Raw genomic sequence first — 121,687 nt, forward strand, 5'->3', positions numbered from 1 at the left:
TTTAGACGAGGCAATATGCAAAATCTGTGCGCGAAAGGTTGTTGTGAAACGGGGAAACTAAGAGAGCTAGCGCACATGCCGAGCTCGAGCTACCTGCACGAGCCCTAACGCAGATCCCATCGCCTGGTGGCGCGACAACCAGGTTAGATTTCCTCTGCTTTCTAAAGTGTCCCGCAAGTACATGTGTATTTGTGCAACGCCCACACCACCAGAGAGAGTTTTTAGTGCTGCCGGAAACATTGTTACCCCACTTAGATCCTCTCTGAAACCACATAAGGTGAACATGTTGGTTTCCTAGCACGTAACAAGGACATGATAACGCCGGACTAAACCTAGACTTTATTACTAAAGGAAGGGTTTCGTTTTCCTTCTTTTTTTTAAACGAATTCTGATCTCATGTGCTCAAGTTTTTTTTTTGCCTTCTTTGCACAGCGCAGATCAATCGTAGGCTATAAGCTGGACTTTGTTTCCATGAAAGAGTAAAGGAGCGTTCTTATTGCGCGTCATTAGCCTTACGTGCTCTGCATTTAACAATAAGGACTGTTTAATTTGTCCTACAACTGTGTCGGCTTTGTTATAAAAATATAATATTCTTAATAACAACTGCAATAAAAACGTGTTTATAATAGCACTTAAATCAGGATATGTTTGTGAAAACAACAAAAATGGCGATAATACCGCATATCGCGGTGTGGAGCACCGTTAATTTACCGCAGTGGAAATTCTTACACCGCGACAGCCCTAGTTCAGACCTCACCTGCATCACGTCACATGTCCAGACACGAGTCCTCAGAACCATGTGGGCTGATTGGCTGTAATAAACAACTGGCTATTGGCTTCCATTAATTTACACTTTAATATGTTCTTATCCAGAATTACTTACATGTATTTATTAATACACTAAAATGACATGTATTCATAATACACTAACCTTACACGTATTCATTAATACACTAAACTTACATGTATTTATTAATACACTAAACTTACATGTATTCATAATACACTAAACTTACATGCATATATTAATACACTCAAAAGACTTTCAGCAGGTCAGTAAATATGATGCAAACATGTTTTTACACATAAAAAGTAAGTAATAGGAATAATTGGACTGCTTTGAGGTCTAGGCTAAAGGAATGAAGGTCAATCTGAGCAAAAGATTTGCTCTTATATTGCATTCAAGACAGGGATCAGTCATGAAGACCCGTCTAAACATGACTGTTCAAAGAATAATATTGCTGTAGTATTCACCAACATTTCCATGAAGTGCATGTTCGCATTTACATATAGGCCTAAATAATATTTTCACTAAATCTAATATTCTTATTCTTACAATATTCCAAATAGTCGTCCAAAAACACTGTTTCATATTCTTTTATGGAATTATATAGGAACCTCTGCTCGCCTCCGTTTTTGTTCGTTTTCAGAGAGTTCTTTATGGTGTGATTTTTGTTTCAATAGTTCCACAAAAGCAAAAGTAAATCCAAGAGCAGAAAGTATATGTTATGAATGCAAAACAGAAAAATATATATCAAAAGTATATATTTTTTATATAATTGGTTATTTGAAACTTATTTTCGTTTGCATTTTGACAAGTTTTTGGTTCCATTGTTTTTGTTTTTTTGGATTTTCCCAGTAAGGTCTTTTGCTTCTGGAATCTCTCTTTGCTTCTGGTTCGTTTTTTGCTTCTGACTTTTGGAACACATTTCACGTGTGGGAGGGTCTTAGATGAAGGCGTTCCTCTGCAATCTCCATTGGTCACTGATTCCGGACTGACACAGAGCTCTGAGACCGCCTCTGGGACCAAGCCACGCCCACCCCACCAGCCTCCCAGCGTTTTCAAACATGGCGGAACGCGGTGGTTCTGTTTCACAGTAGCATGTAAACTAAGTTTTACCATAAAAGTTTATACAAAGGTTATAATTAATTGGTAAATGGTCTGTAGATATTGCAAATGTACACTGTATAATAACTACATTAAGCATGCTCACCAGCACGAGCTTTTAAAAATTTTAGTGAACTGGATGGAGAGAACATTGATGTGTGGAAGAAATATGAGTATTTGCAATATCTGGTATGGCGACGGACGGGGGGTGGGGGGCAGCTGGTGTACGAGAGGTGATGCCAAATATAGTAAAATCCATAATAGTAAAAAATACCAAAATTAAAGCAATACTGAAAAGTGGCCACCCTATATACAACCAGCTTTGTTCACTCACTGTTTTTCAGTGTTCTGCAGGTACCACACACAAACACACATCACATGCATCTTGTGCTGTCCATATTTTATTAAGAAGTGAACAATATTCATTGAACCATTGAACATAGAGATACTAAACACAATACATGTCAGACATGACATTCAGACACTGTCCGACTCAGAGATAAAAACAAAAAGATTTTAACTTGGAGGGGTGGGAGTAAGAAGAGTAGTCCATTGAAACGCAGAGTGCGGATTAGTTTCCTTCTCACTTTAGACCCGCGGGGACGCTAGCGAATGATCCAGGAGGAGCGAGTAACTAGTCGCTACTATTGTGAATGTAGCAAAACGGTGACAGAAGCTACAGCAGCGATTAAATTAAAAATAATTTAAAGGCTAGCTTTAAACACGCTCTTCCCTGTTGACTTCTCTCACGGTAATGTCGCGCTGAAAAATATTGACCTGTCTTGTCAATATATGGAGCCAGATCCGTAAACGCGAGCCGCTTTCGCCATTCCAGATGGCTCAGTCAAAACCATTACATCTTAATGAACCAATAAATAACATCAGGGGCAAAAATTAGAATAAAAATACCAGGGTTCATCATTTAGAACTACAAAAAAATCTTGTTTCTTATTTTACTATCTACCTATTTTTCATAAGAGTTTGTTTTACCGCAAAATATGAAAACTTCAAAACGGCGAATTTCGCCGCAAGGTGACAGATTTTCATGCCTGCATCCAGTTCACTAAAATTTTAAAAAGCTCGCGCTGGTGAAGTATGCTAAATATTAACTGCCATGCTTAATGTAGTTATTATACAGTGTACATTTGCAATATCTACAGACCATTTACCAATTAATTATAACCTTTGTATAAACTTTTATGGTAAAACTTAGTTTACATGCTACTGTGAAACAGAACCACCGCGTTCCGCCATGTTTGAAAACGCTAGGGAGCTGGTGGGGTGGGCGTGGCTTGGTCCCAGAGGCGGTCTCAGAGCTCTGTGTCAGTCCGGAATCAGTGACCAATGGAGATTGCAGAGGAACGCCTTCATCTAAGACCCTCCCACACGTGAAATGTGTTCCAAAAGTCAGAAGCAAAAAACGAACCAGAAGCAAAGAGAGATTCCAGAAGCAAAAGACCTTACTGGGAAAATCCAAAAAAACAAAAACAATGGAACCAAAAACTTGTCAAAATGCAAACGAAAATAAGTTTCAAATAACCAATTATATAAAAAATATATACTTTTGATATATTTTTTTCTGTTTTGCATTCATAACATATACTTTCTGCTCTTGGATTTACTTTTGCTTTTGTGGAACTATTGAAACAAAAATCACTCCATAAGTTCTGGGTGTAATAAATCACACACTACGTTGGTCTATTGGACACACCCCTGTCAATTACACCGTAACCTGGAACAGGTGTGTAGAACTTTATAAAAACGACATTTTCAGTAGCGTTTGTTTTTATTAACTAAAACAGATCCAACTAAACTTAATCTCGCTCAAGCAGGTGTCTGGACTGTAGGGTGTTTACTGACATTTTGTGTCCGTATTCCGCTTGAACTCTACCAGCAGAGAACACCTAATTATCGCTTATGGTAGGACTCAAAAACTTTACCAACGGAGTTGCGTTAAACAGCCACACCGTGTTGTTTAGACTCGGCTCCTATTTAATATGTTCGTAGCTTGAACAATTTCATAAGTGTAAACATTTACGTATTTATATTGTAGCTGATTTGGTTATATTTTTACGGGGTTACGGTTCACTGAATGCGAGGAGCAGTCCAATCTGATTCGACAAGAAAGCCTCGTGGAGAAGTTACTCACACAAGATAATCGGTATCGAAAGCAAAACGATACAATTCTATGAAATTCGGTGCATTTGGTTTCGAAGGAACTGCTGTAAGTTGTTTGATGCCGCCATATAAAACATGCTAATTTGGTTGAATTACATCGATTTGTAAGCACTGCAATGGACCTCCAGTTTGGAAAATGACATGAGCACTTCGACGTGAAATCCAACGTGGCTGGTCGCGGCTCCTTTGGTTCGATCAGTGAACAGTACGTGCAACGTGTCGGTGAGATCCGCGTGAGGTTCTGCTTTCTCCAAATCTACGCACAAAACCGAATGGAGAAAAGCGACGCGTCTACCCAAGTGGTTTCGTGTCTGCACGTCGCCATCCTTCACAAAAGTCACGAGCAGAGGAGTAGTTTCAAAAGCATGTTTTTTTATATGCCTTGTTTTGTTCGGTATGGAAAACATGCCTTGAAATAAAGTTTGTGCTCTTGTGTTTTGTGTGTGGAAGCGATACAACATATCCTATGAGCAATTTCCAAGACGCCAGAAGCATCACCAATAAACTTCACACACTCACAATCGCGTGCGTTTAATGTCACCTGAACACCACAGTATACATAGATGAACACTTCACGCGCTTGTGGCAGTAATGCACTATTTTGTCAACGACTACGATTAGTGGTGCACAACGTTGATAACCACACGCGTATCATCTCCACGTTTGTAGGCAATATTACCAACCTGTCCCCCATTCTGCAATAACGCGCATCCTGCAGATCGCCTCGCGCAGGCGAGCAGCTCCGCGTGCTATGTGACGTAGTAAAGGCGCCGCGCGGGGCCTTCCTGTCTCGCCAAAACAACATGGCGGCACACTAGGAAGCTTTTGTTGTTCGACGGCAGGAAAGTGGAAATAGACGGGCCGTTAGAAGATTAACATCTCAAAGTAGAACGGCAACCACGTTTAAGCCCCAGTAGGACCGTTTCGGCTGAGTGGGGTTATGAAAAGGTTGTGGCGTGACCATGCTGAGGTCCACCGGGTTCTTCCGTGGGATTGATTGCCCGTTTTACGCCGAGAGTAGTAACGGGGGGCTCGGCTGCAGCAGACCGTACTGTCACTTCAGACACAGCAAACAAAGGCGGGCATCTGTGGGACCGCACGACACTAGAAACGCTAAAGACGGTTTCGCCAACCCAAACGGTGAAGGACACTTTTCCTGCACCCTTGTGTGATTAAGTGTATTACAGGACAGCCGGCTGGTTGGTTATCTCGCTACATTAACTGCGGAGAATTGTCGCACTTAGGGGATATCAAGGTTTCATTTTTATTCAGTGTTTTTTTTAATCAGTCGGTCTAAAACATTGACATCTCTGTTAGGCCTATAGCATTTTTTGATCAGCGTCTGTTTTGTTCAGTAATCTCAAACGTTTTTACACCCAGTCCATGAAACCAGAAGCCCATTTCAACATCACTTCCATAAAGGAACTGGACTGGGTTTTGTGTAGTTGGGTTACCCGTAACAGATTCTTTCACTAGCTTTTTCCTACCATCATATATGCTAATAGTCTTTTATTTCCCCTCACAGAATAGCCAGGTAGCTTTATCAAAAGTATATTTTTCTTTATGCATTGTGTATCTAGAACTAACAGTTTATTGAGGGTATTAGTAGTTTGCAACTCTTATTATTGACTAGGGTTCAAGGTTTCACTAAATTAATTCAGTACACCTTCTCCTAAGTGACTGACTTTGTGAGTACTTATTGCTGTTGAAGAGAGCTGAATATTTGTTTTAATCTAAATGGGATGTATCTTGGACATCACATTAAACATCTAATTGTTTTTTTTTATTGTAATTTCTTTTAATGTTGAACGTTTGGACAACATTATTGGTAGAAGATCAGACAGCTTTATACAAATGTTTCTTCACTGGAAACTTGTGTGTCATTCTCTTCAACATCAGCTCTGTGTGTCTGTACTTTTAAATTAGTTTTTTCTGTTCAGCTAAATTGCTTGCATGTTTCCTTGCCGAAAGCCAAGCAAGTCTATTGATGTATTGTTATGTAGTTATGTACATAATGATGTTATGTAGTCTATTATGATGCGAAGCAGTTCTTGATAGCTGATAATCACCTTGTCAAAGAAAAAAACTATTCTCTCATTTTATTTGTATGTCACTTCATGCAGACCAAGGCTATGACCCATTTAGCCCTGAGGTGGTTAGACCAGCAGAGAATTGCAATGCGGAGTCTTCATCAGATCCGTCAACGGGTCCAGCCGTGGATTTGGGGACCATGGAGTTGGAGCTGGTCAATCGGGCCATCGCAGCTGTGCGTTGTGAAATGGAGAAGGACAAGCAGAAGCTGTCTCGGATCGGGGAGCAGGTGTACGAGCTCGGCCCGGGCTCTACTAAAGCAGGTCAAAAGAGACAGGCCAGTGCTGCCGCGTTGGCCCACACAGCTTACGATCCGGGGAGTTATCAGATGGGCCAGGCGGATGACTACAACCCCACCCCGCGCTCTAGTAAGTACACCCTGGACTCGGACACCAGCAGCAGCCCTGCTAATTCCATGGAGTACGTACCCACGGCTGTCTCCAAGCCTGGGCTGAAGAAGACCGCTCCTGCTTTGACGTCTCGAAACCCCCCTACCAGCCCCAAGTGTAAATACACGCTCGACAATTCCCGGCCTTCCACAGACATGGAGTACGATCCGCTCTCCAACTTCTCCGCAAAGCCAGGCAGTAAGGGGGGGAAAGAGCTCGCGGGCGTGGGGGCGGACGCAGAGGGCAGGAAGCGGGCTCGTTCCAGTGTGAGCGAACAGCAGGGGGTGGACAAGGAATACGAGCCCACGCCAAAGAAGGCGCGGCCCCCGCCGCCAGAACGCCCGAAGTACACGGCCAGCTTCACGGAGTCTGACGGGGAAAACTCCGGAACGGAGTACAGACCGACGCCCGTGAACCGGCTGAAGCGGAGGAAGAGTAGCACAAGCTCCATGGAGGAGTCCGGCAGGAGGGTGATGGGTGGTGCGGGTGGGGTGGGTGGGGGTGCAGGCAGGCAGCCGGCAGCAGCGCGGAGGCCCAGAGCAGAGAGCACGGAGTCCGATGACGGTGAGCAAACGGCGAATGGCAAGCCGCTCGAAAAAAAGCTAGGTGGGCACAGTGGCCGCGCAAAGACCGGCCAATCAGAAAAGCCGAAGAAGGAGAACAAGGATTCTGGGAAGAAGAGTGACAGCCTCAAAGTGAAGACAGGAAGTGACAGAGTGGAGAAGCTCTTGAAGAAACCAAGTCAGGACAGTGCAAGGAAGGAGAAGAGTCACCGAAAGACTACCGACGAAAAGGTGAAAGCCACGGAGAGGCACTCTGAGAGAGCGGGCAAAGACGGGAAGGAGTGGAAGAACAAGAGGACGGAGAAGGAAAGAGGAGGCAAGGAGCGAGGGAGCGGGGACGCTAAGAAGCTGAAAACAGAGAAGACTGATCAAAGGAGGAAAGAGTCCGGCAAGTGCAAAGAGCCAAGGAACGGAATGTTGGAGAGTGCCGTGCGAGCCAAATTGGGCAGCAGCGTCAGCAGTAAAGTCAAGAGGAGCAGCTCTTCCCTGGGGGAGGGAGGGGTGAAGGAGAAGACGAAGAAGGCCACGCCCCACTCACTGAGTCACGCCGTCCTCTTCGGAGATGAGAGCCCAGAAGAGGAGGAAGAGGAGGAGGAGGATGATCGCATTGTGAGGAAGTCCGCCTCGGCGTTCAAACGAAGTGGTCTGCTCAACCACCTCAGGAAAGGTTCTGATGCCGCGGCCTCTTCGGCGGAGGATGAAGACGCGTCTGGATGTGAAAGGAAGGATGACGATGATGATGGCGCTGATGCGGACTTCGCCGCCCTGGTGGTGGATGCGGACTACGACTCCGACCCCATGGAGGAGTGTCTACGAATCTTTAATGAGTCCAAGGATGTTAAAACAGAAGACAAAGGGAGACAAGCTAAACAGGTACTGCAGTAGCTGGGGAGGTCATGGAGGGGTCGTTCAGGCTGATGAGTCTGTAGTACGGTGTGGTTGTGGCTCTGCTATCTGCTGCACACCCATGGGCGGTGTGTGTGTGTGTGTGTGTGTGTGTGTGTGTGTGTGTGTGTGTGTGTGTGTGTGTGTGTGTGTGTGTGTGTGTGTGTGTGAGAACAGATAAACAGGTGGACGCATGTAGCTTGGCCAGTTTTGTATATGCTTCACTGAAGGGCAGTGTGGAAACTGAAATTTGAAACATTGAAGGGAAGTTTTGCTTTTACTCTCTTGCAGTGGTTTCAGTTTTGTTCTTACAGTGTGTGTGTGTGTGTGTGTGTGTGTGTGTGTGTGTGTGTGTGTGTGTGTGTGTGTGTGTGTGTGTGTGTGTGTGTGTTCAGCCACCCAAGGAGGAGGGGGAAGATGAGGACACCCAGAGCACTTTAACCACACTGTTCCCTGGCCAGAAGAAGCGGGTCTCGCATTTCAAAGCCAAAGGAGCAGTGAGTGGATGCACGGCCTCCTCTCCCAGCACTGCACACTTACTGGGACCAGATCATCACCTAGGATGGGTAAATGGGGGCTCTGGCTGCTTCTGCCAAGGAGTTGGTTCTTTGGTCCGGCGGCCAGAGCCCCCATTCTCCTCCTGTCGGACCTGGGTTCGAACCCCGGGTAGGGTGGCTGCATTCAGCCTTCGACACACTTACACTTCAGAGTATTTAGAAGCGGGTAGCAAACACAACAATACACTTACACAGATCTGAACGCATGAATGCAAATCAGCATGTCTTCGTGGTTACTGATTGGTGCTGGACCTTGTCTTTGTGGTCGCTGATTGCCTGATGGGTGCTGGACCTTGTCTTTGTGGTCACTGATTGGCTGCCTGATGGTGCTGGCCCTTGTTCAGGCGGAGACCTCGCGCAACACGCTGCCCCGGCCACAGCGGAGGATGACCGCGCAAGAGATGTGCTACCAGCGCATGCAGATCGCCCGGCAACAGGCCGCAGAACTCGCCGCTGCTGCTAAGAGTGTGGCCATGGCCCCGGGGCCCGGCCCCGCCCCAAACCCCGCCCCAAGCCGCGCCTTCCCAGGGGAAAAGCGAAGGGTGATGCACCGCCCAAATCCCGCCTTAATCTCTGCAAAACCTGGTACAAAAAAATCCTAAAGAATACGAAATCTTAATGAAATCGAAATCTTTATCGCACGTCTTCTCCAGACTAGTAATAATATTTCAAATGTTTTTCTAAATATAAAATGAACCAAATAATCAAAAAATATAAAACATTTCTCCAGTATATATCTCCATTATCTCCAGTATATTTCTCCAGTGGTCTTGAAAGAAAATGAAACATATTTATTAACTGCAAAATGATTTATTCAAATATAATTGGTTTGTTGATAATCTACGTGTGTGTGTACACGTGTGTTGCAGGTTTGTCCAAGGTGCATCAGCCTGTGCGTGGAGTGTTATCACCCAACAGTGCTGTACCCGATCCTACGTCGGTCAAAGCCCACACGTCTGCCTCCATGCTGTCCAAGACCACGTTCACTACAGCGCAGAAGAGAGTAGCTCACATGCCGACCCTGAAGGTACCGCTGCACTGTCACAGAGAGCGCAAGACCAGCCCTGCAGGAGCAGTTACTGCTAACCTCACCATCAGCGCCATTACTCAGCCATTACTTAACACTGGGTTACACTTACTCACTTAGATTCAGTCCAGACTAATATCGTAGTTCAGGATTCCTGTGAGTCATTACTCTCAGGTGTGGTTGTCATTCTATCATTTCCTTCTCCACACACAGAGCTCCACTATGAAACGGCCAGTCGTTCCCGCCGAGTTTGGAGCGAAAGTTCCCACCAACATCCGTCAGCGGTACCTCAACGTCTTCATCGACGAGTGTCTGAAGTTCTGCCCCTCGGAGGAGATCGCTTTTCAGACGGTGCGTGGGGTTTCGTTGGGAAGATGCAAGGTTGTTGACACTGTCACGAGTGACATGGTTGAGTTGGGAATCTGAATTGTTTCTAAATCTGGCTGTGAATTGCTGACTTTCTGCGCTGAAAATACTGTTAATTTGTTGTAGTTTTTTATGTCATTTTGCCTCGTAATACTGATTCATATATCATGTTTATTTTATTTACTTCAGAAAAGGTAAACATTTCAAAACATCCATTTATTAATAAATAAAAATCTATTGATTTAATCAGTGTATGCAAGTACAAATTTTTGTTTGATTTTATGATTAAGATGTGCATTTTCTCCTGCTCATTTTGTGTATGTGTGTGTGTATGTGTATGTATGTGTGTGTTCGTGTTCGTGTTCATTCCCAGGCCCTGGATGAGGAGAAGCTGGTGTATGAACGCAGCAATAGTAAAAACATCTACTTGAATGTTGCTGTGAACACCCTGAAGAAACTCCGCAACAAGAGTGGGGCACCCGCCTCCCCCTCCACCAGTACGCCACCTCCACCCTAACATACTCCTACAGTCAATAACCAGTACAACACCTTACTCTACGACGTCCTGCAGTCAATAACCAGTACAACACCTTACTCTACGACGTCCTACAGTCAATAACCAGTACACCACCTTACTCTACGACGTCCTACAGTCAATAACCAGTACAACACCTTACTCTACGACGTCCTACAGTCAATAACCAGTACAACACCTTACTCTACGACGTCCTACAGTCAATAACCAGTACAACACCTTACTCTACGACGTCCTACAGTCAATAACCAGTACAACACCTTACTCTACGACGTCCTACAGTCAATAAGAAGGTGTAAAGTTTGTCTGTGCTTCTGTTCCTCAGAGAAGACACCCACGCCAATAAACAGGAGGGCGCAGTCTCATGAGGGAGTTCTGGGCGGACGTCTGGCGGCCACCACCAGTTACACCATCAACCGCATGGGCAAGCACCAGAATGTGGACCTCCAAGGTAAGCCATGTGCTCTTACAGGTTCTTCAACACGAGCTCCTCAGAGAAGAACTTGAGAGGAAGAAGTCCTGGAACAGTCCCCCAGGGCGGTTTCATTTTGGATAGATTGTGTGTGTTGAGGTCTTGTGTGTGTGTGTGGTTTTTGGCTTTGTTTCAGGTGCGTCTCTCTACTGGAAGCTGAAGGCCTACGTGCTGACTGAGGAACAGCTGCAGGAACACAGTTACCCTCGACCTCACCCCGATCGCCTGGGCCACGCGATGCTCTACAACGTCCCTGAGAAGAAAAACGTCGACCGTAGGAGCTTTCGCTAGAACATTTTAACACCCCACACACCTTTTTCATTTATTAAAGTCAGATAGATGTCAAGTAACTCTGCTCAGACATTAACCTTTGTCTCTGAAGTCAGATTAATATAATCTTCCACCAATTCAGACGTCACCTTGGTCTACATGGAATTAAATATTTCCTCCACCAGGTGGCAAAATTCTCGATGTTGCACTGAACACTGAACCCATATTTCCTCATACCAGTGTCACTCATATTGGCCCCTTTTAAACAGCTCACTGACAGACCTTTAATGTAGCCTGCTGGGTGCTAACTGACGTGTGCTTGTGTCCTCAGCCTTCTCTAAGGTCTGCTGCCGCTGTGGAGCTGAGTACAAAATCAATGCAAATGGCAACTGTGTCCGTAAAGAGGAGTGTAGCCACCACTGGGGCCGACTACGCCGATACAGGGGTGTGTGATGTGTCTGTGTGTGTGTGTGTGTGTGTGTGTGTCTGTTCTGCAGGGAACAGGCATTAGTGATTGTTAAGCTGTGTTGTGTTTGTGTGTATATTCACTGCAGTACCAGGAGGTTGGGAGACTCAGTACAGTTGCTGTTCTGGTGCTGTGGGCTCCCCGGGGTGTCAGGTGGTGAAAGTAAGACCCACCCCTCACTGAGCCAGTATCTTCAACACTGCCATCTCTCCCTCTCTCTAGCTCTCTCTCGCTCCCTCTTTCCCTCTCTCTCCCTCTCTCTCTCTCTCTCTCTCTCTCTCTCTCTCTGAGGTTATTGATTGGATATCTTGTTGCCATTCTTAAACATCTCCTGACAGAATCACATCACTGTGAATATGATTTGTGTAGAAGATGAATTCAGTTTGGCTAGAGTGAATGTGTTTCTGCTACATTGTGTACGAGGTTCGATTATTGACCTAATATAGTTTGGATTGAATGTGAATGTGTTTCTGCTACATTGTGAATGAATGTAGTTTAGAAGTGTGTTTGCATTTTGTCTGCATTATTATTGCCATTTATTTCCACAGCAACATGTACAAGATGGCCGCAAGGACTCTTTAGACGGCTACGTAAAGACCTTCAACAAACCGTTACCACCCGATGGTAACGGGGGCGTCTATGCTCTAGACTGCGAAATGGTGAGAAAGGAGTTCACACACACACACAGTGGACTAGGAAGTGTCATGTAGCATAAATGGTTGTCCCCCTCTCTAGTGCTACACAAAGCAGGGCCTCGAGCTGACCAGGGTGACGGTCATCGACTCCAGCCTTAAAGTGGTTTACGACACGTTCGTGAAGCCGGAGAGCACAGTGGTGGACTACAACACACGGTGCGGTTTCAGGAGCGTGTGTGTGTGTGTGTGTGTGTGCGTGTGTGTGCGCTCCTCATGAACACACCTGTGTGTGTATCCAGGTTTTCAGGTGTCACGGAGGAGGATCTGGAGAACGCTACAATGAGACTCCGTGACGTTCAGGCTGTGCTCCTCAACATGTTGAGTTCAGAGTCCATCCTGATCGGCCACAGCCTAGAAAGTGACCTCTTTGCCCTTAAGGTAACACACACACACACACACGTGATTTGGCCGTGCCATGTCCTGAGTGGCTGCTAACCTGTAGCCCCGCCCCTCCCCAGCTGCTCCACAGCACAGTGGTGGACACGGCCATCGTCTTCCCCCACCGTCTGGGTTTACCCTACAAACGCGCCCTGCGCAACCTCATGGCCGACTACCTCAAGCGCATCATCCAGGACAACGGTGAGGACGTCTCCCCTACCCCCTCTGTCCCCTACCCCCTCTCTCTCCTACCCCCTCTCTCCCCCACCCTGTGAACACTGTAAAATGCAGCTGTAATGTTGATGTACCTTATAGAGAGTGCAGGAGTGATGGGTAGATTGTGTGAGTGTGTGTGCGTGAGTCTGTGCGTAAGTGCGTGTGGGTGTATCTGTAGTGTGTGTGTGTGAGTGCATGCATGAGTGTGTGTGTGTGTGCGTGTGTATCTGTAGTGTGTGCCTGTGTGTGTGTGTGTGTGTGTGTGTGTGTGTGTGTGTGCCCCGAGTCTGATGTTTTCTCTCTCCTCTCTAGTGGAGGGTCACGACTCCAGTGAAGATGCTGCTGCTTGCATGGAGCTCATGATGTGGAAGATCAAAGAGGATGCGAAGGTCAAGAGATGACCTCTGACCTCTGAGTGAGAGGCGAGAGAGAGAGAGAGAGAGAGAGGATGATAAAGGATGAGTGAGGGTGAGCTCGAGGGAAGAGTCTCACGCCGCTGTGCTCAGCCTAAATTCACCATTGAGTCCCACCTTAATGGAACTGTTTCAGTGAGGGGAGAGAAAGAACGAAAGAAAGAAGCAAAGAAGGACAGAAAGAGGGGAAGACTCCGCATCTGTCTATCAGGCTGGGGGGCGGTGGTGGGCGTAGTTTGTTACAAACAACCTGTCCACCTAATGCATGTCAAAGTCTGCTATGCCCAACAGCGCCCTCTTCAGGCAGGTTCTCTCAATGCATTCTATCTTGAAACAAGATTGTCAAAGGGTATGACTTGCAGTCAAAAATTGCGCTTTTTGTTGACTCAGTGTATTATTTATTTTACATCCCGTGGTACCCCATACATGTTGAAGAACAACCCACCACCATCCGCACCTGCAGAGCAGTTGTGATGATGTCATCACATGGACCAGACCTGTCTGACTATTGGTTGAAGCAGCCTTGAGTGGCGCACGACGCTGGACTTCAGCCCTCCAGGGGGGCGGAGCCATTCAGCCATGGAGACCGCAGGACATGAACCACGATTGCTGCCTAAAGACTTCGTCCCACTGCTGGGAAACATGGAGTCTAGTGTTGGAGCATTAGATGAGACCGCATGAGATGTCCGCTACAGTATTAGATCCACAAATCTGCTTACTACTATGATGTGTAGTGATGACGTTGCACCGGCTTAAGGGTCCGTGTGCTGGAATACATTTACTGACACGTGTAGCTAGTTTATGTAAAAGGTGTTTGTCGTTTTACTCTCCTGTGGTTTGGTAAGATCTCGGCGCCTTTCCTGACTGACAACGATGATGATGAAGGCAGTCAGTGCTGGCTGATCTACAGGTAGTACTTGTGTTCCATGTTGTTGTTTACAGACCTGCGACCAGGACAGACGATCGAGAGATCCTTTAGAACCGGCCAGGTTTTAGGATGACTAGGTTTTACTATGAGGACCAGGTTTTGTTTGCCTAGGTGAGACGGATGGTAGGAAGATGATAACATCTTCTGGCTGGATGAGAGGTGCCTGATTTGAGTTTTTTCCATTTTTGTTAGATAACCACAGCCTGAGAATGGCATAGGACAGAAGATGCTAGCTCAGCACACACACTCTCACACACACTCTCTGCAAGCCGACTCACTGGCACCAAATCACTGTTCATCCATTATCAAGACCAATATTAACTTTCTGATCACTGTTTCTGTAAAACAGTATGTTATTATTATTAAATCATGGTTTAACTCTAGTACCATGGGCTGTAAATATGCTGTATCAAAGCCGTTTTGTATCTAATTTTGTTTTCTATTAAATAATTTAAATCAGATATCACTTTACTGTCTTTTTTCATGTGCCACTAATATTATTCCTGATATTATTTGAGCGGGAGTCAACTGTTTTGGTGACTTTCCTTCTAATAAAAACCATGTCCTCTGAGCGCATGTTGTCAGTCTGTGATGGCTGCTGTTTCTCCCCAGCGTGTCTCGTGTTTGTCCCCAGCGTGTCTCATGTCCCTGCTACATGCCTGTGTGTTTATGCCGTCCTCCGTCCCCGTTGGGCAGATGCCTGCCCGCCATCCCCCTTTTAACACCAGCAGCTGTTTGGCTGGAAAACAAAACAGAACAAAAAGGTCCGGGGCCGGCGAGAGCTCCATTGTGTGGCCCTGTCCCCAGGCCCCTGTGTTTACCCGCGTGGCCCCCACCCGTCCCCTCCCATCCGGGCGGCCTGCTGCAGACACCAGGTATCAAAAGAGTCCTGGGCCGCAGGATCAATACTCCCACAATGCTGCTGTGTGTGGGAGGAGGGAGGCGCTCTGGCCGTCTACAGCGGGACTTAAAGATTTGGGCCTGTGGGATGGAGGAGATTAAGAGTTTTTCATTATCAACTTCGATCAGAGTACCCCCTCTGTTCACCTCTGGCTGCTGGGTGGGGGTGTGGATGGAGGTGGGGGGCGCAGACTCAATGCTGGGGAAAGACCTCCATCTCCTGCATTACAGCTGATCCGCTCATCCGCCGTCTCTGACGACCGGTCTTATGAAACGCAATACACAGTGAAGCGGACGTACAGGTTTATTGTGAAGATGTTCTGTTCGGTTTTTTCAGTGCAGCAAATGTTTGCTTCGTTGGCAAGAAGTTCCAAAGTGCTTGTGTTTGGTGCACTGTGTGGTGGTTTGGCGGCCCGCTGGGTCTGGGCGGCCCCTCGATAACGCTCAGGTTGTCCTGCTGCCTGCAAACCTCAGGACAATTAGGAGGCTGATCCTCAGTTCATTTCCAATATTGATCTGTCACTCAGACCGTGGGGGCTGTGCCTCTCAGCCCTTATTTAAACTTGCTCTTGCTTTGACTGGGAGCTGCTGAAGAGAACCAGTCCAGTGATGTAATATGAAGGAGTGTGTTCAGTGTCTGCACAGAATGTCAGAGGTCAAAGTGCAGTTGGTGAACACACTTTACATCATTCTGGTCTCAAAATCACAAAACCGTTTGGATTGTAACACCTCGTCTTCCAAAGCTGGCAGGTGTTGGTTTTGTGTATGTTTTTAGGCACAGTTTAAGTTGGACAAAAGTGTGTGTGTGTGTGTGTGTGTGTGTTGAGCATTTCACTGTCATGTCATTGCAGCTTAGACTAGGATGGCTGGATTGCTTGCCCAGATCCCTCACTGTGCTGGGTCAAAGGTCATGCAGCACCATCGATCCACCCCCCCAGTGAAGTCGTCTTTACCCCCCTGTCCCTCTGGCCCCGTCGCCAGCTCCCACAGACCCGTCGTCTCTCAATTGTGCTGTGGCTGGATCGATCCGCCGTGTGTAGGGGCCTCTTGGTTAAGCGGCTCTTCCACAGATAACTGACAGATACAAAGCTCTCCCCTTGACAGCCACTTGTCAATACAAATTTCAACTATTGATAAGTAATTACAGAAAGAAAGGGCAGGCGGGATCTGCTCACTAACTCCAGCATCTGTTGAACAGGCGCTGTAAACAAAAACCATTATGGTGCCTCTCAAAGGACTAAAGATCTTTGACACCCCCCTGTAGTTTTTACCCAGTCCAAGGAACATTAAACACCTTTCGGATAGAGGACAAGGTCTTGGTGATAATAGGGTTATTCTCGTCTACACAGTGCATGGCAGCAGGGAAACGTTCCGCAGTTGTGAAACGTCAGTCCTGTTGACTCATCCAGTAACGTCTACCTGCTCATCAATCTGTTCAGCTCTGCTTTCTATGTTTATACATATACAGCGCCTGACTGAGGAGTCCTTTATAGTTTATTTAATTGTGAGACACGATTTGGAGCATGTGTTTAGATGTGGGCGCTCTCATTTAACAGTATGCAAGAAGTTTGCTGGTGTCTGCATGTGTTCCACGTTGCGTGTGTGACTATGAGACTCGCGGCCCATGTTGTGAGATTCTTGCTCTGTGGTGAGTCTAATCAGGACTGTCCCATACCATTAAAATGGTTAAGTCTTCTTGTGTAAGTAGATCCTCTAGCAGAGGGGATATCCCAATTAAGCCTGCAGGAGAGAATTCAACCCATAATGCCGACAGATTAACCTCCACTCTACCCTATGATGAGTTAAATGGGGGTTTACGTCCAGTTAGGGAAACGTAAATAAACAAGTTGAATGTTTAAAAGTGATGAGAACATTTTTGCCAAAACATCCACCTCCCTCTGTGGTCTCCTGAAAGGGGCTGTGTGGGCCGAGGACAAACGGAACCACGTTTGAGAGACTCGGTGCAGAGACTCAAAGCTGCGTCTGTCAACACCAGGATGTTATGGTGTTAGAGGAGAGAAAAAAGAGGAGGAGGAGAAAAAGGAGGGAAAATGGAGATGAGAGGAGTGAAGGGGGAGAGGAGGAGGAGGTAGGAATGGGATTGGCTGGAGGTCTGGAAGGGGCAATACACAGGGCCCATGCTCCGAGGGAGGGGTGACACACAACCAACGTCTTTGTGCTGTCTTAATCCTCCCAGCCAACACAGCTCTGGCCAGGTCTCATCATGAAAGTGCCATGAAATAACTACTTTTTTTCTTAGCAGCAAATCTCAGCTAATCCGGCAGGCTGAGGAGACAAAGACTCCTGAGCTGGGGGCTTCAGACCTTCTCCTCTGAAGCTCTTCTAAATGACTTATTTTAAACGGACACTAATATAGCCTGACAGGCAAGAACTTCACAATGGGAGTGGGGGGGAGGAGGGGGGAGGGGGCATACTTAAAAATGGGGGGGGGACCAAATTCACACATTCTGGACACAGGTACCTAACGGAGCAGTTAAGAGTGCAAATATTTGTTTTTAAGGGAGATTTCTGGGGTAAGAGAGAATGCCTGGGGGATATTTGTCATCTTCAACCACATTACAACTATTCATGTTGTTGTGTAATCGGTGTAAATAAGTGGTGGTGCTTTAACTGGTTCTCCTCTGTGCCTTTACATTCATTTAACAACGTTTAACACAAAATAATCCATATGAGATCTGCACTGGGAAAATCATAAGGAATATCAAAAACAACTGGCTTCCAAAAGAAGTCTGAATTACATTTCCCATCAGCTGCATTTGAAAAAAAAAAAGATATTTAAGTCTTTAATAAATCTTACCAAATAAATACCAAATAAAGTAGTACATTTTGTAAAATTAACATTGAAATACTCTTTTTTTTAGAAATACTAGGAATATATAGATTACATAGTAATAAAATGTTCTTAATTTGTTTTTTCTTTTTAAAAAACATCAACTTCCAACAGGTAGGCCTATGTTGTTTGGAACCTGAGTCACTCCAAGTCTTGATAAATTTTGTGCTTTCTTCACTGAACGGTAAAATTCGTCCCACAGGAACTTAACCAGTGAGAGATCCGGTGAAGGTGAGAGGCAGACTGGACTGTCACTACGGTTCGATGCACTTGCCTAATTTAGGATTTGGATCGTTATACCGGGCATTTATTTTCTCTCCGGACAACCAGCGTCTACCTCCATATTTTGGCGAGGACTGTAGACATACATTAAAACACTAGGATGTTAAACACTAAACAGATTTCCCATTGGGGCCAAATATTTACAGCATAATGTTTCTAGACAGATTAAAAATACGGGAATTCCATTATTGGCTCCTTCCTCCACCACGGGGCCCCTGCGAGCTCCCGTACTACCGCTGTTCTGGGGTCAGTGATGCCCCCGTCCGGGGTGGGTGGTGTAGGCGTGGACCGGGCGGGATCACGACGCCGATACTCGTGGGAATACTCTGGTTCCCCGCATGCTTCGTATTCCTTGGCCCAAAGAGGAGCGGTTTCACCGGGCTTTAGCGGAATTTACATCTTTAAACCCGCTCGGCCTGTAGCCGCTACAGCTTTACTGACGATGATCTGATTTGAGGCTATTAAGAGTTTAGCGGATCCCAGACCGCAAAGGTGGGCAATGACAGACTGGATTAGCGGCCACGGCCTCCACCCCCGCCCCTCCCGGCCTCCACCCCCCAGATCCCGGCCCAACACCCCTCACGGCCCAACACGCACCACAAACATTACCTCTCATTAAGTTTTCTATGTCTCGTTTCTATCTTACGGGTGTAAACGGGTTGTGTCAGTTATAGATCCCCAAGATATCTGGCAATTTCCTTGCCAGATATTTGGTATGGTAAAATATGGGATCCATTAGCAAAACACACCAAGCAAACAAGCAGCCGTTGGTGTTGAGACTGACAAAGCCCGGCGAGAAGAGAAGGGAACAACAGACAACAATCAAAGAGTGTTGTTTTAATCTGCCCAGCCCCAGAGATTAGTGAACCACATTGTTTTAATTGTTTTAACCGGGGAAGCGAAATGCTCGCTTATTGAGGGCAGATCCTCTGCGTAAATCTCACAAGTTCAATAGTTTCTAAAAACTTGAGCCCCCAGACCCCCTTCGTCTCCCTCATCCTACTTAATCCGGACTAATACCTTTCTTTCTATTGGCTAATGGCTGAGAAACGCTGGGGTTAATGCTTCTTAAATAGTCTCTTAAATAGTGAGACCAGAGTTTGGATTGAGAAACGTGGGGAACGCACAGGGACCTTGCATGACCAAATAACACAACTCTCCAGACTCGGAGCGATTATATCGGAGATTTTCTCAAGTCCAAAGGTAAATTATGAGCACTATTGATTTAAAAAACAAATATCCATAAATTAATACAAAGTCGGTGATCACGCATGTATTGAGCATTTTCTTTTAGTAAGATTTGAGTAGGATGTTGCTCTTGTGACGCGTTAACGAGCACTTATTAACTGTTCCTGAACTCAGCAGATTCATCCAATAAGTAACTTTACAACCTTAAAGGCTGCTTTGTTTTTTACCTGCGTGTCGTCTCGTTTATGTTCATATGAATATGTATTTGAGGTGATTTATTTCATTTGTTTTCACAGCAAAATACTATGAATTCCCTGTATTTCTGCGGACCGGGTGGTGGTAATGGTGTCTACTCCACTCCCAGCGTCGACTCGATATTGTATGACCTCCACCACCAGATGGCGGAACAATACCACCTTCACACAGCAGCCACTTCACAACCTTTCCAATCCTTCACGGTAGCAGAGCGCCTTGCAGGTAAAACGCGCTGTAAATATGCATGTTGCATTCTAAATTGACTGATTTTATAGCAACCACTAAATTATCGCTTTAGATAACAGGTCTGAATATTTCAGCGTTTTTCGCGTTGTTTAACATCATATAAGAAACTGTTTATGAAAGTACGAGAAATGTGTGCAGAGCTTATCCTGGAGGCGCGCTACGGGAACCCGCAGAAACAGCGTCGCAGCCGCACTGCGTTCACCGTATCGCAGCTGCACGCGCTGGAGAAAGCCTTCCAGCACACGCAGTATCCCGACGTGAGCACGAGAGAGAGGCTCGCAGTCTGCATCAACCTCCCAGAAGCGCGCATACAGGTTCACTTTCAGCTTATTCTGTAACCGGTGTCCTATTTGTTCTTCCATACGTTCCAAGATGCCTGTACTACAGACAGCTTTGCTCATTGCAGTCTGTGCTTTTGGTTTAAGCAAAATCAGCAGGTCTGAAAGGTTGCCTATGGAAAGACACCCCCCCCCAAAATGCATGCGATAATGTTAATTTGTCATGATGCTACAATTTCGACTTAATGTGCTTCTCTAGGTGTGGTTCAAGAATAGGCGCGCAAAGTTTCGTAAAGGGCAACGATTCACTCCTCTTCCACAAGGACGTGCTCCGGGGGAGACACGGGACTGCAAACCAGCCAAAGAAGCTCTGACAGACGAGGAGAAAGGCTTCAGTTCACAAATGCAGCTTCCACCCGTAGAGGATGTCGACACCAGTCCCGCCAACGTTTACCCAGACAGCCCGGCTCCTTTCCAGAAACCTTCGAGACTGCAGTCCCCCGCTGCTCGCGCGCCGTTTATATTCGGAGGACGGCAGCATCATTCACTGCCGCGTGCTCTGGGCCTTCTGTCGTCGGCTCTGCCTTTCCCGCACGCGCTCTTCCCCGTCATACATCCACACAGTAATTCTGTACCAGCGGGCAAATACAGCAACCTGCAGCCACAGGGTGCCGGTCATATTAAATCCTGGCTTCCCTCACGTCTGGACTTGTAGATGCACCATAAAAACAAAATCAAAACTACAACTAAAAACAATCCTGCTGAGCCAGTTTTGAGTGCGAGTTGAATGTGAGTATGAGGGCAACGTTTGATGCATTTCTTACTCAACTGGAAAACTTCCGTAAATGCCAGGAAGGTTGTTTGGGCTCACAAGGTTGTGTGAATGAGAAGATTTAGATCGCATTATCTAAACAAGGATTTTCTGTCCTGGTACTGTGGCATAAAAATAATTAAATAATTTCCAGACAATGACACTACAATACCATGACAACATAATGGTAAAAGTATAGGCTTCATATGCATAGAGTGTGTTATTGCAAAGGTTTACCTTGACACGACTTTACCTAGAAAATCGATTTGATATGACAGCTGGTATTTTCCTTGCGCATACTTGATTTTTGAAATGATATAGAACACCCATAGACATGGCATGTAATACACTCACTCCGCTCCACAGGGAAAATAAAAGTCTCCACAAGGGGGCGCTGTTAACACTGAAATAACGTTTGTGCTTCGCATCAATGACACTTCGCGTCCTTGTTGGTTTCGTTAATGGTTGTGTTAATTACTTGCTCTGATCTAGGCACACTTTAAGTGGTTAAAATGTACTAATACATGTATCCTTGTGCAGTCTTAACAAGCCGGACACATACGGAAATGTACCTCTAGGCACAGACTGGTACTAATCAAACACAATTTCTAGGCTAAAGTGTTTTGTATATTTGGTGATATGTAAGAACACATTTTGTAAGGTACGAGAGAATTATAAAAATGAGGTAGAACCAAGTACTGACAGGTGCTGTGTAGATATTAATGTGAATTACGCTAGATGGACTAAAATGCGAACGGTACTTTTTAAACCCAACATACAGACAGGTCGACGTGCCATAACTCGTGAAGTACATTGTAACTACCTGTTAGAAAGGGCTCGGGGAAATAAGTTAGGTTTAATTGTTAACTCTAATAGTTAACTCGTAAAATACGCGTTTCTCGATGGTGAATGGTGAGCGCCGTACTGGGGGGATTGTTCTCCAACCAGAGCCGCCGGCTCGCGAGCGCAGAGACCGCGATGGGAGTGTCGCGTGACGCTGCGCTTAGCGACCGCGGTTGAGCTTAAAGAGACAACGGCAAAATCCGGCTAGCCTTTAAGACATAAAAAAATAACGTCTAAAGCCGCAAATAAAGGAATATGTGTCGTGAGAGATAGAAATACGAACAGACAGGTAACTACTTTAACTTCATGTAGTTTGTCGGGACGTTTACGGATAGGACAGCAATACTTAAATCGGATTTTTAGCTAGCTAGCTTGCTAAGTGGCTAACATCGGCTAGCTGTCTTAACGGCTACAAACTCTGGAGGGCTGGATGTCTGTTGTGAGGAGACGCGTTAACTTTACCCTAGATACGTAGGACATTAACGTGTTTTAATGTGTTAGAAATAGGTGGTTAGCCGGGTCCGTTTGTTGAGGTAAGTTACTGTGAATGACTTGCGCATTGTATTATTATAATAATTATTATTATTAAAGTGGAGAAGACGTTGGAAATGGATATAGAGACCTAGCTGCTAATAATACCGTATAACGTTTTCAAATATTAAATTCAAATTATACCTTCCTGTCGCTACATGGATAGCCAACGAGCTTGTTAGGCTAACTGTGTTTGTAAAGTTTAGGTTTACCTCGCCTGTCATGTAACTTAAAAACACAACCTCGCTCATAAACAGTGCATAACTAGCTAACATGGCATGTTGACTAATCAAACCTGCTAAGCTAATTGTAGTGCCAGCGGAATTACCTATTCTAACTATTTGGCTGTCTTCTGGCAAATTGTAGTACTAATATAATTACATGTGTGGCTGCTTATCTGGCTATATATATATATATATATATATATTTGATGGTTTCACATCTTCAGTTAAGTTGTTAAGGTAGTCGCATAACATGCTAGTTAGCAACCTAGCCATCTACCGGTAGTAATGTCCGACACGGTAGCTACCTGGCAAGCTGGTTAACTTGGCTAGCCATCCCAGCTAATGCGATGCCTAATGGAAATGTACCATATATGATGGATGAATAAACGTCTCTCGTACTTTTTAATTACTACCCACTTGGACTGAGTCTGTAACGTTGCAAACCGCAGTTGGTTCAGTAGCAAGCGTTAACTAATTCCTAGGGCGGTTAACAGCTAGGATTGGTGGATAGCTAGGCTGGCTAGCCCGCTAACGCCTTCTGTTTTGTTGGGAATATATAACTAGGTGAATGTTGCCAAGTGTATACGAATTTTAGAGCGTTTGCAGGTCTTATCCTATGAGAGAAAAGTTGTTTGAAGTAATCCACTTTACGAGCTTAACTATTCCAATGTTCTACTACTAGATATAAGCTGCCTTTTATAAATGTGGATGCTTGTTTGATACCTGCCCTAATGTTCGCTATGTTATGCACACGTAACTTGTATTAGATATCTAGCTGGTTAACGAGATAATAAGATTGGACCCAGATTACACTTGGTCAATAAACTGCATTGTCCAAATATGAATGTAGTCTGTGTGGCTAGTCAAGATATTAGGCCCCATTACCTGGGAGTGTTGTACAACCCCATTGGAAGTTGGGCATTTATACAACCATATCCTCATATTTGGTTTGAAGGCCAGTGTAAATGTTTTTTTAGTAACGATAACACAACGAAATACGTAGAAGAAACGTTACTTTAAGTTCTTCAAACGTACATTTTCCTTGTTAGCCAGCTAGCTAGGTAGCGATTGCTAGGTTAGCCAGGCGAGATAGCTGAACGACGTCTGCATCTATTTATGTCTTGAAATGTGTGGATTTAGTTTGGGCCAGTATTGATGGTCTTCATGTTAAACAGGTGGCTAGCGGACTGTACATGTTCATGATGAAGTTTCCTCCCTCGGTTCTGCTGACTGGGCGAGCATGGACGTGGGCAGCTAGATGGCCGCTCTGTTGTTTTGCGTCTAGGTGATTAGTTTAGCTGTAGAAGACGGACGTGTTGAACTCAAACGTAACCAAAGGTCTTATTTGGCCGTATAAACGTGTGTTGGTTATGACACATATATACGTTTCTCATGCAAGTTTGTTGGGTAAATTAGGTCAGATGTTCGGAGGTCTTGGCATCAAAGGAATCTGGCTGTAATATTGTGCTCGCTGGCTATAAGTCTGAAGTTTTCACTTGGTAGTTGGCTAAGTAGTTAGCGAATCAATGTTTTTGTGGAGGCCACACGTTTAACTAGCTAAGTTAGTAGGCGTTTTAAAGAATGGAAATGCAAATTAATAATTGATGGTTTTTGTGACCCTGTTTCTCAAGTAGAAAATAAACTACAAACAAGGAGTTATGTACCAGTGGGAAATAGCTTGTGTACCTATATGTTTTAAATTTGTATGAGGCGAGCCTGTCATTGTTCTGTAATAGTTTGTATTTTAGGCTTGTTGTACTTTGAATTGGTCGGTATTGAATGTTATATAATCATTCGTTTATGACTCACCTGGGAAGGTAGCCATGCACTGTAAGAGTTAAGATGTCTGCATTTAGGCCTTCAACATTTTTATGATTGATCTCTTGCTGAGAAGAAAGACCAGGCTACATTTCCACCCCCAAGCTAAAGTTCACATTGTCTGCCCGTCATTCAGAATCCGACACCTCCCTCCCAACACGGGTGCTGAGCTAACCAGAGCAAAGGTTTATTCCAAAGGCTTAATGTCAGTCCACTCGATCAGTAATGAAATGAGTTTTTGCTTAACATGGACTCATTTCAGGTCATTTTTATTGATCCCACTATTGGAACACGGCATAGTAAGCAAATATTCCAAGGTTACATTTAAATAAATGATGTCCTGTGTAATAATGTTGCTGACTGATATGTATAAAATCAGGAATATGATTTTTTTTACACCCCAAATCAGTCTTTTGGAAAACTAATAATGATATTAGAAACTAATGATATTAGATGAGTTTTTGTATGTTTGAACTAAGATGGCTATGGTTGTTTCGTGCGTCTGTTTTCTTGTTACTGCAGAATATATGGATTGGTCCTGGAGTCTATTGATTGGTTTAAGTGCCTTTTCCAGGGAAGCTATGGCAGTGTTTCTAATAGTTCCTGCGTTACCTGTTTGTCTCTTTCGCCTTCCATTGACATCACTTCTGACTTCACTAGAGATAACAGGACTACACTTAGCCCTCAGTTCATTATATACAAATCAGAAGCACAGGGAGTTGATTCTTGGATTATCATTATGCCATTTTATTCAATGTTATTCATGCTGTATCCATAGTTTGTAGTCGGTAATACTACTGGTTATGACCCAGATGCAGCGGTGATTCTGAGGTGTTTGTGTTGTTTTTGGTGAGACTGTGATGCTGACTAATCTCAAAATTTCCCGTCGAGTGACTTGTTGTTTGAACCAGCCACATTCTTTCCCTTAATCAGGCACGATCAGATTTGTTTTTGACTTGTGCTGTGTATGTTTAAATTAACTGGTGACTATCACTAACCTAAAGAGGATAGTTAAGGGTCACTTTTGTGCTTCTGTTACAGATGCATCAATGTTCATGTCAAAGCTGTTCACCCCCAGACAAGAACTGTATGAGAACAGCCTGCAAGGATTGTTGAAGAGTTATTGAAAACTGATACACATGTTGCTTGGCTTGTAATTTGCGACTGTAATCTTCCATGCTTTACAAATCCCATGACTTTTTTGTTGTTGTCTCTGCATAATAAATGTCTCGGCTTTCACCCTGCTGATGCTCAGGTGTAGTGTTTGTTGCTCACAGACCATCTCTCCATTTTTCCCCACTTTTGTAATGCTCAGATGATTTTCTTGCCTTAACATGATTGTATTCTGCACACTCTGGCCAGTATGCGTCAGTATTACTAGTATGACCTCTTTATCAGATAATCAGAAATATTTGTAGTTGGGTCTAGGATTAGCGTCTGTGTGATCTCATGATCCTCTAGATGAATTTATGTACTAATGCGTGTGGAGTTGTCAATGGAGCACTTATTGGACTATTTTTGAAATGGACGCTTTTAAACTAATTGAGAACAGTTTATTGATTTCATGTCATGTGCATGATGCAGCTTCTTGTCTGGATAAGACATGCAACTCATCTGCTAATCAGCGTTTTATTATTTTTTTGTTGCTGTCCGTTGTCTTACAGGTATTTAGTGGAGAAAGCACGCTGCTTCACTGTGTGAACCTGTTGTTCCTGTCTCTGCTCCTGCTGTTGGCCTGCAGAGTTTGTGCATGAAGAATGGTTTTGGCTTTTCCAAAGGCTGACTTGGAAGAAACCATGAGGACCCTAAGGGGACGTTCTGTAGTGGTTCCGTCGATTCTGTAGCAGGAATTGTGTATGTGTGTTGTTGATTGGGTGTGTGTGAGTGTGAATGTGTGTGTGCATGCGTGCGTGTGTGAATGTGTGTATGTAAGGTAGCACAACCTGCCTCCTTTAGTCAGTAACGTGCTACTCCTAGCGCATCACATCACAGGAGGAGACCCCCCCTCCCCATCCTGAAGGATTAATTCCAAGTGCATAAACTGGTCTGGCGACCTCTCCGGCTCACTGCCCCTGACCCCACTGTTTCCCTGGGGCTTGTTTTGACGCCTTTCTGCTGTGCATGGCCGGCGAGTAACCGTGGAGAGGCCAGGGTATCATAAGCTTATGGATTTTGATAAGAGAGGTGGGAAGGGAGAAGCAGAAGACAGGAAGAGGATGTCAAAGCCGAGCACCAGCAGGAGCGGCCACGGCAACCGCAACCCTGGCAACAACTCTGGGGTGCTCATGGTCGGCCCCAACTTCCGCGTGGGGAAGAAGATCGGCTGCGGCAACTTCGGGGAGCTGCGTCTGGGGAAGAACCTCTACACCAACGAATATGTGGCCATCAAACTGGTGAGTCTGGGAGGGGAAATGCAACATCTGCCATGTATATGTAGGCATGGTTTGGACCATAAAGTTCTGTCCATATTTGTGTAAAACAAAAAAAAAACAAAACCACCCACCTCACTCCCTTCACTACTTTGAGAATCTTTTTTTACTTATTTAATTTTGCTACTGACGATGATATTGAGGATTATAAATATGATGGCAGTTACATTTTCTATACCACTATGAAGTTACTGATAATGTTGCTTTATGTCCATGGGGAACTACTTGTATTTTAGTTAAAGATGACTTGCAGAAATTCTATACAGATGGGTTTCCAGCTGACATAATAATGGCATTGATTCAAAGCATAAAAATATGCCCTTATTTTAATGGCCCGGGGATTAATCTAGTTCTGCATCTGCAAAACACACTCACACTTCAAGTTTTTTTCCTCTTTATCCCTTTCTGAAGTTTCCTCTTTCACTGAAAGATATTTTTGTTTTGCAACAGAGGCAACAAGCCTTTATTTTTTGCTTGAAAATCAGGTCTGCTATAACCAGGCAGGTTTTTCAGGTAAAACGTATAAATACTTTAAATGTGACTTGGAGGGTTTAATGGATTGTAGAAACAACGTTTTAACAACAGTCATTTTTACATTTGCAGGATGTTTTTGTTTTGAGTGACTTAGATGTCAGTTACTGTGTAGTGTCTGTCAAATACGCACACACAAATACATATTGTGATGTGACAATAGATTGATCAGTAATACACACACACATATCATGATGTGACAATAGATTGATCAGTAACACACTTTTCTACCATGTGCTTGCGGGCTAAGTGTGTGAGCTGGGAACCAGTGAACGTGGTGGCAAAGAAAAGAACTGGTGTCTCAGCAGATGAGCGCTGTTTCTATGAGGCTGATTGTCATGCCTGCAAATGAGTAAAAATCTGGGGCTGAGTGTAAATAAAACAAAAGTTTAGTTAGTCATGAATTATTCATCTATTTAAATAATTTCCACATGTACATTCTATTATAAAAAGTTAAGTTTTGAAAAAGATTCGGTGCGCTATAGAAGTATGGACCGTGCACCCTGGCTGGGGACCCCATGCTCTTTGTGTTGAATATAGTCAGCGGTATTTATCATTAAGATTTGAAGGGGCTTAGAGGTTTTAGTGTGTTTTCCACTTAAATGGGGCTCCTGCAGCTCTAAACCTTGCAAATGTAAAGGGCTGTGTGTGGGTGTCATCACGTGTGCAATCACTTTGCTGTCCCTCTGTAAACTTTTGTACTTCTACAATTTTTGATGTGTCTTGCAATATATCAACTCTCAGAACACATGCATATATTGAGGTTGAATCAGGTTATAAATGTTACAGCATGTGGGTAAAGTGCCCACATTTGGCTGTGACCTAATGATAAGGCTTTTATTTACTTTGAAAGCACGTATTGACAACCATGACCTTGCACTGGTCAATCAGGTTGTGGAAACCGGGTGTCCCAGTGCTTCAGTTTGTCCTCTGAAACATGAGCAGGAATGACAAGGGGCTTTAAGGAAGTAGGTGTCAGAAATCCATTTTTATCCCCAGGAAGCATGATCCCAGTGAGCTTGGTTGACTTCACGTGGCCACAGACTGAAATGGCTGATCTGGAATCTCTCATGAACATGTATCACAAATCAACATCATGCTTATTCTCTCTCATTCTCTCTTTTTTTCTCTTTTGTTAACCTGTGTGTGTGTTGGGGGGGGGGGGGGGGGTCTCCTTCTCTATGGGTGTGGGCTGACCTGATATTTCTTCCAGGTTTTTCTCCCAAACAACCACTCAGAGTTAATATAGTTTACAAGGGCCACACTTAATATTTTACTGCCTGATATGTTTATTGCAGTCATATAAAGCTGTTGGGGGATGTTCATGTGTTCAAGGAAATTATTACCTCTCTCTCTGTGTGTGTGTGTGTGTGTGTGTGTGTGTGTGTGTGTGTGTGTGTGTGTGTGTGTGTGTGTGTGTGTGTGATTTCTTTACATTCCCCATGACAAGGTCTTCGTTATCTTTGTGTGAAGGCTCCTTGGTATGCTGTTGTACGCTTAAATAGTTTTTGTGAGTGCTGACGTGCTTCCGTAGTTGGTAAAACAGCCTAGCGCTGCGAGGTGTTTTCAGCCCAGAGTCTTACTGTCTGACAGAAGCGTCCTCTACTGTGCCCTGAGAGCATGAGCACACACACACAGTCTGATTGATCCTTTACATTACCTCACATAAATATACCTTATACGGATGCTGCTTCTCATTTGTGGTATTAGGCAGTAGCAGGTAAGTTGACGGTAGTGCATGTCTTGGGTTCAGTGTGGGATTATAGGTCCAGGTCAACAGACACCATCTTGGAGCTTCTGTCCACATGTTTACCAAGCTCTGTTTAGACAAGTGTGTCCTCCTGCAGATAGAAGTGCACTTACATTAGCAAGGTGCACGTAGGTTGCAGATGGTTTAGACCCCTGACAGCTCAGCCTTTACTGGTTCGGTCTTGTTTTCCCTTTTGTTTTATTACCTGCAGCAAAAGGTAGGGGGTATTAACGTGAGGGGTAAGTAAGAAAAGCTCAGGGTCAGGACTGACGCTGGAGCAAGGTGGAGGTAGAGAGAGGGGGGGGGGGGGGGAGGTGAGGAGGGAGCGAGAGCGAGCGAGGGAGGGAGAGGAGAAGCATAGGGGTCTTGCTGAAAGGTCGTCTTTGTTGGCCAGTGACACAGTGCCTCAGTCTTCAGTTCAGCTGTGGCACGTTCTCACAGTGAGAAACACTCTGCAAGCTTGGGCTCTAGTGTAAGACTGAAAACACTAAGTGTGAACCCTCACGCATACAGCTACACACAAGCAGGGCATCCCTCTTGCCTAATGCTTACAAACAACTGTTTTTAATATGAGGGTGTTTGTTTAGGTCTGACTTGAGGCAGCAGGTGTTGGTGGGTGTGTGTGTGTTTCTTTGATTACTACACTTGCATTCTTGTTAGCCTGGTCATGCTTGATGGGTTTCTCACACTGAAACATGCTTACTTGTGGAGGGTGAAGAAAGACTGTTGGACAGACTCTCTCTCTCTCTCTCTCTCTCTCTCTCTCTCTCTCTCTCTCTCTCTCTCTCTCTCTCTCTCACACAGTAGGAGTGAGTGACTATTAACTATCCTAAATATCTTCTCCCTGTGCTACACCCATCCCTTCCTTCTCTCTCACATGGATTTATGGATGGGTGAATGAATAAATGAGTCTGGGTCTGCATGACAAGATTGAGCTTCTCATATTGCCAGTCAGAAAATTGCTGGTGTTGAGTCCCCCCTACACAAAATGCTGAATTACGGATCATTAGACGATGTTGGTAGAGTAATGGTTCTGGATGAAGGACGTTGTCCCATTTAAGGTGATCAAACTGCTTTTCTACAGCTGTCACGTATTCTTCTTACTTTCGATTTTAGGCTTAGGATGTGCATGTGTTCAGTTCTTTGGTATTCCTACAGCAAAACATTTCACACTGACGCCACATTGACGGGCTACTGGCAGGGTTGCTTGAACATTCCACCGTGAGCGTATATATGTAAGTAAAAGTGAGATCAGAGAGCTCTGAGCATCTGCACCTCTGTGAATCATCACGTCAGTGGAGTTCTGTCTCCCTGGGGCCACGCTAGGTACCAGATCAGCTCTGGTGCTGCTGGCGTTTGAAGGGCTGCGATCAGGACGCCGCAGCTGACACCTCCATCTGGAAGCCTGAAACCTGATCGGGAACGCTGGCCGTGCCGGCAGTATGCAGGCGTGGCAGTCCTGACGTTCCCTCTACGGCTGAGGGTGGAATCCTAAATGTGCCATTGGGCTGGGCTTAAGCTGACAGTTGTTAATATCAAATGAAGAATTGTCACGCAGAACTTTGAACATCATAAAATGATCTTTTATGTTAAACCATGATTCATCTTGGCATTTGATGTTGAATTGAGTCAAATAGTTGTGAATTGTGAATCAACAAACTTGATTCCCACTGGTTATGCAGACGGCCCATGTGCTGCATGGGCACTACGGGTGTGGGGCTGGACGGGTGTGCGGTGGTTGATGGTTGATGATCGTTGCTTTTGATGTAGTACTGTCATCGCGTGGAGAATGTCTGTCTAAAATTGGAGTAAACCCGGTGGTTCTGTTCTGATGTAGGAACTAGTACTGATGAGTAAGCATAATTCACACTGGAGCTGAAGTGGAGGAATTTTGCCATGTTGTCATTTTAGAAACAATTCTTTTTGAATAAATGTTCAGTACATTCTTATTTATTTATCTTTATTTGTTTATTTATTTGGATGTAGGGTTTGGCAGGTGAAAAATGAATGCAAAAATAAATAAATAAATGCAGTAAGTGTGTTATTTTTAGCAAAATATCTTTAACAGTACATGTACCGATAAATAAGATTAATCACTTTGGCCAAACTGTGTTTAACCACTTACAACCTTTTGCTTTTTGTGACTACTCCGACCTCTGTAATCAGCAATTCATAATTTCAGCCCAGTCCAGCTGTGTTAACCCATCAGGAAACCACACTGACAGGGGGCGGTCCTTCCTGCGTGAGCACAGGGGGCGGTCCTTCCTGCGTGAGCACAGGGGGCGGTCCTTCCTGCGTGAGCACAGGGGGCGGTCCTTCCTGCGTGAGCACAGGGGGCGGTCCTTCCTGCGTGAGCACAGGGCAGGATGGTAATGAGGATTAGACCTAGTGCTTGAAATGAAAGATGATGAACTTCTTAAGTGGCCAAGTGTGGCAGAGGTTAGAACAGTTATATTAAGAAAAAAGGCATTTATAGCTGTTTCAGGTGGAAAAGGAAACCTCATTGATTACTGTTTGTTTAGTCAACGAATGGTAAAGTAAGTCATTTGCAAAATGCTGGCAAGCTGGTCATTGTTTTGGCTTTTTCTACTGTTTCACAAAAGCCATAAAAAAAAAACCTCTTAAATAAACTTGCAGTTTGCATTTGAATCTGACGTATTAATTTGTGTCTAAGTGTGTGGAAATTGTATCTAATATATGCATTCATTTAAGCATGAAGAATCAAAGATTTGTTTTGAAATCCATGATTAAACTAATCTAAAAAGGCAAACCTAAAAGTGCCTTACTCTATACCAGCAAGGTTATATCGATCAGGTAACATTGGACTGAGAACATGTAAAAAACTTGTTGAGCTTATTGGCTTTCCCAAGAATTAGTTGGGGCGGTGTTTTGTTGTTTTTGGTTTTGTGTTTTAATGCTAGTTTGCTAGGAAACTTTATTCCCTGTGCTGTCTACATCATCCACGTGAAACGTTTTTATGTGAGACTTTTGCTTAGCAACTTCTCTTGGAGGTGTGAGGAGTTTTTTGTAAACACTGTCAGTAATGGCATAGTTGCAGAGTAGATGGCCATACACGGTACTCTTTAGCACGAATGCCTGCTCATATTTTAGCATGCCCACGCTATATTGTGGAATTCAGGGTTCATACACCGTATAGAAAAGCATGGAATTTAATTTGTCATTTACAGTCTCAGTAAGTATGGAAAACCTGGAAAAAAAGAATAGGGGGGGAAAAATATTTGTCTGCATGTCGCCCTTGGCTTGCTCACTGGGGGCTTGGACTCGGACACTTGTAAAGCTGCTTTGTGACAACTGTTGTAAAAAGTGCTATATAAATAAAATTTGATTTGATTGGTCTGTATCTGTATACAGCTACTTAAATTCTGGCAAAATTTGAATAACATTGCATAGCATTGCAACTGGAATAAAATGCTGTCATGTCTACATTAACTAGCTACAGTCTTGTGGCAATTATTTGCCAACATAATTACATACATAGACAGAATGAAACATGCATGTTAATAGTTGGATTTGTAAACCATTTATTTGCATAATAAACATCTATTTATTTATATGCAGATGTCCGATGTGGTCTGAAAATTCTACTGAGATCTGGAGATCTGAGTCTGGAAAAGCATGTAATGGATGTATAGGAGTCTCCATTCGCTTTTGCATGACTCAAACGTATAATCTGTACTATAATGTCATAGCTAGAACTACATGTATAAAATACATCAATCATTTCCTGTATATAAACTATAAAACTTTATTCTGTTTCTGCAGATTTTACATGTACATATTTTACAGTTTGTTTTAAACCTCTATTCTATTCTAACTTGTATGAATGCCTCTGTATTCCCTGTTTATATGCTGTTTCTTTCTTTTAATAATATAGTGTGTTTGGTGTTATTGTCCATGGAGTTAAAAAATAATGAATGCAATAAATGAAATATTGATGTCAAAACAAAAATGACATTGATATGGCATCAGACCAGCTGAAGGAATACTGTTGGAGGTACACATCTGGAGCTAGGCTGTTAAAAGTGGCTCAGGCCATACAGTACATACAGTACCCCTGAGTGTGAGAGGAGGAATGCCATTCTTCAGAAATAGTAGTATCAGTCATATCTCTGTAGGACTCTGTACGCTCAGGAATATCTAGCTTGACTGATAGCGGCATCTGTGCATCTCGTCCAAGTCAATTTCATTAGCAAACACTTGCAAAGTATGAGATCATCCATTGGTCTTATTGGTTGCATGTGCCATTCCTAGGTCTCTGTTGCTAACAGGCTAAGGCATTTTGGACCCTTCTGCTCAGGTCACTGGGAACACATGGTGCACAAGGGAAAAAGTTAAGTCTAGTGATATGAACCGTGAAGTGCAAGATGTCCCTTTTAAAGGAACATGCGGATGGTCACATTTGAAAATGCCTGCACTGTTCTGCTAGCTTATGTTAGCCTGTGCAGCCTGTGCCTTCACTGCACTCCTCAGCAACTGTGACCGATCACCAGGTTGTGGTCCAGGTTCAGCTCTTAAGACATCGTATACTCTCTCAATTTCTCTTTTGTCGTTGCTGTCAACCAATCCATATCGGTAAAAACATCTGAATTTCAAAATTCAGCAAAATGTGTCCTTAACAATGGCCTGGTTTTGTTACCTAATGTGGGTTGACCATGATGATGATGCCTTAAATTTCACCCCCAAGAGCGAATGGAAACCAGGGATTAGCGATGGTGTGTTGTATGAAACACAGGCTAAAATTAGTCCTAGTAAATGTTCGGTTTATTTGATTTCTCTTGTGCTCTGGCAGAACTTGAGGTTCACGCCATCAGTGCAGTTTAACCTTTTTTTAAATCTGCATGTGATTATTTGGCCTGCTGATGATTCCAAGCGATTTGAGGCTTTGTGACCTGTAACTACAGAGTATTAGCAAAAAATCTCCTTCCCTGTGGAGGATTACCCTCCTTTAACCACGTCCATAACAGCATTGTTACACTCTGGTATTTTCATACCGACACACTGAGTACACATCGTGACTTTGAATTCTTGGTTCATTGGCATAATGTTACTGATATGTTTAGGGAAATTGAGGCCTTAATGTGATGTGACTGTGTGTTTTTGCATAAATACCTACATGGGCTAGTATTTCCAAAAGTTTTTTTATGGCATGAATGATCTTGCACTATCAAAAAAACATAATGTCTTTATTGTGATTACAATAACAAACATTTGTAAACATTACATTTTTTTAACTATATTTTAATTAAAATGTACTTGTCAAATGTTGGATGTGATTTATAAATTCAATGTGCATTGCAATTGCATAATATGCAATTAAATAAATATTTGATTGTAAAGGAAGCTGTCTTCTGTAATATGATCTGTGCAGTATGGTCATCACAGACTCCAGTATTGCGATACAAAGACTCATTGTGTAACCCTAGTGTGTCACTAAATATTACCGCAAGCATCATTTTAAACATGTAGTAAATGCAGTCTTTGGAAGCATCATTAGGACCGTAATGACATTAATCTTGTTGACTGAACTGCATTGTGTGTGATTTAATTATCCTTTTGGGATGTATCTGACGAACATTCAGTGTTGAGATGTGGCCTGAAGCACAATTGTGGCACCTGTTGTATGTCTTGCTTCACAAGAACGCTTAGACCAACCGAAGACTTCCAGAGATGCTTGCTAAAGTTTGGCTTGAAAAATTTTTCTACAGAAGAATGTGTGTGTTTAGTGTTGCAATATCTCACAAACTGTCCAATGTTGTGTTTTTTTTTTTTTTGTGTGTGTGTGTCAGATCAAGACATTTTCTTTTTTCAGGTTTGTGTGTTTTATGTTTAATGGTTTAACTGGTAGCTAGTGTTGCAATTTCTTTATTTATCTGAACTCCCCTTTTATGAGACATATAGTGCAGAGTGCTTATTCCCAGTCATCTGTAGTCTATAGCAATATCAGCCTCTGTTTATCACTGGCTTGTGAATTGTACCTCTTAGAACTTTGGGGTCAAAGTGATTTTCTCCACAGTAAACTTTAAAATGGCTCCTCTCTCCGTAATAATGGTCTTCTAGGGAGATTTTGTGTGTGTGGGGGTCTTTGTATGTTGTTGGGGCAGCATATTGGTCTCACACAGCAGACATGTCTGCTCTTTGAAAACTCAGGCGTCAGATGTGCAGTATAGCATGTTTCTTTATGGCTGTGAAACACTTAAACCACAGTAGCATGAAATTACCATCAATCTTCTTGGCTGTTGAACTTTTTGCTTGTTATATTCTCTATACATTCCCTCTTGTTTTTTTAACATTTATCTATTGAATTCATATAGGCTTACTATTGATTAGAAGTGGATGAAATCAGATTGTTCTGTAAAAAGGGACTTAGCCTAATTTGATGCTGCCTGCAAAAGAGAAAGTAGTTTTTCCTAATGAAACCTTTTGCATTCCACACACTTCTTCAAATGAGTCATCAAAGTTGTAAAATGCTTAAGGGTGTGTTTATATTTGTAGTCCAAAGCAGAAAATGATGCATTTGTTGTATTTTAGTCATAGTTGGCTTGGCATACACACTGAACCATAAGATGTACACAAAAGGGAAAACTAACCATATGGATACTGTCACAACAGTTTATGTATTCTGCAATAATACCTGTTGAACGTTCAGAAGGATGCTGAACGCAGGACTAAACGTGTTTGTGGGGCTTGTGCGTCAGGAGTTGTTTTTGCCATTTGAGAACTTGCGAACAGCTGGTAAGATATCTGAAGAACCCAAAACAGTGTCTGGAAGTCCTCCATGTTTAGCGACATTATGTCTGCTATTTGGTGCCTTTGGTGCATTCTGTGTTCATGCTTCGAATGAACTGTACGAGAGGTTGTTTTTTACGCTGCCCTAGATCGCCCAGCTCTGCTTATTTAATACATGTCCGGGGTTAAAATGTTACTGTTCTCACCTGCTGCTTTAAACCGCACTAACGGTTTCAAACCAGTGCTCTGAAGCCTGAACACATCCTAAAACAGTTCAAACGTTACAATAAATGAAAGCTTGATATTAATTAACATTTTGAATATCACCCAGCTACAAAGCCTAATTTAAGCTAAGTGAGTCCATAAAATTGTATGAAATAGTTTGGAGGTATACTGCTAGAAACGTGGCTAGCGCTGGACTGTTCTGGGATCAGTTTGTTGCAGATTTTGGGTGTGCAATACGGTGTTGTGCTTTGTGTGCTTGGTCTTCCAGGCACCGGCGAGCTCAAGTGTCTACTGCACTTTGAGTGTGTCCATTAGAACAAACTAGCATGTGCAAGCAGACACTTGTATGAGGTCGTCCTTTTGGCTGCAGTCCTAATTGTCTTTATTTTAGTTTTTTATTTGGTAGCACGTATTAGATTTGGGGTGTTGCAGCTATGTGAGTGGATGTTTTTTTTTTTTTTTTTTTTGTTTTTTTTTTTATTTTTTTTTAATGAATGCTTTTCATTGAATGTTTAAATGATGCTGGATTCATTTTCACTCTGACGAAGCCCTGAAATGCTAGGGTTAGAAGAAGTACTTTTGAGTTTTCTAGCTGCTTTCTTCTGTATGTTCAAAGTTTAGTAATGCGTGTTGGTGTTTGGTTGTGTTCTTACATTACAGGCTTGTAAGGTGCTAAGGTTAATGTTTGCAGTTGGGTTATGCTTGACTTAAATGTTCAGTAGCGGATTAGGTTAGGGTCAGATTCTTGAATGACTGAACCCTTGTGTTTCTTCTTATGCTTTTCTTGAAATGTGCCATATTTTGTCAATTGTGATTTTTACACCCCAATCGAAATTTGTCCTCCGCTTTTAACCTATCTGTGCAGTCAGAACTCACACACACACACTAGTGGTTAATAGGGGGCTGTGGATCACACGTGCCCAGAGCGGTGGGCAGCCCTAGCCCGGCGCCCGGGGAGCAGTTGGGGTTAGGTGCCTTGCTCAAGGGCACCTCAGTTATGGCCTGTCTGGGAATCGAACCCACGACCCTCCGGTCACAAGACCAGTTCCCTTCTTGTTATGAGCTTTGTGTGTGTGTGTGTGTGTGTGTGTGTGTGTGTGTGTGTGTGTGTGTGTGTGCGTACGTGTGTACACATCCCCTCAGCTTTAATGTTGGAATGGGGAACTACATTATAGGCGATCATAGTCTGGATTAGGCTTGTCACGATACTAAGAATAACAACTTCGATACGATACTTTAAAAAATATTGAAATTTGATACCATTTTCGATACCAAAGTAAGATAGTGATTTCCGTTTTAAAGCCTTTTTATTTTTTTTATAAAGAAACAAATAAATGTTGCTTTGTGTTTGAAAATGCTTGAAATTGTAACTTCATTTCACAACAAATAGCTGTCTGACTGAACAGTTCTCTTGTATTACGTTAACAAATACGAGCCTCTTGTAATTCCAGGACGAAACATGAGAAAACGTGAAGACGTTAAGATTGGGCGTTTTGAAAATGAACAATTCATTTACAATACAATTTCAACATTTTTAAGTACTTTAGCCTAAATTGCAGCACTTTTCAAACCTGAAACACCAAAGCAGCATTAAAATTTGTCAGGTAATTGTTCATTCCCCTGTTGTTGAGGGGTGTTTCTTTTATACTACCACATAGTTTCGGACAACACTGCAAAGCGGAAAGTATAAACGCCTCCACCGCTCGTGGAGGTTCGCGCGAGGTGGGCGGAGTCGAGCGCTATGGTCACTCAACCAGGCTTTAGCGCCCTTCGTTGAAATGTTCCAAAAGCACCGCTTGCAAACTGGCTTGTCCATGTCCTTCGGTTTTCTATCTGTATCTGCTTCGAATCCAACAGCACTGTGTTTGCTTTAGCTGCCATTGTAGCATTACAAACTGTCCTGTGCATTACGACAGCTTGGGTGGGTCAAACGAAAGGGCATTTTATGTAAAAAGAATCGATACTTAAGAGAAACGAGTATTGTACCATTTCAGAATGTTCAGTATCGATACGTATTGATATATCGATTAATTTAAAAAAAAAAATTTTGACAACACAAGTCTGGATACTTTCACAACTACATTTTGTTCTTATTTTTGACCCATAAAACCACCATAACCTCATGCACTTTCACAGTAAGTATTTTAGAACACATAGTAATGGCTCATTTTTAAGCCATCTGTTTTTCTTAATTATTTATATTTGGAAACCTAATGATATGTATTTATATTTCCAGTGCAGTCTCAGGGTCTTTGCTGTGGCATCTGTAGCGTCTCCTATCCAGCATGATTAGCACTTCCTCCCCAGTGCTGGACACCCCAACCATGTGGGCTTTTCCTGCTCCAGCACGCCTGACTCCAGCTCATCACCCTGACACAAAACTCTTCCCTTTGATTTGCCTCAGTCGTGTCCCTGGGGGGAGAGCAAATCTTCAGTGATGGTCATTAGGCCTGGGAACCGTTGGCTGGAGCTCAGGTTTCCTTGAGAGCTTGCAGACAGTCTGAGCTCTTCTGCAGGCTGCTGTCTGTGTTTCTAGCAGGATGACTCGTTACTGCCGGACGGCCAGTTTCTCCTGAGACCCCACAGGGCTGATAGCCGCTCTGCTCAGTGCGTTCTTCACACACACCAGTGACCATTCAGAGCTTTCCCAGCATTCCCTCACCTTTCTTCAATATTTGTGTTTGACAGTAACTCCACAGATTTCATCAAATCATTAGGATGAAAATGTCATTCTTTATCTTTTCTTGCAAAGTGATTTAAATATTAGACATTCTGTTTTGTTAGGCTATCTGTATTGGAATGTAAAAGTCAGTACTGGTTAGTAAAATGTGTAAAATGTGACAGGCCAACGTCTCACTGATTCTGAATGTTCATCCACTTCTAGTGGCTGTCTGATGCTAGTGTTGTCAAAAAAATCGATATATCGATACGTATCGATACTGAACATTCTGAAACGGTACAATACTCGTTTCCCTTAAGTATTGATTCTTTTTACATAAAATGCGCTTTCGTTTGACCGACCCAAGCTGTCGTAATGCACAGGACAGTTTGTAATGCTAATATGGCAGCTAAAGCAAACGCAGTGCTGTTGGATTCGAAGCAGATACAGGTGGAAAACCGAAGGACATGAACAAGCCCGTTTGCAAGTGGTGCTTTTGGAACATTTCAACGAAGGGCGCTAAAGCCTGGTTGAGTGACCATAGCGCTCGACTCCGCGCGCACCTCGCGCGAACCTCCGCGAGTGGTGGAGGCTTTATACTTTCCGCTTTGCAGTGTTGTCCGAAACTATATGTGGTAGTTTAAAAGAAACACCCCTCAAAACAGGGGAATGAACACTTACCTGACGAATTTTAATGCTGCTTTGTGTTTCAGTGTGTTTCAGGTTTGAAAAGTGCTGCAATTTAGGCTAAAGTACTTGAAAATGTTGAAATTGTAACTACTTCGTTTCACAACAAATATCTGTCTGACTGAACAGTTTTCTTGTATTACATTAACAAATACGAGCCTCTTGTAATTCCAGGATGAAACATGAGAGAACGTGAAGACGTAAGATTGGGCGTTTTGAAAATAAACAACCATTAAATAATGTGATTAAAAGCGCAATATTTCGAATCATTTCGAGTATATGTATAAATATTTAACTTAATTAAGTTTAACGTGCTGGGAAATATTGGTACAAGCGCTTGAATTGAACCCTGCAAACATGACTTTGTTCATTGCGGCGCGCGCGAAGTTACAAAATTCGAGAGGTGCACGACCTCGCGTGCGCCGCGCTTCAGCGCGATGAACAAAGTCATGTTTGCAGGGTTCATACACCTTGTGGAATTCAAACACTTGTATGTCACTTTAAAGGTCAATTTCAATATTTCCCAGCACGAGCAAAGATACTTGTCAGACGTTCAAAAGACGTCCACTGAAAAGCCAGAATGAAAGTTTTAGCGACGTCTTTTTTAAACGTCTATTACTGCCGTTCAGTTGCAGTTTTTGCATGTCCTGACATCCAATAAAGGTCCTAGTCAGACGTTCAGATAGAAAACTCGTCATAGACGTTCATGTTAAGTTAAAAGGTTAAGGTCCTAGTCACACTGTCAGATTTTGAACCAGTTTTGAACGTCCACCAGACATGCAAAAATGGGTCTGGACTGACCAACGTGATACAGACTTGATTTTAACGTCTTTCTGACGTCGCATGTTTGTTGAGATAAGTTAAATATTTATACATATACTTGAAATTATTCGCTTTTTTATCACATTATTTAATGGTTGTTTATTTTCAAAACGCACAATCGTAACGTCTTCACGTTCTCTCATGTTTCATCCTGGAATTACAAGATGCTCGTATTTGTTAACTTAATACAAAATAACTGTTCAGTCAGACAGATATTTGTTGTGAAATGAAGTTACAATTTCAAGCATTTTCAAACACAAAGCAACATTCATTTGTTTGTTTATAAAAAAAATAAAAAGGCTTTAAAAAGGAAATTAGCACCGTATCTGACTTTGGTATCGAAAATGGTATCGAATTTCAATATTTTTTTAAGTATTGTATCGAAGTTGTAATTCTTAGTATCGTGACAAGCCTATCTAATACTAATGTGAAAATGATCTAGCTGCTTGTTTAAAGACATTTTTTTGTTTCTGTATTAACATCTTTTTTTTATGTGTGAACAATGTAATACATGTTGTTTGTGTTATGGTTGTTATAACAACTTTGTGTGTTATAACTAGGGGTGGGCCTAGATTAATTTTTTTAATCTAGATTAATCTCACTGAAATCTTGAAATTAATCTAGATTAATCTATATTAAAGTGTCTCATATGCGTGCTACCCAAGTAATTACTAAAAGTCAGTTTTTGAGATAGGGTTTCTTAATACAGAGGGTGCATTAGACCAGGGGCTCATCTCCTGTTTCCAAAATGCATCAATGACTGCTTGAGGAAGCTGTTCTACTTTGATACTTGAAGAAAAAAAAACATGCTCAATAAAATGTAGGCTACTCGTGTTCAACGGTTTATTCAGTTAAACATGAATTTGTAAGCCTACATACTGTACATTAAATAACATGTTTATTCAGCTAAACATGATATTTGAAATGTAAGCCAACATTTAGTACATTTAACCTCACAGATGTAATTTTCAAAAGTCAGTTTTGGTCCTCTGCAGTTTTAACGGTTAAAAAGAAATATTTAAATAGCGACGAATCTAGCGCTAGGACCATGCAGAAAATGAACGCTCCGAGCTCTGCTCCGGTAACGCTTTACGTTCCTAAAAATGAATTTTCCATGAAGCAAACCTGGCGACTTCGTGGCTGCATCCATGTAAAAGCACGTCCGATTTGTAATTCACAGGTTTAAAAACTCGTTCTCGCCCCTACTGTGCAATTTGGTTAGGAATACAGCCGAGCTAAACTATGAAGTTAAAAGTCATCATAGTTTGCTTACCCATTTTGACCCAGTTCCCAACCCAACTTTAAGAATAGATTAACGGCGATAATTTTTATATCGCCCGATAAGAGTATCAAATTAACGACTGCCGTTAACGGCCCACCACTAGTTATAACACATTGGTGCTTGGTTTCTCTTAACAGTGGCGTGTTGCCCCAAGATACTGTGAATTTCTTAACACTGCAGGATGGCTCAGTGAATAAGATTGGTGGGCCAGGTGATGCAGTTTGTACAGACCATAATCTCTGCGTCACACTGCTAGCCTCTAGAAGCCTTTAAAATACTCCCCCACACACTGAAGCCATTCAAGAGTGTGTTTTTATATTTATGTCATGCTCAGAGCCGAGGCTCATGGTTTATTTGAATTAGTTAAGGCAGCTGCTGTTTCTTTTCTCCTACATCCCTCTTAATGTTTGTCTGTGTTTTCTTTAAGGAGCCAATTAAGTCCAGAGCACCACAACTTCACTTGGAGTACAGATTCTACAAACAGCTGGGAAACTCTGGTAAGTGTAACAGTTCCACTTCATTGGTTCTTTCTTTATTTGCTTCTATAGAAAATCATTGTGCCTCCAAAATCTTGTTCCAACTCCTGTGTGTGGTGTGTGGTGGACCTGTGCGCTGTGAGAACCATGTGGGCGGTACGCTGCAGGGGTTTTCCTGTGGTAACGGTACCTCTCTGACGGCAGACGCTGGAGGACTGGTTCATGGAGCAGAGTGCAACACACACACACTGTCGATTGAAAACTCTGGATATTGAAATGTACTTGGAGGGGCTGATTACACTTGACGTTTTACTGGTTCATTCTTTGCTGCATTATTCTTGTGTTTATAGTCTGAACGTCATGAGTCCTACAGCTCTGGCCTCTGGCTTGCTGCACAGTAATTTTCATAGCGTGTATGTGATTATCTCAGCCTGAGTAACGTGTGCTCTCTGAGTGAGAGTATGGGTGACGTGTGCTATCTGAGTGAGAGTATGGGTGACGTGTGCTATCTGAGTGAGAGTATGGGTGACGTGTGCTATCTGAGTGAGAGTATGGGTGACGTGTGCTATCTGAGTGAGAGTTTGAGTAACATTATGAGTAGGGTTGCAGCGGTAACCGGTTTCACGGTATACCACGGTATGAAAATGCACAGTTATGATACCGTGTGCGTTTTCTTATTACCGGCAAAAGGCAAGCCAGCGGAGAAACTCACCCGCGCATGCGCAAATCCGCTCCGGTTCAGCTACTCCGCACGCAGCGGTGAGAATAGCAGAAAGTGCATCAGACTTAACAAATTTTTTAACAAAAAAGGCTAAACTAAAATCAGCAGCGAAAATTATGTAATCGCGGTGGCTCTGCCCCTGCGCGAGAGCCTCGCGCGCTGTCAATTCGCGAGGTCGTGCACCTCTCGAATTTTGTAACTTTGTGCGCGCCGCGCCTCAGCGCAATGAACAAAGTCTTGTTTGCAGGATTCATATACCTTTACAAGGTGGAATTAAAGCACTTGTACGTCACTTTCAAGGTCCATTTCAATATTTCCCAGCACGTTAAACTTAAGTGAAATATTTATACATATACTCGTAATGATTCGAAATAATTCGCTTTTTCATCACATTATTTAATAGTTGTTTAAACGCCCAGTCTTCACGTTCTCATGTTTCTTCCTGGAATTACAAGAGGCTCGTATTTGTTGATCCAGATACTGCAGAAAGAGAGGATTTATTTCTGATCCTCACAATAGAGATTTATATTTTAAGGCTTTCACACTGAGTCTGGTTTTAACATATGACAGGCACGTCAGAATTTTAAAATGAACGCATGTAAATTAATGGCGTCTTTCACATCCAGTGAAAGCAAAGATTTTAAAAAGCTAGGATTATACTTTCGCGAGTGACCATAGCGCGAACCTCCGAGAACGGCGGAAGCGTTTATACTTTCCGCATCAGATTATTTGCTGTGTTGTCCGAAACGATGAACGATTTGGTAGTATACAGAAACACCCCTCAAAAACAGGGGAATGAACATTTACCTGACGAATTTTTATGTTGCTTTGTGTTTCAGGTTTGAAAAGTGCTGGAATTTAGGCTAAAAAACTTGAAAATGTTTGAAATTTTAACTACTTGGTTTCACAACAAATAGCTATCTGACTGAACAGTTCTCCTGTATTACGTTATATTGCAACTTGAATGTAAACTTTAACTTGGCAGTAAAACGACCGGTTACAACATTTGTTGATCAGACACTGACCCAGGCTCAGTTTATCAGATATTAAATAATTTTAACTTAAATAATTGTACTGAAATCCATGATTTAGGTTTCTCTAATTTTGCAGTATTTATATAAACAGGTGTACAGCTTATTTTTTTAAGGAAACATTTTGTATACAATAGTTAATTGAACAAAAAAAATCTTTTGTTGTAATTTCTATAAGGGTCAGTGTATCTCTTAATAATATATGTAACAAACTGTGATACCGTGATAACTGTGATACCGCGGTATTTTCTGAGACAGTTATCATACCGTGAAAATCTCATACCGTTGCAACCCTAATTATGAGTAATGTGTGCTCTCTGAGTGAGAGTATGGGGGGGTTGTTCTCAGTGCTGTGTGTCAGGACAGGGAGCTGGACAGCTGTACGGACAGGACATGGTGGAGTGCTGGGATCTGATCGTTCATCTGTCTGAGCCTGTAAAGGAAAAGCCTAATCAGCAGGGTCAAAGCCCCACTACTCCCAGACATTTGATCAGTGGGCTGGAGGGTGATGTTCAGGCATTCACACACACACACACACACACACACACACACACACACACACACACACACACACACACACACACACACAGGCCCCACAATCAAGAAGCACCCGAGCGCTTTGACACACATCCCCTTCTTAGCAGCGGGTGGGCTGCAGTACAGAGATCTCATTCGCAGGCTGAATGTCTCCTGAGTTAGAGAGAGCACCAGCCCTCTGGTGCCAGAGTGGAAGCTCTCGGAGAGAGAGAGAGAGGGAGGGAGGGAGAGAGAGAGAGAGAGAGACTGGCTGGCTGGCCTGCAGTATTTATAGACACAGCGGGGTTGTCATTATCGAATATCCACTTCAGTGTCACTTCAATGGAAAGCTTTATCCATTGGGGGGGGCACTGTTAGTTTATTGTTTAAATACAGTTTTAAGCTGTGGGTGAATGGAGAAGATGCTAGTAATTCTCTGGCTTGATAAACATCAGTTATATTTCTCAGCTTCCTCGTCATGTTCACCTTAGAGCCTGTGTGCTAATTTCAGGGTGTCCTGATGTGGTGAATCACGTCAGTGTTTCTCCTTGCTGCCATTACATTGAACATGAAACCGTGATGTTTGTTTGTAATGTTTAGTTCTTTCTCTTGGACATGATTGAGAGACGGAGGTTTTCTGCACATACTGAACCTTAAATTATTCTAAATGCGCTGCCCAACCCAACTGGTACCAGTAACTCTGAACCCCGGTTGGCAAATTCTCTGCAAATGGCAAAATGTCAATCATTTTACAATGAATACAAATAAAAGGCTTTTCCCCAAGTGTTATTAGATGACGTTTCTTTTATAATTGGACTCTTACTGCTGTTCTTCCACTTGATCATGTTTTAATATGCAGTTATTTAGTTTTTACTGCTCTTTTGTTTAGTAAGTCACTTTATTTAGCAATGTATTCTGAACTCTGTGAACCTGCTGATCCGTGGGTGGGTGGGTGGGTGGGTGTGTGGGTGTGTGTGTGTGTGTGTGTGTGTGTGTGTGTGTGATGCTGGCGGGGGGTGTGGGAGGAGGTGGAAACCTCAGCTCTTCTGAGTGAAACGTGACTGATGGAGCGTTAGTCCTATCCTGGTGTCTACTGATCCTGCTAGAGGGCATGAACAGGACGGGCCCCGTGTGTTTAGTGAAGGGCCCCGTGTTTATAGTGAAGGGGCCCCGTGTTTTTGGTCCCGGCCCGTAGCTTCAGTCCCAACCTCCTCTCTGCGAGACCGATCCCTGGTACCTCACTCGAAGACCTCCAGGAGGGGCCCCATGGAGACTTCCACTATGGGGGTTTAAGAGCCGCAATGGCAAGAAACCTGCTATATTTACTATGTTGTCATTACAGTTTAAGCTTGATGAACATCAGTTACATTCATCACATCCAGCCCTCACTCCACCCCCCTTTTTCCACTCAAAAAAGATGGAGAAATTAGTCTAACTTGCCCACACAAGTCACAAGCTACTGCCTCACTCTGTTTTTGTGTCTGCGTGACTGCTTCTCTTTCCAGTCCCTGCGTTTTATTTGCTCCTAGATCAACCACACACTTTTCAGCGGCCCAGTGTCTGTTATTAAAGTACGTGCACCTGTGTCTTGGTTCCTACAGCGTGCACGTCTGGGGTGTTGTTGAGGGGCACAAGGGGCTTTGCACAGCTGCATTGGGGCCGGTTATCCTCTCTGTTCATCTGAGCCACAGCAGGGCTGAGGCGATGGAGCTGCTGCCTCCTGTGTGCTCACCAGGGCTGGTACTGGCTCTCACACTGTGCTCAATCTTTCATTCTGGCCACGTCCCAGTTCGTCTCCTGCTCCCTCGGGTGCTGTGCTGCTTCTGTGATGTGTCTGTGTGTGACTGACTCTCCCCCTCACTGTAAAGTTCTGCACCTAACTGCTCTCGCTGTGCACTGTAGGCTTTGAGCATAGGTTATCCATCAAAGACTCCATAAAGGAGAGCGCCTACAAAATTTCAATTCATTAAAGAATCCTGATTCTCTAGACTGATTTAATTCTGTTTTGTATGAGTACTTGTGCTACAAGTTGCAGTAGTCTGTGGCTAGTTTATAATTTATAATGATTCTGCTGTGCTGGTTGGTGTTTTGAAGTCGGCAGGACTCTTAAAGACAGAGCCATCCCCCAGGTTGTCTGCTCAGGGGGAGTGTTGTGACTGCAGTGTGACGTAGTAGTAGCCTACCGTCAGCCGAGTGTGTAAAGTACAGTTTCCAATTAAGGGCTTTGATGAGTCCGTTTTCTGGTTGTTCTGTTTCTGCATCTACATCCGTCACAGCTGCTAGTACAAAGTGTGTCCAGTAGGTTAAAGTGCTGATGGGAATGACGCCGGTCTGATGAGGTCAGTTCCTCAAAGTCCCTCCTCCTGTATGGGGAGGCAGCCACAGGTCAGACTCTCTTGCGTGTGAACTAGGAGCGATGACGCTACCGCGGGGTTTTATTGGATACCGATATTGTGATCGTCCTGCTGGACACCGAGGCCAAGAACAGTCCCAGTTGGTACGCTTCACATGTATAATGTAGAAGAGCAGTGTACGCTGCAGTCGTCTTGACAGGCTGCAAAAAACATCTGAAGTAATTACAAGTAATTATTAAGTAATTAGTGTTTAACATTAGGCTAATCTCATTAGTAATCCGTCATGTTATTAGTGTGCCACATTTAGTATTAGAAAGTCCTGTTCATAAGCACTATTGCGACTGTAGTGATCATTTGATTCCAGAGTTTAATAAAAAGTTGAATTCGTATCAAAATGACCCTTACAAGTTACTGAATCCTGGAGGTCAGTGCTGATGTGAGGCTGTGACTCCCTGTGTCTACTTCTCCTCAGAGGGGATTCCCCAGGTGTTCTACTTTGGCCCATGTGGTAAATACAACGCCATGGTGCTGGAGCTGCTGGGCCCCAGTCTGGAGGACCTGTTTGACCTGTGTGACCGCACCTTCTCCCTCAAGACCGTCCTCATGATTGCCATCCAGCTGGTGAGTGTGCTGCGTGCTCCCCTGAGAATGGAGAAGTGTCTCTTCTTCAACTTGATTTTGGCGCAAAGGCCACAGACCTAAATCGGTATTCAACACTTGCAGTTTTGCATTTACTGTGGCCCTGCATTGAACCGGGTTGGTTCTCTAATTTTTACATATCTGATACAACTAGCCAGTTATCAAGCTATTCTAGAGTATAACCAGGTGTACTGGAGTAAGAAAAATAACTTAACTGAACCACTGGAACCGGTGCAGATGAGCAGTGATCTAAGGCCCCGTCCACACGACGCCGGAGATTTTTAAAAACGGAGGTTTTTGTCTCCGTTTTCAAAAATATCTCCGTCCACACGGCTGCGTATCAGCTGCGTATCCATGCTGAACAAGCTGAGCGAATGTAACCAAAAAAAAAGACATGCGCAGACTCACTATGTGACGTCAAAGTTTTCCTAAACATGCGTTTTCCCCGTCCACACGAATACGCCGAGACCGGAGTTTTCAAAAGTCTCCACCTTGGAAGGCGTTTTCAAAAACCTCCATTTTCGGTGACCGAAAACGCCATTTTTCGTGTGGATGGGAGGCTGAAACGGAGACAAAAATCTCCAGTGTTGTGTGGACAGGGCCTAAATGTGAACAGTATGCTAATTGTGAGGTGATGTTCTAGAATGTTCTAGGGAAGTGTCTACAGGGACCCTCACTCTGTGTTTTTACTCTATCAGCTCTCAGCACAGTTGCACCAGGGAGAATAATGAAGGGAGAATATGGCAAAATATGCACATGTGCACCTCAGCAGCAGGTTTGGAGATCACTCATCATCACCCTTTCTTGTTGCTCAGATAACGCGCATGGAGTACGTTCACACACGGAGCTTAATATATCGAGACGTGAAGCCCGAGAACTTCCTGGTTGGCCGGCCTGGCAGCAAGAGGCAACACACCATTCACATTATTGACTTTGGGCTCGCCAAGGAGTACATTGACCCCGAGACCAAAAAACACATCCCGTACCGGGAACACAAGAGCCTGACCGGCACCGCCCGCTACATGAGCATCAACACACACCTGGGCAAAGGTGAGCACCACCTGTCTCTCCCCACCCACACCCACTCCACCTGGCTCCACCAGCTTCACTGAATGGCTCCAAGTGGCAAGACCTCTGGTTTTTTCCCCCAGCTAATGGAGGAAGAATTGCTCACCAACATGTACAGTTTTAACACCAGTGAATGTAATCTGCAGATGAACACCAGCACTGTGAGATCCTGGACGTGTGCATGTTGGGCTTGGATTGGTGGCAAACTGTCCAGCGGTAGATCTTTAGAAGAAAGGTTGGGTGCCACTGAATGGCAATTCTTCTTTCTGACCCTCAGAGCAAAGCAGGAGAGATGACCTGGAAGCACTTGGACATATGTTCATGTACTTCCTGCGGGGGAGTCTGCCATGGCAGGGTCTTAAGGTGGGGTGTCCAGTTTCTCCTCATGGTCTGGTTGATCTTGCACACAGCAGCACACACACCCAGCACTGGACACTGGCCATTCTTTTAGGAGGCTGTATGGTGCTTCTCTCTTGACTCTTGAGTCTTAATCCAATATTCTCCCATTTGCTAATTAGAATGTCAATTTCTTGTTGCATTTGCTGTGTTTTGGAGAAAAAAAAACAAATTTCATCAGTTTTCCTAATTTTCTGTGGCTTTCTCCCCACTGTTAAAGCGCTTTAAGCAGGAAAACTGCCTCAAAGAGAGAGCAGTCCTGCTTCTCACTGTTCTGTTGTCCGAGAGCTTTGTAGACTGGTTGGTTAGCTTAAGGCGCACTGGAGGCCACTGTGTTCCCCCTCCACGTGGACCACGTGCTCCTACCAAGCTATCTAGGAGACCATCTACCCACCCGTGTTCTCTCCTGCAGGCGGACACGCTCAAGGAGCGCTATCAGAAAATTGGAGACACCAAACGGGCGACGCCGATTGAAGTGCTCTGTGAGACTTTCCCAGGTTGGTGTGGGCCGGGGCTTTAGGAGACAGTGGAGTCGAGTGGTTTGGTTCATTCTTTTGTTCTCTTTGTGTGGTGCCTGACTGAGTGAAGGAGTTGTGAGTAACCTGCCTCCTGTCCTCTCACTCCGTCACGCAGAGGAGTTACATACTTACCTGCGCTACGTCCGGAGGCTGGACTTCTTTGAGAAGCCTGACTACGACTACCTTAGGAAGCTCTTCACTGATGTCTTTGACCGAAACGGCTACGTCTTTGATTATGAATATGACTGGGTTGGCAAGCCACTTGTGAGTTTTGCTTTCACTCTCACATGCTGACATCCAGCTGTTACTGCCCACTAGCCCCGCCCCCTCTCTCCACTCCCATCCTCTCTCTCCTCATCAGCCCCCCCCCCCCCCCCCCCCCGTCTACCGCTTCCTGTGTAGTCTTCTCACAATCCTCTTCATAACTCAGAAAGTAATCTTTCAGAAGGTATAATGTGCATCGTGTGTGTGTGTGTGTGTGTGTGTGTGTGTGTGTGTGTGTGTGTGTGTGTGTGTGTGTGTGTGTGTGTGTGTGTGTGTGTGTGTGTGTGTGTGTGTGTGTGTGTGTGTGTGTGTGTGTGTGTGTGTGTGTGTGTGTGTGTGTGTGTGTCTAGCCCACTCCCATTGGCCCCATCCCCAGTGATACTCCACAGGCCAGCAGCCGGGACAAAGCACAGCAGCAGACCAAAGCGCAGGTGAGTGCCTGTCACTCACAGCCAGCTCAACCGCCTTCTTCCACCATGCTGTGGAGAGCATCGCTCCCTCCTTTGTTCACGTCCCTCCACTGCTGCACCATGCGCTCTTGCCCGCTCCTCTCCCCTCCTGCCCTCTCCTCCCCTCTCCTCCCCTCTCCTCTCCCCTCCTGCCCTCTCCTGCCCTCTCCTCTCCCCTCCTGCCCTCTCCTCCCCTCTCCTCTCCCCTCCTGCCCTCTCCTGCCCTCTCCTCCCCTCTCCTCTCCCCTCCTGCCCTCTCCTCCCCGCTCCTCTCCCCTCCTGCCCTCTCCTCCCCTCTCCTCCCCTCTCCTCTCCCCTCCTCTCCTCTCCTCCCCTCTCCTCCCCCCTCCTCCCCTCTCCTGCCCCTCTCCTGCCCTCTCCTGCCCTCTCCTGCCCTCTCCTCCCCTCTCCTCCCCTCTCCTCCCCTCTCCTCCCCTCTCCTCCCCTCTCCTCCCCTCTCCTCCCCTCTCCTGCCCTCTCCTCCCCTCTCCTCCCCTCTCCTCTCCCCTCCTCTCCCCTCCTCCCCTCTCCTCCCCCCTCCTCCCCTCTCCTCCCCCCTCCTCCCCTCTCCTCCCCTCTCCTCCCCTCTCCTGCCCTCTCCTGCCCGCTCCTCCCCTCTCCTGCCCCTCTCCTGCCCCTCTCCTGCCCCTCTCCTGCCCCTCTCCTGCCCTCTCCTCTCCTGCCCAAGCCTCCCCAGTGTGCCGTCCCCTTCCTGCTGTTCCTGCATAAAGATTCCACTGTCCACGTTGTCCTACGGGCCACCCCAGGACAGGGGAGTGGCGCGGGGTGGCGAACGAATGTTGCGTGTGCGAGTGTCAATTGCTAAGCGGGAAGACCGCTAGCAACCGCGGACAATCTATAATAGTAGCAAAAACATAAACGATGCAGCGCTTTGGTGCATTGCACTATAGTGAGCTATTTTTAAAACAAGCCCGCAGGCGACTCATGACGTGGGTGACCCCTGGTTTATTAAATATTGACGGCAGCCTAACTTTTTGATTGACAGTTAATTGAGCGATAGAACACGAGAGGGAGTGTGTTATCGTGAATATATGTACATGCCGTTACTTGACAACGCGTCCGCGGAGTGATAAAGAGAACGAGAATACCGCTGTTATCACACATATCTGCAGGGTTAGAACACTTCTCAACCAGTCGGATTGTGAACTAACTGTTGTATAATTGGCGAATAATCATTTAGTGTTAGAAGGGGAGGGACAACTGTGAATTTTGATTGGACATCAATTTAAGTAGATTTCTCGATGGGACCAATTAGGTTTACAAATTTATATGTAATTCATTGGCCCTTTGGCGAGCTACTGGTAGCTCGCGAGCGATGTGTTGGAGACCCCTGGTCTAGAGATCATGGGTGTTGGATTCTGAGTGTACGTTCTGAGGGCTTCAGGGCGGCTCTGTATTTTTGATTAGGTTCAAATAAACATAAACCTAGTCTAGTTGTCTGTATAGTGGTTTTTATTTGGTGCGAGTCAACACACGATGAGCACTAACCAGCGTCCCCGGGCGAGTCTCCTAGTGGTGTGCTCGTTTCTGCATGGTTTGTGGCAGTGTTTGCTTTTGTGGCGTTATTTGTGTTTCCCAGTCCTGTTTTAATTTTCACTTTCTCTCTTCACATGATCTGTCCTGCATCTGCATGTCGAACACCTCCATACATGTGTTTATTGTCCTTGTTTGTTTTTGTTTGTTTGTGTACTCACTCCCCCCACCCCCTCCCTGTAACACCCCTCCACCGTGCGCATGGCTGAATGGGCTCTCTCAGTTGTCCCAGCCCTCTCCCCTGACCAATAAGGAGACGCTGGAATCGCAAATGACACCTGATAGGCTGGGTGGCTCAGTACAGGTACTGCTTGTGCATGGCAATGCATGTGTATACACGTGAGTGTGCGTGCATGCGTGCGAGCGTGCGTGTATGTGGGTGTGCACACATGCATGTACTGATTCTGACTTCCTCTCCGTCTTTGCACAATAACTGACCTACAACTCTGAGCTCACCTGCTTGTGTGTGCATCTGTGTGTGTGTGTGTGTGTGTGTGTGACCTACAACTCTGAGCTCACCTGCTTGAATCTTCACGCTTCAAGCTGCATCAACAACGTGTAGACAGACCTGACAGCACAGTGTGGCATGGGGTTTGTTTACATGAGTGTAGTGTGATGGGATAGGATGACTATAATGGCAATATAAGAATTATTTATTTCATACTAGTTCTTTTGTTTCTATTTTGTTATTGGTGGCGTTATTTTAGAGAGTGGTGTTTTATTTGTTGGATAAGGGAGCACACTTGTGAAACCCTTCTGCCACCTAGTGTCAGTCTTTATCATTGCATCCGTAGAATTTACATGCTTTTTTTTACACAGCAGCAGACACATTCACATAACAGTCATAATCACATAACATAATAATCACAATACAGTTTCCCAGACTTTTTCAGGACATCAGTGTCTTTAAAGTACATCAGCAATGCACAAATGTGATGACTTGTGATAATTGATACTGGTATTGATATGTTTAACAGCTTTAACATGATCCCTAAACACACTTGGTATTCTTAGACGGACCACTATCTTACAGAGTTGACCGTTTGCACCTGTGCAGGTAATGAGCTTGACTAACGGAGAGCTGAACACAGATGACCCGACTGCAGGACACTCTAATGCTCCAATCACGGCTGCCACTGAGGTCGAGGTGGCAGATGACACAAAGTAAGGCAGCTCCCCCTACTGAAATTGCCACTTGAAATTTCATTCTTGTTTCAGTACCTTGTTTTTGTGTATTCCAGAAGTATGCATGGTGATGTATACCCCAAAAGTGGCAACTTTTATAATTTTTTTTTTATGAGTGGATGCATGTTTAGGTACTGTCCCTATTTCAGCTGTGCATGCATGTCATACCTCACAACATCTGATCTGCGGGCTGTGGTAGAAGAGACCACTCCATAATGGGATTGTCTTCTTCAGATTTCCTGAGAGCTAGAATGTCTGTGATGCCATTTTAACTCGTGTCTCACTGTGGTCCCTTTGCTGCAGGTGCTGCTGTTTCTTCAAGCGGAGAAAGAGGAAAGCCCTCCAGAGACCCAAGTGAAGAGTGCTCTGGAGTGAACTTGAAACATTCTGATCACTGTCCAGTTTTAAATGGAAGCAAATACACTTCTCTCTTCTCCTCCCTTTTCTTCTCTCCTATCTTCTCTTCTCCCATCTTTGAGCCCTGTCCCCTCCTGTCTCTTCAAGTCCTGCACCAACGCTCCTCTTGGAGAGTTAAAGGAATATGTTGTTGACAACACAACAGACTCTTTTTCTTTTAAAGTAAGAAAAAAGTACACAAAGTATGTATAGAAATCACCTCAACCATAGAAGGATGATACCGAACTCTGTATAAAAACAATAATGATAAATGAACCCCGTGGTCTCATTTTGAAAAAATAAGCTGTTTGAAACAGTTATTGTATTCTAGAATTCATGCAGAATATTTTGTTGTTCATTGATCCGAGGACAGTACATTGATGGATCAGATAAATTGAGTTTTTCTTAGCTGTAGTTTCTGTTTGTTTCAAAATGGAGGGCAAGAATTGTAAAGCAGGGAAGCAAAGATGATTCATCTCAACCAGGCATTTTTGGTTTTGTTTCGTCTCTTGGTTTTTTGTTTTGTTTTTTGATTTTTTTTTTTGGGGGGGGGGGGGGGGGGGTTGTTTTTTGCTTTTGTTAATGATTGGTGAATTGTTTCAGAACAAAATACCTGGATTGAAAGCAAACATTTAAATTTTATGTTGTGGTGAACTGTACAATTTTTTTTATATCCTTCTGTTTCTCCTCTTCCGTTTTTGTTGTGTTCACATGGACTTTGTAGCACAGTGGCTGTTCTCAGGTACTGTGGAGGAGGGAGAGATGAACAGATTCTTAGCTCTCTGTTTATAATTGCACTTTTGGGGGCAGAAAAGAAGACAGAGCAACATGGTGGGTGGGGGTGTGACTGCCCTACGACGATTCCCACGCTAACGATAGATCTGTCCTAACGATAGATCTGTCCAAGGCCCGAACTTTAAATGCAGAAAGAGAAGCAACATGCTCTTTTATGTTTCACATCAGAATTATTTACCAGGAAATCATAGTTTGTGCCTTTCCAAGTAAAATGTTCAAAGTCAAAGCAAGTGTGTGGTGCAGTGGAATTTTATGATAAGACTCTTTTCTGTTTTTGCTTATGCCTTAACGTACGCCTCTCTACCTCTTGGAGTTTTGTGACCGCTTAATACATTATCGATGCAAGTAATATGGAGAATGAAATGATCGTGCTCCTGTAATGGGTTTAATGGTGTTGAGTTTGTGCAAGATCAATATTCTATTGGAAATAACAAATTGGTTATCTCGGACGAAACAGCCCAGGTGCTGAGCCTACCTTGGTTGAACGTGAATAGTACTGTAGGAGATTGTGACCATTTGCTATATTATACCAAGAATTTGAATTGTGATTGACAGTACCATCATATATATCATATTTCATATACTTGATTCTCAGAACATATGATATATTGCCACTATGTATTTTGCTGTTGTGGGAAAACCCTGTATGTGTAAAACAAACATAAGTAGAGGACAGAAGCTCCACGTTTGTGTTTGACAATTTTGTCCTGTTATGAAACTTTTACAATGTTTAGTCTTTTTTAAATACTCTATACAGCTGTTTAAAAACAGACAAACAAAACATGAATGCACATGATATAGCTGTAGTGTTGAATTTGCATTGTGCAGTTTAGCATGAAATGCTAAAAACAGGAAGTGAAAGATATTATGGGACATTTTCTTTATAGTTTTCTATCACAATGCAGATATTCATGCCATTTTTGTATATGTATTATTCTGGCAGTTGCATCAAAGTTTGTGCGCTTATAATAGGTAAAATAGTTTGAACTACGTGAAAGTGCTTGAAAGCTGATTATGGTAAATGTGTTTATCTAGAGCAATGAAGATGGCCTAGTGTACTTTAAAAACAAACAAGCCAAAAACAACTTTATATACCACAAGCTGTTTTAAAAAATGAACAAACCAAAGATGGTGACTTGAGTCATCACCTTTGGCAGCCTTATGTTTTCCAGCTCAAACATTTATCAGAGCCTGCAGCTCATGTCAAGAGGTCAGTGGTGAAGTTCTGGCTCTGTGGATTCCCTGCTGTAAGTCAGGGAAAGAGGGGTCATTCAGTAGAGGTCCTGCGCTGGGACGTGTGTGCTGATTATTTGGTGGTAGTGGTTGTGCCTTTGGCTGAGTGACTGCTGGGCTATGCATTTAAGGTATTTTGCTTCCTTCAGGTCATGTGCCTCTTAGTTGAAAATCCAAACTGAAAAAACTGAAAATTCAGCTCCTTAAATCCTTGTTAAAAATGCAATGCTGAAGGTTTTTATTTTATTTTTTTTACTGTTTTTACAGGCGACTCAATTTTCTATTGTTACTTGTTCCTTTCTTAGGAAAGTAGTGTAAAGTAGTGTAAAATTAGAATTGAAGAGATTAAGGCTGATTCTGATTGTCACAGATCAAGGACACTTTCTGCCCAAAAAAAGAGAGGGGGGGGTGACAAATGAACGATAGATCTGTTACATAGACACATTTCACCACCGAGTCTTAACTTGTTAAATATGCTGAAGTCTGTATGAGAGCATCTATCATTAGAGCTGTCCTTAAGTAACTGGGAGAGGATTTTTTTTATCTTATTTAAAATTCATCAAATTTGTGTGCTTCAAATAGAGCTGGTGCTCTGACATGACAGAGATGGAGCACTTATCTCTGCTCCAGGAGATCTACCATCTAAATCTGACCTAAGATGCGAAGTATGGTATTCATATTTATAAAGGCCTTATAAAGCTTCATAGGTCAAATCAGTACTGTCAGCAGTGCTTGAAAAATGTTTCACTCGTACAAAAACACTCATTATATAGTGTATAATCTATAATGTGGAAAAGCTGTCTGAATTTGCTCTGAATGGATGACTGAGGCATAAAGTGATCTCTCTGCAGTCGTTGTTTAACAAATACGGTGGGGAACTGTTTCTTAATCACTGCAACAGGTAATTTAACACATTGCATGAAGCATATTGTGCATTCACTTGGCTGACTGATTAAAGCAAAATTTCCTGTTAATAGGAGGAGTGCTGATTTGGAGATGTTTCATATCTTCATGCCACAAGACTGTGACTGATCGTGTTCTGGTCACATACTGCATGGTCCATCTGAATTACAAGTAGTCAAAGCCACAACTTCAAAGTTGTAACAACGTCTGTACAAGTAGTGTTGTAAGTGCTGCAAAAAGGATCTGATCTGTTCAACTGTTGTCCCCTAGCCTGTATTCACCAATAACTGTTAAGGAGAGAATGTTCCAGTCCATATAGGAAAAAACGCTGCATCGCACAGTTTGGTGTTTTCTCTTGTTTTACTCCTGATAAGTCTTTTATGGACGTGGATTATCGTGCCGTTGTAGTGAAGGGAGAGTGATGTGAGTGTTATGCGCCTCAGAAGATCAGAACGTTATCAATGTGTTATTTGATAGTGAATACAAGGTCATACGTGTGGATCGGAGGAAACCGTTCCAGTTCTGAGGAGTTCATGGGAACACTGGTTATGGGGAAGTTAAACTACACCACCATATGTGACAATGCAGTTATTTTGTTAAACCAACGTATGTGCAGAATGTCATGCGCCCAGTCACCTGATAGTGTGTTGGAATAATGCTGATGACCATTAAATAATAATGACCACACTTACGAATTTAAAATGAAAAATATTGGTAAGCATCAGTTATTGACTAATTTTGTTTTGTAAAACCAGACGTACAACGGTAAGCTTTTAACCTCAGAATGATGAGAAATGTAAATGCGCTTTTGAGTGCAACAGTTTGGTGGTTTCCCTTCTCCAAATTCCCCGATTCAGCACATCTGCCATGATCCTCCCCGCCACCTCACTCGCATATAAAGGAAATGTTTGCCCACATGAGTCGGAGCTGAGCAGCGCCGCGGCTCATTATTTCCTTAAACTATAACAGGCACAAGGATTATTTTGATGGTCAGTGGCGTAAGTATCCTCAAACAGCTTCGTCAGTACAACCCTATTGTGAAATCGCCTGTTTCCTCCACACATGGTGGGACGTTACCGACTCGTGTTGGAGCGCACTGAGGTGAACCTGAGACCTTGCGATTCGGAGTCCCAATAATTCTGAACGGGTCGTGCGAGCTCTGCAAGAGTTTAATCTCTAACTGGCAGTTGGCAGCAGGAAGGAGCAGTCAATGTCAGCTGCCAGTCTGGCACTGGCAGCCGCCAGTAGGTCAGTGGCAGCCGCTAGTAGGTCAGTGGCAGCCGCCATTTGGTAATGGCAGCCGCCAATTTAGTAATGGCAGCTGCCAGTCGTCAGTGTCAGCTGCCAGTTGGTTATGGCAGACACCAGTCAAACAGCAGCAGCTACCAGATCAGCAGCGACGGCAGCCAGTTATTGACAATCAACCAGGGCAGACACTATTGGGCAGGGGCAGCTGCAATTCATTTTACATGTGAAGCTGAGGCATTATTAGGATTTAAGGCAAATGTCTGTTGCGTTTTCTCTGAAGTATATAAACTAAATGAGTAATCTATGTCTGAGTTAGACCCTTCATCTAAATCCGTTGCATTTAACTTAACAACCAGGCTTCCAATTGGCAAATTCTCGCTAAGATTAATCGTGTAACTTTCTTTGTCAAACTGAGGTGAATTGTCATTTGTGTCCAGCACGCGCACGATAATGCTTGCCGTTCCAGAGCGAGAAGGACTTCCACCATCGGCGGCAATTAGCAAAAGAGGATTCAATTTTTAGGATTGAATCAGTACATTTTGAGCCATCTCTCCCTGTTTGTAGTTCAGTATCAAAAAGTTTACTATTACTTAAATAGTACGTTCTTATTGAATTTGTTCCGATATCGGGGTCAACGGCGTTACTTAAAGAAAATCTTTTGCCTGCAGAAGTAGACTCCTAAATGTCCAAATTAATAGTATCTTTGCGGAAATACGAAGCATTATCATTAATGTCCTGTATTTCAATTTCAATGTTAAATATGCGTACAGGATTTTCTAATATTACCTCCATTTTAAGATAGCAAGTCGCCTTCGATGTACACGCATTTCATGTGCATCTGGACTTGTGAAACAATTCTCACATTTGTGAGAACACATTATAACTCCATATATTCCTATATTTTGCATTGGCGACGCAGAATACATGGGGCTCAGTAGGAGCTAGTAGGAAGCAGTTGAAGCAGGCTTTGACCCATGACCTCTCAAAGACTGTGGGTTGATGCTGAGGCCTCAGGTCCATTTAATGCTTTACATGGTTCCTTACAGTACACAATAAGGTGATGGAGGGATTCTGTATATCAGATGCAATAACCTAACTGTATCAGTGCTCTGACAGTCCACTATTCCAAAAAAGCAGGTAAAACTTTGTCAACACAGAAGTCTGCACTGTAAAAAATTGCTGTTAATTTACAGCAGAATTCCAACAGTATTAACCTGTTATTTTTGAAAACAGCACTCTACTGTTAATACAAACAGAAAATTGGTAATTTACTGTTCTTTTAACAGGACTATACTGGTTTTCTAAAATACAGCACTTTACCGCTAATCATTCAACCAAACCATCTAAATTACAGTATGATGTTGTATTTTTTGCATTGTGGGAAATTGCATTGTTTAAACCAAGCTACACATGGGAACATGGATCTGTGTCTCTCTGCATCCATCCCCATCTAGCAAGTTATTTGGTGAGTAGCAGTTTTATTATATTCGGAAATTGGTGCAAAGTATATTAGCAAAGTTCTCAGTTTGTTTTTATCAGCCTACTTAATATGTGTGTGTTGAAGAATGATTCAGTAGCTAGCTAAATTTTCACAGATGATTCCTACATGTGTGGGCACACATATTTTATTAGTGAATTTGTGAAGCGTAATGATGCTTATTGATGTAAATACACTGCACAACATAACATTAGACTTCTTTTCCTGCTGATTATTGGGTGGTATTCCAGATTAAAAATTTTAGTTCAGAAATTGAGTGCTGAAGAAGATTTCCTTTACTGTAACTCATTATTTTTTCTAGTTTTTTCAGAGTTTTTCTATTGTGGTTTAATATTAATTACCATTGTTGTTACCATGTTTGCCATTAATTAATGAATCTATGGCAGCCCATAGCAGTATTATTTGACCTATTCAATGTTTGGTGAGTGTGACATATTTCTTTGACATTACAGGTACTGCAGAGTATTTGATGCTGCACTACTGATCACAGTAAGTACTTTTATTTATTTTAGTAAGTACATTTATTGAATCATAACAGTCAAGTTTGCAATTATGTTTTCTTGTCAGATATGTGCACATCAGTGTAACTGCTCAGTTGCCTATGTGAGACACATGAAAATTCACAGAAATATGCACAATTTAAAACTGCAGTGTTGTATCCCTAATTGCAAAAGGACCTTTCGAAAATGTCACCCAGCTTCTGATGGCTCATTTCTCAGAGAACACCACAGGACTAGTTCTTCATGCAGATGTAAGTTTCCATTGAAAAAATACACTCTACACATGTGTGTGTATGTATGTCATGTGTCAATTTATCAAGGGTACACGTTGTAATTTGCTGTATTTCAAAAAAATCTGACAGGAAAATTCTGTCATGTTTCAGGTGGAACAGCAGGACACTGTATTCAGCGCTGGATGGTCAGCCTTGAGGGCCATGTAATATGTGAGGGGATCCAACCCACCTTCCTGACAGGGCTTGCTGCCTTATTTTCTATCTTCTACATCTTCAATCTCGAATACCAAGAAGAGGCCTCATGCACTCTTGAATTCATCCAAAGGTTAGGTATTTTCACTAAAACATGTGTTTCTTAACTCTTTAATGGTATACTATTGTGAACAAAACATTTTCTGCTTTTTGTTGTGTTGTTAATGTAAGTGAGTTACACAACTTGAGTTTTACACTGCCTGAAGAGACACTATTGTTTTTCAGGCGCTTCATTGGTTTAAACCCTTAGCAAGGCACCAAGGCTGGACGGGGCAAAGTCTTGTAAAAAAAAGAAAACTGGCAAAGCCACCAGCAAAAAGATGACAACAGTCGACCCACATGTATCCACTCTGCTGAGAAGACTGATGGAGTTTCACTGGGACTTAAAATGGTGAGATTATTCAGTCCCATTACACACACACACACACACACACACACACACACACACACACACACACACACACACACAAAGACACCAGCTTGTCTCATTGCTTTAATTCTTTTTCCCTCACAACCTTTCTCTCTCTCTTACAGGGTAGAAAGTCTGAATTGCTGTTATTTACGCACCTCACCTGGTCCCTTAACACCAGCTCCATAACAAAGAAAGCCCAGCAGCGTCTCTACTTCTTGCGGAGACTGAGGAAAGCACACCTTCCACCTCCCATCCTCACCATGTTCTACAGAGGGACTGTAGAGAGCATCCTGAGCGCCTGCATTACCGTCTGGTTCGGGAGCTGCAACATCTCGGAGCGCAAGACCCTACAGCGGATAGTGAGGACAGCCGAGAAGATCATTGGTGTCTCTCTCCCCTCCATCAGTGACATCTACACCACACGCTGCATCCGCAAAGCCACCAGCATTGTGGAAGACCCAACCCACCCATCACACGGTCTCTTCACTCTGATGCCGTCCGGCAAAAGATACAGGAGCATCCGAGCCTCCACCTCCAGACTCTGTAATAGCTTTGTTCACCAGGCAGTCAGGCTCCTCAACTCCCAGATATGGAACTGACACACACCAACACTGATCTGACCCCACACACGCACAAAAAGATTGCACTGAACCCCCCACCAGAAATATTTGCTGCTCTCCCACAGGACCTAATAACTACCTCAGAACCACTGTGTTCATGTATGTCCCATATGACACAGTATATCACTCATCTCAGACACCACTCAGACCACATTGCACTGTCCCAGCTCTTTACACCATCATGTCGCAATTGTCTCTGGCCTGTTGTATTTATTGTAGTGTTTTGCTGTGAGATTGCCCTATGCTGCACATTTTGCACATTCTTGAACTGCTACCCTGCTGCACTTTATGTTGTCTGTTGTACTGTTAATTTGTGTTGCACCATGGTTCCGGAGGAACGAAATTTCGTCACACTGTGTACCTGTACTCAGATGTAATGACAATAAAAAGCCACTTGACTTGACTTGAAGTTTGTCTTTGTCTGGTTTGTTCCTGTTGTTTCATTATCGGAACTGTTATGTTGTGACTAGTTTCATGTCAATATTACCAAGTCTGAATGCCTTGTTCTTTTATTGCACTATTTTCAGTCAAAGGGTTGTGTTGTTTTTTTGTTTGTTTTTTTTTAATACAAAGTAGGCACTATTTGAATGTAGAGAATTTAAATTATGTTAAAATAAAAGGCAAAGTGCATTAAGAAGCTGTGTTTTTTTTTCACATTGCAATTACATGCTGCTGTTCTAAATTCACAAATCACATTCTGTTGTAGTTTGTAGATTTTGTAAAGACTGAATGTATTTTTTAATAAATTAGTTGAGTGTAAAGTATTGCAAAAGTAGTCTTAAATGCTGTGAATGCTGTATTTTTTCAATAACAGTACAAAACTGTAAATTTTAGTAACAGTAAAAATGTGTTAAATTTACAGCAACATAATGGGAAATCAACTGCAGTTGTTTACCATTTTTTTTACAGGAAAGTTGTAAAAAAACAGTCCTTTATTGTATTTCTCATTCACAGTACAAAACTAAATTTTAATAACAGTAAAAATGTGTTAAATTTACAGTAACATAATGGGAAATTAACTGCAGTTGTTTACCATTTTTTTACAGGAAAGTTGTAAAAAAACAGTCCTTTACTGTATTTCTCATTAACAGTACAAAACTGTAGATTTTAATGACAGTAAAAAATGTTAATTTTACAGTAACATAATGGCAACCCAGCTGCCAGGTCTTTACTGTTATTTTACAGGAAAATTTGTTACAGTGTGGTTATTAATGTGGTAAATATTGAGCAGGGAAACAACAAAGTTTTTATTACTAAGGAATTAATATTTGTGAAACTGGTAAAAAGCTTATTTAATTTACCAGTGGAAAAACAGGAAATCTGAGCTTTGATTTGTTTTCACAAATGTGAGAAGTGTTTCACAAGTCCAGATGCATATGAAGTGCATTGCTCCTTATGTGTTCCTCACTATAGGCCTGAAATGGGGGGTCTAGGTCATGTTATTTAATAGTGAGACACATGTATTCCAATTCGCCAATGCAGGAAATCTGAGCTTTGATTTGTGTTCACAAATGTGAGAATTGTTACACAAGTCCAGATGCACATGACATGCATTGGTCCTTGTATGTACTTGATACCTTTGTGTTTGTAGGTTCACATGTTCAGTTGCACATGTTAAAATGTTGAATTAACCCATGACTTTTATTTTGAAAAGATTATTTTTACAAATGTTGAAAAAGTTTGTACTCTGTTATGTTATATTCCATTCCTGTCATTTTCGTATGTATAAAGGCAAAAAAGACACTTGCATCATAAATATCTTGACGGCATCGACTCAACATATGTTTTGTCGATATGCAACATATGTAAAATTTACGCCTATCCCTCGCCAGAAATGTAACTAAAACAGGGTTGCCAACTTTTGACGTTCGCTTGGAGTGAGATTTTAACCTGGAGCCGGTGGCAAGTGTATTTTGTTGACCGGGGTGGGGGGGTGTGGCGAACGTAAAATGGACACAGATTCAGTGTTATATCGCCGGTGGATGGCGCCAGAGCTAGCGAACTAGTAACGTATTGAATCATATATGTGGATCTGAGGTAAATAAACTGGATTTTTTTTTTCGCGTGAGATATCGGAAGTGTGGCGTGAGAGCGTGTGAAAACAGTCAAATGCGTGTGTCTCACGCTCAATGCGTGAGAGTTGGCAACCCTGCTAAAAGCACAGGGTACGCTACGCCAGATACCAATGTAGACACCACGGACACACGGCTATAGTGAATGACGGCTGTCACTGACTGCTCATTCCAGCTGCCAATTAAGACATTTTTCCGACACTCACAATAGGCGGCTGCCATTGGCAGCTCCATCCTACTGCCAGTAGAGATTGACTGCCGTCACTGGCAGCTCCTTCCTGCTGCCAGCTGCCGATAAGAGATTAAACCCCCTCTCTGCGAGCTTCTCGTACATTTAACAATGGCAGACAATGCGGCTCCTTTGCCGCTCTTCAGGAGGCTTAGTTATGCATCAGGACACTTTCTAAATGACCTCTGCGCCTCAATGTGGTTTACCTACTTGCTGGTTTATTACAACTCCGTACTGGGTTTCCGAGACACGAACGCCGGAGTTCTGCTGTTGGTGGGCCAGATAGCAGACGGCATCTCCACGCCGCTGGTAGGTTACGAGTCTGATCGGACGCGAGGATGCGGCTCCTACGGAAAGAGAAAAACGTGGCATTTAATTGGTAAGTTTTCTTTTACTAAACAAACCATGCATACTGGACTTAAATGTGTTTCAGCAAGGTTGTCCCTTTTGTATTAAATGTCTATTAAATTTCCATTAAATTGAACATGTTCACAATTTAATCACAGGCGGCAAACGGAAATTAATTTTGCCCTAATTCCCACCCCTCTGAATCTGCTTCGCTTTTCTTTTTTCTGCGCCTGTTTTTAAATCTCTTTAAATCTCAAGGCTTTTTGTCATCATGTTTTATTACTGTGTCATGCTACAACCGCAAAAACATTCCAGCTAATGAGGAAGTTCGTTCATTCCTGTGGTTTATTTACATTCGTATGTGTAAGACTGCCTAACCACATGAGCATCTTTACTCGCCTTTGTAAAAAATAATTTTCTTGTTTAACCTAGATAAATCCCAAATCCACGTATAATCACACACATTAGGCTGCACTACAATAGTGACCCTGCACATCTTGATCAGTTTCAGACCTGTTGCCATGGTATCCAGGGGTGGGACTTTCTTCCAGGACTGATCTACACCTGTTATGCCAAATGCAAATCAGTCAGAGCATATTAGGGTAAATTAGGGGAGTCCTAATGCCCAGTTCGGTCCAAGTGGATCCTAGGCACATAGACACCTGACCAAGGTAATTAATGACTCAAATCTGCCCTTGCTCAGGTGTTCCTGGATGATGGACCACTGCAGAACCTGTGTTGTACTGAGCACGTCCTACAAACCCACGTTGATCAGACCTCCAGTGTCGTGATCCGTGGAGAGCGGCCCGTTTGGTTCAGCCTTCGTGCTGCAAGTTCATAGTTCTGTGTTTTCAGGGACCGTCTGCGTGGTGCTGTCTTTCCCCTTTATCTTCAACCCGTGCATGGGGTGCGGCGAGAACACACCGCAGTGGGTGGAGCTCCTCTACTTCAGCCCTTTCATCGTTGTCTTCCAGTTCGGCTGGGCTGCCTCGCAGATCTCACACCTGTCTCTCATCCCTGAGCTGGTCACCTGCGAGCATGCCAAGGTGGAGCTGACTGCGTACAGGTACGCGGGCGCCTCCACCCGCTAGTGCCTCCACGTGGGGTTGGTCAGCCCAGGCTTTGGGTCTGGGACGATGCAGTTTTTCTTCCGTCCACTTGAGAGAGCAGGTGGTGTCTTGGCCGGAGGGTCAGGGCGCATGAGCAAGAAGAGGAAGTTCTCATGTAAGATATGTATGATATATTTATCCCTCCATACTGAAAAAGGAACTTGACACAGACAGAATATTGTTCCTCAAATTGTTTCTTGGGAATTGGTCGAAGAACATGACCTAGATGAAAATGTAAATGAGGAACCTCCTATAAGATGGAATGGAAGGAAGGAAATGGAAGGAGGAAATTCTGTCAGCGCTTGTGGGGTTTTTTTTTTTTTTGTTGTTGTTGTTTTTTTTTGACCAATGAGTAAATAAAATTGAATGAAATGGTGTCATTTTGCATAGATGTGCCCTTTTTCTTAGGAGTGTTTTTTGCTTTCTTGCATCTTATGTCCTGACAACCATAAAAAGCCAAACTCCACACATACACCTCACCTCAGTTTCTTTAGTAAATAATGAAATGTACTTAGGTAGGTATGATGCGGAGTGATAAGATAGTGTTCTGTTTAAAATGAAGGACCATAATTATTAAATTTTGTTACTTAAAAGTTTAAAAACACAATGATGTCCTTTTGATTTGTTTGTTGGCATGTGTCGTTTGTTAGTGTTTATGTGCGAGACTGCTTTGACATTTTAACTGACACACATTGCTTCCTCTTGTAGGTACGCTTTCACCGTGGTGGCCAACATCACAGTCTACGTAGTGGCCTGGTTACTGTTCCACTTCCAAAATGCTGCCGACCCAACCACAGCTGATCACCTGAGCGCCCTGGACAGCCCCATTTTCAGGGTGAGCATCTCACCGATGCCTCCAGTGCCCCACTCCACATGCTCAAAAACACCCATTTACAGCCTGTTCTTTAAGGCCAGATACGTGCTGCACATGGCTCACCTGGAGTATGATGGTGGTGTGATTTTCACTAGCCTTGGAATTCTCCATTTTTAGTCCTGGTTTACTCAGAACGTGTCTGTGAATGAACTGTGTAGTGAATGAATGAAGCTGGTGGATCACTTTTTTCACTTACTATTGTGTATCCACCTACTATTGAGCAGTATTAAACTCACGCTAATCTTGTTCTCAGTCCTAATTCTTAATAGAGGGGTGATGCATGTGATCTGTGTTTTGTTGACCTTTTATTTCCCTTTCAGGACCTGGCGTTGATCGTGCTGGGCATCGGTGCCGTTTTCTCGCTCCTCTTCCACCTGGGCACGCGGGAGCAGCCGGCGCCAACCTGCCCAGGTGAGAGCGGAGAGCAGCAGCCCCTCCTCCCCAGAACCTCCCAGCAGACCCGGCCCATACTGCAGTGGAAGGACTGGTTTACGGAACCGGCCTTCTATCAGGTGATCCACAGCTCACCTGAGACTCATTTCACATTAAACCCTGTTGCTGATTTAAAGGTGCAAAATGTAATAAGAATTTTACACACAAGTGCAGTATTTATTGAGAGTAGCAGATATATAAACTTATGATTCGGCTTTATTACCTGAAAAGAAGGTATTACCTCAGTTACTAAGAATAACAACACACACACATGGAATCAGAATAACAGTTTTCACATGGAATCAGTGTCTACCCAGTACCAGTCTAACTTTAAATGATTTTTCTTTCCAGGTAAGTGAATTGTGAGTTGATTTACAGGGCAGTCCTACAGTGTTACACTGGTGTGTGTGTGTGTGTGTGTGTGTGTGTGTGTGTGTTCATTTTGCAGGTGGCAGCCCTCTACATGTGTACTCGCCTCATTGTTAATCTCTCTCAGACCTACATCTCTATGTATCTGGTGAATTCTTTACAACTACCTAAAGTAAGTAGCACTGGACCTTTTTAAGAAAAGCAGTTGATCGATCATCCACTCAATTAATCAGTTAATTAAGTGTTTGGTACAGCCAACTTCTCTAATTGCAGGACCGTGCCTCTGGGAGTGTGTGTCTGCTGTTCTCATATCCTCTTCTGTCTACAGAACTACATCGCCACTATTCCTCTGGTGCTGTTTGTCAGCGGCTTGGCGTCCTCTCTGGCCATGAAACCAGCCAGCAGACGCATTGGGCCCACCGTGAGTCTTCACGATCACGCTGGTTCACAGCATACTACCCTGGTCAGATCTCATGACCCCCACCTGCATGAGCCAGACCATTACAATGTCCGAGGTTCTTGGTGCGGTCCTTGAGATGTCTCTGTCCACACGTGGGACACTTTCATTTAGAATACAAGAGCTGCAAGAAACACATAACACCTTCCTGCTGCTTTGTCTCTTACGCCAGCTAAGACCATGAATTTGATGTGTCCATCTGTCCCCTCAGTGGACATATTTGGTAGGCCTGCTGCCCATCCTGGCCTTTGCCATCTGGCTGCTCCTGGACTGGAGGATGGGCCCTCGGGTCTACGCCGCCGCGGTGCTGCTCGGTGCCGGCTCCGCCGTCATTTTGGTCATGTCGCTGTCCATGACCGCCAACCTCATCGGGGAGCAGACGGTAGAGTCACGCTTGCCTGGTGATGTGTGGGGGTGTGTGGGGATGTGTGGGGGTGTGTGGGGGTGTGTGGGGATGTGCGTAAATGGTTCCCAAAGTGGCAGTCAGAGAGTTGAACAACTGTCACTTTGAACCGTGTTAGAGCGCTGAGGTTTGAGGACTTGGACCACAGCACAGCAGAAAGTGTGCAGTGTGATGGTGGTAGTTGACATCTTGGAGCTGTGTCTGTCTGGTGGACACAATTGTGTGTTCTAGAAACGTATATGCCCGGACAGTCAGTGTTAGTTATGTCCTCAGTTTATTTAACAAGAACTCTGAACAGCCAGGTTAAACGTGACGGGATACGTGTGCAGCAGCTATTGCTGATCTGAACTGAGTGCTTAAACTCACAGGATGATTTTTCTTCCTCCTGACAGCAAAGTGGAGCATTTGTTTACGGGGCAATGAGCTTTACAGACAAATTGGCCAATGGCCTTGCAGTTATGATGATCCAAGCCATCTACCCCTGCAGGTAAGTGCACAATAGTGTTATTACACCCCTCTGGAGGGTTAGTACAACCCTTCAGTGGGGTTATTACAACCCTTCAGTGGGGTTATTACAACCCTTCAGTGGGGTTATTACAACCCTTCAGTGGGGTTAGTACAATCCTTCAGTGGGGTTAGTACAACCCTTCAGTAGGGTTATTACAACCAGAGCCGGAGTGGCTAATCGGGAGATTCGGGAGGATTCCCGATGGGCCGGCTCATGTCGATCTCTTTGAGCCGATTGGGATGGAAAAATAATTTTGGGCCAGATTTGCGCATGAAACTCCCGGGCTGAAAAAGTGGCCCACTCCGGCCCTGATTACAACTCTTCAGTAGGGTTATTACAACTCTTCAGTAGGGTTAGTACAACCCTTCAGTAGGGTTAGTACAATCCTTCAGTGGGGTTAGTACAACCCTTCAGTGGGGTTAGTACAACTCATTCTCCGAAATCAGCACGCCAGTAGAATTCAAGTGTAAAATAGCTGTCCAGTAGGATGTAAAGGTCACTCTGTCATGGTGTTCACTAATGGAATTATTTATCCTTTGTTTCTAAAATGTGGACTGGCTGCTGTAGTGAACAGAGGTCTGTGTAATAATTGAGGTCTTTGCTATGCTCGGACATTCTGTATAGATCGTGGAGTGTGTGTGTGTGTGTGTGTGGTTTATTGTCCTTTTAGGTATGTTGGTGTGAGTATTATGGTCTGTCTTTCTCAGTGTACTGATGTGTGTTATCTTTTCACAGCACTGTGGAATGCTGCCCTGATTGTGTGTGGTTCTACCACACTGTCATGGTAACAGTAACCGGGGGTGTGGCTCTGGTTGCAGGTTTCTGCCTCTGGACAATTTTCATTTGGCCAATCACAATACGTCGACGTGAGTTTGCAAAAGAAAGAAAGAAACTCAAATATTCTCGCCATGTTATATGATTAAAACATTCCACAGTTGTCTTGCTTTTAAACTGTAAATCTTTCTTTGTCCCTGTTGTAGACTAAGAAAGTGGCAGGAGTTCATAATGAACACGTGAGATGTGACTGATACGTGAGCTGAAAGAGAAAAGGTTGAAAGGGCATAATAAGTGAAGCCTGAGCTCCCCAAACGTGTTCTCACGTTACCAGCCGAGTGATAACACGCTGTGCTCCGCTTCAGCTCCCTGGAGGTGTAGCTGTGTAAGGCCCTCAGCCCTCTGCGGTCACGACCCTGCGTCACGGAGGTGCTAATAACACACAGCTCCAGGAGACTCTGCTGACTCCTCTTGTTCTGTGCGTTTGGTCAAGTTTGTTTTGCATGCTTTGGAAGCTGTTTGCAGAAACATGCTCCCTCTGAGCTGACGCAGCTATAATTTCAAGGATCGAACTGAACAACATGAAAAATAATGCAATTTTACTTCGTTTGAATTGATATTTCAGTGCATTAGTACCTAAATGTTTTGTAGATAAATTGTGATTTACAAAAAGACCAAATAAGGATGACTGAGGGTGAATTTTTTTCTCGCAACCTATAGGACAGGCTTGTAATTCTGAATAGTTTAGATTGGAAGCATGTCTTCTAATATTCCAGTGGGAGAAGATCAACAGACCTACAACCCAGTGGACCACAGGGATGTGGTGTTCTGAACTGCTCTGCTTCAACGCCTGAGGAGCTGCTACGTCCCACTACGGGCTCTGAGAGAACTTGCCTTCTCCAGTGGGGTTCTCGGGCCAGCTCTCATGCTGGCAGTAGCAAGTCAATGTCACGATGTTAACGGTTTTTCGTAGCAATGACAACAATGAAGATGACCTGGTGAAGAACCGCGAGGATGTTTTCCATGTTCACACGAGGACCGTCGAGATTTACACGCCCGTTACAGTGAAATTTGGTTGCGCTTAGTTATTCTTTGCTCTTCATTCTGTGGCATTTGGGTTTTTATTGCACCTTTTGTTTCCATTTGGGAAAGAGAAATTCAGATTATAATGGTAATTTTTTTTTCATGCACCACACTGTATTTGGAAACTTTTTTGGGTTAATCCAAGTTCATATAGAACAATAGCAGTATTTGTATAATTTAATCAAATAATTATAAAGTCCATTTTCTCATCTGCTTAGGATTGTTGTTCTGCAAATGTTCCCCTCCCCGTCGTGCGCCATCTTCCTGGGAATAATATGGGAATAGTAATGATGAGAATAACAAGGGTTTTTGCGTTTTTTTCTGTTATGATTTTGCCTGTATAACTGATCTCTGGGATGGCTCGCACTACCTCTATTTTCTTTTGGTTTATTTACAGAAGCAAAGAATTCCCTCTGTTATCCACTAGAGGGACAGACAGAGTGACGAAGGAGTCTCTGTTTGTGTAGTTTGAGTATGACGGAGTTTGTGTCTGTTTTCTTTGTTTATATTTTGTAATCATTTAAAAAGAAAGTGTCTTGTCAGACCTCAATGCCAATGATATGAGATGTGAACATAAGACTGAGATATACAAACAAATTCAAATAGTGCAAACATTTCAAATAGTTTTAGGTTGAGAGTTCTCCTATAACTTTATCAACATTAAAAGTCTCAGTGTTGAACTAGGTTAAATGAGGACAATAAATTACCCTTATTACACCGTCATCATAACATGACAAATCCAACTACAGCACAGGGCTTTTAATCTGGTGTTCTGAGTCAGCGCCTGGTGATGTAATGTGGAGAAACCATAGAAAAACCAACAAAGTGTGATGTTCCTCTACCTAGAGCTCCATCAGATGCTGCTCTGTTGCAAAGGTCAGGGGGCTGTGGATCCCAGTAGAGAGGACACTGTGCGTGATTGGTTGTGTAAAACTTGAACCCGTGTTGAAATTGTAAATCAACCTTGGGTATCTTGAAAGATGCTATATAAATAGAACATTCATTCAAGTGTCTGATCCAGCTGTACTATCAAGATATCTGTGTTAAAATATCAGACTGACTGAGAAGAGTTTGCCTAAAATAAGAGACGTATGTTAAGACATAGAACTTGATAGTACAGCTTGTGGTACCAAATCAGGTTGTGGTTTTACACAACCAATCACACACCAGCGAGAAGCAGCAGCCAGTCACACACAGCGTTCCCTCTACCAGGATCGACACCCCCTGGGGGACTGAATGGGGTGCAGGAAGGGGGGGAAAGAGGACAGACAGTGACAGAGCACCAGCCACCACTGGACATACAAGCACACACACATTCATGCACACACACTCACACAACTGCTTTTATTGAACAGAGATACAGACACACAAACACACTTCTGACTTTAAACACTGAACACAGAATGAGACCAAGGGGTCCTGCAGGCATCCTGTCTGGACAACACCTCCACAGGTCTGTCATTGTTTTACTCAAATTGTCAAACTAAGCTGGGCCACGTTTCCGTGGAGGCCCTGGTCCTCTGGTCCTGATGACCCGCCTGTCCACATCTGGGCTTTCACTCCCCCAAAACATGATATCTGAACATGCTGACTCATACTTGTACATGGGCGGCGTTCAAGTTCCACGAAGGGGAAAAAAAAACCTTTCTGAAACGTAATCACCAGAAACAAATGCAATGGTGGCCTTTAATTAGCTCAGTGTCTCCTGCTGAACAGCCCCCAGACAGCCTGTTGCTACCCCTCCACCCTCCCCTGCAGTGTTTAATCCTGTGGTCTAGGCCTAATTTGAAGAGCAGGCGTAATCACGGCTCGTTAGGGTGACCACTAATTGGAGTCTGGGCCAGGCCTGTAGTGGTGTGGGGGCGGAGTTCTGGGAGTGGTCTAGGATTACCTTGTTAAGGGTATAGGTAGCATCACCAGGGAAGCTAGACCACGAGCTTTGGGAGCTCAAGGGGTCAAGGGGTCGGCGTGGGAGAAGGGCACAGTCACTATCACATACTCATTTCTACATACCACCATGGCCCCGTAGTTTAGAAGTGGGATAAATGAAGATTAAAATGACGCCCATATATTATAACGTCATTTTATAGACATCAGTAAAATCTGTCTGTCTGATGAGCCCCAGACATCAGACCACCGTCTCACAGGGGTGTTTAATAACCTTCATAAATATGAATATCTTTAATCAGACATGCTGGCTTCAGTTGTAGGCTGAGTAGGTTATAAAGTATATGACCTCACTCATAATAACTCATCCATGGTCACTTGCTAATTATATCTCTTTTAAGTGTGTTTTTCAGGCGTCCTGGACTGTGAATAAAACACCAGACCAGAAGGAAGAATGGTGACAGAACAGATTACGGCCTACAGTGAGTTATAGCTGACATTCATATACACGAAATGTCAAACAAACGTTATGATGGGGTACAATTTAAGAAGCTGTGGGGGGCATCTTAGAGGCAAAATCTAGAGTGATTCAGACAAGAGTGATTCAGAGACAGCTCGATACAAATACTGGGGATTTTTATAAATTACCTCTAGTGGGTCTAGTATTTTAGTAAATGATAATAAAAATATATTCAAGATATCAAAGTAGCAGATTTTGCCCCCTGTTTTCTCTCTCTCTCGTCTTTTCGTGTTTTGCTTTTGTGCTGGAGGTCACCCAGGAATGTCCTCCACAAATTGTGTAATTACAGCTAGCATTTCATACATGACTCCCTTAGCTTATAAACAGAAACTTGACATTTAGTGTTTCATGGTACCGCACCACGTTGACCATTTAGAGTTTTATTTAAAGCAGAATTTCTCATGGGATTGTTTTATTTCAACGCAACGCGTCCTTTATTTTCATATAGATATTCCGGTAAAAGCGCCAATAAGCCGAATTCCCATAACTGGAACGCGCCGTTTACGGTACGCGTCTGGTTCACGCGCTGCTCCCAAACGAGGAAGAAGCGCGCGCACTTTAATAGTCAGGTTAGCGGTTCAATACTCAGCAGTTTTATTAGATTTAATCGATATTTCTATTACAAATCGGCCAGTTGTGAACATGTTTCATGTACGATTTGGGATACAAAAAACAAGACAATGAACGCGCATGACCAACAGTCCCTGCATGTGAAAGCTCCCCAAAATGTGTGGATTGTATTCTGATATAAATTAATTAATTAATGCCAAGATGCCTCTCTAAAATAAACTTAAAAAATAAACTTTTACAGATTTTCAGTGTAATAAGGGCACTTTTGTTGTTGTTTGTTTGTTTTTATTTGTATGTTCTATGTTTAAACTAGTTTTTAAATTCTGAGACAAAACGGACCTGGAGGAATTACCCCACACACTCATGATCAGGAATCAGGAACAAGTTTGAAAGAAGCCAATTAAAGAGAGAAAAGTTACCGTCAGGGAGCATGTCATTATTGTCAGAATAAAGCTAGTTCATGAATCATTGTGGATGACCAAAGAATGTGCAGGCGCTGGGTTTCCAAGCAGCTGGGATGGCCGACGATCGGGTCAGTCCTGCTGGAACCGGATCCAGTCCTGCCAGGGTCACGGAGCAGCTCCTGGACCCAGCGCGCTCAGCTGAGGAGCGGTGCTCTTTCGTGTGTTTCCCTTGACTCGTCAGTTATGTGACAGAATGTGAGCACAAGTTAGTAAACTTCCAAAAACAAATCTTGTAATCCCACACTGTTTTACATCAGTTATTACCAACTTTATCTTGTCTTGGTCAAAACATTTATTTCATCATGAATTAAATTATTTTAATCAAAGGTGTAGTGCTGCCTAAACTCTGAATCACTGAATATCTCCCCCAGCTTGCTGGTTATAACTGGTCCACAAACACTAAATGGTCAGACTCAAAGGTCATTCTTTTCTGTCACTAAGGCTGACCACACTGTCATTGAGGTTGACATTCTCGTCTGAGGTCTGCATGTTGCCTTGTTCTCAGACCCTTTTTGGAAGGCTAGACATGTCCTTTATTTTTGAACTTTGCAGGAGACTTCACTTTTGCCATTGAGAGGACGTGTGTTGAATGATCAGTAGTGATGCTCAGAAGGGCTCGAACTGAACCTGAGTTACTCATGTCACTTTCCTGGACATGGGCCAACCTTATCTTGAAATTAAGCAACAAAACACCTTCACTGGCAGTGTAAAGTCAGAGAATGAACTATTCTTGATTTTATTTACTTATTTATTTGAATTGTTCTGGAAAGTAATGACATTTTATATTTTCATTGACTGACTGTATTTTTGTTTCAACAATATCTTCTGTTTTTTCCTTTTAAAATTCTCAGGACATCTTTCAAGAGAAATTGAATCTGCTTTTCATAATATTAAGATTGCAAGAAAATTAATTATTAAAAAAACACCAAACAAACAAACAAAATTAAAACAAAAAGGTAAGTGTTGTACATTGTCCAGCCATTTCTCTGCTAAGAACTCCTTCAGTAGGAGAGGGTTGTGCACCCACAAACGTTCAGGTTTTCCTACAAAGTGAAAACCTAAAAGCTGTTGTTGAGTTTCTATTTTCCTACTAACAGAGTCTAATGTGTCTATGACCTACGCTTAGCACTGTTTGATTAAAAAAACATGAGGAAGTGGAAGGCGGTGGGATAAAGCCCCGGGGGCCACCCAGCTAACCAACTGCAGCTGTGTGGTCGTTGGGGGTGAGATTCATAACCCAGCTCTGTTGATGCTGATAAATTTCCCTGGTGGTCGAACATACATATATCGTTTGTGTGTGGTGTCGCCTGACTTGTGTAACTCAGCGGAGCCATCACGACACCCCGTTTACGAGCGCTTACACTTCTGATCTTGCTTAACAGAACGACGAGTGTGGATCAAAGACGGGCAGCATCGTTGTGGTCAGTCTGTGTGTAGGAGGGACTCTGAGTAGTGTGACTGGTACAGCATGTCTCTGGGACACACTCTGTTTTTCCTGCGTCTTCCCCACATGTGTAAGGTACTCTGCACTGTGGACGTTTGCTTATGGTATCACTGCTTTTCTTTCTCTCTTGGTCTCAACTCTGTCACTGTTTCTTATACAACTACAAATGTAGTTGTGTGTGTGTTAGCAAAGTTTGTCTTCACTTGATGTGTTAATCCTGTTGGTCTTGTTCCCCCACTCTCTGTCTGTCTGTCTTTATTTATTTCTCTCTCAGTCTCTGTCTCTTTTTCTCTCTCTTTCTTTCTTTCTCCCTCTCAATTGCTCCCCCTCTCGGGGAGGTGAGGATGAGAGAGGGAATGGTTCTTCTCAGGAGTCTGATTCTCTAGTCCCTGCTGTCTGGGGCACCCTGGACCTACTCTGAGAACTTCAAGTCCTCAGTCCATCTCTTTCTCTCTCTCTATCTCTCCTTCATTCTCTCTCTCTCTCTCTTTCACTCTCCGGATCTTTTTTCTCTTCATGGAGCGTCCCAGCGTCACACACATGGATGGAAACCCATTAGAAACAACTGTCAAATGGCAGCTTTGCTATGATATGACAGCCAAGACCTGGTGGATGGTGAGTCTGTCTGTTTGCTCTGATCCGTGTGTCGTTACGTGGAGCCATGGCTACGGGCTCAGCCTACACACTCCACTCGTGTGCTGAATGGGGCTTTTATTGTGTACATTCCAAATGCTACTGATGTTAAGCAACATAGCTAAGTTAATGGGGCTTTTAGCCCCCTTTTAAAAATGAACTTTTCAGATTTAGTGTTTGATGTGTATGAACTGCTGGGTTTGAGGTGTGATGTATGTGCTGTAGTTCAGCAGGTGACTGTAGTTCAGCAGGTGATCACAAACACAGTTCTGCCTCTATCCAATTTCTCTCTAATTTGTAGTGTCCTTCATGTCAGGTGATCATTTTACCAGATATCTTTGTCTTTATTGGAAAGTTGTTGAAGTGAGTGAATGATGGTTTTCTGCTTACCTTTTCCTGACATGTTGATTGTTATTTCATTTTTTCAAATCAACATTACATGCAATAATCCTGCAGAATTGTTTTGGTTAATGAAAAGCACTTAGCCACATCCTACAGTGCAACATTAACTTTACTTCCATATTTAAAAGAAAAGCGTACAGCAAAAATAATTCTAATTGACTACAGAACATACACACAGGGAAGCATGAGAAATAAAATGTATTTAGAGCATAATCTTAAATTGGCAGAAATGATTCTGATGTGTGTCATGAACTCACAGGTTTGTTATGTTTTCAAGGTAGTTACTGACTTTACCTCAGGCCTGTGATGTGCGTTTGAAAGTTTCTCACATGCTCAGTTCATGGTGCTGTCTGGCTGTGTGTCTTAAATCTGGAGAACTCCTTTCTTCTTTCGACCAGTTTCTGTTGGAACGCCCTGTGTTTGTAGAATGTTCAAGTCTCTGGTTTTTGCTTATTTATTCATGTGTAATGGATTGACTCTTTTCCCTGTTCCTCCAGTGTTATAACAAAGGTGATTGCCATTCTCTCTCTCTCTCTCTCTCTCTCCGTTTCCTGCATTAGCCACCCACTCTTTTGTTTAAATTGACTCTGTAATTAACATTCGCTTTGAGTCCTTACTAATAACTAATCAAAATGGCTGGTTGTGATTCTTTGCCATGTCCAGTTTGACAAACGATGGGGTTCTTTCAGCCCCCTGCTTCACACATGTTCTCCTAGCGCATGACTTCCTTCTTACTCTTACATCAGCTCTATATAAATATATCTCACCGTACTTAAACTCCAATCGAGATCTACACAATAACTGCGCCTCTCACTAATAAGCAAGGCATTTTTTCATTAATGTCTACTTCTCTCATCAGTGCATAGAGTTCTGAATGTTCAGTTTGTGAGGTCAAATGTTTTGGTAAAATTCGTCCCACGTCTGGGCTGAAGTGGTTATGTTTCATATTGTCTCAAACTTGTCTCACTGCGTGAGTCTTTGGAGACGGATGGAGAGCTTGTGGATGCTCAGATGCTTGTTTGTTGGGCTGTTTCCAGGTGCATGTGCCTCGTCATAAGCAGCATGGCGGCGGTGTGAGTGTGGGCTCTGTGCGTGTGCCACAGGTCCGTGGACGGTGTTGAGGTGTACTTCTCTGTCTTCCGATTCACGGCCGCTCACTGGAATACGGAAGGGGCCCTGGCACATGTATCATCGCCATGGGAACATTTGAAAAATAAAATTAAATCAACATCCAACGTAGGTGACAGCAAATAATTTCCTAGTTACAAGCAGCCTAACCATCACTTCCTGGGGCCTAACCATCACTTCCTGGAGCCTAACCATCACTTCCTGGAGCCTAACCATCACTTCCTGGGACCTAACCATCACTTCCTGGGGCCTAACCATCACTTCCTGGAGCCTAACCATCACTTCCTGGGACCTAACCATCACTTCCTGGAGCCTAACTATCACTTCCTGGGGTCTAACCATCACTTCCTGGGGCCTAACCATCACTTCCTGGGGTGTGATGACTGTCTCATTTACTAATGACATAATTGATTTCTTCATTTCTTATCTTTAACACTGACTTGGTCGTGGACACAATTGTGAGCTCTTGGCTAACCTTTCCAAAGCCTGGACCAGTGTTGCTGAAGTTGTTGACACAAATTAAGTATTATATCGCAATCGATCGATCGCCAGTGGTTGGCGCCAGACTAGTAACTAGTAACTCATTGAATCATAGATATGGATCAGAGGTAAATAAACTAGTTTTTTTTTCGGCGTGAGAAATCAGACGTGTGGCGTGTGAGCATGTGAAGACAGTCAAATGCGTGTGTCTCACACAAATGCGTGAGAGTTAGCAACCCTGGCACAATAAAATAAGATAATAAGATGAGCATGATGGAGATGACTGAAGAGGCTACGCTGGTGGATGGGAAATTTAAATATAAGAAACTTCCAAATGGAAGTACAAACACAAATAGTGTTATTTGCACTTTATGCAGGAAGGAGTTCGCTTATCACAGGAGCACTTCCACCCTTCGTTACCACCTCAACGCAAAACATGTTGGGGCTAACGCGCAGGTCAGTAATGATAACTTAGCTGCTAAATGTATTCCTAGTACGATAGGGTGACCAAACGTCCGTATTTTCCGGGACATGTCCGTATTTCACATCCTGTCCCATGCGTCCCGGGTTTTTTTTTAAGTGAGCAAACGTCTTGGTTTTTAAATTACCTTCATTGGACCATTAAGACTGATTAAACTTTCGCAAGTGACCGTAGCGCGTGACTCCGCACACCTCGCGCGAGCGGCGGAGGCATTTATACTCGACGCGTCACATTATTTGCAGTGTTGTTCGCTCTCTGTGGTCAAAGATAAAGGCTTACAAGAAGCGCTGCAAATTGCGTCAACTGATGCAAGTTACGAACTGCCGTCCAGAAAGACAATGTCGAAGAAAATCCAGCAACTGTATGATGAGGAAATGGAAGTAAAACAGGTTATTGTGAAGAGCCCCACAAATGTGGCTCTGACTGAGGATCACTGGACCTCTGTTACTTCAATTCTTCTTATTCTTCCAATATCCTGAGCAAAACTCCCAAAATTAAACAACATTTTTGGTCAAAATTTCCAGTGTTCTGAAAACTGCTCTGTTTTCTGCACTCATCTATTGGTCTGTGTAGTAGACTGGTGGAAAAATAAACAAGATGTTGAAGTTTATGATTATGTTCACTAATTCATTCATCATTCAAACTTAAATTATTATTTCTCATGTTAAATACTGAAATGCGATTAAAATGCGATTAATTTCGATTAATTAATTACAAAGCTTCTGATTAATTCGATTAATTATTTTAATGGCGTCCCACCCCTAATATTTTTATATATCAGTAGCGAACCGTGACCATTAAACCTGGGCCCGCTCCCCCACCCCCCCGGAAAAAAATTGTTTCCTTTGCTAATTAACTGCAATAAATAAATTAAAAAAAACTGAGACGACAGTACAGCTTTAGAAACGCAATAAACAATAATATCTGTACTAGATAACTTCTTAAGCAAAATAAGGTTCCAACAAAATAAGGTTCACAGCTCCGTGTTCCTCGGGAGCGGAATATGTAAACAACGTGCACAAAGGCATCAAAGGAATGAATCAAAACTAGCTAGCAGTGGTACGCTAACGCCAGCTAGTGTCGCCACAGCGGGTGGAAATTATCATACAATTAAGCCCGCCCACTAAGAGGGAAGATATGATTGGTCACTTTTAAACCATTAAATCTGGGCCCGCTCCCATCCCCCCCCCCCCCCTTGAAAAATAATTGTTTCCTTTCCCAATTAACTGCAATAAATAAATAAATAAAAACTGAGATGACAGTACAGCTTTAGAAACGCAATAAACACTAATATCTGTACTGTAAGTAGATAAAAAATAGGATAAATTATATATATTTATGTTTTAAGAATATTTTAGGCCCTTTGAAAGGGCGTAGAGGGCCCTGATGACATAAATATATATAATTTATCCTATCTTTTTTAGACAATCGACATCTAAACAATTACAGAAATATAAGCAAATAAATTATTCAACCGTGTCTATTCAATCTGTGTTGGAAGGTGAGGGGTTAAGTGGAAGCCTGTGAGCCTGTGTCTCCCCCTATCAGCACTGTGATGCCCGCTGTTCGTTTACAGAGGGCCTGGCAGTTATAATTCAGCGCAATACCAGTTTCAAATGACAGTAAAATGGACCAATATATCATACATATTCCGCTTCCGAGGAACACAGAGCTGTGAACCTTATTTTGTTGGAACCTTATTTTGCTTTAGAAGTTATCTAGTACAGATATTAGTGTTTATTGCGTTTCTAAAGCTGTACTATCGTCTCAGTTTTTATTTATTGCAGTTAATTGGGAAAGGAAACAATTTTTTTCGGGGGGGGGGGGGGGGTGTGAGCGGGCCCAGGTTTAATGGTTTAAAATTGACCAATTATATCTTCCCTCTTAGTGGGCGGGCTTAATTGTATGATGGCTCATTCAGAATATGCGTGCTACCCAAGTAATGACTAAAAGTCAGTCTTTGAGATAGGGTTTCTTAATACAGAGGGTGCATTAGACCAGGGGCTCATCTCCTGTTTCCAAAATGCATCAATGACTGCTTGAGAAAGTGGTTCTACTTTGATACTTGAAGAAAAAAAACATGCTCAATAAAATGTAGGCTACTCGTGTTCAACGGTTTATTCAGTTAAACATGAAAATAGTACTGTATGCCTACATACTTTAAGATGGCATATTCAGTTAAACATGAATTTGTAAGCCTACATACTGTACATTAAAAGGGGTTGATAACATGTTTATTCAGCTAAACATGAGATTTGAAATGTAAGCAAACATTTAGTACATTTAACCTGTTTTCCGTGGCGTTGACTCTTCCCCTGGGCTGCATCAGTGCTTGACCCAGCGTCAGCAGCATTAGCAAACGGGTGCTTTGCGTTTAAATGGTACTTCAGACTGGTAGAACTCCCACAATTAACTAATTCCGCGTTGCATAAGGTGCAAACAACTTTAGTCTTGTCAATGTCTCCATTAGGAGGCTTCCTAAAAATGAATTTTCCATGAAGCAAACCCGGCGACTTCGTGCCCATATATATAATATATATATTATATTAATTTTATCCTTAATTTAACCTGAATCTGCTGCAAGGTCGGGACAGCGTGTGTTGAGCACGTGCGTTCTCGTTTTTGGCGCGTCGCTTTTATTCTTTGTCGTTACCGTAAACTCGGCAGCAGCTCAGTCTGCCCGCGCGCGCTAAAAACAGCGGCTGCAGCCAGCGTTTCCCGCGCTGGGGCACGCACACGCGCACACACACCGTGCGGTCGCGCTTGCATCACCGGGCCGTGGACGGCGAGTTGACGGGCCGCGGTTTTACTGTCCGAGCCCGTGGAGAGGGAGAGGCAGGCGTGTGAGGGCGGTGTGGTGTGTCAGCAGGGCTGTGAAACTCGGCCTGCCTCTCCCCGACGGGTGGCCCAGCCAGCCGGGTCAGACATGAGGTTGTGGGAGTAGGGCCATGACTTCAGACGGCTGGAAAGTGACACAATTCATTCCCAGAAGCACTGAGAACAGCCAGACTAAAATTAGGAGAGAGAGAGAGAGTGTGAGTAAGTGAGTGAGTTTTTTGTAACTTGGTTGAAGAGCTAACACAGCTGCACGAACCTACCGAAACTCCAGCTTAGTCACATTTGAAAGAGGACGTAGGCAAAACGAACACAGTCAACACCGTGGATTGAGCAGTCTGTCCCCAGTTACGATGGTTTAAATACCGTCCTGCTTATGGTGAGATGGAGTGTGCGCAATTAAGTGTCTTTTTCTATTGCTTTCTTAAACTTGACTAATTGGGAAAGGATAAGTGTGCGTGAGGTGGCGGATTTCTCTTTGGGTTTGAAGTGGCTTTTCCTTGGCTTCACATAGCAAACCACACACCGTCCATCATGGCTCAGTTTCACAAAGCTTTGTAACCTTGAAGAGAAAATGAAAAGTGCTTCAAAATGGAGAGGAATGAATGTTACAGTCTGTATGTGTGTTATAATATATTTTAAGTTGAAAATTTTGAGCAATGTCCCCTAGATTACAATGTTTAATAGCAATGTTCTTAATGTTTTAAAAACATTTATACAAATATGAATAATACATACTAACATGTATGTAAACTGCACATACCACGTGACGAATGTGTTTGTTTTCTGTACCACTAGGGGGAACCAATGCACTTCTATCCACCATTACGGAAGGCTTAAAGTTATATCTTTCATGCCTGCAGCAAGAATAATTTGAGGTAGAACTTGCACTGGTTCTCAGAAGTATGAGTTCTTTTCTTAACTTTACACTTAATATGTAATTTATGCATTAATATTGTCATTACCCAACATTCATCCATGATGAACCCAAACAATGATCAGAAAATATTTGTGCTTGTGGGAGCAATATGAACACCCACAAAGCAACCCACATAGCACCAAGAAAACGCCCTCAAAGCATTGCTCTGGAACAGCTGACACAGGTCACAATGCTTATGCACATAAAACTTGAGTTGTTAAAGAGCTGTTTTGCACCCTGTATGCTTCTTTGATATTAGTATTGCAAAGGCCATTAATAAATAAAAATGACATTGTGCTGCCTTTCAAGGGGTCAGAACAACCTCACTGCAGCCTTGTTAAAACCTTCCCACACACCAAATCCCGTTCTCTCATACACAGCTGTGCTTGGAGAACTACCATGTACACCCATTTCATATCATCATCTCATAACATCCCTGGTAGAGGAGAAGAATCCATTCAGGTTCATTCAAGACGCTTTAATTGGTGTGCTTCCTTCACTTCCAGTGATAACTGCTTTAATATCAGATTCTCGAATATGACCAAGATGATGTGGCGTCTGCTAACGTAACCGTGCCTAATACTTGTCCTTGGGCTCGCTGCTAGCCGGAGTAGGAACGCTGGCTTATTACAGCCTAATCACTGCCAGATTACTGCAGAGTAATCATTTTCTAATAGCTATTAGTCCTGTCCCAGAGGGGGTGCGGATCATGATAAATTAGACCTCTGCATTATGCAAATGTTTCACAGAGAGATGCCACGACAACCTGCTGACTGAGGAGCTAAAGCCATGCTGAGGAGTAACTCTGATAGGCCAGGGCAATACATGCTAATTATCCCATACCTGGCTAGTGGACTAGATACAAGGACGTTAATTTTTTAAAATTATCTTATCAGACTGTTCTGATTAGCATATTGCAATTAGCGCAATCTACTTCACATCAAAACAAAATGACAAATGTCACGATATATGATATTATGTGGTGTGAGATATGCATATATTTTTGTTACTGTGTCTAAACAAATGCAAAATTGCATACAGCATATGTGACTTCCAGTGTGTATCTTATTCACAGATGAGTGAACATACAGGCAAAAATGTATCTCCACAGAGACTGCATGGGCCAGACTAGAGTGAGCTGTTCTTAATAAGCAGACTTGGGCACTGGGGTCTCAGTTCCAGTTCTACAGACAGGACAGATAGATAGATAGATAGATAGATACATACTTTATTGATCCCGAAGAAAATTTAGCAATAAATAATGAATAAAACTAGTCCAAGACCAAAAACACATTTCCAAAGAAGATACCCCACTGATGATATGGGTTTAGTCTTCATCTGAGCCTAGAATATGGTGTGTAGGACGTTCGACAATGTTTGTGGGTATGTGTGTCAAAAGGGCAGTTTTTATGTTGAGCAACATGCTACTGTAAAGCCACACGTGTGTTCAGTACACTGCTGGAGCCAGTTCTCACACGTGTGCTCAGTACACTGTTGGAGCCAGTTCTCACACGTGTGCTCAGTACACTGCTGGAGCCAGTTCTCACACGTGTGCTCAGTACACTGCTGGAGCCAGTTCTCACACGTGTGCTCAGTACACTGCTGGAGCCAGTTCTCACACATGTGCTCAGTACACTGCTGGAGCCAGTTCTCACACGTGTGTGCTCTCTGCCATTGTTTGGCATGTGTGTGGCTTCCTGATCTGCAGTGAAGCTTTGTGGTTAAGCATGGTGGTGGTGGTTTAGGGTCCATGGCAAGCAATGCACACAATCACAATGTCGCTTCTAAAATGACAACAATCAGGTGTCATAATATACACGTGAACATTACAATTTATTAGGGACAGTGTATTAGTACATATGATGTTTCCATATCTATTTCCATGGAGTGTATAATCAGAATCCAGCCAACACATGGGACTGTTGTCTCTCCCTACTAACAAGATTGCAAAGAGGAGGTTGCAGTCTTGACTCTGTGCTGGCATAGAAAGTGTTGCTCAGTTTCTGCGCCTGTACCTCAGTCCCCACTGCATGGTGTTTCTGGGCAGAGCTGGGTCTTCTCGATAGAGCTGAGCCTTCTGCGTCTGCTGGATGCTTCAGAACTGCTGACTCACTGTTTTTCATTCCGTGCAACCACCAACTTGCACACAGTACTGCAGACTGCTGAGAGCCAAGCGTGTCTGATTCTCTAAGAGTAATGGAGTTCCACAACAGAACTTGCGCAGTTCTAGAAGCCACACTGCATTATTACATCATAAGGCACCTGGAAAGGTGCAAACAAACAGGTTTATCTGCAGATAAAAAAATATATAACTTTTCAGTTAACCATTGCAGAAATTAATATATCACTCAAGATACAAAAAACACTGAAATATTAAGCAAAGCATTCATTGTATTGCAATACTCCGATTTGACCAGAAGAGGGTGTATGTGACCATTAGAAACAATAACACAGCAGTTACTGTTTGGAAATATACCCACAGTGTAAAACTCTAATTGGAGCGCTGCTATTTTGTTTGTTTATTTCTGCAGCTGTTACTAAATCTGAACCAAAGATTAAATTCTCTATAGTGCAGACAATGACTGCATAATAGAATTGCAGCATTATGAATTATATTATATGTGCTCCAGAAGAGCACTGATGATAAAGTGATGATAATCAAAACTAAATGAATATTTACTTCATATTATTCTATGTGCCTATGATTTGTGTGTCATGTTACTGGACATATGGGAACCCACAGACGTTGGGAGACCAATGACTGCTGTAAAGTCAGAAAGGCACATTTGCATGGAGTTATACACAGCCTTGTAACCATCGTTTAATGTGTCAAACAGCATACGTTAAAGTGTCCAGTGGCCATCCATTTGGCTATTTAGCCAGGTAAAAGCCCAAAGGCCAGTGCTGAATGACTCCTTACAGCTGTACTGAATGACCTCTGACAGTGTCCACTCTGGTCCAGCTCACCACATCCTTGTGGATGTGCTTAAACAATCTGCCAACCATCCAGAGAAAGGATGCTGATTCCGTTTGCTAATGTATTCAGCACCATCCTCATGCATATGCATCATTTCATTAATTGCGTTATGCCAACAAGCCCTGCAATTAATTTCACTAATCAACACTCACCCATCCATATGTGTTTAGGGATGGCTTTGCGTTTAATAGTCATTTTAAATTAAATGCAGCTTACTGTGATTAAAGCTTCACAAAACCTCGCAGAAGCTTTAAGTGTTAATATGAGTAGTAGTCATGTATTCTCACTTTTCTGCAGACTTTACGTGGCCATAAGAGAACTGTTTTTAACTTTTTTATTATCATTATAAAACCTCATGGAGTTGGGGATAGAAAAATAATGAAATGTATATTTTAGCTAAGAAATGTTATTTTTAGAAGCTCTTGATATGTTAGTGTGGGATTAGGTTCTGTCTGTCTTAAGAAAATTAAATCCTCTCATCGTCTCACATTGTGAATTGTGGTTTTGCATTTCATTGCTTCTTCAATTTAGTCTCAAGTGGTTTTTTTTTGGGGAGGGGATTTCCCCATTTTGGAACCGTCTTGAATCCATCTTAAAGTGTCAGATCTCTTGGCTGTGCTGGGATCTGTGATCTGGGATCTAGGATGCGCTTCCAGAACTGTGCTTGCTCCAACGTAACCAGATTAGACTCCCTTGTGCTCCAGTGAGCAGGAGGAGACAGGAGACTGCCTCCCTGTGGCCCGGCCAGTCAACCCTGCAGTGCTCTCCGTTCCTGCTGCATTCAGGCCTAATGCTCATGTTTGCGCCACCAGAGCTGGGCACGAAGGCCAGTGCCTACATGGCACGTTTCATACTGAAATGAATTTGGGCACGACAGAGCAAGATGCTGAAGAAAGAGTCTGTACAGGCTGTAGACACTAGGCGACTCATGCCTGAATAAATAAATCTGTGTATAATAAAGATAATAAAGAATGCTGCTCAAATATTTAATTTCCTTCTGATAAAAGGAAAATATAACAAATAATAAATCTTGTAGGACAATTTTACGGTTTATTTATTTTCCAACAATTAGATTTAGCAATTTCTTTTTTTATTCGGAAGGCAATTTTGTCCGTTTGCATGTAAAAACGCCTCTCTAATCGATCACGTGGACGTTGGTTTCTTGAAAAACAAACTGAAAAGCCGTGGACCTATTTATCAACACTTTACAGTAAACATTTAACAAAAGACACATGTTTAAAATCCTACATGGCCGGAATCACAGTCCTAACGGACGTTTGTGTGTGAAGTATCAGGAGTGAATGTGCAGGTCTGTGCAGTAGGCCTACTACACCTTTCCACCGTAGTTCTGAGGAATAAAAGCACCTTTTAAAAACATATCATAGGCCTACATCTAAAATGTACGATGCTGACGAAACACCACCACAAGATTTCGCTAAGCTAAATAATAATAGTACAGAAACGCTCAGAAGCCTATTCATTTTGAAAATGACATAAGAATGAAACAAATTCATTATTATGCAACCGGAAATTGAGATTGTAGACATTAATTAGGCCTACACGTTTACTTCACTGAGGCTAATCAGGAGCTGGACTATTAACCACCGACCCACTGCACAAATATCTGGATTAAGGAAATCTGAAACTGATTTGGTTTGAAACTTACTTTTTAGTAAAAAACAATAGGCTGTTTTAAAAGATATTCTTAAACCTTCAATAAATTCAGGTTACTTGTGGATGTCCAAAGTAAACTGCTGAGGGATTTTAGCGAGATAAGTAAAAGACAGAGAAATATGAAAAAAATATAAAACGTTGCACTCCCGTAATTTTCGCAAAAAATTTTATAACCCGTCCAACAGTGTAGCAGTAACCTATTAATCACAAAATACCCCCCCCCCCTTAAACTTTTTTCTGTGAAAAGCAACTTTCGGCAGAAAATGGGGGGAAATATCGACTAAAATACATCCAACTTAATCTTTTGCCATTTTTTAAATGACTCCAGTCAAGTTTAGGAATAGGGGGAAAATGCTTCTTTGCATTTAAATGGTGATAATCATATGTCAGGTCTGTTGGTCAATAATATATTTAATCACTAAAATCTTGTGTTTTTTCCGTCTTAATCAAAGAAACGTCGTTAACAAAAGTATTTTGTGCGTTTCCTACATACTCAGCAGGCGGACCCCATCAGTTAGGGACTCATAAGGTGTCGATGTTTCCCAACACTCCTGTTCCGTATTGTACCTACACAATGATTATTAAACCAACTATGAAACAATCATTTAAAGATGAACTGTTAAAACACACGGTGTCTGATCATCTTTCCTGAGTCACTCCAACGCGTCAGCGGTTATCATGTTCAGCATCAGCTGCATACAACAATCAGATAAAGTCATAAATAAATAATATTCTTGTGGGTTTTTTTACTTTCCCAGATGGACATAAAAGTTATTAAAGGTTAGGTGACCTAAACAGAGGGAAAATAACATGCCTGCAGCGGTAAGTCGATGAGCTAACGTTAACCGGTGCCGAATTCAAACTTCTGCCGCTCTGATAACCGGTTAACGAGCTTATTGGAGCGCCGCGACGGTACTTTAGTACCAACGTGCCAAACCAATGGCGATGGTCGCTTTACACTATATATACTGCAGAGTAAAACTGATATTTAAAAAACATGCTTTATGCTGGTTAAAAAAATGCTTCCAATGATGCAGCGTGCGGGGCATGCAACAACTTTGGATAGCCTAGTTAAGACGTCGCAGTTGTGTACGTCTTTGATTAGTACATTATATATTTAGCTAGTGTTAAATGATTAATTTAGTTTTTAGCCGATTCTTTTAATTCTAACTACGCCATAAACGAGCGTTTGATTTTGGGCCCCTTTGTGTACATAGACGCGCGCGCACACACACACACACACACACACACACATTCGCACGCACGCACGCAAGCCACCTCCGTCCTGTTTCATCAATTTCTTATCGGCAACTAAAAGATCCGTGAAGCACCCGCCGGACGAGCCGTGCATTTTGTTCTGGTGTCGTAAGGGGAGAATATTAAAGAGCAGGAGAACCGAGAGGCACTGACCGTCCTGAACACCACAGCTAGCCGTGCTGCATACAAGACACACTCCGCACTGTAGTTTAACCACCAACGACTACAGCGGGCTGCGATCCCCACCGACCACCGCAGTCCCGACACACACCGTGAACGCTGCATTATATTGTCAAATCTGCGCCTTGTCCTTCTGTACCTGCTAGCGTGGACATCTGGACCGGGCCGAGGCTGCAGACTTGGCGTGGGACGTTTGCGTTTGGTCAGTGTCCGGGTTATTCTCCTCATCCGAGGACCAGGGATTACTTCCTTGCGAAGAGAAATGGATACGGAGTAATAAAAACGCGTGGACGAGATGGCCAGACGTTGAAGTGCAGCACCGCGAACGCGTCTACGCCAGAACTTTTTCGGGGGGGTTTGGCAGTTTCGCTTCGACATGGTACGTTGATCAATTTCATCATTATTTGCCTTGTTCCAGCAGAGACGGGAGAGATCGCGGGTTGTTCACTCTTAAAGTCAAATGGAGGTAATGGCAGAACCGCCGTTTTTCGGTTTTCCTTCCTCGGTTCGGAGCCAGTTACTCCGTATCTCAAGGTTTGTGGGGAAAGGTCCAAAACGCAGGCGTGTATTTACGCGACAGCGAGCACGAAGCCCGGCGTTTGGCTTTTGTCCCGCAGTGAAACTTATTAGATGTTTCCCAGCCCGAGAGAAGCAGGGCGGGTGAATGCTGACCACGGCACCCCGAGGCCCAGTTTAAAGTTCAGATCCACCGAACAGACGCCCGTGGAGTTTGAGAAAATGGCCGCAGCCGGAGCCGCAGGCTCGCCGGCATGAATTTGAACCACAGACCGACAGAGGCGCTCCGTCCCTGGAAGTAATCTCGGCGAGAGAGCCGGAGTTAAAGCGCCGTGCAAACGGAGCCTCGCCGTCGTTTCTGGAGCACACACACACACACACACACACACACACACAGTTCGTGGGCGACTCTCCACGTTTGGGCCACAATAACTTCACTGTGTGAAGAACAGCGCACCTCCGTCTACCCGAGAGCATCATAGCAAACAGGGCCAAGTCCATTAGGCGTGGGGCAACGAGATAAAGTACACTACTTTAATATCAAAGTCAGTTCATTTTCATTTAAAGAACAGCAGGACCGGACCATTCAACCATAGTTTCAGACTTACACAACTATCCTGGCTGATATTTAACAGCTGCTGTGTTGACTTGAAGGAGGTGATGTTAGGTTGAATAACACGTTAATAACCGTGTGATTGCAGGTTCAGGTGTTGGACCAGTTCGAGATCTGCAAGGACATTTTCAGTTTATGTATAGCTGTCCAGGAAGTGCCTGTCTTCCTCTTCCCTTGTTTACAACTCATTTTTATTGTTATGAAGGAAACTTTGGATTGTAGATCGTGGAGTTTAACTTTATATTGCGCGTTGCTTTCAGGAGTTATTAATATTTTTCTCCGAATTGGAGCTGAACGTGACATGTTTGCGTTGGGCCCGCATTGCAGATTTACGCGTTTGCCACTGAGACTTTCGATGGATTAATTCTTTATTTACTGCTGTTTATGTGGGCAGTTCGTTCTTCGGAATAATTAAAAGGAAATTAGGATATGCAGGCTGTGCTAAAGTTTTCCATGCCTCTTATGAGCAGACGCAATAACGCGTACTATGGTGCACCGTTGTGCATATTAGTGAAATGTAAAATAAATATTAGTTCCTAACTCCTATATTAATTTTTGCCATGTAAGCCGTTTTTTGGGTTCCGCTTTATACATTTTGCGTGGATTATGTTCAAATTGATTGTTTTTGGATTACGTAGAGAAAAACTTTGTTACAAATTCTAGTCTTAAACTCCACAACGCTTTCTGATTACCCCCTCGCGTTTGTGCAGTTATACACGTGATAGGCCTGCAAACTTAACCAATTTGTTGCGATTCTAGTGTGAAATGCGCCTGGGTTAGCGGATACCATCCCCATTTAAATCGGAACACAAAAGTAGCCCTTCAGTCCAGTGGATAAACAATTCAGACACCTGAGCCCCTCAAGACACTGGGCGACGGATCTTGAACGTCCTGTTCCATTGAACTTAAACCACTTTATTGTCGAGCAGCCTGTAAAGTTTTAAAACTTTCTGCACTTGTCTCATTCGATGCGGTGCAGACAGCCTGACACGTTTACTGCAGCGTTTACTACGGGTGACTCCGCGGCCGGTGGCTGTCACTCGGAGCACCGGGACGTTGCTTGTCTAATGTCATTAGTCATGAATGGGCGCATGCACGTGCGCTCTGGGTGCTGCGACGTCCGCGTGCCTCTGATCGTTGTTGTGTCGCACGCCGCGTGCGTCTGATCGCCGTTGTGTTACACGCCGCGTGCCTCTGATCGCTGTTGTGTTGCACGCCGCGTGCGTCTGATCGCCGTTGTGTAGCACGCCGCCGTTGCTGTAATTTTTCTTGGAATACGCGTTTCTCGCGCGCGCGCTCACTTTTTTTAACCCGTGCTCCAACCCGGATCGCGGCGGGAGGAGACCGGTGCGCGTGTGCCGAGGCGAGAACGTCGTTCTGGTGTTTTAATCCGGTCGCACACGCGTTGCACCTGAGCCACCGAGATACAGTCTATTGCTTGGTGACCATTTTGGATCAAACGGACGTCGCTGGGCAGTGGACGCACAGTTACTGCTTCTTTAAGTTGTGTGCTGTTTTGGGATGGGCTATTTTCATAACGTCATTTCATTCCTCCCTCTTTTCATTTTCTTCTTCTTTGATTCTTTCTCCCCCATTTCCTAAATGGAACAGATTGCCCGACGCTCCACGTCTGCCAACCTTAGTTCACACGCAAACTTGGGCACACGTTGTACGTTTTCCTTTTTCGAGCGCAACTTGTTTTTTCGAGGGTTTATATTTTAACGCGGGGAGTGGAGGTGGCGATGGTGGCGCCGCTTCTGATGGTGCTGATGATTAACTGTGAATCGCTCCACTAACTGATCGGTTGTTTGCCACTAAACGAGCCACACGCTTCACCTCCAACATGATGTATTCTCCTCTCTGTCTGACCCAGGTAAATACCACGTTTGTTTGCTTGTTTGTGCAGAACCAGCGTCCCAGGGTTTCTCGTACGGGCTTGGGTCGGTTCGGGTTAGAAAAGGGCGGGTAAAGTCCGGGCTCGGTGCGCGAGGACAGCTGCGAACGACTCTTACTTTGCATAATTCACTTATTAGCAGTTAAGTGCGGGATTTTGTCTCTTTTCCCCCCACAGCAGTTCTGCCTTTATATTTAGAAGTTATTCCTATATTGTTCGTGAAATGATCACTGCAACTCCAGCAAACCTGAAGGTGAATAGTTTAGTGAACAGTTATTGGAGTTGTATTTTTTCAAGCGTTTCGCCTGGTTGGTGTGGGGCGCAATGTTGGAGTAAAACCAGGGGGGAAAGTTTAACACGATAAATACATTTACAAGTAAACAAACATAACTTTTTTTTTTAGAGTTCTTTCTAACTCTAGGCTGTGTGGAATAATTTCGTCTTTAGTTACGGCAGCTTACTTTGCTGTGCCACGCCAGGTTAAGATAAACTTTATAGTATTTGCATATTATTTGAATATTATTGATTGTTTTCATTTACGTTTGTTGAGTTGTTTTAAAGTTGAGAGGTCACGTAAGGACAGTGAATGCTGATAGAAATGGTGTGTGTAACCGTATGAGGCTTTTCCCTCCAGTTTTTGTGTGTGCGCGCGTGTGTGTGTTTTGGATCACTGACCTATTTTTAATAAGGAGATATATTGTGCTGCATAACACTCTTTAATCAGACCTGTTGCTTAAGCTACGTAATGCAACATACACAGCACAAATGGAATGTGTTTTCTCAATTAATAAAAGTAGTTTTTGATTTTTATTATGTTAATGCACTAATATCCTACACCAGGCCTGTAACATCAGAGATTTGGACTAGAATTTAATGACATCAATCAACAAGATTTATGTTTAGAATTTTGTTTTGTGTTTAGAACATTTATTACACAGAAAGTGAATATTTCAGGCATTAGTAAAACCTTTAGACTTTGCCAAATTTGGTTTTATATTTGATAAGCTATTACTCCTGGCTTTAAAAATGAAGCAAAGGGCAGGGTCTGTAATGCCATTTATGAACGTTGCAGTAGCTGTAGTCAGATTTATTCTTTCCAGATATGGTGTATATTTTGTCATATTTGAATGTTTTCATTTCAGAGGCCACTGTAGACCGTTATTTCTGAGAATGGTATGTGGAGTAAAAAAAAGAAGAAGCTTGAAGACTTTTTCATTTGGTCACCTGGCCTGTTCTCTTGCTCCTAGAAGTGCAGTTAATGTACAAATTTCTTAGCACAGGACTTTCAGTCATTTCCAGGAAAGTGCTGTTTGAATAACGTTGGGTCTTGAGTTACGCTGGTGGAGTTAGTTGCGTCGCGGTGTGCTGTCCCACCGCATGGACTGTGCTGCACCTAACAGCACTGCAGAAGAGATGGAACGAGACGTAACACCATATCATCAGTGGTGTTGACAATCAATAATCAACACCACTTTTTCATGCTGGCCTCTCTCTTCTTTTCTTTTCTTTCTTTAATTTTTTTTTCTAGTTTTCAGTTGCATTTTCACGTCATGGTCAGTTTTGTCCAGTCCAGATTACAGTTGGCTTTGTATTAAGGATTTGGAGAGGAAAGTCCAAGGGCTTGAGGCACTTACAACCCCAGTACTGATCCACTATTTGATCAATCGCATATTCACTTGATAGTTGTTTTGGAAGCTTTCATCGAAACATTTCAACACTACTTTGCTCTTTAAACTCCATGTTACAATGTTTAGTCAGGTTCTCCCTACCAATATTTAATTTCTCTTCGCCTTTTCTAACCTCTGTAACAAAATTAAAATGATTACAATAATCAAATTTTATGCATTTTCTATATGTTATTGTAGTTTACAGCAACACCTATGTCGTAACTAAATTCTTAACTTCTATCTTAAAAAATCGTATAGCTTAAGTTCTAATGTGTTGTGTATTATTTACACCCTGTATTAGTGTGTGTGTGTGTGTGTGTGTGTGTGTGTGTGTGTGTGTCATGAAGTGTGTCCTCAATGCCCATAAACCCTCAGTGGTCCTGGGAGCAGTAGTACTGGCCTTGTGTGTGTTTACTGAGTGGCACAGTAAGGGGTGGGCGGCGTGCGGCGTGCTCTCCTGATGTGCCCCTACTGCGTGCCATGGCAGACAGGGAGAGAGAGAGAGAGAGAGACGGAGACGCAAGGAGAGAGATGAAAAGAGAGAAAGAGAGAGGGAACAAGAGAGGAGTAGGGGTGTGTGTGCCAGACTACACCACAGACCTGCTGGCAACCTGACCAGCCTCAGATGGGATCCTTGATCCTGAGAAGTGTGTTTTTTACACACACACACACACACACACACACACACACACACACACACTACAATCCAGCCTTGTGAAAAATTTACATCAACGAACAGCAATAAAACTGATATATTAGAGGTTGCTTTTCTTTTTTTTCCTGAGGTTTTAAGGTACAATTTCTTTTGTCAATTACTGTATTTTTATATCATGGTCCTTTTCATCATAGATTTTTTTTTATAGCAGACTCATTTGTAACCTTTGAAACACACTAAATAAACACACTTTTATATTGTAGACAATTATCCGATTGTATGAGGTAACATTTTAGATTAAAAGGTACAGTTTAATAGATTCATATATGCATAATACATACACATACATACCTACATAAATATAAACTTACATACATTCATTCTCACCAGCTCTGATGGTTGGTAATAACCCACTTTGACTGCTCCAGTGAACATATCACAGCGGAGCGTCACATTTGGGTAAGACGTCTCCCGTTGAACGAGCATTTGTGTTATGCAGGTATTTTGCCCGCATTAGTGCTGAGTTTGCTCTGAGGGGCTTTTGGGACAGGGTCACAGGGCTCTACCCTCTACACGCCACAAACTTCGCACAGCGGTCGGATGCCTAGAGTGTCGTGAAGCAGGTCCTGCATATTTATCCCAGGAAATTTGGCATTAGAAGTTTACAAATCTTAAAACCACTTACACGGTGCCAGAGTCTTGACTGGTGTGTATAGACTTTCTCCTTTAAGTTCGTGCATAATCTGAAACAGCATTTTAGTCAGTAATGTTAGTGTTTTTCCTGCCAGCGCAGTTAAGTAGTTGGGGCCTGGTGCAGGGAGATTGGCCAGACCCTGTTTGGAGCGTGTATGCCACTCTGCTGCAGTCATAGTGTGGTGGATCGGGTTCGAATTCCCCAGTGTTGGCTGTATGCTGCCCCCCCCATTTCTCATCGATTCATTCTGTTTGTGCTGCGATTAGTCCCCTGCAGGGGAGGAGATGCCAGGGAGAAACGGAGAGGCCGCTCACAGAGGGAAGCTACACACTCGCGCATGGCCAGCTGAATATTTTCGCGCCTGGCTGTTTGCTGCTAGTACTTTTGGCATGTTTCTCTTTCTTGAAGGAGCAGCTTTTAGGTCATTTTAACCATTATTAAAAAAATTAGCACTGGCCATTTTATTTGTGTTCACAGTGATTTATTTAAATTGTTCAATAAAGTGAACACAAAGAACACTTTGACTTTTTTACCTAGAGTTTAGCAGTTGTACAGCTACGTTTCTGTTAGTTTATTTGGTCTCTGTGAAGTTGTGTCCTTGTGTGTCCCTGTGTGTCCCTCCCTAGGCCCTGTCCAAATGCTCACGTCTCTCTCCACTCTGTCTCGCCGTTTGAAGTGTCCCTGCGGATAATCTCAGATCGCCAGGGCATTGTAGCGCCTCTTCTGATGCTGACTCTCTCAGGCTGCTGTGTGTGTGTGTGAGAGAGTAAGTGTATATGTGTGCATGTGCGTGTAGGCATGTGTGAGTGAGTGCGTGTATGTGCGTGCAGGCGTGTGTGAGTGTGTGTGATGTGCGTGTCTCCCCTTTGCTCTGACAGGGCTGAGGGAGTTGTGCTAGCGTCCCGGCTGTGTTGAAGTAGCCCGAGCTCTCGTCAACACGTTCATTAAGCTATTTTGATTTCTCTGCTCCTCCTGAGTCTTAAACCAACTGTCATGTCTCAGATCGCTTTTTTTTCTTCTTTCAGATATTTATTTACATAAATAAATGTATGCCAGAAAGCTGTCAGGAATGTAAAAAATAAAAACAAGACAGAAAGCTAAGTAGAGCACTGACTAACTTTGATGTTTTCGCCCTCATGGCTGTGGGATTGTCTCAGAGGGGAGAGGGAAGACTCTTGGGGAAGTGGCGGTGTGTGTGTGTGTTAAAACTGGCCATGGTTATAAAGACCGGGGCTCCTGGTGTATTCAGAGGACTCCATGTGGCCTGTGTTGCAGATGTCTGTAGAAGGTTGGCTTCGTTTCATATCGCACCCGGGGCCCTGGAACAGGAGCATGGTGAGCTACGCTAAATATTTACATTACAAAGGCGCATTTGGGCTGCACCTGAGCATGCAGCATCTAGAGCGTGTGTGCCAGGAGATTTGGGGAGGAAGGGAGGGTGGTTTGGGATCCCCCCACCCGGACGCGGTGTGGTCGGCTATGGCCTGAACCGCTTCCCCCGAGTCTCTTGGCTTAAATGGTGCACGTGGGGGTGCGGCTAAAAGACCCGCGTAACAGCCCGATTGTGTATTTGGAACAGAGCGGCGGCCGTGGTCCGCACTAGTGCACCTGAAACCTCCATCTGAGCTCCCAGCTTCCGCAGCGTGAGAGACGAGGAGAATCCTCTGGGCTGATGGGTCAGTGTACGCGTGCAGAGCTGTGGGATTTTGCCCGTGGGTCCCGTGCCGTGCTTGCACAGGCCGGAGGGCTGGGGACTGATGGCGGGAGGAGTCTGGGACGTGGGCGGGAGCCCAGCTCCGCTGTGAGGGCCGTCTGGGGCTCCGGCATGACGCCCGTCAAACAGCCAGGTGCTGGCGTGGCAGGGTCCAGCAGGGCTGTTTATTCAAACGCTCTGCAAACTCACCTCTGCTCCTCAGCCATTGGCTCCTGCCCACCCTCCCGCCCCCCTGCAGCGGCTCCTGTTACCGGGAGGCGCGTAGGACGAGATCGCAGGCTTGACAGTCCATGACAAACATTTCCAAATGCGATTATTTTTGAAAATATTTGTACTTGTCTCTGCTGTTTGGTAACAAATGCTTCAAGTGAGGATCTGTTATCCGAAGTAAAAAAAAAAATATATATATATATATATCCTCATTTGAACTTGTGTTAAAGGTTTTATACTGTTTTTCTCTTTACATTTTCTATGTTTGCAATGATAAAAAAAAAATCAAAAACAAACACCGCCGTTCATTTCTGAACTGTTTGTTTTTGCAACATGAGTAAATGCCGAAGAAAAACAGTGTGTGTTTTCCGTCTCACTGCTTCGAGACTGCACTGTGGTTTATCAGACATGTCTGCTAGTCTCACAGACAATGCTGCAGTTTGCAGCCCTCACTGTCAACAATATTGTGGAGGGGAGGAGAAGCTATATTAAATTTACATTTTATATATGCATTTTATAAATGACAATTTATATATGCAAGGTGAAAAACAATATACACTGGTTCATTCGTGTCATTGCCAAAATTAAGTTCTCAGAAAGTTTAGGAGGTTCTGTGATTCTGTTTCACCACTTACGGATTCATACGCACCGAGACATCCTGTGAGATGTTCCTCAGAGGGCAGTGGGACAGAGGTGATGAACAGAGCGAGATCTGCCGCTCGCGTGGGTGCCTCCACTCACACCTGTGTTGAGGAGCACCTCGTGACCCAACCAGCCGCAGTCCTCGGAGCGCCGGCATCACGGTGCTGTCTGCGACGGTCCCTCAGGATGGTACCGCAGAATCACGCTGTTAAAACTTAGTTTCACAGGTTTGAAGATTAGAAAAGTTTTTGGTATGAATTGTTTTGAAGTTGAATGCGCTCACAAATGGCCTATGCAGACTGAGCTGAGAAGGGATTACAGTCCCCAACAGTACAGTTAGAAAACACAAACACGGTCAGTCTTCAGTCTCTTAATCGTTCTTTAACAGGCCGTGTAAAGAAGTGCATAATGGCTGTTTAGCTGTAGCCTCCACTAAGGATAAAATGCTGTAATTGATGTTTTCTGCTTTGTGAGACCAGGAACCAGCACCTCCAGGTCAAAGCTGTAGACCGTCCAGTGAGCTGTGATCATGTGACCTCAGGGGCCCATCTCAGGGTCGGGGGGCTGCAGTCCCAATCACACTATTGATAAGAATAATATCTATATATCTATAATATCTAATAACTATCTCTGGCAGAAGCATTTCATACGTGGTATCTGGGCTTCACCAGCACACCAGATCTTGGTCCTTTCTTGTGAGGTTTAGGGAATGTCTGCTAAAGGTCTCGCCGTGGTTGTAGAGTCTTAGCTGGTCATTCCTACAGACTGCAGCTCATCATTGTGGAAGTCTTGATTCTGTGACATTTGGTGTGTTTTATCCTGTATGAACAGCGCAGTATGTTGGAATTGTGCAGCATTGCAGGGCCACTAGGCCACTTAACTCTGCATATGTGCATATCCTCCTGTCCTTGTGTGTGTGTGTGTGTGTGTGTGTGTGTGTGTGTGTGTGTTGGGGGGGGGGGGGGGGGGGGGGGGTTATCTGGGTCGCAGTTCGTTCTGTAATGTAGATTCTCCAGTACTGCAAAATAAGCGGCAGGTCCTCTTCCCTCCCACTGCTACGGTGTGTTGTGGGGGGGCGGCGCCCCGGGGACCCAGCTGGGCTTTGTGCTGGAGGGGACCTTCCCCACGCAGGACCGCCGGCCACGCCGGGTGGAGAGGACCAGGTGTCCTTCATGCTAGTGTCATGGTTGAACAGCCTGTCTGGCAGTACTCTGGATTACTGAACCAGGCCAGCAGTGTCTAGGCCCGTGGAAAAATAAACTATGTATTGCATACTATGTAATATATTTTGTGCTATACAGTAGATATTTACAGAAATATATACAGAAATACTATACAGAAATTAGAATATTGCAATATATTTCTGATATATTGTGAAATGTGAATAATTTGTGCGTTCTTGGGGGGGTGGGGGGTCAACCTTAGTTTTTTCATGTAAAACACCCCCCCCCCCCCCACACTCCGCCATATGTTAGGTGCAAGTTGGGACACAGCCTCCTTTTGCAAAGTAAAGTGTCTGATAGATTTAAAAAGTCACAGCAAGAGAGTTCACACAGTTCTAAAGCAGAAGCGCTGGGGCTTCTCTGCATTGTTCATTGTTCAGCTGACTCGCTCTGGGTTTAATTTGGTTTTGCTCGAACTTGAAATAGCCTGAAACCTGTTGCATACCTGCACTCTCAGTCGCCCGCTCATGTTGATGTGCGTTAAAAACACCGTCTCTTTATCCGAGACCCGAGGACTTCAGGCGTATTAACCGACTCCATGTCGCCGCCTCCAGAGTATTGAATGTCATCGTTGGAAACTTAAGTAAACATTAAAACGTTTATGTAGTGTAATCCCTTCCTCAAAAGGAGAGTGTGACAGAAAAGCATTATGAACAAACACTCGTCCCTTAGCCGAGCCTCTAATATGTCAACATCAGCGCGTGATACGTCGTGGAGGTTAGTGTCCGCAGGTGCGGAGGTGCAGGCACAGGAGAGAAGGGTTAAGTAACCGGTGTGCGGGTCGACCAGGTGGTAACCGCACTTTTCCTTACACTGATACAAATGCAAACATATCGTAGGTATTTTGAGAAACACAAAGTGGAACATCCCCGTCTTTGACTGAACTGGCAGTGAACTTCTTGATGACATACTTGGGATAATATTTTCAGGAGAGGCAGAAGGGCATCTGCTAGTGCAGGCTGGCACTTGCTTTTTTACCTGAAGTTGTTTAATTTCATAGCTGCTAATTAGCAAATTATATGCAGTTTATTTTGTATTTTGTGCATATTGGCTATGTGTCCAGGGGGTATAGGTGTTATCTATGTAAAGTGGCTGGTGTGTGCATGTATATGCATTTATGTGAGGGTCACTATTGTCCTATTTTACTTAATTTTAGGTTAACAAATACATATACTATATATGTTACTTCTTATTATAAAGTATTCAAATTAACTAAGACTTAAAATGCATTGACATTGCATCATAATGCAACCATGCAAATGAAGCTGCTTTAAATACAGAGTTAGTCCTCCCTCTCTGTCTGTCTGTCTCTCTCTCTCTCTCTCTGTCTCTCTCTCTCTAAGGAGCACGCCATCACAACACAAGTGTTCTAAATGCTGCTTCTCTCTTCACTCAACACAAACACACTCTTCCCTGAAGGGTTGATTGTGACGACGACGTTTGATAAATCATAGTTTTCCCCCAATCGGTAACTGATTGGACTGTTTGAGAGAGGGCTGAGGTGGTCTGAGGTCAGAGGTAATTATAGACGAATCATATCTCCAGTTGGACTATAGTGCTTAGATTATCATCCTTTCCTAAGCACTCTCTTTCCCTCTCTGCCTTTCTCTCCCTCTCTCCCTCCCTCTCACTCTATCTGTCTCTCTCTCTCTCTCTCGCTCCCCCTCTATCTCTCTCTCTCTCTCTCTCTCTCTCTCACACACACACACACACATATACAAACACACCCACAATGGATCCTCCACTCAACCCCTTTCTCTCCCTCTCTCTGCCTCCCTCCCTCTCTCTTTCGTTCTCTCCCTCTCTCCCTGTCTTTCATTTTGTTGACTTACTTCTCCCTTTTTTTCGCTGTGCTCATGTTGTTCACTCTCTCATCCTGCTATGAATGTGGGAGAGGTAGAAATGCCCCAGGACAGAGCACAGTGTGTCTATTCATCTGTGCTTCACGGGGCATTTGGGTTTTATGGTGACACTTCGAGAGCATCTTACTCTCTCACACAGCTCATACTGTCCTCTCATCCTATAGCACACACACACACACACACACACACACACACACACACACACACACACACACACACACACACACACACACACATGTTGGCACAGATCAACAGACGTCAGAGCTGAAAGGCATGGAGAGCATGTAGGGAAGAAGCTATGGGGCTCAGGGGTGTGTGTTTGTGTGTGTGTGTGTGTATGTGTGTGTGTGTGTGTGTGTGTGTGTGTGTGTGTGTGTGTGTGTGTGTGTGTGTGTGTGTGTGTGTGTGTGAGCACACACTACAGGCCCAGACAGAGATCTCTAAGAATTAGAGTGGGAGCCAGCGCAGCACTGCGAATGGCGGACACGTCAGCGTTGGGCTGTGACCTGATCTGACTCTGGTGCCGCGTGCGCAGATCTAGGGCAGCTGCCTCGCCTCACCTCGCCGCTCCTGCTACGTCTTCACACTGACGCACTATTGTTGCCTCACAATTTAATCCATTACTTATTGAGCTGTTTAATTTCCTGCATAAACTACTTTGAGGTCTTTGAATGTGCGCTGATACTAGAGAGTATAAAGACTCGCTAACGGCAGTTTGAGGGATAGTGTTTGGAAAGGCAAGAAGAAGCACTTTTGCAAGATTTGTCCAAGTCACAGAGCTATGAATGAAATGCTTTTGTGAGGTTATGTAAGATTTCTGTGTTTCGGGCCACTGTGCTGTGCTGGGAGGGGGTGTGATTCAGAGGTTTGTGTGTATGATTAACCAGAAAATATGACTTCGCCTTTAAGATAAACAGAGGTTATTGCTTCCACCTGCTCAGGTCACCACCACTTGCATTGTAAGACTTGTGAAGTGTCTCTGCGGAGACCCGGGTGGTGGCCTGGGTCACACACGGGACACACACACAGGGGGACACACAAGGTCAAACACACAGGGTCACACACAGGACACACACACATTTGATCAAAATGATGATTTTTGTTGGTAGAAGACTCATTTACATAATACCAGCTTCTGCATCAGTGTTAATAACTGCTGCATTAGTGATATGTTGTGCAGCCGTTCACAAGAGCTGAGCTGTCGTTAAGGTTGGGGTTAGGATGGTGTTCCTCCATCCCCTTCACACAAGTCATATCCCAGCATCCCTTGGGCTGCTGTCTGCACTGCTTGAAGTCTGTAGATTGAAAAGATACGCTTGCTGACCCCACACTGAATAGTAAACTTCATTTGAATAGCACTTTTTAAAACGTGTGGGAGTGTTTGCGTTGGAGAGAGGCTTTCGCCAACAAGGACTGGTCGTATTTAGCGCGGTGAGAAAATTGGCATTAACGAAGAGAATATGTCCTGAACAGTCATTGAGAGACCAGCACAGCAGAGCAGGCTGTGTGAAGTTCACACAGCTCCAGAGGTGAACGCAGGCCAGGAGCAGTTCAAAGCCATTCAGAACAAATGGAAACGTTCTTCTCAGAGCGGTTCTCACCGAAGCGGCCCTGAGTAGGACGGGAGAGGCTGCGTTAGGGTCCTCCTTGTCCTGAAGCTGTACAGAGGCAGGAGAGGAGAAACTCAAATCTTCCTTTCCTCAAACGCGGATTAGGAAGATAAGTGGGCCTGCACATTATGAAATTAACCGTAACCGAGGGAACAAATGAGAGGAATGTCAGGCTTACATCTGGCATGGAGGTGAGGTGGAGACTTCCTGAGATGTTTTTCAACAGATACCTTTTAGCATGCAGTTATAAATGACAAATACAAGAACATTTAGAAAAGGCTCCTGTAAAGCATATACCTCATTAGCAGAAGCTAACAGCGCCTCACACTGGAGGTGCTCTTTCGAGGTTGGTGATGGGGCATTGGGCTCTCGAGCACTATGGAGTTATGGAGTCCAACTTGATTCAGAGTTCAGCGCAATCTCGAGTATCTGGATTTACAGTCAGGTGGGGCTTTTAAAACTCCTACCACCCCTCTGACAGGCCAGTTCTGGAGCGGCATGGGGATTCCTTGATTGAGGGCTGTTGCCAACAGCTAAGATCAAACCCTTGCCCCCTCGAGGTGTTCTTGAGGGGTTCTTTGAGGTCTGCTCTGGATCTGCCCAGGAACAGACGAATCCCATACCACCATCTCCCCAGTGAAGAGGGATGCTAGCCACTCTGGTCTGGAGTCCTCTGCTAACCTTCAGCGTAATGAAGGGACAGAAGTGGGACGCATGAGAGTCAACATGTCCTGAAATTCAGTTCTGACTCTTAAATAATTGAAAGGTTCCTCTTTTGCAGATGATCAATTATTCATCCCATTTGAAAGTAAATTTAATTTGATTTGGTCTCTTATGATCTGCCTCCCTTGGCAGAGAGCGATGGAGAGAGAGAGAGGAAGACCTAGTTCGTTTCCCCAGGACTCTCCAGATTTAGAACTGTGCCGTCAGTGGTCTTGAAGCTCATGCTAAATTCACTTACGGGCCTGATGTAATTAAGCCAAGAGAGACACAGAGTTGAAGTGCAGGCCTGCACTCTCAGTGCCATGCTGGATCACACACCGGGCTCAGGAACCAGCTCCTCAGCTGTGCTGGGTCACGCACCGGGTTCAGGAACTGGCCCCTTAGCCGTGCTGGGTCACAGATCAGAATCTGAGCACAAGCGTTCTACGCCTTTGACGCCCCTCCGTCACCAAACCTTAATTACCTTCACTGGGAAGTTGATTGACCTGTTTGGCCATGCTGAGAGACCTGCCCCTGTGATTGGCCATGCTGAGAGACCTGCCCCTGTGATTGGTCATGCTGAGAGACCTGCCCCTGTGTTTGGCCATGCTGAGAGACCTGCCCCAGTGTTGATCCTGCACCACTCGAGATCCTGTGTGGAAGTCATTTGGAGCGTGAGTGGGGTTTCTCTTTGCTCAGAAATGATAAGTCGCTCTTGACCTTATTTTCAAACGCAGAAAGGAAGCGGTGTGGCAATGTAGGAAAAACGCGAGTTGGCTTGTCACACTGTTTGTTTGCAGGACTACTTTCTGTCGTGGTGCAAACGCTTCAGCGCGAGCTGTGGGTGCTTGGTGTGGGGGTGTTGTCGGCCAGGCGGTTTCCAGATGTCAGCCTGCTCTGTTTCGCTTGCGTTTCCCAGACTGGCTCTGCACTTTTCTGCTCCTTTTCCCAGACAGGTTTTAAATTGATTTGATGGGCCTGGACTTGGGCTGTGTGTGTAGCGCGGGCCGTACTCAGCGCAGGGTCGCTCTGATGCTCTCCGCTCAGGGCTTTGTCTCTCCAGGACTCGCTCACCTTGGGGCGCTGCGCTGTGTTGTTAAACTGAACATCACGTGACATTTTGGAAGACAAAAGGTGCCTTGCAATCCGCTCTGCGATGACTGGGAGTGTTCCCACAGTACCACTGGGGCCTTTGGACTTCTCCACGCACTTCCACAACAGGAATGTGTGCTGTTTGCAGATCAGTTTACGCTTCTGTTGTAGATTGGACAGAAACCAGCGAATAATAACAACAACGCAACTTACGGAGAAAATGATAGCGTGCACTTTATAGGCTTGATATTTCATATCTAATCCTGAGGCGTTAAAAACATCCTTTGTGTTTTTGTGTATAAGCTTACATGTTTCAGTTTTGCCCTGAGCTTGAAAAGTCTGTCCATATTGGAGCAGCATCCGAAAATGACGTCGCTGGCGTGGCCTTCAGGAGACTTCACTGCTGCCTTTTCCCTGTCATTTCCTGTTCCTCATTGCACTAAGAGGAAGTTCCTCCTGCTCCATCAGTGTAGGATCTGATCAAGATCTGACTTGATACAGGCAGAGACTGTTGTCCAAACACCTGGGGACGTGCAGTGACGTTTAAACACACACACACGAATGCATGCTGTCTTTCTCGGGAAACGCCAAAGCTCTGTGATAAGCATGATTGAGAGTGTGTGACCCTATGAGGAACATGTGTGACAGCTGATTCTGCACTGTAGTGTGTTTTCTGCGAGCACTTACTTAACTAAGTGGAGAAGAGGAGAATAAGAAATATGTCTGTGTTTAGAGGTCTTTTGTCAATGCGGAAAATTATGTATCAGCGTGTGTGTGTGTGTGTGTGTGTTTGTGTGTGTGTATACTTCACACAATGAAAGACAGAATTCTCAATTTTCTGCTTGTCTCTGTGTTCCAGCACCTCTGCTCAGTCTGATAGGGACAGATACACAGTGCAGTAGTTCATCCATGTGGTAGTCACTATTCAAAATGCTTCACGTATAATTTGGTTCAATGACATTCTTTCCTTTTTTCTTTGCTTCAGACTGTTTGTACTGTAAGTTTCACTCAGCATTAACATTTTCTCATGTAAATGTGATTCTCTGAAGAATGTTGAAGTATTGGTATCAGTAGGAGACCTCGTCATGATGAACAAATACAGATGGATATTTTCTTCAGACAATATTATGCTAATCACAGTGAGCTGTTGGTTTTGGTATTCATTAAGTAAAAAGCTAATGTGTGCTTGGTAAGAACAAATTGTATGAAAGGAAATTAATGTAGAACTATCTGTACTAGCCATTTGTCCTATTAGCAGTTTACCCGTAGAAACCAAATTAGGTCTAAAGATATTTTAAAATAAAAAAATAATAATTAACTTGATGAAACTTAGTTTGTGTTTGCAGGGCTGGAGATTCCCTGTACTACTCTAAAGAGCATTTATACTCCTGTAGGGAGCGTATACTACTCTAGGCAGCATAAATAGTCCTGTAGGGAGCGTATACTACTCTATGGAGCATATATATATATATATATATACTCCTGTATGGAGTATATATATACTCCTGTATATATATATGCTCTAGGAAGCATATAGGGAGGTTATACTACACTAGGAAGTATATATGGTCTAGGGAGCATATATATACTTCTGTAGGGAGTGTATACTATTCTAGAGAGCATATATACTCCTGTAGGGATCGTATACTACTCTAGGGAGCATATATACTCCTGTAGGGAGCGTTTACTACTCTAGGGAACATATATACTCCTGTAGGGAGCGTTTACTACTCTAGGGAACATATACTCCTGTAGGGAGCTTATACTACTCTAGAGAGCATATATACTCCTGTAGGGATCGTATACTACTCTAGGAAGCATATATACTCCTGTAGGGAGGTTATACTACACTAGGAAGTATATATGCTCTAGGGAGCATATATATACTTCTGTAAGGAGTGTATACTACTCTAGAGAGCATATATACTCCTGTAGGGATCGTATACTACTCTAGGGAGCATATATACTCCTGTAGGGAGCGTTTACTACTCTAGGGAACATATATACTCCTGTAGGGAGCTTATACTACTCTAGAGAGCATATATACTCCTGTAGGGAGTTTATACTACTCTAGAGAGCATATATACTTCTTTAGGGAGCATGTACTACTCTAGGGAGCATATATATTCTCCTGTAGGGAGCGTATACTAATCTAGGAAGCATATATACTCCTGTAGGGAGCGTATACTACTCTAGGAAGCTTATATACTCCTGTACGGAGCGTATACTACTCTAGAGAGTATACTCCTGTAGGGAGCGTATACTACTCTAGGAAGCATATATATACTTCTGTAGGGAGTGTATACTACTCTAGAGAGCATATATACTCCTGTAGGGATGTATACTACTCTAGGGAGCAAATATACTCCTGTAGGGAGCGTTTACTACTCTAGGGAACATATATACTCCTCTAGTGAGCTTATACTACTCTAGAGAGCATATATACTCCTGTAGGGAGTTTATACTACTCTAGTGAGCATATATATTCTCCTGTAGGGAGCGTATACTACTCTAGGAAGCATATATACTCCTGTATGGAGCATATATCCTGTAGGGAGCATATACTACTCTAGGGAGCATATATACTCCTGTAGGGAGCGTACAATACTCCAGAGAGCATATATACTCCTGTAGGGAGCATATACTATTCTAGGAAGCATATATATACTTCTGTAGGGAGTGTATACTACTCTAGAGAGCATATATACTCCTGTAGGGATCGTATACTACTCCAGGGAACATATATACTCCTGTAGGGAGCATATACTACTCTAGGGAGCATATATACTCCTCTAGGGAGTGTATACTACTCTAGGGAGCATATATACTCCTCTAGGGAGTGTATATTACTCTAGGAAGCATATATACTCCTGTAGGGAGCATATCCTAATCTAGGGAGCATATATACTCCTGTAGAGGTAGCGTATACTACTCTAGGAAGCATATATATACTCCTGTAGGGAGCGTATAATACTCCAGAGAGCATATATACTCCTGTAGGGAGCATATACTAATCTAGGGAGCATATATACTCCTGTAGGGAGCGTATACTACTCTAGGAAGCATATATACTCCTGTAGGGAGCGTTTACTACTTTAGGGAGCATATATACTCCTGTGGGGAGCGTATGCTACTCTAGAGAGCATATATACTCCAGTAGGGAGTGTATACTACTCTAGGAAGCATATATACTCCTGAAGGGAGCGTATACTACTCTAGGGAGTATATATACTCCTGTAGGGAGCATATACTACTCTAGGAAGAATATATACTCCTGTAGGGAACGTATATTACTCTAGGAAGCATATATACTCCTGTAGGTAGCATATACTACTCTACAGAGCATATACACTCCTGTAGGGAGCATATACTACTCTACAGAGCATATACACTCCTGTAGGGAGCGTATACTACTCTAGGAAGAATATATACTCCTGTAGGGAACATATATTACTCTAGGAAGCATATATACTCCTGTAGGGAGCATATACTACTCTACAGAGCATATATACTCCTGTAGGGAGCGTATACTACTCTAGGAAGCATATATACTCCTGTACGGAGTGTATATCCTGTAGGGAGCATATACTACTCTAGGGAGCATATATACTCCTGTAGGGAGCGTACAATACTCCAGAGAGCATATATACTCCTGTAGGGAGCATATACTATTCTAGGAAGCATATATATACTTCTGTAGGGAGCGTATACTACTCTAGAGAGCATATATACTCCTGTAGGGATCGTATACTACTCCAGGGAACATATATACTCCTGTAGGGAGCATATACTACTCTAGGGAGCATATATACTCCTCTAGGGAGTGTATACTACTCTAGGGAGCATATATACTCCTCTAGGGAGTGTATATTACTCTAGGAAGCATATATACTCCTGTAGGGAGCATATCCTAATCTAGGGAGCATATATACTCCTGTAGAGGTAGCGTATACTACTCTAGGAAGCATATATATACTCCTGTAGGGAGCGTATAATACTCCAGAGAGCATATATACTCCTGTAGGGAGCATATACTAATCTAGGGAGCATATATACTCCTGTAGGGAGCGTATACTACTCTAGGAAGCATATATACTCCTGTAGGGAGCGTTTACTACTTTAGGGAGCATATATACTCCTGTGGGGAGCGTATGCTACTCTAGAGAGCATATATACTCCAGTAGGGAGTGTATACTACTCTAGGAAGCATATATACTCCTGAAGGGAGCGTATACTACTCTAGGGAGTATATATACTCCTGTAGGGAGCATATACTACTCTAGGAAGAATATATACTCCTGTAGGGAACGTATATTACTCTAGGAAGCATATATACTCCTGTAGGTAGCATATACTACTCTACAGAGCATATACACTCCTGTAGGGAGCATATACTACTCTACAGAGCATATACACTCCTGTAGGGAGCGTATACTACTCTAGGAAGAATATATACTCCTGTAGGGAACATATATTACTCTAGGAAGCATATATACTCCTGTAGGGAGCATATACTACTCTACAGAGCATATATACTCCTGTAGGGAGCGTATACTACTCTAGGAAGCATATATACTCCTGTACGGAGTGTATACTACTCTAGGAGTCTGTCCTCTGTCTGCTGAGGGGGTGGCAGAGGGAAGGGACAGGAGAGAGAGACAGAGACAGATGGAGAGAGACCAGCAGCATACAGGAGAGGTTGATGGAGTGATTGCAGGGGGTTGGGAGGAGCAGCAACGTGGTCTCTGAGTAACCAGGTGATCTCTAATCCCCTATAATGGATTTCTATTGTTGTGGTATGTTCAGGTCAGAGCTCAAGTGGAGTGACTGCTTTGCATTTCCCATAAAGCACGCTGCCCTGATTTACTCTCTCTCTCTCTCTCTCTCTCTCTCTCTGTCTGTCTCTCTCTCACTCTCTGTCCCTCTCTCTCTCTTATGTGCTTCTCTGTGCGTATTAACGACTGCAGTCACCTGACCGCAAAGCTGCTTAGTATCCCGATGAATCGCAGTGTAACTGGTGTGTTGTCGTCCTGCTCAAGTTCTTCCTGTTTTAGGGTGCAGGTCAGATCTGGGGTCAGGCTCAAAAGAAAACACCTTGTTGGGCTGTGACCCACTATAGCCCTGCACCCATCACACAGGATGTTGCTTTAGAAATCAGTAATCCAATACCGTGTAATACTCCTACAAAATCTAGAATGGTATCCGTGGTTCGGGTTTACAAGGAGTCATATTGATTTGACACGGGGTTCTCTGTGGCAGTCTCCGCTTTCACAGGGCCTGGCGCAGGGGGCGGTGTGAGTGATTCTATTGTTTCAGGTGTAGCGGTACACCTGCTCAGGTGGAGAGCTGTCAGTGGCTAATACTGCCAGAGGTGTTCCCACACTGACTGTCTCTTTTTGGCCTGAAGCTGTGTGCGTGTGCGCGTGCGTGTGTGTGTGTGTGGGTGTGTGTGTGCGTGCGTGCGTGCGTGCGCGTGCGTGCCTGTGTGTGTGTGTGTGTGTTGAACAGGTTCAGCAAGACATTAAGATCCCAGTATGCCTTTAAGTCACAGTGTACGTAAGCTTCAAATAATCATCTGAAATCATTAAAAATGTCACTATAAATCATAAATAATAACCATTTAATGGAATTCACTACCTAAAATTAGCTACCGTACATACAGATATATTTCACAAAAAATGATCAAAGCTCTTTCAGTAGCCGTAGGTGGTTGTGGGTCTTTTTTCAGATGTAAAATTGCTCCTAATATGTCCTGTTATAAATGATCAGAGTGCTTCAGACGATGGACACAATATTCACATCAGCGTTTCTCTGACTGATCATACAGCAGTTATTACCACTAACAGCAGGACAATCAAACACATTTGTGAAAATGTAGTTTTTTGGTGTCATTTCAAACACAAGCTCATCACTCAAGCAGCTTATCATAGTCTTCAGTAATTATAAAGTGCCCAACCAGCGAGCACTTAGATCCTCTAACTGGTTGTGATGAGAAGCTAATTGGATGTACTGATAGGATGGATTCATCACTGTAAAACAGAAACTCTCATTTTCTCAATAGGTGAATGTATGTGTCACATTTACAAATGAATTGTTTGTGTCAATTTGAAATATACTATACTGTTGCACTATTCATACAGTAGACCATACATGAATAAATCAAGTTTTTTATCTTTGGCCTAAATTGTGAGTTTTGAAGCTGTAATTATCGTTCTGCGTTATTGATGTGCTGCAGTGTCGTTTATCTTAAACCTGCGTGTGTTGTGGAGGGTTGAGCAGACTTCTCAGACTTCAGTGCAGTGATCAGTTATGGTGATTGATTTTGGAAAACCCTGATAACACAGAGCCACTGCGTGCTGTGATCCAACCCAGTGCAAAAGAGCGTGAGGAAGACTCTCATCACTGTCTGAGAATGAGGAAGACTCATCACTGTCTGAGAATGAGGAAGACTCTCAGCTGGAGGTGTCTGCAAGCTTTTGTTGTGCATGACTGTAAGCAGTAGGAAAACAGTAGTGTTAATGTGACACATATCAAAACAGTAGTGTTAATGTGACACATATCAAAACAGCAGTGTTAATGTGACACACATCAAAACAGTAGTGTTAATGTGACACACATCAAAACAGTAGTGTTAATGTAACACATATCAAACCAGCAGTGTTAATATGACACATATCAAACCAGCAGTGTTAATATGACACATATCAAAACAGTAGTGTTAATATGACACATATCAAAACAGTAGTGTTAATATGACACATATCAAACCAGCAGTGTTAATATGACACATATCAAACCAGCAGTGTTAATATGACACATATCAAAACAGTAGTGTTAATGTGACACACATCAAAACAGTAGTGTTAATGTGACACACATCAAAACAGCAGTGTTAATGTGACACATATCAAAACAGTAGTGTTAAAGTGACACACATCAAAACAGTAGTGTTAATGTGACACATATCAAAACAGTAGTGTTAATGTGACACACATCAAAACAGTAGTGTTAATGTAACACATATCAAACCAGCAGTGTTAATATGACACATATCAAAACAGTAGTGTTAATATGACACATATCAAAACAGTAGTGTTAATATGACACATATAAAAACAGTAGTGTTAATGTAACACATATCAAACCAGCAGTGTTAATATGACACATATCAAACCAGCAGTGTTAATATGACACATATCAAAACAGTAGTGTTAATATGACACATATCAAACCAGCAGTGTTAATATGACACATATCAAAACAGTAGTGTTAATGTGACACATATCAAACCAGCATTGTTAATATGACACATATCAAAACAGCAGGGTTAATATGACTCACATCAAAACAGCAGTGTTAATATGACACAGATCAAAAAATGGAAAAGTTGCTGTTAAAGGTTGACGTCCACTATTGTGTCTTCTACCCTCAGATCAAAGATTCAGGAGCTACTGAAGAACAGAGAGACATATGTGTGCTTTGAGGGAAAATGCAAAGGTTTTATATTCAATATTAGCTTAAAAACGAAACTCCAAACTCCCTGAGTGCTCACATATTATGTTCCAAAGCCATAAAAGAATCATGTCAGACCGTTCTTTACCCAACGGAATCATTACATGAGTAATTTACTGATGTTTGTGACTGTGTTTGTATGTCCCCATCTTGCATGACTATTATCTAGTCTGCAGATGTGAATAAGAAATGGGAGAAGGTAGCCAGCCGGTCTGCGATTGTAGTTGCGTCTGTGATCTGCACCACGTGGGAAACCCTCTCTGGCCCTGAACCCTCCAAACTGACTGCCCTGCTCTCTACTAAAAACCTGCGGTAGCTGTTTTTGTTTGTTTGTTTTTCTCACATGTCTGTTTAGATGCTTCTGTGTGGACATGTTCCTTCATCCCTCCTCTCAACTCTCATTAGTCATGTGAAGAACTGTCAGATGGTTAAGATGGCGGCTGACAGAGCTGAGCATTTGCGTCAGCCGCACCTGGAGCAGTGGGCCAGGGCCCAGGAGGTTGTGGGTTCACGTCCTGCCAAGGGTGAGGTGTGTTGGACACCATCCCTGAAGGTGCTTCATCAAGTGTGCCCCGTTCCCTCGTAGTTCAGTGGACAGCTAAAACCTCTGCAACTGTGGCATGTGTTTATGTACAAGTGTAGTGGGCGGAGTCACTGCCGCTGTGCGTGGTGTGGTGGTGGTGTGGTGGTGTGGCGGTGGGGTGGTGTGGTGACATTCGCTGCTGTTAAGCCCAAGGATGACTATGGATGCGTGTGACGCTGTGGTCTGAGCCCATGTGTCCTGTGGGTTCATTGTACACATATTCAAGTGGTGGAGCATTTTGTACACAAAGAGGCCAATCACAGAATGAATCGCAGTCTTCTCCCTCCGGTGCTGTTAACACTCTTTGCTTTTGTGGTATGTCTGAGGTCAGTCTGCCACTGTCTTTGTGCTGAACAGGAGGCTAGAGTGAACCTCACACCAGCCCCTCCTGCATTAGGAGGTGTCGTCGTAGTCGATATCATCATTATCGTCATCATCGTCATTCCCAGCACAATAAACCCAAACACACGAGCAGCTCAGAGAAGACAGGCTAGACGGCGAACAGGTTTCTACACACAGACATCCAGACGGGTGTATGGCACTAATTATTCTCAGAGATGGACTTAATCATGCTAATTCTTTCTTGTTTCTGGGGTTCAGTTAACAAACCTGTTTTCTCTCTGTGTCTCCCTCTCTTTCTCTCTGTCTCTCTCTCTCTCTTGCTCCCCATCTCTCTCTCTGTCTCTCTCTCTCTCCTGTCTCACTCTCTCTGTCTTTTGTCAATGGAAGGTTGGTGCTATTTCATATGCGAATGGGACAGGTGTGTTTATTTGGCATGGGAACGTGGACCTCATGACTGCATGTGTTCATTAGTGGTGGCCATAGACAGCTCTTCACTGTTTTGTTAGGCTTGGACATCTTTTCAGTGGCATCATTCCCCTTGGGAAATATGCCTAATGTATTACTTGCATATTAATCATATTAGTCACATTATTCATTAGGCACTGGATAAAGGACAGTCATAAATTTACAGTTGAAATAAATGAAAAGTCTTGGAAGTGTCAAACATTCCAAGAGAGGTTGGCATGAGTTTAATATTGATAGTGTGTGCTTCATGGATTCAGATTTTACTTAAAGTTATTCAACATGGAGTGTGCTTGACTGAATTCAAATGTTAGTTGTCCAGTGATCTGTAGTTTGTAGAAAATCACTGAGACAAAGACTCAAGCTCCATTCATATCCTAGAATTTCCATATCGTACAGCAAGAGAAACAGGAAGTGATGGAGACAGAGATGAGCTCAAAAGCACAAAGCTACACCTACCTCCCCCACTCCCAACCATCAGTCTGTCTGTCTGTCTCCTCCTGCCTGTCTGCCATCAGTCTGTCTGTCTGTCTCCTCCTGCCTGTCTGCCATCAGTCTGTCTGTCTGTCTCCTCCTGCCTGTCTGCCATCAGTCTGTCTGTCGGTAAGTCTGTCTGCTATTAGTCAGTGTGTTTTTCTCTATATCTGTATTTATCTGTGTATTTGTTCATCTCTCTATCTCTGTATTTGTGTATTTGTTCATCTCTCTATATCTGTATGTATCTGTGTATTTGTTCATCTCCCTATATCTGTATGTATCTGTGTATTTGTTCATCTCTCTATATCTGTATGTATCTGTGTATTTGTTCATCTCTCTATATATGTATGTATCTGTGTATTTGTTCATCTCTCTATATCTGTATGTATCTGTGTATTTGTTCATCTCTCTATCTCTGCTTCTCTCCTCATTGTGGTGGTTAGTGACCAGTGGCAGACCCAGCAGCAGCAGTGCAGAGAGAGAAAGTGAGAGAGACAGAAGAGAAAGACAGAAAGCGAGAGAGAGAGAGAGAGAGAGAGAGAGAGGCTGTGTGACTCACTACTGGAAGTCAACAGAATATCCCCTTTGACCCACTTTGTGCTAGAGAACCTTACCTTTTTTGTGGAAGCAGGCCACTATCCAACGCCACACACATAACAGGGCTTGATGGTAGATTCGAGAAGCCTTGTAACCAGAAGCACTTTACCCACTTTACCCAGGGAGGGAGTCTGTCAGTCTGTTTCACCCCACCGTGTCACCTCGTGTGCCATATTCACTTATGGCGTGTGCTGTCTCCTCGTTACTGTGTGTTGCTACTGAACTCTACTGTATTTCTGTGTATTTGCAAGTGAAATTATTCCAGGGTGGAGATGAAGGGCTTCACTGTATCTGGAGACTTCACAGAAAACTCTGGAGAGCTAGTGTTCCAGGGTATTGACTGAGCTTAATCTGGTAATTACCGCGTGAGTGGGGATTGTCGTTGTCGTCCCAGGTCCTGCTGGTTACTGGGAGCTTGTGTGAGGCCAGTCTGGGGTTACTGGGAGCGTGTGTGAGGCCAGTCTGGGGTTACTGGGAGCGTGTGTGAGGCCAGTCTGGGGTTACTGGGAGCGTGTGTGAGGCCAGTCTGGGTTGGTGTTCCAGCTTGGGTGAGGGTTTGCTCAGAGATCTCCAGCCTCCGCATGGCTGTCGCTGTGTGTGGGAGGAACTGGACCGCACGGAGAACAGCTGCAGGAGTGCACCAGGGTCCACTGCTCAGACCAGGGAGGCTTATTTCAGCAGTGGTAGGGGCAAGGAGGGATGGGAGAGGTGGGGGGGGGGGGGGGGCAAGCAGATGGATAAGGAGGAGCAAGAAAGATGAATGAGAGATAAAGGGAGAGACTCCACCCAGAACATTTGGCTGCAGAACAGCAGGAGCAGGAAAAGGAGTGAAGAGTAGAAGGAGGATCCTGCCTCAGAGCTCAGAGATCCTACCTCATTGCTCAGAGACCCTGCCTCAGAGACCCTGCCTCAGAGACCCTGCCTCAGAGACCTTACCACAGAGACCCTGCCTCAGAGACCTTACCACAGAGACCCTGCCTCAGAGACCTTACCACAGAGACCCTGCCTCAGAGACCTTACCACAGAGACCCTGCCTCAGAGACCTTACCACAGAGACCCTGCCTCAGAGACCTTACCACAGAGACCCTGCCTCAGAGACCTTACCACAGAGACCCTGCCTCAGAGCTCTTCCACACAGATTTCTCCACTGCAAGTATTCTTGCCACACTGTCTGCTCGAAGTGCTCCGTCACTGCCTGGACAATAATAATCCTGCAACAGAAAGGGAAAATACCTCTTGCCTCTTTTTTGTGGTTCTTTAATGGGACAGTTAATGTGACTCTGTTACGAACTGTAGTTTTGAGCTGCAGTTATTTCGGTTGCTAATGATGTGGTTGGGGGGAGGGGTGGTGCGTGTTTGCGAGATGAAGTAGGTCTTTCCTCTTATTCCTGCGGCGAAAAGTTTTCGGGAAGACCGCTGGGAAAAGCTTTGACTGGGACACGTGCTGGCGACCAGCGGGTAACCATGGCAATGGAGGGTGCGTGTGTGTGTGTGTATATGGTGTGGTGCCTGTGTATGTGTGTGTGTGTGTGTGTGTGTGTGTGTGTGTGACCACAACTCCCCAGTTCAGTAATCCTTTCCTGCTCCCACCCCCTCATAAGTGTCAGTTCTGAAAAAGATCTGCATGGAAGAAAAAGGAATCGGCTCTCTGTGTTGGCCATAATAAAAGAGGGTATCCAGGCAACCGGTATGAATAAAACACTTTCCATTTCTGCAATAACACAATGATTCGATTACTCCATCAACGTGAGGCTGGGATAGTCCTCAGCTTGTGTGTGTGTGTGTGCGTGTGTGTATCTGTGTGTGTGTGTGCGTGCATGTGAGTGGGTGTGTATGTGTGCGTGCATGCGTGTGTGTGCGTGCATGCGTGTATGTTTACGTGTGCACATCTACAGTTGTGTATTAGTGCCTAATGCGTATGTGTGTGTGTGTGTGTGTGTGGGAGGGAGTGTGTATGTGCGAGTGTGTGTGTATGCGTGTGTGCAGTAAGACTCTCTAAGCTACCAGCAGTTCTTTAGTGTGTGGGGACAGGCTTGTGTATGTATGTGTGTGAAGTACTGACTCACCTGCAGGTCTGTGTGTGTGTGTGTGTGTGTGTGTGTGTGTGTGTGTGTGTGTGGGGGGGGGGGGGGGGGGGGTTCTGGTTTTGTGTGTGTATGTGGGGGGGGGGGGGGGTACTGGTTTTGTGTCTGGCCTCTGTGTGTGGGTGTGGGTGTGTGTATGTGTGTGGGGGGGGTACTGGTTTTGTGTCTGGCCTCTGTGTGTGGGTGTGGGTGTGTGTATGTGTGTGTGTGGGGGGGGGGGGGGGGGGGGGGTACTGGTTTTGTGTCTGGCCTCTGTCTGTGGGTGTGGGTGGGTGGGTGTGTGTCTATCTCTGGCCTGTGTCTCCAGCAGGTTGAGGCTTTTTAAGGTCATGGCTTGGCTCTGGCCTAGTTGCTAACGCCTCAGAACCATTCAGATGGTTGTCATGGGCAGCCTGCCATCACCCTACTGCTCATCACAGATCTCCACCTCATCTACCCCAGCAAACCCATCCATCCATCACCTGTGTGTATCAGTAACACTCTTACCACTGCTGCCTGACCTCAGGCCAGTTAAGGCAAACACTTCCTAACGACCATAGGAAAAGAAGAGTGTTCCTGTGGACCACAGCCAGGCCTAATATGGAAAGAGAAAGAGGGGGAGAGAGAGACACACACAAACAGAGAGAGATATACAGAGAGAGAGAGAGACTAACATACACAGAAAGAGAGACATACAGAGAGAGAGAGAGACAGAGAGAGAGAGACAGAGAGAGAGAGACAGACAGAGAGAGAGAGAGACAGAGAGAGAGAGACATACAGAGAGAGGGAGACATACAGAGAGAGAGAGACATACAGAGAGAGAGAGAAAGATTCTCTTTGCTTCATTTGGATGTTTTCTGTTGCTCAAGCAGATTCTCAGCTATGAGGCTGCAGCAGGTTTGCTTTTAGATAAATGGGCCCCTTTCAACCTGATCCTGCTGGATCTCCTGAATCACTGCAGAGGGTGATGAGGGACAGAGCAGATTTACGCAGCACAGGAATGGAGTTGGGGGGGGGGGGGGGGTTGTGTGGCTGTCCTCAGATGCTTGTAAACGTTGGGTTTGCACAGATGGAAGTTGTACAGAGGAGAGCAGGGAACAGTGGGGGGGAGGACGGGGATTATGAAAACATTACAGCATAATGAATCTAGAATGTAGGGGGTGGGGGGGCTCCGTTGTCCTGAACATTACCCCTCCAACTCCACCACTCGTACGAGTCCAGCTTCCCTTCCAAATCTGCACTTTCTCCGTCTCTACTACTCAAACGTTACTGTGCTCCCTCAGCCCCCAGAAATCCAGTATCTCATCCAAAGTGCCGAGAGAGATAAATCCAGCGTGTTCCCAACTTCAGCGCCTGTGCCAGGGGAACTGGAACGTCCGTGCTGGGTCTTCAGCGTGGAGTTTTCCTCTGCGGCACACTGGTTCTGGCACCAAGTGTGGCGTGGGCTCGGCTGAACTCACGGCGCCCCCGGCAGTACCGTCAAAGGCTGCATGAGGGAGGAAAACCTAATGAATGTTTATTTTTTCTCCAGAGCTGGAGGAGCGACGGGTTTGCTGGTGCCGGAGTTGGCCTAATGAGAAGCGCTCTGTCCGCAGGAGCGGGGAACACGCAGTCTGGGCCGTCTGCTGGGAACTGGGCCTGCCCGTAAACTCGCGCTCCGTTTTAGACGAGATTTCCCTGCGGCCGTCGGTGGGATTGAGCAGTGAGGGGGGAGCTGGCGTGCTGTTGAGGGCGAGCGAGCGTGTCACACGCTGCCTTTGGTTTGGGTTTCTCCGCGTCTGGGCATTGGTGTCTGCTGTTTTGGGTTCGCAGCAAGGAACTATGGGGGACTTATTAGAACCAGCATGGTGAAACACCCAGCAGACGCCATCACGTTTCTGCCCATCGTCTGTCTGCCTGACTAGCAAACCGGAGTCCTGGTTTCCGTCAGCCTCTCTCTCTCTCTCTGCTCTCTCTCTGCCCTCTCACTCTCTTTCCATCTCTTTTTTAAGTTCAGCTTCGGAAAGTTTACACTGTAACCGGAGCTGTCCTGCATCCGCGGGACGTCTGCCCGCGCTTTCAGACAGAGCAGGATGACTGGGGCCCCTCCAGCCGCCCAGTTACCCTGCCGCTGATGGCCTGGAACCTGGAGCCTGTCCCGCTGCCCAAAACGCCCTGCACATACAAGCACCAGTAGCTCCACCATTGCTCTTTGGTAAAAATAGAAGTGAAATCCGGTTCCCTTCTCCTTCATCTCCATGTCTCTCTGGAGAGGCTGCTGGGATTGTGGAACTCGCTTAACGTCACATGCGGGTTTTGAGGACAGCAGGGTGGCTACCTAGCAAGGAGTGACCTTCGGACTGAAGGGAAACCTTGCAGGATGTCTGTTTTCTGTTCAGCACATAGGAAAGAAAGCAGGTTATGCAGAGCAGCCTTTTAGCTGTTACTCACCCAGGCAGAGTTTATTAGGGGAGGTGGCATCTTTATAGCTCAGCTTCAGCACACACACACACACACACACACGCACGCACGTGCACATTTCTTCTTGATGAGGTGTGAGGTGGTTTGAGGGCTGAGGTGAACGGTGGGCCACTGGTTTTGTGTAGTGCAGTACACATGTGGGTTTTGTTGTGTGTTCAGTGGTGCGTTGTGTGCAGTGCTGAATCCTCTTACGCAGGAGTTACATCTCTTAATCTGCATGGCGCTGTGTCCTGAGAGGGGAGAGTTTGTTGGGTGGGGTTCTTGTGTCCTGAGTGGTGTTGTGCTGTGCTGTAGTGTGTTGTGCTGTAGTGTGTTATACTGTTGTGTGCTTTGCTGTATCGTGTTGTGCTTTGCTGTATTGTACTCTGTATTGTGCTGTGTTGTATTGTGCTGTATTGTATTGTATTGTGTTGTATTGTGTGTGTAGCAGGTGTGTGTGTGTGTGTGTGTGTGTGTGTGTGTGTGTGTGTGTGTGTGTGTGTGTGTGTGTGTGTGAGTGTGTGATGTGGAGCTGTCTGCTGCTGAGGTGCACAGCATGTCATATTCATGTTCAACAGGCCCCGAAACCTAGCAAGACACTCCTCACTCCCTCTCTCTCTCTCTCTCACTCTCTCTCACACACACACATTCTCATTGCTTCTCTCATGCTCTCTCTCGTATTCTTCAACTTTCACTCCCTGTCTTTGTGTCCTTTGATTTATCTCTGGGTTTATCTCCGTGTCAAACCTCACTCTTACCTAGCGTGCTGCGATGTGTCTTCTCTACGTTATTTGTCTCTGTGTTTTTTGTGAGACAGGTCTCAGTCTGGAGACGGCTCCACTCGGATTGTAGTGGTGCACCCAGCAGGCCTAGCTCACGCCATCTGACTTTAGCCTTTATTGATTATTTTGTAACACACTTCTCCTAAAGAATGCAAGCCAAGCCAATGAGTGGGTTTGTTCGTAGATTGTAATCAGTGCTCGTCTTGTTATGACTGTGTCATGCATGTACACTCAGTGATGCTGTACAGTAAACCTCACAGGCATACACAAACCACTGCGGCTGTGTGTTTGTGTGATTGTGAGTGAGTGTGTGTGTGTGTGTGTATGTGTGTGTGTGCGCACTCTCGCAGTGATGCACAAAGCAGGTGCCCATATTTGTTGCAGTGACATTTGTGTTCAGCGGTTTTCCGTAACGGCTACGGCTGCCTCGCTCAGTCTTGCTAGCGGGAGCTCAGAGCAGCGCGCGTGGGAATGATTAGCGCGGCGGGGGGAGCATTGCCATGGCGTCTCAGCCCATGGCGGCCTGTGAACAGCCAGGCCCCCAGATGTGCGCTAGTGTGGAAACTCACCACCAAGAGGGAAAACAGTCAACAAAACATAATTGGATAAATGACGGCGGGCCGGGTCGTGTTGGGACAGAACCGCCAGCGGTGGTGGTGGTGTTTTACTGAACGGCCTCCTGTACACAGCAACGCGCGTGCCTGCGTGACACCTCCACACGAAACGCTAGCGTGACCAGACGTCTCTCTTTTACCCGCACATGTCCTTTTTTTTGCTTTGCTAGAACTTAAAGAGAATTTTGAGAAGTGTTTTGTTCGTAAACTAGTCCCACCTTCCCTACTCCGCTCAGCTTGAACGAGAAGGGGGAGTGAAGTAGCCCAACCCCCCCGCCAAGATAACGTCTTTTTCACCATCTCAGATCTGGTCAGTGGTGGAGCTAGACTTGTTTTCAAGGGGTGGCCAAAGGGAGACCAAGGCTTTGAGGGGTCCATATACAAATGATGAACGAAAGGAAACACATATTTTCTCTTAAGATGACCATTTCCAGTGGGGTGGCACTAGGGGTGGCAAGGGCTCTGTTGGTGGTGGCAACTGCCAACCCCCCCCCCCACCTGGTCACCCTACGAAGCGCTTCAGGCTTTTTTGACATTTAATACTAGTAGGTGGCCAATAAGCGATGGTGCTAATAATGAACACATTATTGGTGCTAACAAGGGAGCTTATGAATATTAGTATCTTGTCTTTAAGTCATTTCTGAACACGCATAAGATTGTGCAATATGTAAATACAGTATGTAGATGTGCACATTATATGTAAATGAGGATATGTAAATGAAGACATGTAAATGCTGATATATAAATGTAGACATGTGAATGAAAATGTTCTTGCCACACAAGGCCGGTGTTTGTCGGGCAGCGCCGTGCTCAGCGGGTGTGCCGGGTGTGGCGACCCCGGTCCACTCCTCCCCTCACCCCTCTCTCTTCCCGCCCTCCCCCAGGACGAGTTCCACCCGTTCATCGAGGCGCTGTTGCCGCACGTGCGGGCGTTCGCCTACACCTGGTTCAACCTGCAGGCGCGCAAACGCAAGTACTTCAAGAAGCACGAGAAGCGTATGACCAAGGACGAGGAGCGCGCGGTGAAGGACGAGCTGCTGGGCGAGAAGCCCGAAGTCAAGCAGAAGTGGGCGTCCCGCCTCCTCGCCAAGCTGCGCAAGGACATCCGTCCCGAGTGCCGCGAGGACTTCGTGCTGTCCATCACGGGGAAGAAGGCGCCCTGCTGCGTGCTCTCCAACCCCGACCAGAAGGGCAAGATGAGGCGGATCGACTGCCTGCGCCAGGCGGACAAGGTGTGGCGTCTGGACCTGGTCATGGTGATCTTGTTTAAGGGGATTCCCCTGGAGAGCACGGACGGCGAGCGGCTGGTCAAGGGCGGCCAGTGCTCCAACCACATCCTGTGCGTGCAGCCGCACCACATCAGCGTCTCCGTCAAGGAGCTGGACCTGTACCTGGCTTACTTCGTACAGGAGAGAGGTGAGTGGGCCCCGCCCGCGCTAACCAGCTAGCGCCTCTCTTGGCCACACTGCGGCGTGACTGCCTTTCGTGTGTGTGTGTGTGTGTGTGTCTTTCACTGTAATTTAGCTAGAAGTTGCACTGCTGCGGTGTGTAAGTACAGGAAGTGTCGCTCTGTACCGCTTGGAGAATCCCAGGCGCTATAAAAGCTGTTGGTGGACGGACGTGTGTTTTGATGCATTTTGGTAAATCACAGAGGATGCTTCAGCTCATCCTTCTGAGAACAAAACCTGCTGAGTCATTTCCTGCCTCACACACCCCTGGGGGGGGGGGGGGGGGTAGCATCGCTCCTAGTGTGACCTTTTCAGGGCAAGTGTCAAAACTACAGCCAAGAGAGAGAGTGAGAGGGAGAGAGAGGTTGGAATTACACAGAGTTCAGTCCCACTGCTTTAAATCATTTTAAATGCACATGTGGTGATCTGGCAGACTGGGGGATGTGCTCACATTTACAGGGCTGTGAAGAAGGGTGTAGACTGGCACCGAGCAGCAGGTCTGTGAGACAGCTGGCGAAGGCACAGCCGTGCGGCTGGGTCTGCAGCCGGAGGAACCGGGCCCTCCGCCTGCTGGAACCCTCCCACCACACCGGCCCCACACAACCACGAGGCAGATCAGACCAAGAGATCCGAGCAGATCAGGACAGGAGATCAGACAAGGATGGGGAGCTGATTTACAAATAAATCATTTGGTGATTTTACAGAAAATAAGGAAACAAACAAATCAGTTGTACGGGTTGGGCTGAAACAATGGCGGCTTTTTGCTGAGTTGGCGGTGGTTTCGGTGGAGTCGAGTCTTCTTCTTTAGGGGGATGATGGTGTTTCCTGAGCAGACGCAGGTGATTTAACGGCGTCCTGTAGGGAGGGGCGTCTGGGCTGGCCTGGCACGGCTGTGTGTGTGTGTCTCAGAGATGGGTGGTTTTGGTTGTCTGGTCCTTGTTGCAGAATGAGTGTGTTTGTGGATGTGTTTGAGTGTGTGTACGTGTGTGTGTGCGCATTCGCGTGTCTGTGGTGGCAGGAGTGACTCAGTGTGTAGTACGTGTCTCCAATTCCCCACATCAATGGATTTAGCTTTTTTCACCTTTTGCTAAGTGGCTCTCTCACCCTCTCAGGAATGAAGCCGTGCTTCCTGAGCCCGTGAGCGCAGACCTGTTAGTGGCAGGTTCCCCAGCCGCGCGCGTGGCATCACACGCGTGGCATCACACGCGTGGCATCGCACGCGGTTGAGCCCACTGGGGGCGTGGGCACACGCCAGAGTGCAGAGGGGTGTGAGACGCGTGTGGTGTGGTACAGAGGAGGTGATGCGCTCAGAGGAGAGGAGGCTCTGGGCACCAGAGAGGAGGCGTCTGGCCCAGTCGATGCGCCCGTGTCTGCGACTGCGAGACTTTAGAAACATCAGTATTGAGTGGGCTGTGGTGTGGCGTCTGCATGACAAACACGCAGTGAGAGACTCAACCGTGTCCTCCCATGATGGGATATTGAAAAAGCACGAGACAGCCTGCCGGAGAGGAAGAGAGAGAGAGAGGGAGGGAGGGAGGGAAAGAAAGGGGGAGGGGGAGAGAGGAGGCAGAGAGAAAGAGAAAACCACTCATTAGCTCCACCCCCCCACCCCACCCCCACCACCCACTGACCTTCACCCTGTGTTTGTCTGGGTCACGGAGGCGGCCCGGATGTCACATGACCTGTCCAACGTCCTACAAACTCCTGGCTGTAAACGTAGAGATAACAGCTCCGCCTTTACAATGGCACAACACTAAAGCCAGTGCTGATAGGGGGATGTGGAGAGAGAGAGAGAGAGAGAGAGAGAGAGAGAGAGAGAGAGAGAGAG

The 121,687-nt window shown here is 44.2% G+C and overlaps 4 protein-coding genes and 1 long non-coding RNA gene across 18 annotated transcripts in view; all 5 read left to right on the top strand.

The window, feature by feature from the left end:
- Nucleotides 1-4,847: 4,847 nt before the first annotated feature.
- Nucleotides 4,848-14,778, top strand: rexo1 (REX1, RNA exonuclease 1 homolog). Its single transcript, XM_077004249.1, has 16 exons — nucleotides 4,848-5,206; nucleotides 6,190-7,982; nucleotides 8,390-8,491; nucleotides 8,896-9,136; nucleotides 9,421-9,578; nucleotides 9,792-9,929; nucleotides 10,318-10,441; nucleotides 10,805-10,930; nucleotides 11,088-11,225; nucleotides 11,553-11,666; nucleotides 11,776-11,849; nucleotides 12,236-12,346; nucleotides 12,423-12,538; nucleotides 12,622-12,760; nucleotides 12,841-12,961; nucleotides 13,289-14,778. The coding sequence occupies exons 1-16, from the start codon at nucleotides 5,029-5,031 to the stop codon at nucleotides 13,375-13,377; spliced, it is 3,762 nt and encodes a 1,253-aa protein (XP_076860364.1). The 5' UTR covers nucleotides 4,848-5,028; the 3' UTR covers nucleotides 13,378-14,778.
- A 6,256-nt stretch (nucleotides 14,779-21,034) lies between these two features.
- csnk1g2b (casein kinase 1, gamma 2b) lies at nucleotides 21,035-54,722 on the top strand. 7 transcript variants are annotated; one of them, XM_077004254.1, is made up of 13 exons: nucleotides 22,007-22,504; nucleotides 25,586-25,799; nucleotides 26,209-26,937; nucleotides 42,104-42,173; nucleotides 47,247-47,395; nucleotides 48,229-48,463; nucleotides 48,759-48,844; nucleotides 49,290-49,374; nucleotides 49,511-49,659; nucleotides 50,010-50,090; nucleotides 51,886-51,966; nucleotides 52,720-52,826; nucleotides 53,151-54,722. In XM_077004254.1, exons 3-13 carry the CDS (start codon nucleotides 26,710-26,712, stop codon nucleotides 53,203-53,205), a joined length of 1,326 nt encoding a protein of 441 aa, XP_076860369.1. In that variant the 5' UTR covers nucleotides 22,007-22,504; nucleotides 25,586-25,799; nucleotides 26,209-26,709; the 3' UTR covers nucleotides 53,206-54,722. The 7 variants fall into 7 exon arrangements, with proteins under 7 accessions (XP_076860370.1, XP_076860373.1, XP_076860369.1 ...); XM_077004256.1 differs by having other exon boundaries at nucleotides 22,007-22,260; XM_077004255.1 differs by lacking the exons at nucleotides 22,007-22,504; nucleotides 25,586-25,799 and adding an exon at nucleotides 21,035-21,716.
- Nucleotides 54,723-57,099: 2,377 nt separating this feature from the next.
- Nucleotides 57,100-61,493, top strand: LOC143513159 (uncharacterized). Of its 2 annotated transcripts, XR_013130597.1 has the most exons (7): nucleotides 57,101-57,172; nucleotides 58,827-58,887; nucleotides 59,373-59,409; nucleotides 59,595-59,671; nucleotides 59,804-59,978; nucleotides 60,131-60,296; nucleotides 60,440-61,493. It is a non-coding gene; the product is annotated as an uncharacterized LOC143513159 (long non-coding RNA). The 2 variants fall into 2 exon arrangements; XR_013130596.1 differs by having other exon boundaries at nucleotides 57,100-57,172; nucleotides 58,827-59,409.
- Nucleotides 61,494-63,090: 1,597 nt separating this feature from the next.
- mfsd12b (major facilitator superfamily domain containing 12b) lies at nucleotides 63,091-72,727 on the top strand. 2 transcript variants are annotated; one of them, XR_013130595.1, is made up of 10 exons: nucleotides 63,091-63,617; nucleotides 64,442-64,652; nucleotides 65,404-65,530; nucleotides 65,890-66,081; nucleotides 66,450-66,542; nucleotides 66,644-66,791; nucleotides 67,039-67,209; nucleotides 67,623-67,717; nucleotides 68,474-68,604; nucleotides 68,719-72,727. XR_013130595.1 is itself a non-coding variant. In XM_077004250.1 (10 exons), exons 1-10 carry the CDS (start codon nucleotides 63,350-63,352, stop codon nucleotides 68,721-68,723), a joined length of 1,386 nt encoding a protein of 461 aa, XP_076860365.1. In that variant the 5' UTR covers nucleotides 63,091-63,349; the 3' UTR covers nucleotides 68,724-72,727. The 2 variants fall into 2 exon arrangements, 1 of the variants encoding a protein (XP_076860365.1); XM_077004250.1 differs by having other exon boundaries at nucleotides 66,699-66,791.
- Nucleotides 72,728-87,684: 14,957 nt separating this feature from the next.
- nfic (nuclear factor I/C) overlaps nucleotides 87,685-121,687 on the top strand; it is a 107,697-nt gene continuing 73,694 nt past the window's right edge. The window contains exons 1-2 of one of the 6 annotated variants that reach the window (XM_077004261.1): nucleotides 87,685-87,825; nucleotides 119,296-119,827. In XM_077004261.1, coding sequence (XP_076860376.1) covers nucleotides 87,823-87,825; nucleotides 119,296-119,827 — 535 coding nt within the window. In that variant the 5' untranslated portion in view covers nucleotides 87,685-87,822. Of the gene's footprint in view, nucleotides 87,913-89,724; nucleotides 90,449-94,763; nucleotides 94,821-119,295; nucleotides 119,828-121,687 lie in introns of those variants that run through there. The other 5 variants (XM_077004260.1, XM_077004263.1, XM_077004259.1 and 2 more) reach the window with 5 other exon arrangements.

Source organism: Brachyhypopomus gauderio, chromosome 4, assembly GCF_052324685.1.
Source record: "Brachyhypopomus gauderio isolate BG-103 chromosome 4, BGAUD_0.2, whole genome shotgun sequence".
Lineage (NCBI taxonomy): Eukaryota > Metazoa > Chordata > Actinopteri > Gymnotiformes > Hypopomidae > Brachyhypopomus > Brachyhypopomus gauderio.

Bases quoted from the DNA above. Each gene is read 5' to 3' on its own strand.
- csnk1g2b (XM_077004255.1), top strand. From the start codon at position 26,710: ATGGATTTTGATAAGAGAGGTGGGAAGGGAGAAGCAGAAGACAGGAAG. The intron at 48,845-49,289 runs GTGGGGTGTCCA...TCTCTCCTGCAG, and splicing joins TGCCATGGCAGGGTCTTAAG to GCGGACACGCTCAAGGAGCG. The intron at 52,827-53,150 runs GTAAGGCAGCTC...CCTTTGCTGCAG, and splicing joins GAGGTGGCAGATGACACAAA to GTGCTGCTGTTTCTTCAAGC.
- rexo1 (XM_077004249.1), top strand. From the start codon at position 5,029: ATGCTGAGGTCCACCGGGTTCTTCCGTGGGATTGATTGCCCGTTTTAC. The intron at 8,492-8,895 runs GTGAGTGGATGC...GCCCTTGTTCAG, and splicing joins ATTTCAAAGCCAAAGGAGCA to GCGGAGACCTCGCGCAACAC. The intron at 10,931-11,087 runs GTAAGCCATGTG...GCTTTGTTTCAG, and splicing joins CCAGAATGTGGACCTCCAAG to GTGCGTCTCTCTACTGGAAG.
- mfsd12b (XM_077004250.1), top strand. From the start codon at position 63,350: ATGGCAGACAATGCGGCTCCTTTGCCGCTCTTCAGGAGGCTTAGTTAT. The intron at 66,082-66,449 runs GTGATCCACAGC...TTCATTTTGCAG, and splicing joins CGGAACCGGCCTTCTATCAG to GTGGCAGCCCTCTACATGTG. The intron at 66,543-66,698 runs GTAAGTAGCACT...TTCTGTCTACAG, and splicing joins ATTCTTTACAACTACCTAAA to AACTACATCGCCACTATTCC.